Genomic DNA, 139,948 nt, shown 5'->3' on the forward strand with positions numbered 1-139,948 from the left:
CTTATAGGAGAAGTTTATTAAATTCTGCTGACAACACCAGATTGCTGTCCTAATCTTTACATAAAGTATTAAGGAAGTTTTAGCTGTGGCTTCCAGGACACGTCTGAGATAAGAACTAGTACCAGGGTCAAGAAAATTAATTGAGGGGTATATTTTATACTAGCTCTTCTGGTGCCATGATCTACAGAAATGAACCATACCAAAAATTCAGATTGACACACGCTATTACACATGGACCAGCCCTATTTTAAAATTCCCTCCCTGATCACTGAAAAAATTGTTGTTTTCATGGCTGCATGGATTTCACTGGAAAATGGAAAGAAGAGATGGAAAGAAGATAAAGTTCCTACCAGAGAAGAATGGCAGATGAAGCTAATGGATTATGCTGAAATGGCTAAAATGACCAAGAATCAGAAATCAGGAAGACCAAAATTTTAAAAAAGAATGGGGGAAATTGATAACATATCTTAAAGACCATTATAATTAGTTAAAATCATTAGTAGGGTTGGAATATCACTTGTAGTCTAAGACTGAATTCTGGATATAATGGAAGAGGTAAAGGTTTGGATTATCATAAAAGATGCGGGAGGAATTGATTAATAATAGGACCCACAAAGGGGAGGATGGAAGTCCAGGAGATTCCTTGGAATCTTGTTTTTGTGATTTATGCTTGATATAGCTCTGTAAAATTTTAAGTTGAAAAACCAAATAAATATAAACCAAGTAAATGGAGACTCCATTTCCTCAGGGTCTTGCGAAAGAGGAATGTTAAACAACAATTGATTAATTCCTTTTACTGGTCCACAATAGAAAGTGTCCTTTCATATTGTATCACAGTGTGGTATACTGGCCTGACAGCCATGGACAGAAAATCTCTACAGAGGGTGGTGAATACAGCACATGATAACATGGTGTCAGGGGTCTGTCCCTTGAGTCCGCTAGATCAGTGTTTCCCAAACTTTTTTGGGCAACGGCACACCTGTTTACTGAAAAAAAATCTCGCGGCACACCACCATTAAAGCCCCGCCCCGTGACGTCAGCGCGCAGCGTCACGCCGGGAGGGACGCACGAAAGTGAAAGTTTTTTCCCTCCCCCCTCAGTCCCTCGCTCGGAATTCAGCTCGTTTGGGGCATCGCTCCGGCTGCTCCCTCTCCCGCCGCGCAGGAGCGATGCCTCTCTCTGGCTCTCCCTCCGCGCAGTCTACGGAGACAAAGCGAGAAATGTAAGACTAAATCTAAGTGAATCAATAAGAAAGGAGGATATGATGGTATGTAAATTAGACGGGCAGGTTGAGATGACAGGAGGGGCTGGGATGGATGCGGCTCTGTAGGAGAGAGGGGCAACCCGGGCAGCGGCTGAGAAACCCGCTGCGTCCGCCGGTTTCCACTTATTCTGCCCCGCGTGGGGAAGAAGGCGGGAGGCCTGTGGCAGGAGCTCCGCCCCGAGGGTTGTCTTCTGCTGCGCCGGGTGAGAGGATCCGTCGCTAAGCCGGACACACGCACGCTCTTCTCCGCCCAGAGGTTCGGGAGCGCACGCAGCTCGGGCTCGGCTGAATCTCCCACCAAGCGCCTCCTGCTCGCCGCTGCTCTTGGCTCCAGCCTCCCTCGCTTTGCGCGCCGAGCGGCTCCTCGCCGCCGCCGCCCCGCCTCTCGCCGCCCGACTCGCCCGCCTCCCTCCAGGCATCTCGCGGCACACCAGCCGATGTCTCACGGCACACTCGTGTGCCGCGGAACACCGGTTGGGAAACACTGCGCTAGATGACATTGCAAGGGATCGTTGCCTTAGGAGAGCGAGAAAAATTCTCAGGGATGACTCACGCCCCGGCCACCACCTCTTTAATCTTCTACCCTCGGACAGGACATATAGAAGTATAATCAGCCGTACCAACAGGCTAAAAAATAGCTTCTATCTGTGGGCTGTTAGACTGTTGAAAATAACATAGGGAAATTAACTTGCGAGGTGGTGTGTTGTTCGATAAGAGATTGAGTGTTTGGGGGGGGGGCTTGTACAATGCTTTTACAATGACAATAAAGGTACTATTATTATTAAGTGCTCGCTTTGGGAAGGAAGTAGGAGGGTTCTGGGACCCTGCCAGAGCCTTGTGCCTCCTTCCCAAAGCTCATCTTAAGCCAGTGCCATGAGGGCTGGCAGGAGGGCATCAAATGTTGGCCTCACAACAGGGTGACATATTACCAAGGCGGTTGGGGGGGGGAGGAAGAAAGAAATGCTGCATCTCCTCCCCACCCTCCTCCTGATTATACCACAGAGAGCAGGATTGAACCTTGGTGAGAGGAGAGTTCAGTCCTACAGGTAACACACCAGCAAAGTAGACCCTTTAGAAGTGGCCACCTTCTCCTCCTTCCTCCACCATGGCTCATTTGCCCTGCCTTTTGACAGCGCTGGATCACTCTGGGTGGGACAGCTTGTGGTGATCTGGGGCTAGGCTTTCTCCAGATCCAGTGTATCGTCCTAATTAAAAAAGATAAAGACCCCTGACAGTTAAGTCCAGTCATAGACCACTCTGGGGTTGCGGCGCTCATCTTGCTTTACAGGCCGAGGGAGCCGGCGTTTGTCCACAGACAGCTTTCTGGGTCACGTGGCCAGCATGACTAAGCCGCTTCTGGTGCAATGGAACACTGTGACAGAAGCCAGAGCGCATGGAAATGCTGTTTACCTTCCCACCTGAGCTGTACCTATTTATCTTCTTGCACTGATGTGCTTTCGAACTGCTAGGCTGGCAGGAGCTGGGACTGAGCAATGGGAGCTCACCCCGTCGCGGGGATTCAAAGCGCCGACCTTCTGATTGGCAAGCCCAAGAGGCTCAGTGGTTTTTAGACCACAGCACCACCCGCATCCCTATCGTCCTAATTATTAATGAACTAATGCCAAGATTTCCTTGGACAATGTGATAATTGCTTTTCTCGTCCTTCCCTCCGTTCTGAAAAAAAATATTGTTCTATATTACAGCATTTCTATATATTTTATATTCAGAGTTTTGCTGAAAAGGTTTGCTCATAGCAAAACAGCTTGCACACTTTATCTTTTTATAGCTTTGTGTGGCCTATCATTCTGTAGTTCTGCTATAAACATATTTAAAAACATGGAATAACCTCACTTGACTTCCTTATAGAGAAACATTTATGTATATATTTTGCAAACACAGCAATCCTATGTGACATAATATGATTCCCTTCATTATGCAATATTAAGAGTTCCAACAAGATGCTTACAGTGCAGTTGACTGCAGTATTTGGAGATCTAACAACCAGCTTATGTATGAAATTGCACATGAATCAGAGCACTGGTGGCTAAGCAACCTGTAAAAACCCAAAAATTACCTAATTGCCCCCTTTTCTCCACTTCCCACTGCGGCTTTCCGGGACAAAAACTGAACGGTGTGTCCTGTACTTAGTTTTCGCATTCAATTTTTACTGAATTGCACAACAATGTAAACCATCTTCCTCTTTCCTCTTTCTGCTTCTTCCTCCTGTTTCCTGCAATATTAAAGCGTGCTGCTTTAGCAGAATCCGGCCACATTTCCAGAGTACAGATAGAAGTCAGAGACACGGCAGAACTCATCATCCCCACGTGTAACGTAAGTACATCAAGGTGGGGCAGGAGGGTTGTCATCTCCCATTTTCCTGATGGGGAAACGGTCTTAGAACAGAGGCACAACAGGAGAAATTTAGTAAGTGCAACTTTGCTCATCACTGTATCCCCTTCAGGGGGGAAACTGCCTCTGTCCCAAAAGCAGCTGTTAAAAAAAGCACAGGTTGGGGAAAGAGAGAGAGAAAGGGAGCAGTAACAGTTCTACACAGAGAGGAGAGTAAAGGCTGGTAGCTCAACTTTGGAGAAGAACAGCTCTGTCTCTTCCCGACCCCGGTAGATTCCACTAGTTAAACCCATTCCCTTCTCTTTCCACATTGATCTGCAATTTTCTAAAGGTCCTCAGAGAAAACACATTCACGTACATATTTTTGAAAGCATTTCCTCACAGAATAAGGCATGGGCAGAATTATTTTCTCTTAAAATGATGACTTTTAAATTTTTTATGCGTTTTGGTAGGATTTGGTATTTTCTTGAGGTGGCAGCCGGATTGCAAAAATCAGAAGTAATGACGCCCCTTTCCAAGGCGTGCAGAGCTGGCCAGTTGCTATTGGAACTGACAAATAGCAAACGACTCTAGCGTCTGCACCCTAAATCACATCCATTTCTGCTTCTAGTCTCTCCTGAGTTAGACCCTTAGCACCAAGGCTATCCTAATGTGTGAGGGAATAGGACTCTGAATACCAGTTGCTGAGAATCACAAGAGTGCAGTTGTGATCAGGTCCTGCTCTGGTTATCTCCCGCTTGGGCTACTGCAATGCGCTCTACGCGGGGCTACCTTTGAAGGTGACCCAGAAACTACAATTAATCCAGAATGTGGCTGCTAGACTGGTGACTGGGAGTGACTGCCAAGACCTACATTGGCTCCCACAATTTGATGTGTTGGTGCTGACCTTGAAAGCCCTAAATGGCCTCAGCCCAGTATACCTGAAGGAGCATCTCCACGCCCATCGTTCAGCCCAAACACTGAGCAGGGCTGTCTTACCCATAGGTGCTAGGGGTGCAGGGCATCTGGGCTCTGGGCTCTCAGGGGCGCCAGGCTGAGAGCATGGGGCCCGAGAGTTGTCTGGTCTTTATTACACATTTGTTCTGAATGTTCATGGAACTGTTATATGACAATGAACATTCACCCTGGGTTGCTTGTGCAGTAGTTATACACCTTCTTGGGGAAAAACAATCATTTGTTCATCCCATATTTTTCTGTGTCTTTTCCTAACCATGAAGAGTCTGTTGCTTTTAATTCAAAAAATAGATTCATTGCACTTAATGCTTTAATTCACTTTAACTGTGCAAACCTAAGTTTCATGTGCTAGAATTCCTCCTGTGAAAGTACTGAGGGGACCAGAGATTCCAAACCCATATTGATGAATGATAAGGGAATGATCTTTTGGATCCTTAATATCTCTACAAAATAGCTTAGAGCTAGAATTTGTGACATCTTCGGGCTGGGAGAGATTTTCACCAGGGAGAAAGAAGCTGTGTTTTATAAAATGGCCCCCTTTATACCACTGTTAAGCTAGAGGAGAAGCCCGCCCTGCGCTATGTACTTTGAAGGAAACTCTACTCCCCCCGGAAGGATCTACCTCACCCTCCCAGCTTCACGTTCTTCCACTGTGTAATCTAAACTCAGTTTGTGAAACAGCATTTCGTCATCCTTGGTTATGTTTCCACCTCACACCAAGAAAGAGCTTAAGCTAACCTTCTTGAGGCTTGTGGACATCTTCGGCTTTCACAAGGCAGAAAAAGGACCTGCCTTTACCAAAACAGCTTAGCTGGGGTTAATCTGATGGGCAAAAAGAAAGAAAACCAAACCACAGGAAGATGTAGAAATGTGGAGCAATTCACTTGGAAGAAGGAAAAATGGGGAAAAAAACCTGAAATCGACCGATTCACTTGTCTCAAATGCAGAGCCACATTCTCCCCATCCCCTTCCACTCTCCTCCCAATAATAATAAAAAATTCTTTTAGCAGATGTTAGTAATTGGTTCCCCCCCCTTTTTTTTCTTTTCATTGCCATTTTTACAAGGGATCTGGGCATGGTATCAAGTTAAGTGCGACATCTTTTGGGTGGCTGGAATCTCAGTTGGCATTATGTTTTGCAACACCCCCAGTGGCTCTGCTGGAAAAGAAAGTTAAGAGACAGTTCAAAAGCAGGCAGAGAGCCTCATGGGCATGGCAGCAAGTCTTCTGACATGCCATCGTGCCCATGGGTGTCACATTAGGGACCGTTGCCCTAGATCAGGGATGTCCAACCAGTCAACTGCGATCAACAGGCCAATCCCCGGGTGATAACGGGGTAGAAAGAGCATCCGGCCGTACCCCCTCACTCTGTCCCTCAATCGTGCACGATTGCAAAAACGGAAGATGGAGACATCGCTGCCGGGTTTAGTACCTGGGGAGCATTTTATGGTGCACCCCCCCCTAAAAATAGCTCAGCAACTTTGGGTCCCCCCAATGGGTAGATCACTGCTATTCCCCCCCCCCCGGGAGTAGATCACAGTCTCTTAGGAGTTGGACATCCCTGCCCTATACCATCAACTTGAAGAAGGCAGCTTCTCTTGAAGCAAAGTGTAGAACTAACCTTTTTAAAAACGAACTCTGGAGAATGGATCATAGGCACACAGGAAGTGGTCTTGTACAGAGTCAGACCATATCTAGCTCAGTATTGGCAATGGCTCTCTAGGGTTTTGGGTAGCAGTCGCTACCAACCCAGATGGCTGTATGATCCTATGCCCTTCTAAAATGTGTGGGGTTTGGGGGGCGGCTATTGGGTTGTTGTTTTTGTTATGTATTTTCTGGTTTTATATCTTGATTTTATTCTGTGAATAAATTTATAAATTCAATAAATAAACATAAAAATAAAAACAATCCTAGAAGGGTGGTGACTATAAGGAGGATGACTGAGGGGGCATGGCTGTGAGGTGACATGGCTGCAAGTATCATGAAGGGACCCTATACTTTATTAATTTAGCACTACACTCCTGTGCAAACACCCTTTTGACTGAGCCAGGTTTCCACCAGCCACATAGTTGGTGTCTTATAGGGCAAATGGATGTATCTTGGATAAAATGGCCTGACAGGTGAAACTGGGAAGCGTGGTGAGTCTAATTAGTGCTAGGGACTAGAGGCTACCCTCTCCTTCTCTGGAGACATTTGATTGTCTTCTGTGGGAAATGGATGGATATTAATCCTCTAGTCCAACCCCTTGCTCAGCTCCTTATGTTCTTCTCAGTCTCTCTCTCTCTTTTTCCAGGTAGGAAAAGAAAGAAAACACGACTGCCGAGTCTCTGTTGGAGGGAATGGAGTACACAACTCTACCGCCAGTTTTCACTGTTCCCGACAATGCTTCTAATGCCTCGATTGTCCCCTCTCTGGGGAAGAAGGCCAATGAAGGGACCTATGACTTGTACAAGTGGATCAATATTATAACTATGATCATCTACAGCCTCGCCTTCCTGCTGGGAGTCATCGGTAACGGGCTGGTCATTTTCATCACCGGCTTTCGTATGAAGAAGACGGTCAACACAATTTGGTTCCTCAACTTGGCCATTACTGACTTCACCTTCACCTTCCCTCAGCCCTTGACTGTTGTCTATATTGCCCTGGATGCTCATTGGCCATTTGGCCTGGTGATGTGCAAGCTGATCAGCACTCTTGCTTTCTTCAACCTCTTTGCCAGTGTTTACCTCCTCATGGTCATCAGTATTGACCGGTGCATTTCTGTGTGGTGCCCTGTATGGTCTCGGAACCACCGGACCCCCCGGATGGCTTCCTTTGTGTCACTGGGTGTTTGGATCCTGGCTCTGGTGCTGTGTTCACCCTACTTACATTTCAGGGACACCGCCCCATCCCCCAACGATCAGAATGTGATCAACTGCTTTAACAACTATGGCAAGACCAGGGAGGAAGTGAATCTCAACCGACAAGCTCTCATCATCAGCCGGTTCATCTTTGCCTTCGCCATTCCCTTCAGCGCCATCCTCGTTTGCTACGGGGCCATTGTCCTGAAGCTGAGGAGGGACAGTTTGGCTCAATCGAGCAAGCCCTTCAAAGTCATCACAGCTGTGATTGTGGCCTTTTTCATCTGTTGGTTCCCTTATCACGTCTTCTCTTTCCTCGAGACAAAACTTCTCGTGCAGCCTGAGCTGTTGGGGGTTTTGCGTATTGGCTACCCCTTTGCCTCCGGCTTGACATTCATCAACAGCTGCCTCAACCCAATCCTGTATGTCTTCATGGGACACGATTTCAAGGAGAAGCTGAAACACTCTCTCTTCTCCGCCTTTGAGAACGCCTTTTCTGAGGACAGCAGCCAGAGCACTTCCAGAACCAAGGACAAGTCCTCGATTGAGTTAGATGCCCAGCCATGAATACTGTTTTTTTCAATTGTTTTTATTAAAGATTTTCTTGAATTAAAAAAATACATATAGTGTCTCTGTTTTTCCAACTAAAGCATCCATGACAGATGGCTACCCAACCTCTGCTTACAAACCTCCAGTGGAGGAGAGTCCACAACCTTTCAAGAGAGACCCTTCCACTGTTGAGCAGCTCTTACTGTCAGAAAGTTCTGATGTTTAGTCAGACTCTCCTTTCTAGTTACTTGAAGCCATTGGTAACTGTGCTGTGCTAAAGGTGCTGAGATGTGTAAGGTGACCCCTATCTTCCTGCCAGAGCTACAATTCCCAGAGCTCCCTGTGAAGAGGAATTGATTGTTAAATCAATCTGGCAACTGTAGCTTTGTGAAGGGAAGAGGTGTCTCCTATGAACTCTTAGCACCCTTAAGAAACTACCACCCCCAGGATTTGTGTAAAAGATATACCTGCTGTGTATCTCTCTGTCATTCTTCTGTTAAAGAAATGTTAGGTGTCAATGTAGCTTCCCCTTCCAAGCTAGGTGTGCTTACCTTATAACCAAGATAAGGAATCCTTCTGCCTCTGTTTCCCTCCTGTAGGGTGGCATCTTGCCGGATTTTGCTAGAATATATGTCTCGCCAGAGTGGTGCATGCTCCGGTTACCTTTGAAGGTGACCCAGAAACTGCAACTAATCCAGAATGCGGCAGCTAGACTGGTGACTGGGAGTGGCCACCGAGACCATATAACACCGGTCCTGAAAGACCTACATTGGCTCCCAGTACGTTTCTGAGCACAATTCACAGTGTTGGTGCTGATCTTTAAAGCCCTAAATGGTCTCAGCCCAGTATACCTGAAGGAATGTCTCCACCCCCATCATTCAGCCCAGACACTGAGGTCCAGCTCTGAGGGCCTTCTGGTGGTTCTCTCACTGCAAGAAGTGAGGTTACAGGGAACCAGGCAGAGGGCCTTCTCAGGTAGTGGCACCGCACCCACCCTGTGGAACGCCCTCCCATCAGATGTCAAGGAAATGAACAACTATCTGACTTTTAGAAGACATCTGAAGGCAACCCTATTTAGGGAAGTTTTTAATGTTTTATCATGTTTTTAATATTCTGTTGGGAGCTGCCCAGAGTGGCTGGGGAAACCCAGTCAGATGGGCAGGGTATAAATAATAAATTATTTTTATTTTTATATAATCTGAAAGGCATTTATATAAGCATAACTTTACAGGAAACAATGTGTGTAAGCTCATAAGAATTCTTAGAAGTACAGTGGTGCCCCGCAAGACGAATGCCTCGCAAGACGGAAAACTCGCTAGACGAAAGAGTTTTCCGTTTTGGAGGTGCTTCGCAAAACGAATTTCCTATGGGCTTGCTTCGCAAGACGACAATGTCTTGCGAGTTCCTGCTGGGTTTTTCCCCCTTCCCCCCTTTTTCTAAGCCGCTAATCCGCTTATCAGCTGATCCGATCAGCAGATAAGCCGCTAAAAGCCGCTAAAAGCCGCTAAAAGCCGCTAATAGAGCTAATCCGCTAATCCGTCAATGGGCTTGCTTCGCAAGACGAAAAAACCGCTAGACGAAGAGAATCACAGAACGGATTCTTTTCATCTTGTGAGGCACCACTGTATAAGTAAATACACTAAGGATTCTTAGAGCAAAAATAGATAAGTAGGATTGACGGAGGATCGGTTATCAAGAAGAATGACTGCAACATACCAGTCATTCAGTTTCAGCTAAAGTACTTGGTGCCTTTGCAATCTTTGAATGTGTCAGAGAGTTCGAAAACCCCCAACAATTTTGAGATGAGTGAAGTTGCCTAGTGAGTAAGGGTGGACCACACAGATTGGGCACCAGAGGCAGCTAAAGTGTGTTTGGACGCCTGGTCTCCTAGATCAGCGTTCTTCAACTTTGGGTCCCCAGATATTGTTGATGTCTGTCCAGGCCAAGGACAGCCTAGGCCAAGGATGGTGGGAGTTGTAGTCTAACAATATGTAGGGACCTGCTTGAAGTGATTCTCTTCCCAACTATGGAAGATGTGGTCTTCAGATGGGCAATGGTGGTAGTTGAAGCATCGCTGATCTAGGCTAGGGTGGGGACCTGCGTCCCTTCAGGTACTGCTCGACTACAATGTCCCTCTTCCCTGACAGGTGGCTATGCTGACTTGTGTCAATGGGAGTTGGTGACTTTGGTAATATTTGCACAGCTGCAGGTGCTCCACCTCTGATCTAGCAGGACTACTTGATAGAGTGCTGGATAGGCAGAAGAAGGACCAAAGCTTGGTGCTAGAGCATCTGCATTGCAAGTGGGTAGTCCCATTCTGTGTCCCTGATTATCGCCAGATGACAGAAAGTGGAAAGCAAGGGAGATGAGTGCATCCACAACAAGAGGGAATTCCACAACTGGGGGTGGGGAATGACCAACAAGGCCCTGACACAGCTGTTAAGGGGGACTCTATCTATCTATCATCTATCTATCATCTATCTATCATCTATCTATCTATCTCTCTCTCTCTCTCTCTCTCTCTCTCTCTCTCTCTATCTATCTATCTATCATCTATCATCTATCTATCATCTATCTATCATCTATCTATCTATATCTATCTATCTATCTATATCTATCTATCTATCTATCTATCTATCTATCTATCTACCTACCTACCTACCTACCTACCTACCTACCTATCTATATCATCTATCTACCTATCTATATCATCTATCTACCTATCTATATCATCTATCTATCTATCTATCATCTATCTATCTATATCTATCTATCTATCTATCTATCTATCTATCTATCTACCTACCTACCTACCTACCTACCTACCTATCTATATCATCTATCTATCTATCTATCATCTATCTATCTCTATCTATCTATCTATCTATCTATCTATCTATCTATCTACCTACCTACCTACCTACCTATCTATATCATCTATCTACCTATCTATATCATCTATCTACCTATCTATCTATCTATCTATCTATCTATCTATCTATCTATCTATCTATCCTCCCAAGAAAATTTTGAGATATGGGCTAGCAATACCGGAAGAGGCATTTCTACATGAGCCATTGTGAACCAGGGTTGCCAGTGTTTCCTCCCAGGGTGATGAAGTTTCAGCATGCTGGCCACAGATGCATACTCTCTAACATTTCGCCCATGAAAATAGGAATTGCTATTTAACAGCAGCAGCAGCAATAATAATAATAATAATAATAATAATAATAATAATAATAATATGGTTTTCCCAGTAGTGATGTATGGAAGTGAGAGCTGGACCATAAAGAAGGCTGATCGCCGAAGAATTGATGCTTTTGAATTATGGTGCTGGAGGAGACTCTTGAGAGTCCCATGGACTGCAAGGAGATCAAACCTCTCCATTCTGAAGGAAATCAGCCCTGAGCGCTCACTGGAAGGACAGATCGTGAAGCTGAGGCTCCAATACTTTGGCCACCTCATGAGAAGAGAAGACTCCCTGGAAAAGACCCTGATGTTGGGAAAGATGGAGGGCACAAGGAGAAGGGGACGACAGAGAATGAGATGGTTGGATGGTGTTCTTGAAGCTACCAGCATGAGTTCGATCAAACTGCGGGAGGCAGTGGAGGACAAGAGTGCCTGGCATGCTCTGGTCCATGGGGTCACGAAGAGTCGGACACGACTAAACGACTAAACAACAACAATATTTATACCACACCCATTGGACTGGGTTGCCCCAGGCACTCAAGTCTGCTTCCAACGTATATAAAATCATAATAAAACATGAAACATTAAAAACCTTCCCTATACAGGGAAACCGGAACGGCTTCTGTAAATCTGGGTTTGTCCCTGGAAAATAGGGACAGGGTCTGCAGATACCAAACCCTAACATTGGCCCTGCTTCAGTATCCTTAGATTAAATGTGCTTCTGTCTCCTTCTCCTCCTTCTCTTGTGCTTTTACTATTTGCACGTACAGCCAGAAATTCAGCAGGTGAGGCTTTTACCTATTACTGTCCACCACTTCTGTCCGAATGTCAAAGTCAGGATTCCATTGACCAAGAGACAGCATTAATCCATTTATTGTCGCAAATACAGTATACAGCTCATCTGTAAGAGGGAGCTGGTGTCACGGCGGTATTGCTGCATAGGACCATCTTGTCACTGCTTAACTGCAGTCACTTTGCACTGCCCTCTAGTGAGTCGTAGTGGCACTGTGGGCCTATATTTATATCCCAGAGATGGTGCCATCACTCACCCGGGCTTTTTGTTCCATTCCAGATGGCCCTGGGCTCAGTAGCAGTCAAATGCACTTCACTGGCTTCTACTGCATCTGCCCCCCGCGTTCTAGTCCTCCACCCCAGCTTCAGTGGCAAGTGGATGGAGAGACCTGCTATGGGAATATCCCAAGAGGGACCCTGAAGGTGGCTTGTTGAGTCCAGGCAAATGATGGCATCAATTTCCTGTGCCAGAAACAGAGCTTGGATGGGGATGACAATACCACCTGCTTTGGGACGGATCCTCTTGGGGCCTACAGAGTAAAAGATATTGCACAGCAAACCTACTTTTCCAAAAGATTGGGCTTCTAACATTAAAGCAGGCATGGCCAAACTTGGTCCTCCAGCTGTTCAATAGTCGAACAGATTATCTTGGAGGGCGGTTGTCAGGGCTGCCTCAGGTCTCAGCTCACAAAAGACCAATGCCAAGTTCTTCTTATATACAAGGATGTTTATTGCAGTTCATTATTGGTTCCACAACCGAGGCGTGCAGCCCCGCGTCTCTTAGCCTTAGACGTTAGAAGTCCCCTCTGAATCGGTCCCTCCCCTACACCAGTTTAATAAGCTAACACTGCTCCACCTTTTTCTCTCTTTCCTTTTCCGCAGGGTCTTTCTGCCTGCCGGGGTTCCTCCCCTCCTGCTTTCTCCTGAAGCGGAGTCTCCAGACTGCTCCTCCCCCCTCCTGCGGGCTTTGGGACCTGGCTCCTCCTCCTCCGGGCTCCCTGTTCTTCCGCGCGCCTCCTCATTTGAACTTGGCGCGCGCGCCCAACCTCTGACCTTCCTTTTGACAGTTATGCTACTCCCCTCACTGCCCTCCTCCCCTTCCGGGAGAACGGCTTGCTCTGATCCCTCCCCTTTCTCTGTCGCCGGAGCTGCTCCCTCTGACACACTGGAACCTCCCCCTCCTTCGCTGCGCTCTGGTGGGGAGGCTGGCCCTGATTCCCAGCTGCCGCTTTGGGGTCCCCTGCTGGCCCCCCGCTCCTGACACTTTCCCCCTGGGGCTCCCCTTGCCCTTACCACAGGCGCCCCCTTCTGGGAATCCTCTGATTCGCTGGAGAGACTCATGGAATCCCCTGCGTCATTGCTATCCTCTTCCTCGCTATCCTGGGATTCCTCTCCATCGCTCTCCATTTCCTGCCTTCCCTGTGCCTCTGTCTCTGTACCCCTGACAGCGGTCAACTTTGAAGGTTTTTATACAGAGGTTGGATGGCTATCAGTCAGCAGGGATGGCTCCAAAGGCACCACAGCTGTTTTGGGACTACAACCCCCATCATCCCTAGCTAACAGGACCAGTGGTCAGGGATGATGGGTACTGTAGTCCCAAAACAGCTGGAGGGCCACGTCTGGCCATGCTTGCATTAAGGAAAAGGAGAGGGATATGCACTGGATAGGTTGGATGACAATGGTTTTGATACAATGTCATCTATGGTTTCAGGATAGCTATAGAGTCACTCACAGGCGAGCACAGAGATGCCGGCATACAGTTTAAAGTTCCTACTCAACCAAATTGCAATAGGTAAGCCCCCCAGAGCTGAACCTGAAACATTGCCTGCAGCATTTGGAAACCTCAAAGAGGCAAATATAGGTTGCTGCTCCCGACTGAAGGGAACCCAGGAATCGTTGCATTATTAACAATAAAAACAACAACAAAAACCATTTTATTATTTATACCCTGCCCATCTAGCTGAGTGGCTTGCAGCACACATAAAAACATAAAAAAGCATCAAACATTATTTATTTATTTATTTATTTGATTTATATACTGCCTTTCATCATAAGATGTCAGGGAGATTCACAGAATAAAATGCAGGATAAAAACAAATAAATAAGTAAAGCAAAAACAGCAGAACAATAACATCAAAAGCTTCAGTATACAGGGCTGCCTTCAGATGTCTTCTAAAGGTTGTATAGTTATTTATCTCCTAGGTTTGGGGGTCAGTTCATTTACTATCTTGCCCGATGAAGAGTTCTGAGGAACTCTAAACCTTGCACACTATTTTATTTATTTTTAATTTTTTACATTTCAGTGGGCCTAATAAAGGTCCCACAATCCCTATTGTGGGATTGGGGATTTTGTTAATGGGCCAACATGGCTAACTTTGTTTTTCCCGTATAATAATAATAATAAATAATAAAATTCTATTTATTTCCCGCCCTCCACAGCCGAAGCCGGGCTCAGAGCGGCTAACAACAGTAAAATGATACAACATTCTAAAATCATTTCATTCTAAAATGATTCCTGGATCAATAACTGGGGCTAAAATCAAAGTAGAAGCAATTAATTCAGAATATGGGGGAAATGCAGAAGAGCAGATTTGGAGTGAATGTGCTGAACACAACAATACAGTGGTACCTCGGGTTAAGAATTTAATTCGTTCTGGAGGTCTGTTCTTAACCTGAAACTGTTCTTAACCTGAGGTACCACTTTAACAAATGGGGCCTCCCGCTGCCGCCGCACAGTCGTTGTGCAATTTCTGTTCTCATCCTGAAGCAAAGTTCTTAACCCGAGGTACTATTTCTGGGTTAGCAGAGTCTGTAACCTGAAGCGTCTGTAACCTGAAGTGTCTGTAACCCGAGGTACCACTGTATTTATTTACTGGAGCTCCAATGCAGCTGATGATTTGATATTGGAGCTTCCTGTGTTCTGGGCACTGTCCTCAGCAAAGGCATTTTCAAATGCAGAGAGGAGTGAGCGCCTCAGCTTCTGCCTGAAATCATAACCCATGAAGGCATACAAGATGGGGTTGAGGCAGCTGTTGATGAAAGCCAAGCAGTATGCCAAACATTCACCAATAATAAAAAGCTCTGACTTTTCCTGGTTTCCTGGTTCTTTCTTGTAGAAAGAGAGGATATGAGAGGGTAGCCAGCAGACAAAAAAGGCCACAGTCACTGCTGTGATGACCTTGATGGGCTTGTTTGATTGGCTCAACTGCTTCCTCCTCAGTTTCAGAACAACTGCCCCATAGCAAACGACAGTGACACTGAAGGGGATGACGAAGGCAAAGATGAATTGACTGATGGTCATTGCTTTGTGAGTGAACTTCTTTTGTTCCTCAATGCTGCCATAATCATAGTCACACCACTTCTTGTCAACTGAATATAGAATCTCTTTGCTGAAATAGAAGCGTGGTGAACATAGCACCAAAGCCAAGATCCAAACTCCGAAGGCTACAATGGAAGCTCGCTGAGGGGTGCGGTGATTATGAGCCCACACCGGCCACAGTGTAGAAATACATCGATCAAGGCTGATGACCATGAGGAGGTAAATGCTGGCATAAAGGTTGAGGTAGCTAAGGGTGCTTCCGATTTTGCACATCATGTGGCCAAATGGCCACTTTTCCAGGACTAAATTGGTAATTATCAGGGGCAGGGAGAAGGTGAATGTGAAATCAGCAATGGCCAAGTTGAGGAACCAGACAGTGTTGACTGTCCTCTTCATACGGAAGCCGGTGATGAAAATGACCAGCCCATTCCCAGTGACCCCCAACAGGAAGATAAGGCTGTAGGCTACTATAGTGAAAATATCCATCCTCCTCACAAGGTCATCATTTGAATTGCTATGAGCTGTTGGTTCAGTTACACTCATCATTCCGTTCTGTGTGAGAGTCTACTCTTCTCCTTCTTTTCCTTGCTGAAACAAAATAATAAGAAAATAAGAACTAATGTACTGGTCCATCTTGCTCATCCTCCTGTTTATCGCAGTAGCCCAGCCAGATGCATGTGGCAGCTCACAAGCAGGGCAGATAAGGAACGCGCCACGTTATTTGTCCCCAAGAATATGGAATGGAGAAATATCCTGCCTCTAAATATGAGGTCCCCATTTAGCTATTGCTAAAGATGAGCAAATCTCTCCATCTGGATTTTCTCAGTTTCTCATTTTTTTCCTAATCTTAAATTCAGTTCCCCACACTTCCAGATCAATTTGCAATTAAAAAAACCCCTCGTGAAAATTCATCAACATTTCTGTACAAATGTATTATAATGTACACCTTTCTGGAAAGCAATTTAATTTTGTATGCTTCTCCCTACACGTTTTAATGTATACTGTGTTTCAGCAGATGCATTTTTCAAAAGTATTTGGCTGAAGGAAATGGCGAAGGATAGCTGTGTTCCAGTTCTCTTGTTTCAGAATGTTCAAATTATGAAATGAATTCAAATTATGAATGTTCAAATGAGAAATGAATACAATTTCTCCCCATTCTTAGCTGTTGTGCTTAATAACAACTCTCAGCCCCCTTAGCAAAGTTTGGTTCCCAATTCCCAGGACTCCTTGGGGGAAGCAGATTCAGCCACAAAGGCCTATGCCTTTAACACATGCATTCCAGAGAGAAATCTAGCTCATGTAGCTGTCCCAATTTAGAGATGCAATGTTTGTGCAAGATATACCTGATAGATATATCCTGGTCATTTACATGCTAAAGAAGTGAATCCAGTGTTAGGGAAAACTGGACACCCTCCTCTCAAGCTATGTGTGCTTACCTTCTAAGCCAGACGAGTTGTCCTTCAGTCTCTTTGATTTCTTCCTGCAGACTGTTGGAGGAGTTTTCTGGAAGATATTTATATAGGCAGAAAAGGGTTTACTTTCAGAGAGTAACGCCTGCAGGACGTTTCATCGTGTCTGCAAGAAGGAAATTGGATTGGCAGAGAATCCGTTATCAGGAAAAAAAGGAGTATTGTGTAAGAGTCCTTTAGTTCCAACTAAAGTACTCTGTGCCCTTCTGGTCTTTCTCCACATCAGTTCGGTATGTTGAAGTTCAAATCAGAATGTTAAAAAACGAAACCTCTCCTCAACTGAGCAATTTTTTGAGACAAAAGAAGTCACCTAGTGAGTAGGGGTGGGCTACTCAGGCTGGGCAGCAGGGGTGGCTAGGGTATGAAATCAATCTTTGAACGAGCCAGACCGTTCACAAAAAAACCCAACAATTTTTAGACAAGTGGATTGAAGTTGCCTTGTGATTAGGGGTGAATCACACAAGTTGGGCACCAGAGGCAGCTAAGATGTGTTTGAAGACCAGGTCTCCTAGATCAGCGTTCTTCAACTTTGGGCCCCCAGGCATTGAACTGTCACTCCCAGGGTCCCACACACACAGCCAATGATCAGGACTAGTGGGAGTTGTAGTCTAACAATACCAGGGGGACCAAGATTGAAGCTACTCCCTTCACAACTATGGAAAGTGCAACCTTGAGATGGACAATGTTGGGAGGTGAAACAGCACTGAACTCAACCAGGGCAGGGGTTTGCCGGACTACAGCTTCCATCATCTGGTACAGCTGGCTATGCTGGCTGAGGCTGATGGAAGTCGATTATTCCACAGGAATATAGCATAGAAAAGGTTCAAATGGCCACCCATCTTTGCACATGTGTGGTGGATGGATTGAAAATGTTTTCAGCAGGTGCCAAAGAGATGTCAGTAAGGGGGATGAGTGCATACTCTCCAATGTTTCTCTGATGAAAATAGGGATGTCCTGTTCTGTAACGATATAAATAGTAATAATTTTACTATTTATACCCCCGCCCATCTGACTGGGTTGCCCTAGCCACTCCGAGCAGCTTCCAACATATATGAAAAATCATAAAACATTAAACCTTAAAAAACTTCCCATACATGGCTGCTTTCAGATGGATCGGGGGTCGGATAACTCCATACCCTCCATCATTTCTCTGATGGAGAAGGAAAGGCAGGACATTTTGGGATCAAATCAGAAACCAGGATGGCTTCTGTAAATCTGGGAGTGTCCCTGGAAAATAGGGACACTTGGAGGGTCTGCGAGTGTATCTCCCATGGGAGGGAATTCCACAACCAGAGAAATATGATGGTGGGCAGGACTATCAATACAGCATCCTGAGCATGCTGAAAACTCAATGTAGAATAGATTTGCGGACTTCTTTAATTGTAGGACTCTTGTACCTTTTACAGTTGCATGCGCAGGCAGGAATTAAGCAAGTGAGGCTCTTATCGATCACTGCCCAGCACTTTTGTCAGTTTGAGGGAGACCACCATCCTGTTCTCTCAGTGCCCAGACAGATGTTTTTGGGAATCCTGCAACCAGGACCTGAGCACAGTAGCAGTGATCCCCACTTGTGATCCCTAACAACTGGTACTCAGAGGCATACTGCCTCCAACATTGGAGTTAGAAAAGAGCCATCATGGCTAGCCAGCCACAGATTTCAAAATGATTTCACTTGCATAATTGTGCAACTCATATTGAGTTAATCAGAATGTGCACAGGCAGATTATTCAGCGAAATAAGTCAGTGGAAAAAATATGATAAGGATTTCATAAACCCATTTCTTTTCTAATTAATTCAGTAGCATTCTCTCTTCCCAAAGGAAGAGAACACAATTGTTCAGTGTGTTCAAATTTGCCTCTTCTGCATTTTTATCACATTCTGAATGAATTTCCTCTACTTTGATTTCAAGTCTGGTTCTTGGTCCAGGAAGAGGGAGGTGTGTACATGAAAATCAAAGTTAGTCACATTGGCCCATTATGAAAACCCTCCCAAATCCACATTAGAGTAAGACCTTTTTCAGGCCAACCAAAATGTCAGAAAATGATGTGCAAGATTTCTCCAGAACTCTTCATCAGGCTACACAGAGGTGGTGAGAGCAGGGGAAGAAGATGACCGATGTTGAAGCCATAGAAGTGGAATCATTGGGTCTTCAGATGCCATTCAAACCTACCTAACCTTAGCTCCTGCCATCTTGGAAAATGGTCAGGGTGGATGAAGAGAGCTGAAGTCCAGCAGCTTTTGGAGGTTCAGAAACTCAACATCCCTGCTACAGTCTCAATTTAATTGTGATCAAATTAAGTTCTCCTAGGCACAGTGCATATTTCAGTTTGCTCCCAGTGTTGGTTGTAGGGCTGTTGGGATAAAGAAGCATACAATAGTTGACCCTCCTAGATGGGCCTTTACTCTGGTACAGTACAAAGTAGTATTCTCCATTAGCTTATGCTAGCTATCAATCAATGTTGTTGTGTAATCCCAAATCACAGCATCATCACAGGAAGGAAAAATATTCCTATGTTTCTGTTCTCCCCACAGCATCCAGCATGTTCCCCAACCCATCAAGTCATCATTCCAGAATGCAGGTTTGGTTTGGTTTGGTTTGGTTCTACTTTGATTACAATGAGACAACTGATGTTCCCACACTCGGGCAGAACTACCTGTGGCTCTGGCAGACCCATTTCCCCCCAATATAGGTGCTTGGTGGCAAATCTTTAAAGGAGCTGGGAGGGACCTTTCTAGCAGAAAACTGATGGGAGAGCAATCCTGAACCTTTCTTCCTTTTCCCACCACCATTTCACCTTCAATCCGGAAGAATTCCCTTAAACATTAGGAAGAACTTTCTCTTGGTAAGAGCTGTTCAACAGTGGAATGGTCTCCCTCAGGTTATGGACTGTCCTCCATTGGAGGTTTTCAAGGAGAGGTTGGGTAGGCATCTGCTTTGTATGATTTTGTTGAGATTCCTGCATTGCAGGGGGTTGAACTAGACGACCCTCAGGGTCACTCTCAACACTATAGCTCTGTGATTCTGTGATTCTAGGTTTCCCTTTCAAAGAGGCAATGGAGGAATCCAGTGCCTCCTCCTCACTGCTTCTTTTCTGATGGAACTCATTCACTGAGCCCACTTTCTAAGCATTTGGTTTACTCTTGTAGATTGGTATCTTAGAGGATTTCCTAGAAGATATGTTGACAAGATCAGCATAACACACAGGAAGTGAGACTGCGAAACACTTGGCAATCAAGACAAGAGCTCAGATGGCCTCAGTGGGTTTTGGAGAGATGCAATCGGGGTTGGGGAGCCTTTGGCCCTTCAGTTGTTGCTGAACTACAACTCCCATCAGCCCCATCAAGCGTAGGCAATGGCCAGAGATTATAGAGTTGTAGTTCAGCAACATCTGCAGGGCCAAAGGTTCCCCACACGTAATAGAACCAAAGTCTTGCTCGTATCATGTTTCATGTTATATGTAACATTCTGCAGAGTTTGCTACTCCAGCTGCATTTCAGACCCTCCAAGTGCCCCTATTGAAGTTGCCTAGTGATTAGGGGTGGATCACGCAGGTTGGACACCAGAGGCAGCTAATAATAATAATAATAATAATAATAATAATAATAATAATAATAATAATTTATTATTTATGCCCCGCCCATCTTCAAGTCCTTGTGAAAATGTGTCAGTAATTTAGAGTGCATTCCTCCTTTTGTGCGCCATGTGACCTAATGCACATTTTGGCAAGGAGTCTCCTTTAATGCTTTCACATCCACATTCAGTTGGAGAACTGTATTGCAACATTTAGGGAAATAAGAATTTGAAGGACAGTTGCATTTCGATTTGCATATTGTTTAAGAAAGTGTGAAACTGGCAGTACTCCGTTTCTCTCCCATCCTTGCCTGGGGATCCTCCAGTGCTTGTTCCTTGCTGGCTTAGGCCAGCAGCTGTCACACTTTGCCATCTTCTCTCAATTCCTCCCAGGAGGCATGACTGCGATGTGCAAAGAGGCTAGCCAGCCCAGGCCATGCAATCCCACCGCCTTTCTACATGCCAGATCTACTCAATTGATACATGCTGGTGGAATTCTTTTGAGTATGTAGCCAATAGATGGCAGGCAGAGCAGCAAGTGATGCTGGAGGAAAAGCTTCCATGCAGAGGAATATAGGAAAATGCCTTTTCCTGCATCATATTGTTGTTCCAGCAAGACCAATATTGTCTACACAGACTGGCAACTGCTCTGCAGTGAATCAGACAAGGAGCATTCCCAGCCCTATGGTGAAATGCTGGGGACTGAACCTAGGACTTTCTCTATGCCAAGCAGATGTTCTGCCATTGATCTAGGATTCTTCTCTGAAGTGTGTCCTATGCTCCTTAAGTTAGCCTGCTGCCTTCAAGTACAGTGGTACCTCTGGCTGCGAACAGGATCCATTCCTGAGCCCCATTCACAACCTGAAAGGAACGCAACCCGCGTCTATGCATTCCAAAATAAATTTAAGTAGCAGAAAACCAGGATGTGAGGCACCATTGCTAGTGAAATACCACCTCCATGGAAGAAAATAATTTGCTACATCCCAGGTGCTGGGACATAAAAGACCCTGTGGGACATTGCCCCCAAGTCACAAAATCATTCCATGCAGATTTTTGTAAATGATTTTCCATAGAAGTAGAAGGGGAAGATGACCGAGAATCTAACCCTGCTTACATCCTGTTTGACTAAGCCATCTTCTGAGACTTCTGCTTTTCCAGTTCCTATTACCTAATTCCCTTCTAAGTTTAGCAAAATTCTCCCAGAGGTTCAGCACCCCAGACAGAAAGGCAGAAGCAACAAGGAGGTTCCTCGCTCGCTGCTTCAAGTTGAATCGGAGAGGTGAGGAGAGAAAAGGGAATTCTGAGCCTAGACAGAGGTATGTCTGCTGAGCCAGAAACTGAACCTGAATCAAAGGCTGCATACACACTACACATTTAAAGCACCCCCAAAAGTATGCCAGGAAAGGTCATTTTTTAAAGCTGCTCTCAATTGTAGCTCTGTGAGGGGTAAGCTATCATTCTGAGGATTCACAGTTCACAAGAAGAGGTTTAGTAAGCAGATGTTTGGGGGGGGGTTTCTGAGGGTTGTGAGTAGAGCCAACCTTACTATTGGGCAGGGTGAGGGAGCTGCTTCAGGCAGAAAGCTGATTTAAGGTGTTGTGTCAAAATAATTTGACTGGCCTTTAATACTATGCACCTTGTTTTTTTTGTTTTGTTTTTTGGTGTGTGTGTGTGTGTGTGCCAGTTCCTGCTCCACCTCAAATATCAAAATGTCTTGGGCTTGCCCTGGTGTTAAAGGCAGCTTTCTTTCTGTATCTCTTTTTCTCTCTCTCCCACTCTCAGAGAAAGGAGCAAAAGAGGCTGTTTTCCCCAAGGGCGACTATTGCAGAACAAAACTCAGGCAAAAATGGGAAGGTTCTGGGAGGGGTAGTTCTCCTGTTTCTTGCATTTATTCTGCAGGTGCAGCTACACACAGCAAGGGATTCATCCATGGTTTTTGTGCTGCGTTTCTAGGCTCAGGTCTTTGCTTTCAAGCTCCCTGCCGGAGCACTCCCCCTAGTTTCTCTCAGTGTCTCATTTCCCCAGTCTTTTTTTTTTTTAAATAGTTTATTAGATTTATTAGAAAAAGGATTCACGTTACATGTCAAACTCCAAATGCATATATACAAGTCATTAAAAGGTATACGAGAAAAAAAAGAAAATAAGCAATAAACAGAAAATTACAAAATTGAGAATCCGCAAAAGAAAAAGAAAAAAAAAACAAGAAAAAAAGAAAAAATAAAAAAACACGAAAGAACAAAAAAGAAAAAGACAGTAAAAAAAACAAGAGACAGACTTCCGTTCAACTTGGTCCAGGATTACACAATCGTAGAAGAATATTTGCAGTAGAACCTACAATAGCACTCAACATCGAAGGTATCAATCATCTTCTGGTGCAATGTTACTAATACCCACATTGTTCTCAACATAAATTAAAAATTTCTTCCATTCATCTTTAAGTTTCGTAGAATTATTTTGCCTTAATTTCTGTGTTAATCTCGCTAATTCTATATATTGATATAATTTCACTTGCCACTCTCCAATCGTAGGCATATCAGGGGATTTCCAGTTTTGTGCAATTAGAATTCTCGCCGCAGCAGTCGCATATTGGAAAAAGGTTTGATCTGGTTTTTTTATTTCCTCGCCAATCATACCTAAAAGAAACAACTCAGGTATCTTGGGGAAATTATATTTTAAATTTTTTTTCAGTTCATCATAGATCTTTCCCCAGAATTCCTTCACTGCCTCACAGGTCCACCAAATGTGGAAAAAGGTCCCAACCTTCTCTTTGCATCTCCAACAACTATTATCAACAGTTTTATACATCTTGCCTAACTTTACTGGGGTCAGATACCAGCGGTATATCATTTTCTCTAAGTTTTCTCGGAGGGTTGCGCACGCTGTAAATTTTATCCCCTTCCTCCAGAGTGTCTGCCATTTATTATAATCAATATTGTATCCAAGGTCTCTATCCCACTTCACCATCACGCCCTTCACCATATCCTCTCTTGTATCCCATTTCCCCAGTCTTTAGTTCGCCACATGTCCACATCAGTGAGGGCTCATCCTCCCCCGCAAGCTGCTATTTGCCTCACAAGGGTGGCAAATAGCAACCTGAGAAGAGAAATTTCATCTGTGGAAACAACATGGAACTATCAAAGGGAGGGGCGGCAATTGGGTCCTCCTTTCTCTTCAGTCTTCTCCTTCTTCTCCATTCATTGCTGCCCAACAAACACACACAAACAGATGCACTTGGCTCCTTGGCTCAGATTCCACAGTGGCCCTCTCACCAGGGTGCGAGCTTCCTTTGCGTTCCTGTGTGAGATACCTCAGGAGCATGACTCTTTTGGTGCCTGGGTGCCTGTGGAAAGAGACTGGCTCCACTGTGTGTGTGTGTGTGTGTGTGTGTGTGTGTGTGTGTGTGTGTGTACCAGTATGGAGACTCCCTCAGCTCTCCCACACTCCCTCATGGACAAACTTCCTGGGCTCATATGCCAGCAGTGGGCAAGATCAGAGTGGGTGGAACAACTGACAAAATTCTTACCTTTGTACAGCAAAAGAACCAGAGGTTTCTATAGCCACTAGCATTCCATGCACATTTCTCCCCAGTCCAGGAAAGCAATAGGGCATTCTCACCATCTGGGGGCACATTCCAGGCAAGCCAATTCTCAAGAAGGATGAGAAGTGAAAAGGTGTGTAGCCTAGTAAGAATTTCAAGGGCCAGATGCAGAGGACTGGAGGGCCACATTTGGCCCCCTCCCCCCATGGCCTGAGGTTTCCAACCCCTTGACTAATTTAACCCTGCATTATAAACAGGAAAAGTGAAGCTGCGGCTAGTGGCCCTTATGACCCTGGCATCTGAATTCACGGTAGATGGTCGAATTCGAATGGGAGACTTTGTGATGAATGCTGCTTGCATATTTTTATTCTTCCAGAATCTATGAGTTCCAAGCACCCTCTCTGCTTCAGCCAGCACTGCTCACTTAGTGCCTCATGCTCTTCTTCTCTTATTTCTTTGCCCCAGAGCTCCAACCTCAGAAAGAAGCCTCCAGTTCAGAAAAGATGCCAAAGGGCAGAAGGACCAGAGGACTCATGAGCCTCACCTGGGAGGTGAAGAACCCAGCCTCATCCATGGCGACGGTGACACTGTTGATTCTTGCCTTTCTCTGCAAAGGTAGATGTGGTGGCTGGGGAACCTGCAGCCAGCACGGCCAACCTCCAACTTTTGAAGGGTCACATACTATCCATCCCTGGTGTGCAGAAATGAGAAAATTTGCTCTTCTGAGTGCTATGTCCCAAGAAGGAAGGGCCATGGCTCAGTGGAGGAGAACTTCCTTTTGGAAACTGACAGTTTTTTAATGAAAGGGATGGTGCTGTGATGTTTTCATTGTAATAATATGTATGTTTCAAGTGTATGTGTGTAGTTTTGATTCCAGCAATGTTTAATTGTTTTTTAGTGACTATTGCCCCCTTAGCTGTTTATACAGTCATACCTCGGGTTACAGACGCTCCAGGTTGCGTTTTTTCAGGTTATGGATCTGCCAAAACCTGGAAGTATCTGAGCGGGTTACTTCCGGGTTTCAACCGTCGCACATGTGCAGAAGCACCGAATTGCAACCTGCGCATGCGCAGACGTGCTGCTGCAGTTGTGAACATGCATCCCACACGGATCACGTTCGCAACCCAAGCGTCCACTGTATTTTTATCTGTAAGCCACCTTGAGTACCTGTCAGGCAAAAAAGGTGGGGTATAAATAAACAGCAGCAACAACAACAACAACAACAACAAACAGCAACAACAACAACTTGCATGCAAAAAGATTCAGGTTCAACCCTCAGCATCTCCAGAAAGGGCTGGGGGAGGTTCCTATCTGGGATCCTGGAAAGGCACGACCCATCAGAGTAGATGGACCAGTGGATGGTCTCAGCATAAGGCAGCTTCTGATCAGGTCCAGGTTTTGGGTGGTCCTTGATCAAGACACCCTCCACGCATGCCCCTTCCTCACAGAGTCTCCCTCCTCACTGCAGGAGCTCTAGAGGGTTCTTATCATTGAGTCCCTCCTGGGATAAGGGCTCTTGACAGACACCCAACCATGCCACCTCTTGAGGCCAGCCCTGCTTCCTAAGTTCCTCCTAGGTTTTGCTCACTTCATGGTTTTTTTTAAGAGTGAAGAATTTGAAAACTTGGAAATGGTGAGTCCTGAGTACAAATGGCAGGAAGAGCTCCAGCGTGAGGCCTAAGGAGCACCGGAATATCCCTGGGTTCAGGGTCCTTGGTCAGGGGGCTTGAGAGCACCTTCCTCCTTCTGACTGAGAGTGCGTGTGGCACCTGCTAGACACTCACAGCTGAATATCCTCCTCCTTCTTGCCCTGGCCCAGGAAACGCTTCCCCCTGAGGTCCTGCTACTGTGGTGGGTGGGTGGGTAGTCCTGGGACTGGAGACCCACCACAATCCCCAGGTGCCGCTGCTCCAGATAACCCTTGATGTTTTGGTGCTGTTGACTGTGCAGAATGTTCTTCTCAAGATGTGCAGTATGCTGGCAAGAGGGTCAGCTGCAAAAGTGGTCTTCGCTAAGCATCAGCCCACAAACCAGTGAACATCTTCCTTCTTTCCTTTGGCAGGTCAGCAGAGTCAGTACCCGGGATATGAACTTAAAGCGCTAAAGGCTGTCACCGTGCAGAGAGGTCTCTGCGTTCACATTCCCTGCAACTTCACTTATCCCACTCTTGAGGATCTGTATCCTGAGGAATTATACGTCTACTGGATTAAGAACAATGATGCTCGGTCCGATATTCGCTACACCCGGAATCACTATGCTGGTATTATTGTTGCCAGTAATGACAAGGATCAAAGCATTGCCTCATTTGCTGGGAATCGTTTCCAGTTGACTGGAAATCCATCAGAAGGTGACTGTTCCTTTAGCATCAAAGATGTTCAGAATCAGGATGAAGGGCAGTACTATTTTCGAATTGAGAAAGGAAACTTAAAATTCACCTATCGTGTTTCTTTTATTTTACCACGTGTTTCTGTGACAGGTAAGAGGTTTCCTACTTCTTTATTTGCTTCCTCATTCCCTGTTTTGTGCTCTTTCATGCTGTAAAGGGGGGAAAGGCTCTGCCTACAAATATGCCTAAACCTCTGGACATTATGCTGATGTGAAAGGGACAGGAGGTACAAGTGCTCCATGCTTCCTGTTCCTCTCCATTGTTGTAACGTCAAAATTAGATCATTTGCACCTCCAGATGTCTGAGTACTTTACACAGCTCACCAGAGGGAAGAACTCTCTCATGGATTCTGTGCTGACAATCTGGAGAAACAGGAAACTGGAGGCATTTTCTCCTTCACTTCCAGCTGCATCCCATCACCTGCTTCTTCTCCTTCCCCAGCCTCTCTCCACAGCTTCCTCAATGGCAGGAGAAGCAGAGAGGTATTCTCTTGCCACCTTTGAAATCAGCCTCAGTGCAGATCTGGAACATTGTCCTAACCCACTGCACCCTGAATTCTAGGACCAGAGGGTGCTTTGGGTGGGGGACATTTCTCTCATTCATGGACCTCATTCCAGGGGCCACATGCAGGGGCCAGAAGCACACATGGATGGAGCCTCTAGCAAAATGTGGGCAGAGCAACAGGCGTGCCTCTTATCTTGTCCAGGCCTCAAACTCAGGTCACTTTCCCATAACTGACTGGTTTTAAGGTGAGTGCATGTTGAATGGTTTCTTTAAATGTAAAGGTTCATCATTGTTCCACCTGATGTGTATGTCTTTAAGGGGCCAGAGCAAGGGCCAGAGCAAGATAACGAGACCCAGCTTTACAGCTGTGAAACATAGCAGGTGCTGCTGAGTTGTATTGATTAAGCTGTGTCAGCAATTGGGTGTAGTATATAAGGAGCAGCACCTAGCTCTCCCATAACCCTGGGGGATGGGTTGGTGGTTGGGTCTGGTTTGTTGTTGATGTACAGTGGTACCCTGCAAGACGAATACCTCGCAAGACGGAAAACCCGCAACACGAAAGGGTTTTCTGTTTTGGAGGCCCTTCGCAAGACGAATTTCCCTATGGGCTTGCTACGCAAGACGAAAGCCCATAGGGAAATCTCCGGGGACCTCTTTTAAATGCTGGTGGTGGGGAGCAAAGCCTTTCCCCCCCTCTGGCCTTCAGAAGAGGTCCAGGAAGGCCGGCGGGGGCGAAAGGCTTTGCTCCCCACCGCCAGCATTTTAAAAGCAGTCCGGGATAGCAGGGAAGCGCTTCCCGCTATCGCGGACGGCTTTTGAAGGCAGGCGGGGGGAGCAAAGACTTTCGCCCCCCGCCCGCCTTCAGAAGAGGTCCAGGACCTCTTCTGAAGGCGGGCGGGGGGAAGTATTTGCTCCCCCCTGCCTGCCTTCCCGGGAGAGCGGAGAAAGGCAGCGCCTTTCTCCGCTGTCCCGGACGGCTTTTGAAGGCAGGCGGGGGGGGACACTTTCGCCCCCCGCCCGCCTTCAGAAGAGGTCCAGGACCTCTTCTGAAGGCGGGCGGGGGGCAAAAGTCTTTGTCCCCCCTGCCTGCCTTCCCAGGGGCTTTTACATCGCCCCGGACAGTGGAGAAGTCCTCCGCTGTCCCGGGCGATTTTAAAATGCCGCCCACCAGCATTTTAAGATCGCCCCAGACAGTGGAGAAGTCCTCCGCTGTCCCAGGGTTTTTAAAAATGCTGGGGGTGGGAAGAAAAGCCCTTGTCCCCCCCCCCTTCCAGCCTTCAGAAGAGGTCGGGGGACAGACTGTCCCCGGACCTGGTCTGAAGGCGGTTTCCATAGGAACACATTAATTGATTTTCAGTGTATTCCTATGGGAAACCGTGCATCGCAAGACGAAAAACTCGCAAGAAGAAAAAACTTGCGGAACGAATTAATTTCGTCTTGCGAGGCACCACTGTATTTAGTGTAAATGGAGTTTTTGTTTTTGTAATTAAAACCTTGTTTAAGTACTTTTTGAGTCCCTTTTTAATGCATGGTCTCCCCAGCAAGCTCTCTGCAATGCTACCATACTGCAAATAGCCAACAGTGCAGAGTGGGTTGAGGCACAGGGCTAAAATTAGGGGCACTTTGCTCCTCCCCTGTTTCTCCTGCTGCTGTTCTGCACAGAACTAAGCCTTGATTTGGCTTAGCATGGAGGTGGAGAACCTTCCCCTTGCTGGTGTGGGGCAGGTGGTTTTACAGGAGATTAAGCCTCAGCTTAATGTCTGAGCCCCAAACAAACCACGAGCAGTTAGCTAAAAAGGAAGCCTATGCTACAGCGCATGGTTTCTTTTGGAGAGAAACAAATCTTGAAAGTGAGTTTAGATCAGTGGTTCCCAGTTAGGAGTCCATGGACCCCTGGGGGTCTGCAGAATACACACAGGGCCTCTGTAGCCCCATCCCTTGCCTTCTCCCCAACTCCTTTTTTGCATGGTATTTCACAAATTTTATGGTCTGTTTTAGCACTCCGCAATTTTTCAATATATTGGTTAAAATTGGTTTTGAAATCACAAATTGGTTTTGAAATCACACCGCGATAACAATTTCAACCCAGCAATATGTAGCAGTATATCACTCCTCACACAAGGAAGAGCAGGGCAGCTGATTTCAAGGCACCACCCAAATCGCAGGATGATCTCAGCTGATCTGAGCTGCCTTCCCTCACACCGAGGGAGACTAGGGCAGCCGATCACTGCCTTCTCCTCTCACTGATGGAGAACAGGGCAGCTGACTGCTGTCACTTCAAGGAATTGTGGCACTACCTTCCCCTGGCACTGACTCGGAGCAGCTTTTCCTAGTCAGCAGGAAAGCAGCAGCCACAGTGGATGTGCTTCTTCGCTGGCTGCCCCCCTGATTGTGGCTTGATGCACCCCCACCCCCTCCCACTCAAACCATGCAGTGGGGGTGACTCCACTTCCTCTCCTCCCCCCAGTCATCCAGGCTCTGCGGCTGCTCCTTCCCTCATCCCCATGCCCAATCCCCAATTTCATAAATTGTGATATATCAGAACATTGTGATGTTTAGCTGCTGGTATATCAAGATGTTAAAAAACCAGATATCTCTCAGCCCTAGTCTGTTTGTTTAGTATACCTAAAATCCTTTGCTTATTAGAGGCTACACCATATTTTGTTCAAAAAATTGCTTTGTAGAGGTAACTACCACAGAGCTATCAAAATGTTCAAAAGTAGGGGGACTGTGGCTTGGCTTTTGAAAAATAGGGGGTCCTTAGTAATTACCTAATTGGGAACCACTGGTTTAGATTAACATTCTGCCAAACCATGGCTTAGCTCCTGGCAACATGGCAAGAGCAAAACACCTTTGATTTGGGTCCCCTGCACCAGCACAGTGTGCATTCACCTTCAAATAATAGTTCAGCTATGGCTAAGGTGATATGCAAGCCAGGCTTGCGTTGGCTACATGGCATTCAGGGAAATGTCAGCTGTTTCTACATGGTCATCCACCTCTTTCCATCCAGGCAATCTAGACTCATTACACAGTTCAACAACCCATTCCTGGAAGAAGGTGTGTGCATGGAGGGGGTGGGGAGTGTGGACAGGGGAGTTCTGGATTTGTTCAATGTCTCCTAGGTGGAATCTACACACATATAAAAAAATGCTGAGGATTTTTTTTAATCCACTGAATTTGCCATGGCTCACCATCACCATCTAGTGTCACATTTGTATATTGCACTTTGCAACACACTTGAAACGTTTTATTTGCAACAGTATAGCTGAGTCCCTAGAAGTTGCCCTCTCCAAGTCTTCACTCCACGGCAAAAGATATGCAGACCTGCTTCCTATTCCCCTGTATGCAAGTGAGAAGTTTGGGTGGGTGGCCATTTGCTTCAGAAAAAATAGTTCAAGGGTTAAGTGACCCCTTCTCAGCCTGTGCTCCTCTTTTGATGAAACACAGATCCCTCCTGTGGCTGCTGCATTCAAGGTGTTGTTTTTCCTCTTTTCTTTCTGTGTCTCCCAAATCGCATCTGGCTTCATCCTCCAATTTCAGGATCCTGAGTATCAAACATCATGTTCAACAGCATAGTGGCAGCCATCAAGATTTCTCCCTCTCCAGGCTGAGTCCACAATGAGCAGAAACATTGACCAACATTGGTAGAGAAAGCAGACCATTGCATGGGGAATCAGTCTACTAAGGGAGAGACACAAAGTTATTGTTAAAGGACAAATGAAAGAATGGCAGGATTTGCCACAAAGTGGGGGGTAAAGTAGTGCTGGTGACCATCCATAATTCAGGACTCCTGTGTCCTGTTCCTTAGTTACTTTAGTCTGTGAATTTTCTTCTGATCCCATCCTGGGGACTTTTGTTTTCTCAGAGCTGGCAGAGAAGCCAAAGATCCTGAACTCTTCGGAGGTGGTTTTGGGGAAGAGCGTCACCCTCATCTGCCAGGCACCAGGGACCTGCCCATGGAAGGAATTATGGAGGCAGCCTAAGATCTCATGGAGTAATTTGTCAACAACTGTACAGAACCATCAGCACAGCAATGGGAGCTGGACCCTTGCTTCTGGCTTCACCTTCACACCATCTCTGCAGGATCAAGGCAGAGCCCTCACTTGCCATGTCTATTACCCCGCAGTTAGGAGAACAGTTGTGAATACAATCTCTCTTGAAGTGGTCTGTGAGTAGCTCCCATAGCTCAGTACTGCTTCCCCCTCCCATGAACGGCCAACAGTTCTTTCTAGCCCATGCAAGCTAATTTACTCCTTTCATGCTCCCCTCACTGTTTTCTTATGTTTCAGACCCACCTCAGGTCATCAGAATCACAAGGCCTGGACACCCTGGTGAGATACAAAACTCTTAAGACTTTTTGCACATCCCCATCCTCACTGAGTTCCACTGGGCAGCCAATAGCTGCTTAGGGATCTCAGAGTGGGGATTGTGCAGGAGGAAGGGTTTTAGAGATGGCTGGGAGTTGGGGCAGAGCCCAGGATGGTGGTTTGGGGGGGAGTTGAAGACAAACTGGACGGTAACACTGGGCTCAGTGGGTCTTTGCAGCAGCCATGCTATGCCCGTGGTTTGGAGGGTAGTTGAAGACAAACTGGACGGTAACAGGGAGGAGCTGGGTTCAGTGGGTCTTTCCAGCAGCCATGCCATGCACACATCCTTGCACCCGAACCAAAATTCACTCCCCACCGTAGCACCCTTCCGGCTCTTGACCTGAGTCTCCTTTTTTAAGTGTCATGGGGTTTCTATTTAATGGGACTGTTCTATTGCATATTTCAATTGCGGGTGTTTATATTTTAATGTTTGTGTAACTGGTTTTTGTACTTCGTAAGCCATTTAGAATCCAATGTTGGCATTAAGTGGTGTATTAAAGTGGAATGAGAAGGAAAAGAAATGGGCCTAAGTCTTCCCAGTGGAAGGCAAAACTGGGGATATTATTATTATTATTGTTGTTATTGTTATTATTATTCTCTTGCCAGTTGAACTTGCAGAGAAATGAGGGAATCATCTCTCTTTTTGCAAAACTATGGCCCAAAGCTGTCTTGAACCAATTATAATTAATAATTGCCTTGGTCGCACTGGTTGATGATCTCCGGCGGGCTAGGGACAAAGGTGAGAGCTGTTTCCTAGTTCTGCTGGATCTCTCAGCGGCGTTCGATACCATCGACCATAGCATCCTTCTGGACCGTCTTGAGGGGCTGGGAGCTAAGGGCACTGTTATACAGTGGTTTCGCTCCTTCCTCCTGGGCCGTGTTCAGAAAGTGGTGGTGGGGGGGTGAGTGTTCAGACCCCTGGGCTCTCACTTGTGGGGTGCCTCAGGGTTCTGTCCTCTCCCCCATGCTTTTCAACATTTACATGCAGCCGCTGGGAGAGATCATCAGGAGGTTTGGGCTGGGTGTTCATCAGTATGCGGATGATACCCAGCTCTACCTCTCTTTTAAATCAGAACCAGTGAAGGCGGTGAAGGTCCTGCGTGAGTGTCTGGAGGCGGTTGGAAGATGGATGGCGGCTAACAGATTGAGGTTGAATCCTGACAAGACAGAAGTACTGTTTTGGGGGGACAGGAGGCGGGCAGGTGTGGAGGATACCCTGGTCCTGAATGGGGTAACTGTGCCCCTGAAGGACCAGGTGCGCAGCCTGGGAGTCATTTTGGACTCACAGCTGTCCATGGAGGCACAGGTCAAATCTGTGTCCAGGGCAGCTGTTTACCAGCTCCATCTGGTACGTAGGCTGAGACCCTATCTGCCTGCGGACTGTCTCGCCAGAGTGGTGCATGCTCTGGTTATCTCCCGCTTGGACTACTGCAATGCACTCTACGTGGGGCTACCTTTGAAGGTGACTCGGAAACTACAACTAATCCAGAATGCGGCAGCTAGACTGGTGACTGGGGGCAGACGCCGAGACCATATAACACTGGTCTTGAAAGACCTACATTGGCTCCCAGTACGTTTCTGAGCACAATTCAAAGTGTTGGTGCTGACCTTTAAAGCCCTAAACGGCCTCGGTCCAGTATACCTGAAGGAGCGTCTCCACCCCCATCATTCTGCCCGGACGCTGAGGTCCAGCGCTGAGGGCCTTCTGGTGGTTCCCTCATTGCGAGAAGCAAAGCTACAGGGAACCAGGCAGAGGGCCTTTTCGGTAGTGGCACCCGCCCTGTGGAACGCCCTTCCAGCAGATGTCAAAGCAATAAACAACTACCTGACATTCAGAAGACATCTTAAGGCAGCCCTGTTCAGGGAAGTTTTTAACGTGTGATATTTTACTGTATTTTTGGTTTTTATGGAAGCCGCCCAGAGTGGCTGGGGAGGCTCAGCCAGATGGGTGGGGTATAAATAATTTATTATTATTATTATTATTATTATTATTATTATTAATCATTGTAAAGATTCGAATCCCCACTCCTGCAGACCTGGTGTCAATCATCCTTCTTCAAAATACACAGGAACATCTCAGCACTGAATGAGGATTCCTTAGCATCAGGCATCTCAGGACCAATTGTGATCTAATTGCATTTCTCTTGCAGATTTCTCCATGCAGAAAGAAGAGCTGGTGGTCCGAGAAGATGACACCGTCAGCCTGCTTTGTGAAGCTCAGGGCAAACCTATTCCCTCTGTGACATGGATGAAGAAGAACAAGACCCTAAACAACCATATGCAGGGCAGTAAAGATACTCTTCAACTGTCCAACATTAAATCAGAGGATGCTGGGATGTATCAATGTCAGGCAGAGAATCCACATGGCTCAATCAGGAAGAATCTCTCAGTGATGGTGCAATGTAAGAGATGGGGAGTGGAAAGTTTCTTGGGGGCATTAACCTGGGAAACTCCATTGTATGCTAAGTGGCTTGACCTGCAACTAATACCAGCATGCTTCCACTATGGGGACCTCTGCAAATGTACACAGCTGTGGCTGCATTGTACAGTGTGTCAGCCTAGTAGTGTGAGATGCAGCTTTTGACAGCTTCATCACAAGTTCAGGAACCCCATGATGAGCTTACATATTTGCAGAAGCTTTCTAAGAAGTTAGTTTCAGGATGCATAAATGCAGCCCCAGGGGCAAAACCACAAATTCAAGTCACTGAATATAACTCTAGTCTGAAATCTGTGGGAGTATCCTCATTCACCAGGAGAGGGCATATTTATGCAACCTCTCATCAGAATGACAGCTCTCTAATATTAAATAAAAAGGCCAAACTTAGAAGTTTTTTGTTCATATATCTGTCTTACCCATAAAGCAGGATGTGCAGGCCATGGCTTTGATGTTTTGTAAGAAAAGGTCTGCATGGACAATGGAGGAGAATGGCTGAATGCCCCTCTCCCACTGCCCATCTTCTGTTGCTTCAAGACCTTTTCGTCTAATGAGCATCTCATGAAGGAATATCCCCAGCTGGCAATGGTCTCACTGTTTGCTACCTGGAGATGCAGAACATAGTTCCTTTGCTTATCCAATGAAAAGGATGCCATAAGGATGCTGCTTGTGGGGACCTAAGTCATTTTGCAAAGTAATTTCTCTTCCCCCTCTTAGGTACTATGTGATAGCCTCATAGGTGGGCCTTGTGTTTAGCTGTTGGGGTGTTGCACAGTCCAATACTCTGATATTCATTTGGCATACCGAGAATCTGCATTGTCTTTTTCTTTTTAGAAAGTAGCTGCCTAGAGTACAGTGGTACCTCAGGTTACATACACTTCAGGTTACAGACTCCGCTAAGCCAGAAATAGTACCTCGGGTTAAGAACTTTGCTTCAGGATGAGAACAGAAATCGTACAGCGGCAGCAGGAGGCCCCATTAGCTGAAGTGGTGCTTCAGGTTAAGAACAGTTTCAGGTTAAGAACGGACCTCCAGAACGAATTAAGTTCTTAACCCAAGGTACCACTGTACTGTGACTATTTATGGAGGCCAACTCCCTTTTTCATTAAGGGGTTCCTGAGCCTCTAATAGCAGCATGGGCAGAAGAAACCCATTCAGGGCCACTTTTGCTATTGTTGCTGCCCCGTGACTGGAAAAGTCCAGGCCGCATTGTTTTCTCCCACGAGAGGTGATGGACTCTCCTTCCTTGGAGGCTGAGTGGCCATCTGTCATGGCTGCTTTAGTTGAGATTCTTGCATTGCAGGGGGTTGGACTAGATGACCCTTTCTGTCCCTGCCAACTCTAAGATTCTATGAGACACAGCTCTTAAGTTTTTGTAAACCATTCCTGTAAATTCTTTTATTTTCAAACTGGACACAAGGGGGAAAGAAACTCCTTGCCTTCTGAACCAACCTGAAGCAGGATTTTACCTTATTCAACAGAGTAGGGAACTAGGGTGGCAGCAGTGTCTGCTCCTGGCTGCCTCTAGTGGATGAATTGTGGTATTGCAGCTGGTGCAGTCATTAGCTAGATCAGAATGTGTTCTTCACCTTGGCTACTTGGTTCTCTGCAGATGCCCCCAAGCTCAGCAAAACTCCCCAGAAAAACACTGCCTGTTGGCGTAAGGACAATGGCATCCTCTGCAACTGTTCCCTGCACTCCAAGCCTCCACCTCAGATCCATTGGCAACTGGACGGGATGACTGTAACTGAAAACACCAGCACAGCAGACCTGAAAGTCTCTTCGTCAGTCCAGAAGAATGAGGTCACCAGCTCCCTAATTTGGACAGGTGGCCCGGATGGCGACCTCAGCATCATCTGTCTTGGGAACAATTCTCTGGGAGTCTACACCATGCAATTCCACCTTAGTTCCTTGAAAACAGGTGAGACTCCACCAGACAAAGAAATCCTGACTTTTGCAGCCCGGCCGATATTAGAAAATCCCCCCTGTTGCCTCTTTCAAAAAATGCAGCAATCTGATTAGCAATGACAACAATAGTGATAGGAACAGAATGGTGATGTGGGGTTGGGGAAAATCTGGATCCAAGCAGCGGTAGAAGACACACAGCCTGGATTGCAATCACAGCATTGCAATGTTTTGTTGTAAAATCCTTTTAAATCTTGCTCTGTCTGTCTGTACACTGGGGACTCAGCTACATTAGTCAAAAAAACATTATTTTAAATGTGCTATAAACATGCAACAGCAGATGGTGCTGGAGAGCACAAAACTCTAGGGCGATTTTACATAGAGATTTTTTCTTTTGTTATAATGATTTAATTTATGACTTACTTATAGCATTTCCCCCCTGTGTGTAGATCCACCCTGGGATAAGGGAGAGCCACCGTCTCTTGGACAGTCATTGCTGACCCTACGTTCCCAGCAGATGGTGCAGGCTGGTCCACTGGGGCAAATGGGGCGTTGCCCCACCTACCCCAATCTGCCCTCAGACAGTCCCAATTGGCAGCCTTCTTACTTACATGGTGGTGGCCCAGACTGCCAGCATTCTCCTCCTTAGTCTCCATTTTGGACCTTACGGAAGATAGGACTATAACTGGATTTAGTTGACTCTACCAGTCTCTGGTTCCAGCTGTCATTGGTGGTCTCCCTCCATCCCTCCCAGTCCCGATGGTGTGTGTTAAAGCTGTCGGTTGTGGTTGGAGAAGAAGACTTTTTAAGAATAAAGCAGCAATACTCTGCAAGAATACTCTTTCTCAAAGACTAAGGTCTGAGAACTAGGCAAAGGAGTAAAAAGGAGGTCAGAACCTTTTATTTTTCAAACACTGATACCAATCAGCCAATAGGTGTGGTAAAGCTATCAGCCAATCACCCATTCCCACCACCCTTCTGAGTAATACACCTCCCCACACTCTCACTATATACAGTGGCACCTTGGGTTACATACGCTTCAGGTTACCGTACATATGCTTCAGGTTACAGACTCCGCTAACCCAGAAATAGTATCTCGGGTAAAGAACTTTGCTTCAGGATGAGAACAGAAATTGCGTGGCGGCAGCGAGGCGGAGCTAGAGTCCAGCAGCATCTGGAGGGAAACAGATCAGTCATCCCTGTGTGAAATAATATTGTCTCCTGTTTTCCGTCTCTTGCTTTATTGTGGGCCGGTTCTGCTTTGTTCACATTGACTTTTATGTTTGCTTCTTTTCAGCTTCTTTTGAGTTGATTTTTCCCTTGGTGGTAGGCCTCATTCTAATGAAGTAAGTAATCTTCCTTCTTCTGGTTTTTGTATCTGCCCTGGGAGCCAGATTTGGCTGAAATGTGGGGGTCACCTGTGTGAAATGGCGATAGCAACAAGCCCACCTAAATCCCCTTTAGCCTTTGTTGATCTTGATCCTAGGGTGTTCCCTCCTCCCCTCTTTTGGCTAATGGCTCTCTTATGTCACCTTCTGCTTTTAGGGTCTTGTTTTGTTTCGTGTTCTTTTTCTTGGCCTTTTGGTATTCGAACTGGAGGAAGGCTCCATTGACCCAAGCGGGCAGAAGGAAGCAAAAAGAATGATGGTGACTGGATCTCCTGCTGTTCCTTTGCTCAGTGGAGCGACGGCATCACACACATCGCTGTGCACTCCCAGGTGTCATTGGTCCAGGCAGTGAAAGAGCATAAATGAATGTTTATTTCAAATGAAAGAGGAGGAGCATGGATTATTAGCACTGCTATTTCATACACAGACATAAGATGGATGATTTCTTCTTTTTCTAAGAAAAGTGTTTACAGTATTCTGGTTGTGCATTTGTGGTGCAATGAATGTAGCGGGCACCATATTGTTTTTTATCTTTATTTTGCTAGATTTCATTAATTTATCGCAACATATTACTAACATCATTCATACATAAAATAAAATATCCCACCCTAGCCTGGGCAATGGAGTTCAGGCAATACATCAAAAATAACAACCAAATAACATAGTATCTTCCAGTCGCAGACAAGCATATGTATGGAAGGCGGTATACAGTTAATGCTAACCAAAAAGTTTTATTATGTGACGGCAATCCTGTTTTCATTTTTAGACATGTAGACAATAAAGCTGTACCAATCTTGCAAAAGAGTATTTACGCTTCAAACTTCTTGCCAATTTTATTTGTCCGTTTTTCCATAATTGCTATTTGCCACACTTTATTGTACAGCTGTTGGTCTAAGGCAGATATAGGATTACATGTTAATTAAGACTGAAGACCCCCCGCCCCCAATTCTTTCTTTTTGGGCAGAGTCCAAGAATAATTAAAATGGGATAAGGTCCCTTAATGCCTACATGTCAGCTTCTTATGTTACTAATTCTTTTTTCTTTTTTTAATTTTTATTGGAATTTTATTTACAACATAACATAAACCCCCACCCCCACAATACACAAATCTACCCTCATTAAATGTGAGCATAACATACAGTGAGCATAACATACAACAATACAAACAACCAAATAAAAGTTCTTTCTAATCTTTAGTCGGAATCTCCTTTCTTGTAACTTGAAGCCATTGGTTCGAGTATTGTTTTGTTTGTTGCTGATAGGCATATTTGTGTTTTTATACTGTTAGCCGCCCTGTGATCCTTGGATGAAGGGCAGTATAGAAATTTAATAAATAAAATAAAATGATTGGCAGGTGGGTTGCCTCTCCCGCCTATCAAAGTTAGCTTGCAGGTATGGGGTCAGATAAGGAGCTGGCCCCAAAAAGGCCAGAAAGTTTCTCCACCCCTGTTTGAAAAAGAAGTTATCCCTTTTACCTGAAAAAAACTTACTGGACTGTTATCTTTAAAAGATAAAAGACCTCTGCAATAAATCAAGATGCAAAGATTTGGTCATCCGTAAAAACCACCTGATGAAGTGGGGAGCACGGTCTCTGCCTCATGAGCCCACTAGGGGAGTGGACCCACCAAAGGTCATTTGACACAGCCCCTCACCCCATTCTGAAGAAACCACCTTCCTCTCTACATGTGGTCCAAAGCAGATGCTTCAGGGATATGTTAGATTGCTCCCCTAAATCACTTTCAGGTTTTGGGTACTTTCCCCATATATAAGAAGCTGCCTTACTGCTGGACCGTTAGTCAGAGTCTACATTGCTGGGCAATGGCTCTTTAAGGATCCAGACAAAAGTATGGTATCTCACAGCGCAAGCTGGAGAGGCTAGGGACTGAAGCTTTGGAACTTTTGCATGCAACATTTGTGATATACAATCAAGCTACAGTCTTTCTCTATAGGAAGCTGCCCTATGGAAAGTTAGTCCATGAAGTCCAGTGCATGGTCTGGCAGTGGACCACCAAGATTTCTAACACTGGTCTCTCACAGATTTACCTGGTGATGCTGGGGTTTGAACGTGGGACTCTCTGCCTGCAAAACAGATGTTTTTCCCATTGAGCTCTCTGAATGGTTCTGGTCAGCCCTCTTGCCAGTGTGGCTATTGTCCTCTAGACTGGTGGGATCGTCCACAAAAGCTTTACTAAACGCCGTAAAAATTGATGTCTTGAAGACCTCCTGGAATTTCTCCCCAACAAACAGGTAGAGAATCGGGGTGAAACAGATATTGAAACAAACTCCGGTGGCTGCAGTATCCCATAGAACCTGTGTTGTTGCTTTGGGTACTTCCTTAAACAGCTGTGAAGCATGGTAGAGATGGTAGGGGAACCACCCAATGAAGAATGATGCTATGGCAGCCACCAGGACTTTGGAAATCTTCCCTGTCCTTGGTAAACTTTTTTTCTTCATTTCAAAACCAATCCGACAGTAGCATGTCATGATGATGATGAATGGAAGCAGGAAGGCCAGCAGAAAACGAACCAAGAAGAAAGCCAGATGAACGTGGAAATCATCTTGATTTGGGGAGAAAATAAAATAATAGCTGCACTTCATCTTCCCCTCCTCTTCTTGAGTCTCCAGAAAAGCCAGGTTTGGGGTGCTCAGAGCTAGGGAAGCAAGCCAGACTCCTGCAATTACCTTCCGTGCCAAAGGTATTCTGCGGTTACGCTGGGACCAGACAGGATAGCAGGTGAAGAGGTAGCGGTCCAGGCTGACGGTGGTGAGTAGAAAGACCGTAGTGAACATCCCCAGAGAGAAGGAGAAGAGTAAGATCTTGCACATGATTGGGCCAAAGATCCAGTCAAAATTGAGGAGGACAAAGCCAGCAAAGAAAGGCATGAGTGAGCTGGAGACTAAGTAGGTGAGGATCAGGTGGAGGAACCACATCGTATTCACAGTTCTCTTCATCTTCATCCCCAGCACCCAGAGGAAGAGGCCATTCACAGTTATCCCTACCAAGAAGGATGTGAAGATAAGGATGGCAACAACCAGATTTGTGTCTGCTGGAAGGTGACTTACATCCAACTGTGTGTTGCTGGAATTCTGCAAGCTGATAGTTGTGTTATTTTTCTCCATAGTGCCCTGGAAGAAGAAGGAAGAGATTTGAGATGGAGGCAGGTGAAAGTTAGAGGGAACACGGGGAGGTTGGGGGAGAGATCAGAACACAGGAAATGGGAAAATGTGTCTATCCAGTCAGGCTTATGCACTCTGAGTAAGCAAATTTCAAAACTAAGCAACTTAGCACTCTAAGCTTCAAAGAAACAACATCAGCAACCACATACATTCATATGGTTTCACTAGGACAGATATCAGGTTTGGAGTTCAGAACTAATTCATAGCTTCCCTGCTCAAACCCATTTCCCATTAACAGCTGGAAACTAAGATTGCTGAATCTCATTCAGTTTACAACTCTGACCCAAGTCCTCATGAAGGTCCTGTGGACTTCCAGATGTTGCTCAACTCTAGCTTCCATCCATCAGTCTCAGCCAGCAAAACCAATGAACAGAGATTATGGGAACTATAGATCACCAACATCTGGAGAGCCTTGTGTTGCCAATCCCTTGTGTTCCAACACCACCCTTTTCCATCTGAAGACTTCATCTTCCATAACTACAAAGACAACCAATTTTAAAGATTTTAAACTTTCCTTCTCTTCCCCACCCACCCTGCCACCCAGTCTTCAGAGCATGTCCACTCACTTGATCTGCTTGTCTAGAATAGTTGTCCTCAACGCGTTCCACTGTTCATTTCAGCATTCAGAACTGAAGAAGTCCTCTAAGGTCATAGCATATTTATGAGAACTGAAAGACTTGTGAGTCACACAAATTATTTCTGCAAGTGGGTTCGCTGTATAACCCATTTCCTTCTTCTCAGTTTTTGGGAACAGAGTGCCCATGAATTATATATTGTTAGCGAGTTCCGTTGGCAACGCTGCCTGTTTTAGAGTAACACCCTCACCATGTTTACTCAGAAGTAAATTTCACTGTCTGCAACAAGGTTTACTACCATTTTTTGTTTTGTTGTTGCTTTAGTTTTTGGCTTTGTTTGCTTGCTTTCGGCTTTCTGAAGAATTGCAGCCTCAAGTCCCTGTAGCTGAAATATCATTTGCATTCACTGCTCCAGTGGGCAAATGAAGTGGGTGGTTTCACTTCAATTTTTAAAAAGGATGTGGGGTGGTTTCTATTTCAAAATTTTGAAGAAAAAAAGTGGGATGGTTTTAGGTCCAGATAATATCTCACCCTACGTTGAACTCTCATTATCATGCCTTTGTGACATTGACTATATTTGGAAATATACAAGCAGGGGATAATGAAGGAAAGCAAAGAATGAAGTATCAGGCAGCAAATGCACCGCATCACTTCTCTTGCATCAGAGTCCCATGAAGCAGCTTTTCCAACACCTTCCTAGCTTCTCTGCCAGTTTCTGGCTATAAAGAGGTGGTACAGAAACCAGGAGATCAAGAGTGATGCCACAGAAGTGACAAGGAATCTGATAGGTTTCCCAGCCCTCACCAACTTTTCCTCTTCATTTTCTGACCCACCTGATAAGAGCAGCCCATGATTATTATGAAAGGAACCAGGAAAGCCAGGAGAAACCAAATGAGAGCCAAATGAACATGATACTTTAGGCCTTTGTCTATATATCATCCTAGTCCCAAAGAAAACATAATTCTTTTGTTTTCTTTTTTTAAAAATACTTTTATTTTGCTTTAAACAAATACAGATAAATATAGACAACCAAAATTACAAAAGAAAATTCCTTGATACAGTGGTGCCTCGCAAGACGAAATTAATTCGTTCCACGAGTTTTTCATCTAGCGAATTTTTCATCTTGCAAAGCACGAAATCCCATAGGAATGCATTGAAATTCAATTAATGCGTTCCTATGGTCAAAAAAAGTCCAAACAAAGCCAAATTTGGTACAACAAGAGTTTATTAAGTGCTCTTTAAAGTCACACATACTGTAAAGAGCATTTCAAAAATTGAAGGAACAATAAATTAAGTTTCTAAACATGACAGAAAAACTTTTTTTAAAAAAAACAACAACAACATGGCCCAATGGTCACAGAAAATCATAAAAATGCAGAAAAAAACCACACAAGCTTCCAGATTCTTGCAAACCCCTCCCCAACACCAAGTCCTTGAATTCCAAACACCCCAACCCAAAATCCAACCCCCCCAAAAAAAGTTTTAAAAGTTTAAAAGAAGTTTTGGAAAAGCTTCAAAAATCACCAAAAACCTCAAAAAAAGGCTACCACACCGCGTTCTATGAGTTGCTCCTCGAAGTCAAGTCGCAACTGTATTAACGGTGTTAAGAAAAAGGAAACAAACTTGCAAGACGTTTTCGTTTTTCGTCTTGCGAAGCAAGCCCATAGGGAAATTCATCTTGCGAAGCAGCTCAAAAATAGGAAAACCCTTTCGTCTAGCGAGTTTTCCGTCTTGCCAGGCATTCGTCTTGCGGGGCACCACTGTAATAATAATGATGAAAAAAGCTAAAAAAACTACAAAAAATATCAAAGTACATGGCATAGAACATAAGCCATTATGGGAAAGGAAAAAAAGGAAAGAAGGAGGAGGGGGGAGGGGGAAAAGGGGGGGAGTAAAAAAAGGAAAAAAGAGGAAGATGAGCCAAAACACAAGAAGACTCATCTATTGTACATGTCTGTCAAGATCACAACAGATCATTATTCTTATCAATCTCTCTATCTGCATTCCATAGAATCCCTCATCTTGGTATCAGGGAACATTTCCCTATGTGGTATCATTCTAAACATAACCAGGTCTTTCTTGATGAACCTTTATCCCCTAGATAATTATTTAGACATTCCCATTCTTCTTTCCACATCTTTTTAGGTTTATCTTTTATTGCATCTGTCAGCTTCGCAAGCTCCAAGTACTTGCACAATTTGACTACCCATTCATCTTTCCAGTGTTTTGCCACTATAACCCTTGCTGCTGATGTCGCATACATAAATAACCTGGTTTTATTTTGGGGAATGTTATCTGAAACCATTCCTAGTAAAAATTCTTCCGGTTTCTTGCAAAATGTAGTTTTTATCAATCTCTTTATCTCTTCATAAATCATATTCCAAAATCTTTGTATCTCTAGACAGGACCACCACATATGGTAGTATGTTCCTATCTGTTCCTTACATCTCCAGCACTTGTTATTATATGATTTATTTTTGCTAGTTTTACAGGGGTCAAGTACCATCTATAGTACATTTTCATAAGATTTTCCCTTATAAGGAAGCAAGCCATGAATTTTATATTTTTAGTCCATAATTCATTCCAAATATTGGGTTTGAATGTATGTCCCAGGTCCCTCTCCCATTTTACTGTAATTTCTTTGATATCCTCCTCCTTTCTTTGCCAATTCAAAAATAGTTTGTACATTTCTGAAAGTGTATTTTGATTATTATATAATATATCCTTCTCCAGATAGGATTGTTTTTGTCAAATCCTTTAGTTCTTTTATCCTTTTCAATGGTGACTTTTAGTTGATAATACTCCTACCAGGTTATTCCCTTCTGTTTCAGTTCTCTTAGGTCCTTTATTTTCGGATCACTACTTATTTCCTCTACTAAATCCTTGTATGTTAACCAATCGCTGTTCACATTTTTCCTATGAACCATCATAGATTCCATCGGTGACAGCCACCATGGTGTTTTGGTCACTACTGATTTTTTACTCCTCTCCTATACTTCATATAATGCCCTTTGACTCAAGAAAACCACCATTTTATATATCAAATTGGGGAAAATAAATACAGTAAATGGGCAAAAGTACAAAGATTCACAAAATGTTTAGGGGTATGCGCACCCCTGCGTTCCCCCAGAAAAAAAGCACTGGATATACCAAAGGCAGCTGCACTTCCTTCAATCTTCAAGTGGCCAATAACCATGGGAAGGAAGGGATATCACCCTTTGCTCATGATCACGTCCATTTTTCAGGGGACTTGGAACAAGTGGACTGTTCCCTCACCATCAAGAATGCCAACAAAAGTGATGAAAGAAGATACTTTTTCAGAATATAGAAAGGTTTTAAAGGCTTAAAATATAGTTACCCAACAGAACCACATCTGAGACTGCAAAGATGCCTGGCTCTCTGCTGAAGCCTCTGTCTGCCTCTGAGCCTTTGGGATAGGGTGGCCGTATCAACCTCCTTCCTCCTCACTTCTCTTTCCCCTAAGTTTAAGTTCTAGCCTTTTCCTGTCATTTTCACTTTCACTATTCTCTTCTCATAGCGAAACCCTAGAATGCCCGTCTCATCAGTTGTAGGTCTCGCTGAGCACAATAGTGTTCTCTCCAAAGTACAGCTGGGAGGGGCAGCCCCCTCAAATATTTCATTGGGGGACTGAAGTCCCCACAGCCCCTAGGAGTTGGCTCCTATGCTTGGAAGTACTGCTGAATTCAACAGTTCTTGCTCTCAGGTAAGTGCTTATGAGTCCTGTTCATAAGCCCCTGGTCACAAGTTTCCAGAAGCTGCGGTCAGCTAAGTAGAACTGGTTGTATAATACTTTATCATTCCTTGTTCTATACCTTTCTAAGTTTCTGAACTTCTACCTTACCTAAATCCATTAAGCATTTATCAGCAACAGTTAAGATAATAATTCAACCCAATAATTCCTTCCATAACTTAGAAGATGTCAAAGTAGTCCCCACACTAGTAGGAGCCATCAAATGTTACACACAAACAAACATAGACCATTCAGAACTTAAAATATTGAATTATTTAGTTTCGAATGATATGAATGCAGGAAGAGAGTGGAGTGGAGATGGGAGAGAAATACAATCCAGTCTGCATTTAAAGGCAAATTTACCTAATTCTCACTTTCTGAAACAATATGTGAACCTATCCTGCAAAATTCACATGTCTCACAATTTTACAATGCATTCCTCTGACCAAGCCATGTGTCCAAAAACCACATATAACAGGGTAGAATGTGCATAACGTTTAATATATTAGTGAAAATAACATACAAAATGTATTATATTAGGGAGCATCGCTTGGCAAAAATATGAATAACAGGCAAAATTGCACACAAATGTGTGCATTAGGAGGCATTCAGAGTAAAGTGTAAAGGGAAGTCTTCTTTCTGCACATAACTGTTAGTCTCTTTCTGCATAAAACTGCTCCATTTTGGGGAAGTTTTGCTCCTCTTTTTCTCTTGCTTTCTGAGAAGTCTTGCTCTAGGTTTTTCCCTGCTTTTTGCACACACTGTGCGAACCTGCTCTTCACGCCTAGCTGACTACAGAACCTGATTACATTGTTACATGCTATGATCAATCATTAAGTAACAGACATCCCAAGCTCATGGAAAACAAACTGTACTTGCTCTCCATGCCTAGCTGATCATAACTATAGAACCCAATTGTTATATTGTTTGTGCCAATTAATCCCTAGTTACAATTCAATTAGGAGGCTTCATGCCTGTTAGTTCTAGCTCCGATTCTCAGCCTTCTCTCCATCAATGATAAATGATCACATGTAATCCCCACCTTTCACATGTAATTCCCGCCTTAGTACTTATGTTAACCAATCACAAGTTTCTGTGTGTATGTATCAACCAATCAGCCACAGGCACACTTTGGCAATGCTTGTAATATTCAATAAAAGAGGCTCTCAGGGTCCGCCCAGACAGACGCCTAGCTACACCTGCCTCTCTCGTCTCCCGTGATTTTTCATTTCTACATCTGGTGACCCACGACGTGCCAGATCCCTTGCGCAGCCGAGCAGTCAGCCAGCCTCATACTTCACTCGACTGGAGAAGTCTTAGCCGGCTACACCGTGAGTATGGGGGGGGGAGCTTACAAAGTCCCAGAAAGTGCATGCTACTGAACTGCTTCATTTAGTCAGACAGAGAGGTGCAGGTGCTCATGTTTCTTTAAAGGAAATTGAACGTCTGCTATGTGAGATTGCATTTCAATGTCCCTGGTACCCTGAGGCGGGCTCCTTGGGGGTAGAGGCTTGGCAAAAGATTGGAAAGACTCTTTTTGCAGAGCCCAGGGCTCCTATTCATTGTCTGCTAACTTGGCAGAAATGCGCAGTTGCCGTGGCAAACTTAGGGCCCCTGGCCTCTCAGGCGTCTCCCACGGCTCCTGCACTTCTAACTATTGCAGACAATCCCCCTCCTTACCCCAAGCTTTTGCCTCCTACACAATCCTGCCAATCCCTCCCTCCTTTGCCTGCTTCCACCTCATCCACCCCCCTTCCCCCCCTCTTGCGTCTGCTCATACAGGAGCTATGCCTCAGCCCACACCCATTCCCCCTTCCCCCCCTCCTGCATCTGCTCATACAGGAGCTATGCCTCAGCCCACCCCCATCCCCCCTTCCCTCCCTCCTGTGTTTCCTTTGCCTGCACCTGCTTCTTCAGAAGCTGTGTCTCAGCCCACACCCACTTCCCCCCCTCTTCCTTCCCCCCCACTTTCTTCCCTCCCTCCTTCCACCCCTCCCTTGCCTGCCTCAGCTCCTGCCTGTTTCACAGGAGCTGTTCGTGTTGCACTTTCTCAAGCCAGGCAAAAAGGTCTCCTTTCCTTAGAGGAAGAATCTGAGTGGGCTGGTGAAATGCCATCAGCTTTCCCTGTCTCCAGCTCAACCCCATCAGCTTCCCCTGTCTCCAGCTCAACCCCATCAGCTTCCCCTGTCTCCAGCTCAACCCCATCAGCTTTCCCTGTCTCCAGCTCAACCCCATCTGCTTTCCCCATTTCTTATGTAAATCCAGGCACAGCGCAACAACAGGTGCTGTATGAAACCCTTCCTTACTCTGTAATGCGAGAATTGAGAAGGGCCATTGTTGATTCTGGTCTCAAATCCACTTATGTGACAGGAATGCTGGATGGAATAGCAACTGCTTCAACTGCAATCGCCCAGGTCATTTTGCGAAAGAATGCAGAGCACCTGGCGGTGGGGCGCACAGGAATGGTGATGCCAATAAGGCTAAACCTTCCAAGAAATGCCCAAAGTGCGGTAAAGGCTATCATTGGGCAAATCAGTGCAGGAGTTCGGGAAACTCCTTAGGGGCCCCACTCCCGGGCCAGGACAAATAGGGAGGCCCCCCCCCCCCGCCGTTAGTCTCCACTATTAAAACCATCTCAAAGCATACACGCTCTGATTTTACCATCGACTTAATTAATCAAAAAACCAAAGACACTGTTTTACCTGGTGAAATTGTGCTTATGACCACCCAATTACCTCCTAAAGTCGCAGGCTTAATTTTACCCAAATTTTCTGCGGCCAAAGAAGGAATCCAGGTTATTCCAGGAGTTCTGGATCCTGACTATGTAGGCACAATAATGGTTCAGTTTTGGAGCCATATGCCCATGCAATTAAAAAAGGGTGAGTCTTGGGCGCATTTGGTGGTGCTCCCTTCTCATCCTACTGCTTCCATTATGGATATTAATTTGCACGAGCTTTCTTTTTTCCCTCCACAGCTTTTAGCTGTTATCCAGCGGATTGGTCATCAGAAACTTCTTCGTAAGTATAAAATCAATGGAAAAGTTCTGGAAGGCTTGATTGACACAGGCGCAGACATTTCTGTAATTTCCAGTGATTGCTGGGACCCCACGTGGCCCCTTGAGTCTGCTTCTGCAGTCTGGGGTGTGGGTGGCCCCCAAAATTCTTCCAAAAGTGTACAGTGGCTGCCTGTTTCTCTGCCTGATAGTTCTGAAACCATTGCATACATCCAGCCCTGTGTGCTGAAAATCCACCTTAACCTGTGGGGAAGAGATTTATTCCAACAATTACAAGCTACCATTCAATTTAATGAGCAAGCTTGCACTTCCCCTCAACTGGAACTCTTCTGGTTGTGTCCTGGCTATACGTTTAATTACATTCCAGCAAACATCAGCCATGGCACACCTTGCTGTTTAAGCCGTTTGTCCATCATTTTACCCAAGAAACACCATTTATCCTGCTCTTGATATCGCTGCTCTGTGAAATTGACTAACGATTGTGATGCTTTTGTCTCCTTTTTCAGTAGGTCTGAATATATCTCTTTAGTTGTTTCTCTCTTAGGAGTTCCTGGATTGGCTGTACGGAATCGTATGAACATTAATTCTTCAGCTTATTCTGCAGAAAAAGCCCTGAATTTTACTTCAGAAGCTCTTCACCTTTTGAATAAAGAACAGAGTGGACTACATAATGGACTTTTACAAAATTGCGCTATAGATTATTTGCTGATGCTTCATCATTATGGCTGTGAACAAGTGGACAACATGTGCTGTTTTAATATTACTGATAATTCCAAAGCCATCCAAAAGCAGATCTCTCATTTGCAAAATCTTACACATCACATTAAACAGGACGTTGGTTTTCCTGGCCTTTGGGGTTCTTTCACCCAGTGGCTTACTGCTTGGCTACATAATCTTACTTGGCTTCGTACTCTCTTTCAATATGCCCTTGTCATTATATGCATCTTAATTTTGTTATGTTGCTTCCTTCAATGCGTTCCTGGCCTCATAAGTCTTTTCTCCCGGCTTCTCTCTCCCCCTCAACCACCTAATAAACTTCTCGCCGCCTACCTTGTGAAATGGCAACACCAACAGTAAACCTAAGGTGAGATGTGGACGGGCTTATTTTGGGCATGCGTTGGCAAACCACGTATCCTGAAGTATTCTTGTCCCATCGATCCTGGACGGACTTATTTTGGGCATGCGTTGGCAAACCACGTATCCCGAAATATTTTTGTCCCATCGACCCTGGCGAACTTATTTTGGGCATTTGTTGGCACACCACTAATCCTGAAATATTTTTGCCCTATTTACCCAGAATGCCTCGCAAACAAGAAAAGAAAGGGGGAGATAAAGGGAAGTCTTCTTTCTGCACATAACTGTTAGTCTCTTTCTGCATAAAACTGCTCCATTTTGGGGAAGTTTTGCTCCTCTTTTTCTCTTGCTTTCTGAGAAGTCTTGCTCTAGGTTTTTCCCTGCTTTTTGCACACACTGTGCGAACCTGCTCTTCACGCCTAGCTGACTACAGAACCTGATTACATTGTTACATGCTATGATCAATCATTAAGTAACAGACATCCCAAGCTCATGGAAAACAAACTGTACTTGCTCTCCATGCCTAGCTGATCATAACTATAGAACCCGATTGTTATATTGTTTGTGCCAATTAATCCCTAGTTACAATTCAATTAGGAGGCTTCATGCCTGTTAGTTCTAGCTCCGATTCTCAGCCTTCTCTTCATCAATGATAAATGATCACATGTAATCCCCACCTTTCACATGTAATTCCCGCCTTAGTACTTATGTTAACCAATCACAAGTTTCTGTGTGTATGTATCAACCAATCAGCCACAGGCACACTTTGGCAATGCTTGTAATATTCAATAAAAGAGGCTCTCAGGGTCCGCCCAGACAGACGCCTAGCTACACCTGCCTCTCTCGTCTCCCGTGATTTTTCATTTCTACAAAAGTGCATTCAGAGTAACAACAACAACCCACAATCTGATGTTGAAAAGTGGATAACTAATTGTAAGATTGGGAAAGTGGGAACCTGAAATTTTCCCATCATTACACTGTCATCACCAAAGGCTGGCAGCAGCAGGATCATATCAGATATATTTATATGATCATATATGACCAGTGTAAAAAAACAGCTGGGGTAATAGACTCCATAGAATACAGAATGTTGCATGCAGTATATAGACAGGCAAGTCCTGTAATATTTTCCATCTGTGCAACTGTCACTGAAGCCACATGAGCTCTTGTCTTGATTGTGGCATGTTTAACAGATGTCATTTCCTGTAAGTTATGCTTATATCTTTTCTACTTATATTAATATATTCTAGCGATGTCCTGTGAAATACCAATCTATGAGAAGAAGCCAAAAAGACAGAGGGACTCATTGTCCTGTTTATATGGTAAGTACACCTAGATTTAACAACAACAACAACAACAACAACAACAACAACAAGTTTATTATTCACATGCTGCCCAGCTGACTGTGTTGGCCCAGCTGCTTTGGGTGGCTTCCAACAAATTAAAACACAGTAAGACATCAAACATTAAAAACTTCCCTAAACAGGGCTACCTTCAGATGTCTTCTAAAAGTCAGAAAGGTGTTTATTTCCTTGACATTTGATGGAAGGGCGTTCTGTTGGCTTTTTGCAGTATGGTAACGCTGCAGAGAGCTTGCTGGGGAGATCATGCATTAAAAAGAAAGGACTCAAAAATAACTTAAAGAAGGTTTTAATAAGAAAAACAAAAACTCCATTAACACTAAATATATTAACAAACAAACATGACCCAACCACCAACCCATCCCCCAGGGTAATGGGAGAGCTAGGTGCTGCTCCTTATATACTACACCCAGATGCTGACACACCTTAATCAAATACAACTCAGCAGCACCTGCTATGTTACACAGCTGTAAAGCTGGGTCTCGTTATCTTGCTCTGGCCCTTGCTCTGGCCCCTTAAAGACATACACATGGAGTGGAACAATGATGAACCTTTACATTTAAAGTAACCATTCAACATTTCCCCTGCGGTTCATCATTGTGGAACAAAAACATAAAGCATACTTTGTACATGTTTTTCATGTGTAACCTTTGGAAGTGCTTCTTGTAAACTGCAACCTATAATGTTTGGTATGTTTAAGGTACATTACCACTCTCTTAAGAGCAGAGAAACATTGTGTAGTGGGCTTTTCCACAAATTGATGCATCTTTTAACAAAAGCTTAACTGTTTCATATTTTACACTTGGTGAATAGCACAAATCATAATCTTCGCCTGGAATTTGTTGAAAGCCCCTAGCAACTAATCTAGCCTTGTACCTTACAACGTCATTTTTGTCATTCATTTTAACTCTATAAACCCATTTTGAATCAATAAGTCTCATATCTGGGGTTTGTGGTACAAGAGACCAAGTGTTATGCTCTTTTAAAGAAGCTATCTCAGAGTTCATAGCTTTATACTAATTTACAGCTTGGTGCATAGGTAAATTCTGAACATCACCGTAGCTTTTTGGCTCAAAAACCACCTTATTGGCATACACAGTATTAAAATGTTCATCTGCAAAACGTTGTGGCTTCTGCCTCTTTCTATCTGAACGTCTCAGTCCGGAAGGAGAGTCAGACTCCTCAGACTTAATGGGACTAAGTGAACTACTAGTTTCTGGTTGAAAATCATCATTGTCAGACTGAAGAGGTGCCTGTAGGCTAAGCTCACGGTCAGAAAACTCAAGAGGATCTAACCTCCCCTCGGGTGCCTGTGACTTTAAATCCAACAAATTATCAGATTCAACAGGCTTTTTGTCTTTTTCCATTAATTCAGAAGCACCATTTCCTGCTGCTGCTGCTGCTGCTTCCTCTTCTTCCTCAGTATCATTTATACCATCAGTATCTTGGAAAACAGCAACCCCATTCCAATTTACAGTTTGTATCATGCTTCTGGTAATATGAAATTTGCCAGTTGCTGGTATGTAAATTCTGTACGCCCCCTGCTGGTAGCCCATTAATTTTCCCTGAACACTACGCTCACCCAATTTCTGCTTAGCGGGATAATGCATAATTACATCTGAACCCCAAATGCGTAGGTATTTCAGATTAGGGCGTTTTTTAAACAGCTTCTCATAGGGGGTGACATCTAAACCAGAATGATAACTGCGATTTCTAACATAACAAAAAGCATGGAGCGCTTCAGCCCAAAAGTCTTTGGGCAGATTAGCATCGTGCAGATAAGTTTTAACCCCTGCCTGCAGGTCACGCTGCACAACTTCAACAAGCCCATTTTGCCAGGGACTTCGGGGGCAAGATAACTCATGAGTAGTCCCCTGCGCTTCCAGGAAATTCTCAAAATCCTCAGAAACAAATTCCCCGCCCCGGTCAGAAAACAGGTTCTTAATTGGTTTGTTAAAGTGCGTTTTTACCCAGTTGCAAAAAACCTTGTACTTCTCAAATGCTTGGGACTTCTCAGCTATTGCATAAGTCCAACAATATCTACTATACTGGTCTATGAGAGTAAGCCAGTACTTAGAACCTCCTAATGATGGTGGGAGTGGCCCAACTAAATCACAATGTACACGCTCAAATGGCTCAGTCACTTTCCTATCTGAGCACCTACCCTTGCGTGCAACCTTAATCTTATTCTTGCAACAGGATAGAGACTGCATAAAGAATTTGCATGGTTTTAAGTTGAGGCCATCGACAATATTCTTTGTCTTAATTACATCAGCAAAATTCAGGTGTCCCAGAATTCTGTGCGCCATGTGGACACACCCAGAATGTGGCCTTACATTCCTCAACCCCTGGCTTAACTGTGCTGCTCTGCAATTTATAGGCGATTGGGAGTAGGTGCGAAAATACAGTTTATATAAACCATCAGATTCCCGGGCATACAATAGACGTTTGTTCCCCTCGAAAAACTCACACATAGACTTTAAGAAACGCACAGTTATCCCTTGATGAGCAAAGCACCTTACTGATAATAAATTGTCCACTGACGGGCAGTAAATGCAGTTTGCTATAGTAATGTTTAAAGAGTCAAGTTTAACAGTACCCCTGCCAAGCGACTGCAAGACTTGTGAATTGGCTAAATGTACATTACCAATTTCCTCTTCGAAAGAAATAAACAAGCTTCGATCATTGCAGACGTGCTGCGATGCTCCTGAGTCGACAACAAAAGACTTCCACTTGGCATCTTTAATTCTTTTACAATCTTTAGTCCGAGCGTGAAAAGCTCGCGGCTCGTTTCTGTCTCTACTATACGATGCCGGCTGCTGGGCTGACGACCGTGATTGACGAACAGAAACAGGCTTGGGAGTACTTTGCTTTCTTTTGGATCTGCAGTCCCTTGCAAAATGTCCTTGCTTATTGCAGAACCAACAACGCTTTGCAGCTTTAAATGCAGTTGTATCACCACAGGTTTGCATATGGCGTTCCTCATTCTTTCTGGAAACAGGAGTGCTTATGGCACAAGCCTCCCTTCTATCCAACTCGCCCATTAATCTTGCCGTTACCCCTTCCACAGTTAATTGTGCTGGTGGAACAGCAGATATCTGGCTAGCTATACCATCAAAGTCCTCATTAAGGGAACAAAGGATGATAAAAATATACTGAATATCAGGTATCTCCATGTCCCTTTGAATTGATTCGCTGCGTATTGCCTCCAGACGTCTCAAGTGTGCTGCCAAATCACCACCAGGCTGCAACTTCGTCTGGTACAACTGCTTGAAAAACGTCAATGCAGACGCTGACTCTTTTCTAACATGCACTGCTGCAAGACTGTCCCACATTTCTTTGGCAGTTTTCTTATTCCTTATATAGACTACTTGCTGGTCGCTGACTGCCAAATTAATTATCGCCCTGGCTTTTGCATCTCCTTTCGACCAAGCATTAGTTACAGGGTCAGGAGGGTCATCAGTTACATAGGTCCATACTTCTCTAGAGGTCAAAAGCGCCTCCACCCGAAAAGACCATAAACTATAGTTCTCATCTGTTAGCTGTGGGAAGACCAGAGCCTTCTCAGTTTCAGGAACCCGGTCAACCATTCTGGAACTCTTCCAGACCCACAAAAACTACACTAACAGGAGAAGGAGTTTTCAAACCTTTCTCAGAGTCCAAAAATATGCAGTCATCCACTCAGCAGCTGGGCCCATAACCAAAGATGTTGGCTTTTTGCAGTATGGTAACGCTGCAGAGAGCTTGCTGGGGAGATCATGCATTAAAAAGAAAGGACTCAAAAATAACTTAAAGAAGGTTTTAATAAGAAAAACAAAAACTCCATTAACACTAAATATATTAACAAACAAACATGACCCAACCACCAACCCATCCCCCAGGGTAATGGGAGAGCTAGGTGCTGCTCCTTATATACTACACCCAGATGCTGACACACCTTAATCAAATACAACTCAGCAGCACCTGCTATGTTACACAGCTGTAAAGCTGGGTCTCGTTATCTTGCTCTGGCCCTTGCTCTGGCCCCTTAAAGACATACACATGGAGTGGAACAATGATGAACCTTTACATTTAAAGTAACCATTCAACACGTTCGACAGGGCGGACACAACTACTGAGCTTTAGGATGAAGGCCACCTTTCCTCCTAATAGTGGATCTATTCCTTTAGCATATGAATGACAAAGAGATATTGATCAAGTGCATCTTTCACAAATACTGCATCTCCATGCTGGAAAAGATGCATCTGTTAGATTCCTGGCTGACATGCATGTGTTAAAGGAACCTTGTTCAGGGACAATGGGGAGTTAGTTGGTAGTATTCTTATTCTTATTCTTATTATTTAAAATTGTATATCGCCTTTCATCTGAAGATCACAGAGCGGTAATGCTACATGAAGAGAGAAGGCAAGGACTGGGAACGCAATGGCACTGGTAACAAGAAGCATAGGTGACAACTGCCTGGGGCCCTGTGTGCCCCAGCACCCACAAAATTCCCCATGAAGGGGATGGGCACCCACAAATTTCATTTTTGAATTTGAATTTTTATTGGAATTTTATTTACAACATAACACAACCCCCCCACCCAATACACAAATCCGCCCTCATTAAACATGAACATAACATACAATGAGCATAACATACAACAATACAAACAACCAAATAAAAGACTTCCTTTATCCTGTATCTGGCCTCCTTGTTTACTTCTTATAAACTGTTTTCTTTATGAATTAAGATTGTTCTAATTATAGCTTAAATATCCACAAAGCCTCCTGAAGACATTAATCAAAACAAGTCCAGGTATGTATTTTAGGGCACTGTTTTGTGAAGTATTCTCTGCATTTTCCCCATGCTTTTTGAAACTCTTGTCTAGTGTGATCACTAACTGCCTCTGTGTATCTGAAGAAGTGTGCATGCACATGAAAGCTCATACCAAGAACTAACTTAGTTGGTCTTTAAGGTGCTACTGGAAGGAATTTTTTTGTTTTGACTATGGCAGACCAACACGGCTACCTATCTGTAACTGCCTCTGTTAATCTAGCCAGTTCAATATACTCTAACAGTTTATCTTGCCATTCCTTTTTTGTTGGCACAGTTTCTTTTTTCCAGTTTTTAGCAATTAGGATCCTTGCCACTCTTGTGACATAGAGGAATATTTTCTGATCTTCTCTTGCTATATCTGCGTCCGTTATCCCTAGTAGAAAAGCTTCTGTATTTTTCATAAAGTTATACTTAAACATTTTTTTAAGCTCGTCATACACTGTGTTCCAGGAGCTTTTGATTTTTTTTACAGGTACACGGGCACCCACAAATTTCAGTGCCTGCTCAGGCAAGGAATCCTTGGCAGGGAGGTCGGTACACCAGAAGGAATCCTGTACTGCCCCTATTGCCCAACTTCCAGAACATGCACTCAGAGAACTGGGTCTTCCCAATAGGACGCCCAGTGTAAACTAGTGACTTCCTAAAAATCACGGCAACACACACACACACACACACACACACACACACCCCGGCCCCCCTTATGACCTGGGTTGCTGTGCGTACAAGAAACCTGGTGGACAAGCAGGCACATTAACAGTATCCAGCCTGTTTAACAAATCCCAGAAGCACAAAAACAACACTGAAGTTCACTATCATGTATGTGTTTATTTCTGTATGTAATTTCTATCCTGCTCTTCCTTCAAAAGAGCCCAGGGTGGCAAACACCAAAGTAATAAAATAATACGATTTTTAAAATGTTTAAAAAAATATTTAAAGCAATGAAAACATTAACAGCCCTTTTATCTAACAGTTTATTATTTCAAAGATGGCAGGAAGGCACAGTATGTTTCAGACATCAAATGCATGGCTGAACAGGAACATTTTAAAATTCCTCCTGAAAATTAATAATGAGAGAGACAGATGCGTTTTACTGTGGGGAGAGCATCCCATAATTTTTAACTTGAATTTTTTATTTTATTTTTTGAAATTTAACAAAAAGAAGGAACGGGGGGGGGGGAGAAAGGGGAAGAATAAAATTAAATGAAAACTAGAAAGAAAAATAATACACAAATAATGCTAATAATGATAGTAAGCCACAATCAGTGCATGGATCCTAAATTAAAGGAAAAACTTAATATAAGTCATCCAAATGTTCAAACGGGTCCAGATGAAACTGATGCTGATATGAAATATGTTTGAGTATAGCCAAATGTCATGGACTGGTTGGCCGCAAAGGAATGGTAGAAGGAATCAGCTGGGGAACCCCCAAGAGAAGAAGGCTCAGAGTCCAGGGATTGGTGGTGGGACAGCAATGAGCGGTCACAGGGAGAAGAGAAGAGGGAAAAGACTGGGAAGAGTCTGTACAGCCCCAAGGTTACTTCCTCAGGAATCTGGGCAGATTATTGTCTTAAGTCACCGTCAGACCAAGCTGTTCCTGTCAATGGTTTCCTTCCCCACCGCTTCTGTCAAATTTATATTGTAGGCAGATGTGATGGGTTCATCTAGAAAAGCTTTCTGAGCTAGAGCAAGAATCGATGTCTTAAAGACCTGCTGGAATTTCTCCCCAACGAAGATGTAAAGGATGGGTGTGAAACAAAAATTGAAACAGGCTCCAGTGATGAAGATTGGCATCAGTACATTTCCCACCATTCCAGATCCCTCAAGGAGCACTGAAGCCTGGTAGAGGTGATAAGGAAGCCAGGAGATGAAGAATGATGCCACAGAAGCCACAAGGATTCTGAAAGGTTTCTTAGTTCTCCTCACCAACCTTTTCTTCTTCATTTCCTGGCCTATACAATAAGAGCAGCCCATGATGATCATGAAGGGAACCAGGAAGGCCAAGAGAAACCGAGTCACAAAGAAAGCAAAATGAACACGATACCTTAGGTCTTTCGTCTTCTCATCATCCCAGTCATTTGAAAAAGCATAGTTATTGTCACACACAAGCCTGCCATTCTCTACCTCTCGTGTTTCCCGGAAAGCTAAGTAAGGGGCACTCAGGGCTAAGGACACAAGCCAAACTCCTATGACCAGTCTGTGTGCTCGAGAGATTGTGCGGTTATGCTGGGACCAGATGGGGTGGCAGGTGAGGAGGTAGCGGTCCAGATTGACAATGGTGAGAAGAAAAACAGTGTTGAACATCCCCAGAGAACCCAACGAGTTCATGATCTTGCAGGTAACTGTGCCAAAGGCCCAGTGGAAACCAAGAAGAATGTAGGCAACATAGAATGGCATGTTCCAAGAGGAGATTAAGTGGGTGAGAATCAGGTGGAGGAACCAGAGGGTGTTCACTGATCTCTTCATCTTCACACCCAGCACCCAGAGAAAGAGCCCGTTCACAGCTGTCCCCACCAGGAAAGACAATGAGATAAGGCAGGCGATGGTTAAGTTCATGGGCCTTATGGCTACCAAGGAATGGTTGGCATTTGTTCGTACTGTTGATGCATTCTCCAAGATGAAGGCCACTGTGGTTGTTTCCATGAAGCCCTGGAGGAAGATAGAAAGCAGTAGGCTGAGTTAATAGCAGAGGAGGGGAACAAGGCAACAAGAAGAAACATCCTTAACAGTTTTTTGTTGATATGGAAATTGAAAACATTATGCCCTAGGATTACGATGTTGGACATAACTTGTAGACAGCTGGAAATTAAATTAACTAGTCAGGTGGGTAATTTTTTGGAGTGGAAACAGGCAGCCCACAAAAAGAGAAATATAAAGACATTAGTCCCCATGTGTTCCAACTCATTTTCTCCAATTGTTGCATAGCTTTTAAAAATTGAATCGAGAACCACAAGGTCTCCCAGGAGGAGTTGAAAACAGAAATGTTCATGATGACAAGCAATGTTACATTTGGAGGAATAGGGATAGGAGAAAAATTTGATTGAGACCATCTTGGCTATGAGTTCTGAAAGATCTGCTGCCTGCTTTATCATAGAATCATATATTTTACAGTTGGAATGAACCCCAAGGGTCATCTAGTCCAACCCCCTGAAATGCAGGGATATCAACTAAAGCACCCAAGACAACCATCCAACCTCTGCTTAAAAGCCTCCAGTGAAGGAGAGTTCACAACCTCCCAAGGGAGACCGATCCACAATCAAACAGCACTTGCTGCCATAAAGTTCTCCTGATGTTTAGTCAGAATCTCCTTTCTTTTAACTTGAAGCCATTGGTTTGGATCCTACACTCCAGAGCAGGAGAAAATAAGCTTTCTCTAGCTTCCATATGTCGGCCCTTTAGATACTTGAAGATGCCAATCATCTTTCCTCTCTGTCTCCTCTTTTCCAAGCTAAACATACCCGGCTCCCTAAGTCATTCTCCGTAAGGCTTGGTTTCCAGACCCTTGATCATCTTGGTCACCCTCCTCTGCACACGTTCCAGCTTTTCAATTTCCTTCTTAAATTAAATTGTGATGCACAGAGCTGGACACAATACTCCAGATGTGGTATGACCAAGGCAGAATAGAGTGATACTGTTACTTCCCTTTATCTGGACATTATAGTTCTGATCAAGGGGGGAAATGCTTAAAATGTACATTAGACAAAACTGTATTCAGAGATGAATTTATCGGGAGAAATTCACACTAAAATACTGATCAATTTTCATGAAGAATGTTTTTAAAAGTATTTGCAATAACAATCGCAAACGGATGCAGAAATGTAAAGCATTAAGACTGGAAAAATGAGAAAATGAGATAAACAGAAACTGAAAGATTCACCCGCCTTGGTTATTGCATGCCTTAAGTTTAAGAATGTGTGTTGTTACCCACAAGTGAGGGTGTTAGTATGTCAGTTTCATTTTTTCTCATTTTTGCAATCCTAAATTCAGTTCCCCACATTACCGTATTAGTCTGCAACTCAAAAAAGAAAGAAAGCCTTTATGAAAAATCATCTTCATTTTATACAAATTTCACCTAACATACCAATTTTTGCATGCAGTTTCCCCTAATATACGAATTGTTGCAAACCATTGTTCCCCATTATAATGTTTGTTATTTCCCTGATTCGGCATTTGCATGCACATTTCACACTGGACTGTGGATTTTTAGTCACATTGCTTGGCTCCAGAACTGCATCGCAAAATTCAGAAGAGTGGAAATTTCAAAGGATGTCTTTCAGTTCATGTATCTTTTTGGAAAGTGCAAATTACTTTTGTTTGTTTTTTCTTTAAATGGGAAATGAATAAAATTTCTTCTCAATAATCTTTATTGGTTTAGATTAAAAATATAAATACATAACAACATTTAGTATAGAAACAGAAAAAGGAAAGAAGAAAGAAAAGGGACAAAGAGATATAAGGCATTATACATTTCTTCTGCATAAATACAGTAACATATTAACACTTAAATTCATATAAATACAAATTCACAAAAGAACAGGAAAGGTTTCTAGAAATGAACTAAAAAAAGACTTCCAAATATTCTCATTTACGATATCTATTCTTTCCTTTGTACCATACAGTCTCGTATTACGCTAGTTTATCTTCACATGTCCACACAAAATGTCATTTACACTTTTTATTTTGCAAGAATCACTCTAATTCTGCCAAGAGATTCTTGTTCATACAATAGTTTTTAAAATATTCTTTAAATATTCTCCATTCCTTATAGACTCTCTGTTTCAGATGACTTCTTACTCTTCCTGTCATCTTTGCCAGCTGGAGGTATTCAATCATTAGGGCTTGCCACTCTGCTATTGTAGGTATTGTTTTGTTCTTCCAGTTTCTTGCCACTAATATTCTGGCTGCTGTTGGGGCATCCATGAACAATGGTCTTATGTTTTTTTCTTATTTCTACTGGCAATATACCTAGAAGGAAGGCTTCTGGTCTCTTTTTGAAATTGAATTTAAATATTTTTTTTTAAGTTCATCATAGATGTTATTCCAGAATTCTCCGATGATTACACAATTCCACCACATGTGCAAGGAAGACCCCATTTCTTTTTTACATCTCCAGCAAATGGGTGATCTATTTCTATACATTTTTGCTAGTTTTGCTGAAGAATAAAATTTCTTCTCAATCTGTACCCATAAACAAGACACAAAGGTTGCAACCCTTTCCTGTGTTTGCTTCCAGCACATGGTAGCCTATTCAAAGATACATTGGGTCCCTGAATGTGGACAGGTGTCGATAGAACAGCGGTAGATGAATTTCCAATTCTCTCCTCTCTATTTTCCCCCCATGTGATTTCTCCAATTTTATCTCCAAAGACCTCACTCGATTTTAGCTGGCTCTCAACTTTCCATGCTTCCTCCCCCACCCCACAGGACATAATATCCTTGCTCAACAACAAATTACAGCAATGCAGTCTTGTGTCCACCACAACAGAGCTGCGGATTCAGTAGCCCAGATGTTGTGGAACTCCAACTCCCATCAGCCCCAGCCACCATGGTCAATGATCAGGGGGGATGGGAGTTGTGATTCAGCCATACCTGGTGCTTGCATTGCCTGATGTAGCCTCTAAAACCCAGGACTGCTGAATCTCCAATCATCCAGAACTCATCCAGGTAGTAGAACTGCCATGGCCCAGAATTTTGGCATTCTGATTCCCACCTCATGCTGAACTGGCTGCTATTGCTATCCAACTATTCCTTCTCCATGGCACCTAGCCTGAGAGCTCCACTCACTTGATACCTTCAATCTTCTTTTCTAGAAGTCGTTGTCATCCGAACTGTCAGGACCAATGGGGGGGGGATGCTTAGAGAATACGGGGTATTTCAGTGTGGGTGCAAATTAAACCACTTCACGAAATAGATTTTCCGTAAAACCCACTTCCTGATTCTCAGTTCCTTTTAGCAAATTATCCAGAATCTGTCATGCCTGCTCCACTTCCTTGAATGATAAAAGATTGCATAAAAACACAACAATTAGTGTGAGGACGGGGTGGTGGTGATGCTGGAAAAACTCTCTTCTGAGAGGTTCAATCACTTTGCCACCCCTGACATGGATCCTTGCCATCCCCTCTTTTCTCCACCATGAGACCTTACCTGTCTACAGTGACGAATAGAACCTTAGCCAGTTGGCTTCTGACCAGCTCTTCTCTTTCTCCCACCGCCCCACAGCAAGTCCTTGAGGAACATCCTACTCACTTAGTGCCTTTGATCCTCTTTGATCCTCTAGAAAAGGCTGTCCTCCAAGCGTTCTATGATTTGCTTCTGCTTTCCAGGCTCAAGTGGATAACTATAAACAAATGCGAAGAAATAGAGTGTGATGTATTTTTAGTATAGGTTGAGGGTTGGGTGGTGGGAACGCAAGGCCTGAACTTCCCATGAATTCTCCGTGCGAATAGACTCTTTGCAAACTGCACTTCCTTGTTTTCAGTTCCTTATAGCAGACTTCTAAAGATTTGCTACACATGCTTGAGGGCACCAGTCCCAAAATAGCTGCTATGGGGCGTAGGCACAAGCACACATAAATATACTGATGCTGTTGCTGTCTAATAACAACAGGGAGCATTCCTCAGTACCAGGAAAAATATACAAGGTGGTCAAACCGCGTGGTGGTGTAGTGGTTAGGAGCGGTAGACTCATAATCTGGTGAACCGGGTTCAATTCCCTCCTCCTCCTTGGGCCAGTCACACTTCTTTGAAGTCTCTCAGCCTCACTCACCTCACAGAGTGTTTGTTGTGGGGAAGGAAGGGAAAGGAGATTGTTAGCCACTTTGAGACTCCTTGGGGTACATAGCTGTCAAGCGTCCCTTATTTGGAGGGACAGTCCCTTATCCCAGAGCCATGTCCCACTGCTGTCCCTTATTGATGGATGTCCCTTAAATTTCCCGGGTTTCAAAGGAAGCAGCTCCTCTCCCTCCCTCCCTGCCAGCCAGGGAGGAGGGAGGCTCCAACTGTATTGCTTGGCTGCCCGGCCTGCCCCCCTCTGCCTCCTCTCACCAGCCTCAGCCCCTGGGAGCCCCTACCCACCAGGACCCTTCTGCCGCCATCCTCCTTGCAGCTGCCAAACTGAGCGTGTCTGCCTGGGGCCTCCCCTCTGCGCATTGCCGCTGCTCCCGCTAGGCCATACTGCGGCTGTGCCACCGAAGGACCCGGATGAGATGGGCAGCCTGGCATGGCCTATGAATTGCTGAGGAGCCTTGAGAGGAGAGCGAGGGCAACCAGAGAGAAAGCAGTTCAGAGAGAGGAGGAGGAGGGAAGGCGGAGGCGTGTGCAGGTGTTCCAAGGGCTAACCATAGAGGGGGAAAGTGGAGGAAGGACTGCAAGTGCTTCTCCCATAGATTTGTAGTGGTAGACTAGCACAGATGGTCTGATCTGCGGGTTTACTTCAGGCGCTATCCCCCCCCTTCCCCCCGCCCCACCTGATGGAACTGAGAGCTGCAGATGGAGCACAAGAGAAAAATACAGAACTGCAGCAGCATCTTCGTAGCTTGGACTTCGTTTTGCGCGAAAAGTGGTTGCTGCTTGTAGTCATTTAATTGCAGTGTTTCATCGGCTGGTGTCTTGAGCAGCAACCTCTGGAAACGAAGGGCTAAAAACTGGCGCTGCTCTCCAAAATTATCTGGTCCCTTTTAACTTCGTATTTCAGCTGGTTGACTAAAATCCCTTATTTTGGCTGCTGGTCCCTTATTTTCAAATCTGTAAGTTGACAGCTATATTTGGGTAGTGATAAAGCGCGATATCAAATCCGAACTACTACTACTACTAATACTCTTCTTCTTCTTCTTCTTCTTCTTCTTCTTCTTCTTCTTCCTCTTCTTCTTCTTCTTCTTCTTCTTCCTCTGAACTCACAGAGATTGCTTAGAAGTTAGCTGCACATTTTGTCTCATAACTTCCTTTCTAGGAAAGCTAAATACTTACATTACAAAAAAGAAAGAAAATGAATGCTCAGAGTGTGGCGCACCAGTGGTCTACACTGACTGCCAGTGTCTCAGACAAGGAGACAGTCCCAATCCTACTAGGAGGTGCTGAGGATAGAGCCTTCTACCTGCAAAACAGATGCTTGAACACTGAGCAACAGTCCTTCAATTTAGTCATGTACCCACAATCATGTCTCCCTCCCCCAAGTTTCCAAATTGTAAAAAACAAAACAAAAACAAAACAGGAAATGGATAAGCACTGCCTTCACTTCTTTCTTCTTCTTCTTCTTTGTATAAAATGATATTTTATTTAGAGTTCAACAATAACAAAGGGTGGGACCCGCAATAACTATTACATCAGTTCATTACAATTGACCAATTTTAACAATAAATAAGCAATAGTTGAAGAATTACAAAACATCACTTTTAACTCACTCGAGTTTTCATATTTAAGTTTTATCTCTTTATTTCTTTCCAGTAGGTCAAAGAAGAAAAGACCAAAGAAAGAGGTACAAAAAAGAGAAGAGAGAGAGACAGAGAGAGAGAGAAGAAAACAAAATATAATAAACACACCTGACTTCTGATTAGACGCATTGTGTTATTATTTCTACTAATTTTTCACACACAGTTCCAAATTATTGTATTGCTTTCTTTGTTTTCCTCAGATACCAAAAAAACATTATATTTGTTGTTTTACAAGGATCATTCTATTTCTGCCAGGAATTTTTTTATTATTATTATAATACTTTTCCAGATACTCTTTAACATTTCCCCATTCTTTCTATACTGCCTTCACTTCTACCATGCTGCCTTGAGTCCAGAAGGAATGAACTCCTTTGGGACCTTTCCCCCTTTGCAATCTTACGATTACAGTTCAAAAATAGTCATACTCAGAATAGACTCATTTAAATTAATGGACATGATCGGAATAGACCTACTGAAGTTAATGGGCATGATTAAGTTCAATGAGTCTACTCTGAGTAAAACTTAGTTGAATGCCATGCAATGGATTTATTTTAAAATACGAAACAAAAAAAAATAGTTTTCTTAGCCAAGACGGGTTATAGTCACCAGATGTGATACTTACTCTCCCAGAGAGGTACTGAGTCCTTCTTTCAGGCTGATTCAGAGAAGATGAGCCAGAGGAGCAATTCTCTAAGCCTTTTTTATGATCTCAGACCACAATAACTAATTTCACACCTTTGGACATAAACACATTTTGTACTAAACTAAAGCTTGTGTTTCACAACAATCTCTATAAATATCAACATGTCTTGAGAAGGGCATTCAATGTTCCCTGGTGATGGGTTCAAATTCTTCATTCTTCATATTAATGGGGGTTTTAATTGTATTTTGCTTATTTCCTTCCTTTTTTCAGATTTTGAGATCAGTAAATTAAATGTACTGAAGGCTGCGGCTTGCTATGTTGGTTCTGCATTTCCTTCCTCAGCAGCAGCACCTGCATAAGAAATACCCGTTCATGTCTGTGATGTGAAAACCACTTGTGATCTCTGCAGAAAAAAAATCGTGCAATTTGCTATTCTAACTCCATGAAAACAGCTGCTCCTCTCTACTTTGACTACCTCCTAAATACCCTTAAAGAATGGTCAGGTGACTAACTTGTTTTGTGTCCCCACAGCAAAGACGGGGGGAAAACAAGGCCTTCCTCCCTGCTCTCAGGGCCTTGGGTCTGTGAACGAGACATGTCTGTTGTCACCTCACCTGTTCAGCATTTAGCATGGCATGCACATTCCACCTATAGGGCACCCCAAATAACGCACAAAGCAAATGCGGTGTAGGGTGACAAACAGTGTTGTTACCCTGCAAAGCCACAAGAATCTCCCCACAAGATCTAGCTCAGACTAGAAGACAGATTAAACCAAATGAAAATGCCACTCCGAACATAATACTCCCTACAACATGAGGGTGGCCATCTGTCATGGATGCTTTCACTGAGATTCCTGCATTGCAGGGGGTTGGACTAGATGACCCTCGGGGTCCCTTACAGCTCTACAATTCTGTGATTCCATGAGGAAGGCAAAAATGAAGAGTCTCAAGCCAATCGGGGGCTATCCAAAATATTCCTACACAACCCCTTTAAAAGGTAAAGGTAAGGTAAAGGACCCCTGACAGTTGAGTCCATTCGTGAACGACTCTGGGGTTGCGGTGCTCATCTCGCTCTATAGGCTGAGGGAGCCAGCGTTTCTCCGCAGACAGCTTTCGGGTCATGTGGCCAGCATGACTAAGCCGCTTCTGGCAAACCAGAGCAGCACACGGAAACACCATTTATCTTCCCGCCGGAGCGGTACCTATTTATCTACTTTGACATGCTTTTGAACTGCTAGGTTGGCAGGAGCTGGGACTGGGCAATGGGAGCTCACCCCATCACGGGGATTCAAACTGCCAACCTTCTGATCAGCAAGCCCAAGGCTCAGTGGTTTACACCACAGCGCCACCGCGTCCTAATAGAGCCCATACTGTTGAAGGATGGAGGGAGGGCACCAAAGGACAAAGGGGGGAAAGGTTGGGGAGGAGCAGGCTTATAAACCAAGCCATCCCCATTGACAATTGGCCAAGGCTTTACCCATGCCACCCTTAGCTCCTCCCCAGGACAAACCACCTGAGTCATCTTTTTGGGGGATTTCGGATATGGCTAACTCATCCCTACCATAGAGTGGAAATAGAATTTCCTCCTCATCCCCTCTTGTGTTGTGATTGTTAAGCCTGTCGATTAGGACCGCCTTAAAAAATAATAATTGTATAGCACTGAAAAACTATACCTGCTTTATAAACTCTTGTTCTTAGCAATAATGAATACAGGTGCTACAAAGTTTAACAATGAATGAATGTGCAAAACTCTTAAGTATAGAGATTTGATTTACTGAAATTGGGATTGCTTAAATGTGTTACTGTGCATTTAATTCTGAAAGGTTCCCAAGTAACTCTTGTGTATTTGGTTAACTCTAGTCACATGGGAGGTACCTTATTACATTCTCCATTTTGTTTTGTGTGTAAGTGACTTGTAATGGTTGCATCTCCAGGAACACCAAATAAGAGACAGTGTTAGATAACTCTCTTTCTAAATGCAATAGAGCCGAGTGCTAACTTTTCCCTGTGAAATCTAGAAGTCCAGTCAGGAGAAGTCTGCTGGGAGAAAAAAGCGGAAACCTCTCATAAGGAACTACATCGGCTGTGGTGAGGACTGCAGGGCCTGCTCCCTTACAACGTCTGTCTCGCCAGAGTGGTGCATGCTCTCCCGCTTGGACTACTGCAATGTACTCTACGTGGGGCTACCTTTGAAGGTGACCCGGAAACTACAACTAATCCAGAATGCAGCAGCTAGACTGGTCACTGGGGCAGCCCCCAAGACCACATAACACCAGTCTTGAAAGACCTACATTGGCTCCCAGTACGTTTCCGAGCACAATTAAAAGTGTTGGTGTTGACCTTTAAAGCCCTAAATGGCCTTGGCCCAGTATACCTGAAGAAGCGTCTCCACCCCCATTGTTTTGTCCGGACTGATGTCCAGCACCGAGGGCCTTCTGGCAGTTCCCTCACTGCGAGAAGCAAAGCTACAGGGAACCAGGCAGAGGGCCTTCTCAGTAGTGGTGCCCGCCCTGTGGAACACCCTCCCATCAGATGTCAAAGAGATAAACAACTACCTGACATTTAGAAGACATCTGAAGGCAGCCCTGTTCTGGGAAGTTTTTAATGTGTGGTATTTTTAATATTTGTTGGAAGCCGCCCAGAGTGGCTAGAGAAACCCAGCCAGATGGGCGGGGTACAAATAATAAGTTGTTGTTGTTACATGGCCGAGCTGGGTAACATATCCAGAAGACTGAGTGCAAGTACAGTTGTACCTTTGGTTAAGAACCTAATTCGTTCTGGAAGTCCGTTCTTAACCTGAAACTGTTCTTAACCTGAAGCACCACTTTAGCTAATGCCACACCACCACTGCACGATTTCTGTTCTCATCCTGAAGCAAAGTTCTTAACCCAAGGTACTATTTCTAGGTTAGCAGAGCCTGTAACCTGAAGCGTCTGTAACCTGAAGTGCCTATAACCTGAAGCGCCTGTAAACCGAGGTACCACTGTACTGGAAAGGGGGGGCGGGGGGCGCTTAGCTCCCTGCTCCCCAAGTCTGTGCCAGCACTCTGCTCCAAATATAAGTCACACTTTAACTTTTCACAGTCAGAATTGGGGGGGGGGGGAGAGTGTGGTTTATATTCGGGCCAATACGGTAAATGTAAATACTTTGCAGATATTCTTATTTAGCTATATGTTCTCCAAGTAAAAGCTTTTGAATATCTTGACGAGTTACTTTAATTTCAAGAAAACAGTCAGTCCTGCACGGGATTGGGCTTCCTAGCTGCAAATTAGCTACTCTGCCAACAAAATCTATATATGTGTAAAGCAGGAATACCCCAGTGTAACAACTAGAGCTTGTTTACCTTTATTGAATAAATGGGAAAGCAAAGCACAGGCGTTTTCTGAGTCGACACCCACATCTTTAATATACAGTCAACGTCTGTAACCTCAAGATGTTGCTGCTCTGCAGTGCCCTTCAGCCCTAGCCTGTATGGGCAATAGTGTGTATTGACAACCACATCTTTTATCAGCAGCCAACATGGTGCATCCAAGTTGCTATTGCTGAGTTCCAGCTCCTTTCAGTCCTTCAGCCCAACAATATCTAGAGGGAGGGCACCTCACTGCTACTCCTAATCGATTGTAATTAATGAGGCGGGTGTATAACTGTTCATAGAAACGGCTGCTTTTCTCCCTATGGCAGCTTCTTCAAGGAGATGCTAGATTATTCCATTGAACTGGCATCATCTTCATGCTGCTGCCATCATTCATGTGGCCGGACTCTTCGCCAGCATTTGTATCCTCTATCGGCATGATGAAACCTTTCTTTAGCAAAACAACAGTGGATGTCCTGAAAACTTGCTTGAATTTCTCCCCAACGAAGAGATAGAGAATTGGGGTGAGGCAGATATTCAAACAGAGGCTAATGCTGAAAATGATCCGCAGGACTTCTACTGCTGTTCTCTGGTCTTTATGAAACAGCGAGAGAGCATAATAGAGGTAGAAGGGAAGCCTGAAGATGAAGAAGCAAGCCACAGAAACCACAAGGACTTGGAAAGGCTTCCCAGCCCTCCTTGCCAGTTTTTTCTTCTTTATTTCCTGACACATCCAATGATAGCAGCCCACAATGATGAAGAAGGGGAACAAGAAGGTGAGCAGAAGCCGAACCACAAAGACTGCCAAATCAATTTTGTAGTGCAGAGCCTCTGCTTTGTCCTTATCCTCGGTGATAAAGAAAGCAAAATTTTTCATGCAAACCTCTTTTTTGTCATCTTTAATCACATAGGAAACCAGATAGGGAATGGACATGACCACGGAAAGGGTCCATACTCCTGCAAGCACTCTCCTTGCTCGGGGTTTTGTGCGGTTCCGTCGGGACCAAACCGGATGGCAGGTTATCAAGTAGCGGTCCAGGCTGATGATGGTGAGCAAAAAGACTGGGGTGAGCATACCTACAGCGATGCAGAAGTTGACCGCCCTGCACAAGAATGGGCCAAAGACCCAGTGGAAATTGAGGACATCCTGGACAACAAAAAAAGGCAGACAGGAACAAGAAACCAAGTAGGACAGAGTGAGGTGAAGGAACCAGATGGTATTCACTGTCCTCTTCATCTTCACACAAAGTAACCAGAAGATGTGCCCATTCATGGCTGCGCCCACCAGGAAGGATACCAAGATGATGCTAGCAAGGCCCCAACTCAGGGGAGGTTCATCTGTTGGGCCAGCTTGGCTGAGGTTCATTCCTGTTGGTCTGGCCATGTTGTCTTTTTCCATGAGATCCTGTAAGAAGATGGAGAAGAGAGGCAGATGAAGGGAAGAAGAAATGTAAGAAAGAAAAGAATATAAGATGCAAAGAGGCTGAGAACTTCTGGGGTGTCAGCGAAGCTCAGATGCTGACAGGGAGAGAACAGTTAGCAGCGGAAAGCAGAGAGGAGGGGGAGAGCAGCTGTAATCTCTGAGCAAAGGGGAGGGGGGAAACAGGACCAGAGGGACAGACAGCTGTGTGAGAGCTCCGATAGTGAGCCAGATGTTGGAATGCAGAAAACATTCTCTCCCAAATCTCGTAAGATCTCAAAAGTGGCTGAGACGCGTGAAAGATACCCAAAGAGAAGGTGGGGGCTTCTATGCTGGGGAAGGGGGAGGAGCTCAGTCTGGGCTCTGTCCTCGTTTGCTGTTTTAACAATAAATCTGAAATAATTAACAGCCAGAGTCGTCTCACATTTGTGGGAGAGACCAAGCCATAACATGGAGATATCTGGAGAAACAATTGGTTCCCCTGCACTTCTGAGCTAATGGACTTCACATTCTAAGCTCAAAATAATTTTGATGCTCATTAGAACCAACCAATAGTCTCAAGACACCTCAAACCAGAGGTGTGGGAATCTTTTCAGCCTCAGGACTGCATTCCCTTCTGGGCAACTTTCCAAGACCCATGTGAGTGGTGGCCAGGGCCAAAGGCACAAGTGTGTGGCAAAACAGGCGCTAATTATACTTTTGTGCAGTAAGCACCCACACCCACACACCTTTCACTATGCTCCTTACAGGCAGGCAAGAGGTCTTATATCCTGCCCTTCCATCCAAAGGAGATGAAAGGGTGGCAAAGTTCAAGGACACATTCCAGCCAAGCAAAAATACCTGAGGTGTGAAGTAGGACCAGTGAGGGGTGGCCTGGGGAGAGTTCCAAGGGCCCCATAGAGATGCCTGGAGGTCCACAGGGGGCCTGAAGAGCCCTGCTCCTACATATATAGGGGAGCTTTCCTAACAACTCTCAGCAACCTCAAGCAAACATTTCTCAGGATGCTTTGAGGGGAGCCATGGCTATTTAAAGCAGTATGACATTGCACTGGTCATGCTGGTTGGGCCTGATGGGGGGAGCCGGGATCTCACAACATCCCACAACATATGGAGGGCCATGGGTTTCCCATCCCTGTAGCAAAGTTTCTCTCCCCCCCCCCCCGAGGGATGAAATCCTAGAATGCTAAATCATCTGCAATTCAGATCTCTAGCCAACAGACCCTCATATTACCTGCAGCACTGATGTCCTCTCTTCCACTTTTCTGCATCTCAAGTTGGGAACAGAGTCTAGGAGAGCTGCCTGGAAGCAGATTTATCGCACCGTGGAAGTGTGCTGGACAGGCAGAAAAGTTCACACAAACACTCCACATACTGCTGAGTATGCCTCACTCACCTGATGCATCAATCCTCTGTTCTAAAAAGACTGGTCCTCAAAGCTTTCTGCTGCCTTGTTCTGCTTTCAAAGATGAAATGATAAAGGCATTGTAGGGTGCAATGTCTTTAAGTTGTGAAATATGAAGCACCGATTTATCTTAAAAATGAATTCTCTGTAACTACTAGCATTGTGTCATGCTTAGTTTCCTGAATGAACTCCTTCACTCCTCTGACTTCAAGGAACAGCCATGTGCTTTCTTCTGATAATATTCTGCGAAAACAGAGACACTGTCAGCCCATTTGGATTGTGGGGGGAAACCCACCAACCACTGGGAGGTGAACTGCAAAGAGTGAACATAATGTGATTCTGCATGGATTGCAATATGGGGAAATTCTAGTTAGTGGAGGAAACATTATGATTGAGACACAATCCTGCCCATCACTGAACTATGGAAGGCCAGATAGGAGGAGCACTGTGAATGGACAGGCCTGTAAATTGTGAGGAATGAAATTCCTCTCCATCTGGTGTGTTTTTCTGTTAAATTATATGAAAACTCCCTGCAGGCTTGGGCAAAATGGTAGATGAGTAGGGCTTCTTCGGAGTGCGCTGTCAAGTCTGCATCATCTGCAAACATCTCTTGGATAAGAACCCGCCACACTTTTCAACTTGATATTCAACTACATTATGCTTAATTTCATTCATAACGGGGGCTGTAGAATGACACAACAATGAACATCATCAGACATGCCCCATTCCCCCCTCCATTTCTAGGCATTTGCACTTCATAAGTAAATTATAAATAAGTAAATGATCTAGGTCTGCCTACATTGACATTCCAGGCGTTCAGAGAGGGGTCCCTCCCTTCTCTACTTGGAGATGGTGGAAATTGAACTTGGTGCATTCTGCACTCAGAGCCAGTGCTCTTTCACTGGGTTATGGCTTTCACTGTGACTATCTGAATGCCACATTAAAGGAGAAGTGTGAGGAATCAGTGAATAGTTTGGTTATGGAACTCACTGTCGGAATCTCCACTCAGCCAAGCTGATTTTCTTCCCCCGAGTCCTTTGGAATCGCCTCCCGGCGTGTTTAACGACCTGAGCCTTTGATGAGGCTCCAAGGCATGTTCCATTCAGCAGAGTTTCCAGCACAGGAAAGAGACGAGAAGTTTGGGCTACACTGCAAAGAGTTTTATTATCCTAACTATGCAGACAAAAAACACATCCTGTCTCTAGGAAAGCAGAGAGCAACCGGAACAAAGGAAACAGGAAACCAGTAACGTCACATCCGTCTCTAGTCTCCCGTGAGACTTCCAATAGCCTGGACTGTCTCTGGAATGTAAACAGAGTCCTGTGACTCCAAGCAGCTGCTCAGTGGCAAAACAGAAACTAACACTCACCCCCATAGAAGGCAGTACTGGCCGTCATATTTTGGATGACCATAAAACCAAATTAGACAAATCCATGGAGGAGAGGGCTACTAGCCATGATGGCTATCCTCTCCCTCCACAGTTGGAGGCAGTAATGCATCTGAATCCCAGTAGCTGGGAACCACAGCAGGATTGGATGTTCTTGTGCTCAAATCCTGCTTGCAGGTTTCCCACAAGCATCCATTTGAAGAAGAAGAGTTTGGATTTGATATCCCGCTTTATCACTACCCGAAGGAGTCTCAAAGCGGCTACCATTCTCCTTTCCCTTCCTCCCCCACAACAAACACTCTGTGAGGTGAGTGGGGCTGAGAGACTTCAAAGAAGTGTGACTGGCCCAAGGTCACCCAGCAGCTGCATGTGGAGGAGCGGGGAAGCGAACCCAGTTCACCAGATTACGAGACTACCGCTCTTAACCACTACACCACACTGGCTCTCACTGTGAGATTTGCCCACTGTGAGGACAGGATGTGGGACTAGATGGGCCATCAGCCTGCTCCAGCAGGCCCATCTTATGTTCTTGGGACTCTCTGGTGGGCCCCGGAAGTATATGTCAGCTGGAAACTGGGACTGAATGAGTCAAGAACCACCAACAGGCTTTACAAAGCTCTTTGCAGTTTTTGCTGCAAGCCTGCCACAGGCTAACATGGTGGCCTCTGCACAAGTTCTTGGATTAAGGTTGGGAAATACCATGGAGCTGTAAACATGCAAGATGGTCACCGCCCAAAGGCAAGTGGTTTGTTGATGGAGATTAGGAAACAGGGGAGGAAGGGTGGGAGAAGTAAGAACTGATAGTGAAGAATCAGAGGTCCATCTAAAAAGATATATAAACAACAACTACACACAGCACTAATAATGGCTTTCTTCTAATATAAACCTAGTTTGAATAAAAATACCTTAATATGGGCAGTGCGTACAGTAAAATGCTGATCATAACAAGTATACTTAATTGCTGGAAACTGAACTTCTATACTGTGATAATTTTTTATTGTGCCTGCTTGTTTTTAGCTCTGATTCCCCCTCCCTGTGGTATTTTATTATTAATGTTATATGGAAATTGCTTTTTGATTTAAACACTATACAATTTTTGCTCGATACATAAATAGTCATCCAACGATATGGCCCTGTAGGAGATCATAAGGAAAAAAGTTTGCATAAACTGTAGGAAACATATTGCGCACGCTCGCTCTGTGTGTGTGTGTGATATTTATTTGATTTTTCGGATTAAATTTTTACAATCACATATCCAGCATACAACATAAAAACAAGATTCCAAGGAATCTCCTGGACTTCCCTCCTCCCCTTTGTGGGTCCTATTGTTAATAATTTCCTCCTGCATCTTATATGATAATCCAAAGCTTTTACATCTCCATTGTGTCCAAAATCCACCATTAAGCTACATGTGCTATTCCAATTCTACTAACGATTTTAGTTTTTTACAATGGTTTTCTCCCATTCCTCATTAAAATTTTGGTCTTCCTGATTTCTGATTCTTTCGGTCATTTTACATATTGCTGTATATATACAGCCCAGGATAGATTCTGAATCCAGGATGGAGAACCTGTAGAACTCCAGATGTTGTTGGATTACTACCCCCGTAATCCATGACAACTGGCCATGATCGCTAGAGCTGATGGGAGTTGGAATCCAGCAACACTTGGAAGGCCACAGATTCCCCCTTTGCTGTTCTACAGGGAGATGGCAGATCACCTTCAATTGAATCTGCTCTTGCTGTTGGTCTCTTGCTGTTGCTCGTTCTCACCAGTGCGGTTGTTATCTCCATGTATCTTGAGATCTTCCACAAAATCTTCCCTCAGCAGATCAATAATAGACATCATGAAGACCCGCTGGAATGTTCTCCCCAGCAAAGAGATAAAGAATGGGGGCAAAACGGATGTTGCAACAAACTCCAAGGGCAGTAATTAGTAAATAAAAAACCACTTTCACAACTTCAGGCATCCCCTTGAGCAACTTGGAAACTTCATAGCGATGGCAAGGGAGATAACAGATGAAGAATGACACCACAGCAACTACCAGGACTCTGTAAGGATTTCCATTCCTCACGAACTTTTTCTTTTTCATGTCCCAACCCATCCAGAAATAGCAGCCCATTATGATGAAGAAGGGAAGTGGGAAAGCCAGCAGGAATCAAAGTAGAAAGAAAGCTCATGGAGATCCACCGGAGGAAATACAAATGATCCAATGTCCTTCTCCACCTTTTGAGTTTCGCAGAAATCCTATGCTCAGGTTGTATATATGTGAATATAGAAACTGTATATCCTAAAGCAGGCATAGGCAAACTCGGCCCTCCAGATGTTTTGGGACTACAACTCCCATCATCCCTAGCTAACAGGACCAGTGGTTAGGGATGATGGGAGTTGTAGTCCCAAAACATCTGGAGGGCTGAGGTTGCCTATGCCTGTCCTAAGGGCACCACAATCTCTACTGACCTTCATTCCAAGGAAATCAAACCCTGGAGAAGCACTTAGAACCCCCAGAATCTCTCACTGCTTGGAGACTGTAACAATAGTAATTGGGCAAAACTCTTGTCTATTATACAGTCATACCTCATGTTGCGTCCGCTTCAGGTTACATGTTTTTGTGTTGTGTCCCACAGCAACCCGGAAGTACCAGAATGGGTTACTTCCAGGTTTTGCTGCTTGCGCATGTGCAGAAGAGCAAAATTGCGCCGCATGTGTGCACAGACGCGGCACTTCAGCTCGCATCAGTTTCGTGTTGCAGACGGGCCTCCGGAACGGATCTGGTCCATAACACGAGGTTCCACTGTATGGGCTAGAGCAGAGTTCTTCAGTGTTAGGTCCCCAGAAGTTGTAGGACTCCATTTCCCATAATCCCCAGCCACTGGTTGGGAAGATGATGGGAGTCAGAGTCCCGAAACATCTGAGGACGGAAAGCCCCCTGGACCTACCTATTAGATTGATTCATACCTGATCCAACCTGATTTGGACACAGAATCCAAACTGAAATCCAGAAACCCACATCTTTTGTAGTTCCATTCATTTGCACTGCCACATCCATTTGCCCTTTTTCTTTTCTTACCTGGATAAAATTTGGATATATGGTAGCCCTCAAGAAGGGTTTAAGCCTGCCAAATATCATACAGGTCAGTCCAGAGGTTTTTGTGCTAGACAACTTTAAAGATTGCTTTTTTCAAAATGTAAGAGAGAGGGACAAAGAGACCGTGGAGTTGCTTGAGTGCTAAATCCTGCCAGTTCTTGCGCACCTGTCTGGTCTGTTCCATGAAGATTTTAAAAAACAAAACCAAGCTTTATGGTTTAGGTGCACAGTATTTGTATGGTGATCGTTTGCTGGCTGTTCCTGCGCATAATCCAATGGGCTGTGTGAGTTTGTGCAAGACTTCCTGATGCATTTACACACACATGACAAAGCACTAACAAAGGCAAGGCACATAAGTCAGAATAGAATTGTAAATAAAATGCAAAACTAAATAATCACCATCAACATCAACATCATCATCATCTAAGGCCAAAATGCAGCAGGCAGGTGGCAGGGAGAAATCGGGGAAATGACATTGCTAACTAGACTGATTAGGAAATGATTGGGAAGCTATCACATGGGTACTGCTGTAAAGGATAAACAAAGGATAAACTAAGCAAATGCCACAAAATTCTATCTAATATTGAGAGAGTAAAAAGTCCAGCTCTCCTTCTCCCACTTCCCACCTGGTCTCTCTCCTTTTATGGTGGTGTTTTGCAAATCAGCAACCCGTTGCTGGCTACCTGGCTTTCTTAGAGAGTGTTTTGAGCTCAGGATTGGACGGGAACCCTCCAAATTGAATCCAGTAAGGTTCAGAATTTGGGGATTCAACCAAATTAGTTGCACTGCATTTGATCCTAACATAGGCTTGTAGTATAAACAAGGAGGTATCTGGGATTTGGCCAGGACTTAGCAGGAATTGGCAGTGTTAATTCATTTGTTGAAACACATCATTGCAGACTCATGGGCAGGATGAGAAGTTTTTCTGCGGTAAATTCTGACGCATCTTCAAAAGACAACAAGCAGTGTTGACCAACAAGTTGGATGTCTTTAGACATCCAGTATGTCTCAAGTATGTAGTATTAGAGAAAGCAATTGACAGCTACGCCTCATGCTGACTACATTCTACATCCGTTTCCGGCCTCTGAATATCCAGGAGTCACAAGTGAGGGAAATGCTGTTGCAGTCGGGTCCTGGTTATGGTTGGCCACTGTAAGAAGGGAGTGCTGGACTAGATGGGCCAATGGCCTGATCCAGCACCTCTCTTCATATGCTCTGATGATTTGATGACACTATGCATGCAATATTTTCTGCTTTAATGCATTGCTGAGCCTATAAAGAAGCAAGCAGAAAACCACAGACAGAAATCAATCAATCAATCACAGCTTTTTATGGTGGAGATGAAAAGGCAGTGATGAGGAAAGAGTCACTGGCTGAATTTCAACACACACACACACACACACACACACACACTGCTTTTTTCTTTTAAAAAAATGTTTAGGGGTACTCTCATTTTCCTACTTATATTGAAATAGTGCCCCTCAGTGAAGCCAAACTTAGATTCACAAAATGTTTAAGGGTATGCATAACCCTGCATCCCCCCGCAGAAAAACACAGTGTGTGTGTGTGTGTGTGTGTGTGTGTGTGTGTGTGTGTGTGTAAAAGGTAAAGGACCCCTGGACGGTTAAGTCCAGTCAAAGGCGACTATGGGGTTGCTGTGCTCATCTCGCTTTTCTGGCCAAGAGAGCCGATGTTTGTCCACAGACAGCTTTCTGGGTCATGTGGCCAACATGACTAAACCACTTCTGGCACAATGGGACACCGTGATGGAAACCAGAGTGCCCAGAAACGCCGTTTACCTTACCGTCACAGTAGTACCTATTTATCTACTTGTACTGGCGTGCTTTTGAACTGCTAGGTTGACAGGGGCTGGGACAGAGCAACGGGAGCTCACCCCGTCGCGGGGATTCGAACCGCTGACCTTCTGATCGGCAAGCCCAAGTGGCTCAGTGGTTTAGACCACAGCGCCACCTGCGTTCACTCTATATGGCTGCTTGAAATGGTATGTGGGTGTGTACACACACACACACACACCGTGGTCTTCCACTTGGCCTTTCTCTGCCCCGCATTTTAGAGAAGCTGGTTGTGTTTTTTTTTCTTTCCCTTTTCTCACTTCTGCTTATATTTATTGTGCCTGAACAAAACTGGTCTTGTTCCAGCAGAGTCCTGCCAGATCGTAGCTACAGTCAGAAGCTGAAGATCCGAGGGAGCTGATCCACTTGCTACAAGGTAAGGGGCTTTGTGGTTTCCTTTTGTGATTTTTTTTGGTGTATATTGGGCTTATTTTAACTGTGTAACAGGCCTTGGAACTATTTGGTGAAGGGTGGGCTTTCAATGGACCCCAGTGGGGGGAGGATCCCATTTTAGTTGTTGGGACAGGGCAGTTGCAGGATCAGAAGGCAGTACTACAAGATCAGTGCAGTGCGATTACACCTGTGGAACCAATATAGGTCTCCTGCGTATATAATATTAAGGTGATTAAAAGAAACAAAGCAATACAGAAAAAAGAGGGAATGAAGGGGAAGCAATATACAATATTCTGATATATTCTAATATAAATTGGTATAGTGTTAATGTCCTAATGTTTATGTAAATGTTAATAGCCTACTACATCTTGTATAAACTCATTCCAAATGTTATCATATTTATCCATACAGAGTCTGCGCCTGTAAGCAGCCAGTTCATAAATTGTGTGTGATGTCGTAAAATCAGTCCATTGATTGAAGGGCATCATGGCTTTATTTTTCCAATTCCTCAATATCAATCTCTTGGCCACCATTAGGGCACGGAAACTCCATTTCCATTGTCCCGTTGATAATTTCCACACTGCAGGAATATTGTTCAATAAAATTTTCTGCGCTGAAAGATTTAACTTTTTCCTGTACAGTCATAGTTGCACAGTCCATCCAGCACTTTCTCCCAGAACTTAAGTACAGAACATTGTACAAACATACGGTAGATTCTGGTGTGTAAGACGACTTTTTAACCCCGGAAAAGAGGTTAAAATGTCGGGGGTCATCTTATACGCCGGGTATGGGCAGCGCGGAGCGGAGCCCGCCCGCTGTTGCTACTGCAGCAGCTCCGAAGCAGCAATAGCGGGCGGCAGGCTCCGCTCCGTGCCGGGCGGCTTTCTCCTGGTGCGGAGCTGCCCAGCGTATTAAGCGACTGGGCTTATAAGACGAACCCCCAAACTGAAGCTGCCAATTTGGGGGGTCGTCTAATACGCCCAGTCGCCTAATACACCGGAATCTACGGTATATTTCAAAGAGGCATTGTCCTTGCCACATCTCCAATGGTGAGCTATCTTAGCTAACCCATTGTTATACAACCATAAAGAAGTCCAAAAAACTACATATTATTTTCTATTGTATTAGTCTTAATTTTAAATCTAATGACACCTCCTGGGTATTGAAGCTGAAACATTTCCCCACTGTCAATATAGCTCTCCTGCATGTAAATTTGCTCCATGATAACTGTACCACTTTCTCACCCTTCTCCCTTCCGGTAAACCACAGAAATTCCAATGCTAGAAGTTAGGTAAGCACTGCCACCCCACCAATGACTGTTGGGAGGGTCTCAATCTTTATCCCTTAAAAAAAAAAAATAACAATTTCAACATAACAAATTATTAAAACTAATCATCTTCATTATTTCCCCCCATTTTCCCCTTCCCTCCCCCCTAACACTTCCCTCAGCACCACTCTCTGATTTCTCAACCCATGTTAACTTCTGCATAATGTAAAATTGTATACATCCTTATATTATCTGTCTACTATGTTAACCCTCAATAAATTTGTGTATGTTTATTCAAAACCTGCCAAGGAGTCCAGTTTATTTTGTTGTCATTTAAAATAATTTGTAAAAGGCTCCCATTCTTCTTAAAAACCACAGTTGTCCTTGTCTTGGAAATGTAAAGAAAAGGAAGGGACCTTTCACCATATGTGGTGGGAATGCAGAGAAATTTTTAAAAAATTGGGAAATGATATATAATGAGTTAAAGAAAATGTTTAAAATGACATTTATATAAAAAGAAAAACCAGAAGCATTTTTGTTAGGGATTGTAGGAGAAGACCTGCCAAGGAAAAGAAAGAACTTATTTATGTATGCTACAACAGCAGCAAGAGTCTTGATAGCACAAGGATGGAAGAATGAGGAAACCCCAACGAAAGAACAGTGGCAAGAGAAATTGATGAACTATGCAGAACTGGAGAAATTGACATGCAAACTGCGAGTCAATCTTTATCCCTTTTAACAAATGCCTGGTAGAGAGAAATTCAGTTCACGAACCTTGCACAGTTACTGTATTTCCATGGTGGTGGCCTTGCATTTTCTCCCTCTATTTTGACAATCGCTGCTGCCCCTAGCCTAGTGGCAGCACTTAATAATATATCCTTTATATCCTGCAAGCTCCAGCTTTATTCTGCTTTGGTCAGACCACACCTAGAGTCCTGTGTCAAGTTGTGAGTGCCACAATTTAAGAAGGATATTGACAAGTTGGAATGTGTGCAGAGGAGGGCAACCAAGATAGTCAAAGGGTCTGGAAACCAAACCTTATGAAGAACGGTTGAAGGAGCTGGATGTGTTTGGCCTGAAAAGGAGAAGATATGATAGCCATTTTCCAATATCTAATGGGCTGACACAAGGAGGATGGAGCAAGCTTATTTTTTTCCTGCTCCTGAAGGTAGGCCACAAACCATTCGCTTCAAGTTACAAGAAAGGCAATTGTGACTAAACATCAGGAAGAACTGTCTGACAGCAAGAGCTTTTCGAGAGTGGAGCAGACTCCCTCAAGAGGTTGTGGACTCTCCTTCCAACTCTACAACTCTATGATTCTATTTATATCCTGCCTTTTTCCAAGATTGGGACTCAAGGATGCTGATAAAGAAAACATAGAAAGAGCAATAGTTTAAAAGTGATTAAATTATGATAGAATTTAAACAATACAAAAACATATTAATTAAAACACAGGCTGAGCTTTTTAGCAGGACTGTGCTTTTCAACTTTCCCTACTCACCTTTAAATAAAGAAACAGGACTTACAGAACTGAGACTGAGAGCCATTTTAAGTAGTAAGGAAAAATACCTCTGTATTTATGTGGAGTGGCATTCCCTCCTGACAGTAAAACTGAAAAACTGCTGTGCCCTGCCTCTCTACCCATTTAAGAAGCCAGGTGCAGGTTTCCTCTGAGACACCCTCTGCTGGTAAACAATCCATTCTTGGTTTCCTCCCCTTCAGTCCTTTGGTTCCAGCAGCCAAAAATGGATTTTGCTTTTGCTTTTGATTTACGTCTACAGTGGAAGGTACTCTACCCTCTGTCAGCTCCATCATATAATCTAAACTGTGCGTCGTTGGGGGGATGCAAACATGAAATCATATGCAGCATGTCATGCTTGATTCATCTTATATGACCCTCACTTGTATTGAATGGAAAATATCAACATGCACTGTGAAAACTGAAGTCATTTCACTGGTACGTTGGTTACTCGCCGACGGAACACTGGAAGAAGGAGAATAATGAGAATTAGAACCATTCTAAATGCTCAGGCCCAATCTTAGTCTCAGCTCCTTTATTCTGTTTTTGTCTCCTGTTCTATCTTAGGAGCTATGGGGCACCAGGAGCAGTTTAAAAGAGACCCTGTGTTTTTAGTTACAGATAGGTAGCCGTGTTGGTCTGCCATAGTCAAAATAAAAAAATTCCTTCCAGTAGCACCTTAAAGACCAACTAAGTTAGTTCTAGGTATGAGCTTTCGTGTGCATGCACACTTCTTCAGATACACTGAAACAGAAGTTGCCAGATCCTTCTATATAGTGAGAAGGTGGGGAGGGGGTTTTAGTTATTGCGCGCCTCTTAAGAGTCATGTATCTATGTGTCTCGATTGTGTTATTCTTGTTTTTATTATGTATTTTGTGCTTTTATATTGTGCTTTTATAATCTGAACCACACTGAGACCTGCGGTATAAAAGTTGTTGTTGTTGTTGTTGTTACACTGGCTACCACTTAGTTTCCATGCTCACAGTGCTGGTTTTGACCTATAAAGCCTTACATAGCTCAGGCCTGCAATATTTTTATTTATTTGGACTACTGCTTGGACTACTGCAATGAGCTCTACGTGCGGCTACCTTTGAAGGTGACCACTACAACTAATCCAGAATGCGGCAGCTAGACTGGTGACTGGGAGTGGCCGCCAAGACCATATAACACCAGTCCTGAAAGACCTACATTGGCTCCCAGTACATTTCCGAACACAATTCAAAGTGTTGGTGCTAACCTTTAAAGCCCTAAACAGCCTTGGACCCGTATACCTGAAGGAGCGTATCCACCCCCATCTTTCAGCCCAGACCCTGAAGTCCAGCTCCGAGGGCCTTCTGGAGGGTCCCTCATTGCGAGAAGTGAAGTTACAGGGAACCAGGCAGAGGGCCTTCTTGGTGGTGGCGCCCGCTCTGTGGAACGGCCTCCCATCAGATGTCAAAGAAATAGACAACTACCTGACTTTTAGAAAACATCTGAAGGCAGCCCTGTTTAGGGAAGTTTTTAATGTTTGATATTTTATTGTGTTTTTAATATAACCTGTTGGGAGCCACCCAGAGTGGCTGGAGAAACCCAGGCAGATGAGCAAGGTATAAAAAATTTTTAAAAATTTTTTATTTATTATTACATTTATATACCACCTTTATCTTCCAAGAATCTCAAGGTGGTGTACATGGTTTTCCTCCTCACCCCCACCCCCATTTCATCTCCACAAAAATCCAGTGAGGTCGGTTTGGCTAAGAGATGGTGCCTGGTCTGAGGTCACTCAGCTTCATGGCTGAGTGGGAATTCTAACCCTGCTCTCCCAGGTAGTAATCCAACACTCTAACCATTACCTCAATGACCACCTCTCCCCATATGGGGAGACCTTACGGGTTTCATCCACCTTCCTTACCCAAGAAGCTGCCTTTTTCAGTGGTGCCCCTCTGTCACCTGTGGAATGCTCTCCCCAGAGAAACATGCTTGGCACCACCACCATCCATGTTAAGGTTCCACACTAATACAGTGGTACCTCGGGTTACAGACACTTCAGGTTACAGATGCTTCAGGTTACAGACTCCGCTAACCCAGAAATCGTACCTCGGGTTAAGACCTTTGCTTCAGGATGAGAACAGAATTGCGCAGCAGCAGTGGGAGGCCCCATTAGCTAAAGTAGTGTCTCAAGTTAAGAACAGTTTCAGGTTAAGAACGGACCTCCAGAATGAATTAAGTTCTTAACCCGAGGTACCACTGTACCTTTTTTATTCAGTTTGGGAGTTACAGTGAACTGTGTGGTTATTAGCAATGACAATAACTATAATAGATTTAAACTACATGCACCCTTCACCATAAGCTCCCAGGCAGGGGCGGAGGAAGGGGGGTGCAGTGGGGGTGGTCCACCTCATGTGTCACCACTGGGGGGGGTGACAAAATGGCAGGCGGCACTCCCCACAAGCCTGCAGCACGCCTGAGCTATGCGTCTCTCCTGGGAGTGACGCGGTGGCTTGGGTGCCGCAGGCTCCATACTGCCCCAAACGGTCCACCCGCTGCCTCCCCCAACTGTAGGGCGGCTGAGTGGGAGGAGGCAGGCAGACTCCTTGGAGGCCCGACGGAGCATCCTGCCTCAACTCGGGGCAGGGCATGCCGCCCCAGGTGCTCTATCAGCTTGCTCCGCCACTGCTCCCAAGGTGGGCCACAACAATGTTAGAAACAAAAACAATCGCAGCTAGAGTCAGTCATGTGGTGGAGCTAATCTTTTAGTGGGGTAGGTAGATCTTATTACATTACTGGAGAAGCATTTTAGGTGTTTTCTATGGCACACTGTTTTCAGTTTTCTGGTTTGTAATTGTCGTTTTTGCTGTTTACATTTCATCTTGATCGCTTTTGAGTATAGACTATCAAATGTTATCAGTGATGATGATGATATAGTTACAGATAGGTAGCCGTGTTAGTCTGCCATAGTCAAAATAAAAAAATTCCTTCCAGTAGCACCTTAAAGACCAACTAAGTTAGTTCTTGGTATGAGCTTTCGTGTGCATGCACACTTCTTCAGATACACAGAAGAAGTGTATCTGGAATTTTTTTATTTTGATGATGATATAGTAATGGTTAAAAACCACCTCTATCTGATCTCTGGGGAAAGAACACAACCCCAGAATCTCTGGTTCCAGAATATATTACTCACCTAAGAAGGAGTAAAGGATGCCCCCTGAAATGGCAAGTGCAGCAATGACCCCGAAAACGATCCCAGAAATCATCCCACTGCTCAGCTTCGTCTTCTCATTCTGTGGTGATTTGGTCACTGCACCTTGGATAATGATGGCGAGATTTTATTACATTTCTATATCAGACACCTGGCCAAGTTTTCTGGGCAGTTGGCGTAAACAAGGAATTGCAAAATAACACCCACATGAAAACCAGAATAAAATCCCTCGAAAATAAAAGAAAAAGGCCAGGCAAAAATAAAGAAACTCAGACCCCAGCTAAAATCAGCATCAAACACAAGAACAAAAAGCAACTCAAACAGGAGTGGGGAACCTTAGGCCCAGAGCTTCTCTTTCTAGCCTTTTCTTTTTTTGGGTTTTTTTCCTGCTTTCAATCTTTTTTTAAAAAAAAAAAATTATTAGGATTTTACAAATTATAACAGACATAACAATACACACAACCACAAACAAAAAATATATAGAAAAAAGACAAGTATAATTTCAAAAACTTATTTTCTTAAAACTTACTTCACCGACCTCCTCATACCTCCCCTTTCTGCATTCCCATTTCAGAAATTTAGTTCAGCAAATCCTCACCCTTAATTTTATCTAATTGTCATCCTTTCTTTTCTTTTAACTTAATCTTTACAGCTGTACTCCGTTTAATTTTTTAAAACCACATCATGCTAAGATTCATTAATTTTACAATATTTCTTAAGATAGTTCTTAAATTTCTTCCAATCTTCTTCCGCCGTCTCTTTTCCCTGTTCTCGGATTCTGCCAGTCATTTCTGCTAGTCCCATATAGTCTATCACCTTCATCTGCCATTCTTCCAAGGTGGGTATCTTTCTAGCCTTTTGGATGCTCATCAGATCACAACTCTCACCAGGCCTTGCTCTGGCTGAACTGTCATAATATGACCCTGGAGAGTGGGGGGTGTGTGTGTGTGTGTGTGTGTTTGTGTGTGTGTATACAAAGAAAATTATAGTGATTGCCTCAGCCACTTTTGCCTGTGACTATGCGCATCATTGGCATAGGGAACTTAGTACAGAACCTGAAGCACCCAATGTGATCTCATCGATTCCTCTGTCAACCTGAAACTTTGCAACCAGCTTCAGCAGTGCCTGTCTCATCCAGCGCTTCTGTTTCTATTGAAAGGCAGCTTTTAAGGAAATCGGCACATCTCAGCAAGCAACTTCACTCATGTGAAGAGTGCCAGAGGGAGTGTGTCAGTCCACAATGATTGCGTGGTTGATTAACTGAAGGCATCGTTATGTCAAGGTGATCACTGGAAGCAAAAGGGAAATTGTAGCCCTGACTCCTTGTTTACTTTGGCCCCACCACCCAATTTCCCTTTTTGGCTTTCCCCACTTTTAGCAAGTGCCTTCAGAAGGTCTGCTATAAGGCGATATCAGGATTGTGAAGAGGGCGGCATCCTTTAAGAGTGACTTATTTATTTTTTGTATAAAGTGTCTCTTGCGTGGGCTGAATAGTCTAGATGCATGCCTGGGGGGAGAGAGGGGCAGATTTAGACTCCCTCAGAGCCAACTCCATAGATTTTCCTTGCCCATGACCAACGGTCTTCTGGAAAGGTTCCCAGGAGAAAGGGGCAGGCAAGAGACCATCTCAATACCTGCTGCTGCTGGACACTTCCTCCCAAACAGAGCCACCCACCATCAACTGCCCTGTGGGAAGGATCCCAGGAGAAAGGTGAAGATAGCTCAGTTGCTTAGAACAGTGTTTCCCAACCTTTTTTGGGCAAAGGCACACTTGTTTCATGAAAAAAAATCTCGAGGCACACCACCATTACAGCCCCGTGACGTCAGCACGCAGCGTCACGCCGGGAGGGACATGAATTGCTAGCAAATTACATAATCACCTCCTTGAGGGCTGGCTCATCTTCTCCGAAGGCAGAACCCCATTAATTAACAGCACAGACTCACACCATAGCCAAGACGAGGGGGGAAAACCTCAGTCATGCACAGTCATGCACATGTGGGGGCTAAATGAGGACGAAGACCGGGCAGAGAGCAGGGTTCAAATCACCCCACCTGGCCAGGACAATCCCTGGGTACTCCCTTGGGCCACTCGCCTGACCCACCTCGCAGGGCTGTTGTTGCGAGGATAACATGGGGAGAACCACGCGCGCCCCCGGGAGCTCCTTGGAGGAGAAAGCGGGCGATGAATGCAATGCACGAAATATATGAGAGGCGACCAGGTTTTGCAGGTGAGGGGCCCCCGCCAGCCTCCGCTTCCAACACCCGGCGCAACAACGCCAAAGTTTCCCCCCGGGCTCGGCTCGGGGAGCAGCGCTGCTCCCCCCCGGCTCCCCTTCGCCCTCCCGGCTCTCTCTGCCGCCCACTGGGGACCCCCCTCACCTGCCAAGTCCGGAGCGCCGGTGGAAGTTGCATGCATGCATGCAGGGCGCCGCGTTGCCATTGCATTGCACTGCACTCCATGCAACGCTTGCACGCATGCATTGCCTTGCACGCCCGCCAAGGGGTCTCCCCGCGGTCCGATGCGTCCCCTCCGGCGCGGATGCAGCATTGCAAAAATAAACACACACCCCCGACGCAGCCCTACCTGGGGGGCAGCCTCCGCCTCCGCCGCTCCGCCTCCGCGGGGATCCCGGGGCTCCATCCTGCCGCCCGATCTCCGCGGGGGTGCAGGCAGGCTGCGCGGGGTCTGCGCGGAAGAGCCCCTGCCCGCCTGGCCGCTGCCGCGCTCATTCCATGGCCGGGAGAAGAGCGCTTCAAACAAAACGCCCAGCCCGCCAGGCCACGCTGGGAAACGTAGTTCGCGCACCCCGCGCGGGCGCGGAGCCCAAGGGCAAGGGGACTACGGATCCCGGCAGCCCCCGCGCCGGGGACGGAGGGGGAGAGGCCGGGTGCAGGGATGGAGGGACGGGTGGGCGAGCGAGTGAGTGAGTGGCAGCCGCCAAGCCTTGGCCGAGAGCCAGGAAGGGCCTCCCCGGAGGAGGAGGAGGAGGGAGGCGCAGAGCGGGAGGGAACCCCAGGGGTCATCTAGTGACGGCGCCCCAATCGAAAATTTGACTTAAAAAAAAATCTTAATTTTTCCCGCGGCACACCAGGCAACATCTCGCGGCACACTAGTGTGCCGCGGAACAGTGGTTGGGAAACACTGGCTTAGAGCATGGTGCTGACCACACCAAGGTTGCAGGTTCAATCCCCATAAGGGACAGCTCCATATTCCTGCATTGCAGGGGGTTGGACTAGATGATCCTCAGGGTCCCTTCCAACTCTATGGAATAAATGTGGGTCCTGCTCCAGCTGCTCTTTCCCTTCCCCTCCACAGGATCCTGTCAGAAGAATCCCAGGAGAGGATGGGTGTGACGTTAACATATGAGAGTGCTGGAGGTGAAATAGTTAAACAGGTTACCCAATCAGGACCGGGGGGGTGGAGTCAGAGGGACTATAAAACCAGCTCTTGGAGGGACAAAGGGAGGAGTCCGTTGGGAGTTGGGTGGTTGGTTGGAGTGGGAGTGAATTGGGATAGAGTTGTTGAGTAGGTTGATTTAGTGTAGCGAAATAGGCTGAGTCAGGAATAGTTAGGGGCTAGGAAGACAAGTAAATATCTGAGGGGTGGTTTAGTGAGTGAGAGCAGGTAGCGGAAGTTATAGGTCTGGATAGGCACCCCATGAATGTAATTGACCGATACTGTTTATGAAACCACATGCAATAAATAAACAAAAGTTTATGTTCCAATTTGTACCAGGTAGGGCCTGGGTGGAGGCAGCGAGAAATAAAGTGGTGGCACAGGGATCAATAAAAGGTGAAACGTCCAGGGACCCTGTGTGATTGCCACAGTGGGACATAAGCAAAGACCATCTCAGAGCTTGCTCCAGCAGGACCATCCCCTCTTCACACACAACTTTTGTGCCATCAACTGCCCTGCCTCAGAGATCTCAAAAACTTTTAAAATATATTGATATTGTTTCCTTTTGTGGGTGGGGTTAACTTTGGAAGCATTTGTATCCTGAAAGCTGGCATATAAAAATTTGCGTTCAGTTAAACACAATTAAAAATGATATGCAATCCTTGGGCTTTCTCCTGGAGATGTGTAAATGTTAGCAGACCATGCATGAGACTTAAAGATGAAGTGGGAAGGCATGCTTACCGGTACTTGTCACGTTGAGCTCAGAGGGGACGTTGATTGTGACCTCCCCATATTTATTTGCTCCGGTGCAGGTGATTAAAGACTTTTTCTGGCCATCTAAGTCTCCTGGCCAGCTCAGGGTGCTGGTAACCGTGTTGCCCTCAACCCAGGAGAAGAGTTTCATGGCCCCTGATCTCATAGTCTCATTTACAAGCTTCCCGTCCACATGCCATTCAATCTTGGATGGAGGCCAGGAGTGGATAGAACAGAAACATAAGTATTCTTTCTTCTCGTACTGGCACGTCGTGCTCCCCATGGTGGTGGTGGCCTCAGGGGGATCTGGGAAAAGATTTTGGATAGCCAGGGTGAATTAATCCAATCCTGGGCAATTAACTTACCTGGCGTAGCTACGACAGAGCATGGGATGCAGAAGGCGAGCCGCAGCAGTAAACTCTGTCTTATGCAGAGGTCACACCTGGAATGGGGTAGCTGCATCCCAAAATGACCTGGCCAAGCATTAGGAGAAATGGGAGCTGTAGTCCATATCTTCAGTCATGGGGTGTAGGCTCTCGCCACTGGCTTGGAGTAAAGATTGATGGGGCTTCTAGTTCAGACAGCTCTGCTCACAGATGTAGAGCCAGAACAAAGGCCAGTTGGGTGGTGGAGGGCAAGTGTGGTGCCAGCATATAAAAGGAACGTAGAGGGTACCTTTTATCATATGCAGTGGTTATGTAAGATAACAAAATCATTTTGGGAAATGATATATAATGAATTGAAAAAAATGTTTAAAATAACTTTTGTCAAAACAAAAAAACCTGTAGCCTTTGTTTTTAGGAATTATAGGTACTGAGATTCCAAAAGATCAGAAAAGACTTTTTATGTACACGACAACAGCTGCACAAATGTTATTAACTCAAAGATGGAAAGAAGCAACAATCTCGACTAAGGAAGAATGGCAAGCCAAACTGCTGGACTTTGCCGAAATGACAAAACTGACTGGGAGACTGAGGAATCAAGAAGATAAGGACTTTAAAAAAGAGTGGGGAAATTTTATAATTTACCTAAGAGACCATTGTAAGCAAATCCAGACATTAGCTGGACTTCAAGAATCACTTGTAAAGCAATGAGGTTTATGTATAATTTAGAGAAATGAAAATCATGGAGAATATAATATGTAGGTGGTTGTTTTTTTTAATAAAAAAACTGTTATTTGGGCCCATGAAAGGGATGGGGAAGGGGGAGCCACAAGATTCAGAGAAATGACTATACAAAGAATTTTGCTATTAAAAAAAAAAAATTCAATAAATAAATAAATAAATGGAATGTAGAAATGATCTTGCCATGTACAGGCCAGTAAGTCTTCAAAACATAATACCGTTGTTGTTTTTTCATGTATAACACGTCCCTGTGTATAAGATGCCCCCTATTTTGGGGGATGCAAAATTGAGAAAATGGGGGGGGGAATTTGTTAGGATATTTCCGTTCCACCTTAAAAGGGAGCAGGATGTTTGTGTCACAGCCTGCGTATTTCCTGTTTCACAGGATGTTTCTGTTGTGTCTTTGCTTTCGTTTTTCACTCTGTGCCTGAAGATTGATGCAGACAGTCATGTCTTTCTTTGTTCTGATCATCGCTGAATAAAGTCTGTAAATATACTCTCCTGCTATGCAACTTCTGCTGTGTGAATTCTGCTGATAGAGCGTGCATGAGCTCTAGAAGAAACTCATGTCGCTATTGCTGATACTGCATGACTACAGAGGTCGATGGATCGTCCGGCAGCCGGCTTGGGGCCATGGTGGACTTTATCTCCCTGGCAGTATCCCAACAAAATTGCCCTGAGTTGTTGAGCTTTCTTGGGTGGGGGGGTGACCCAGGGTTATTGAGCTTTGGGGGCTGTTGGGAGTTGGAGTCCAACAACCTCTGTAGGGCACCAGATTGAGGGAAGGTAAACTTGTGCTCTTAGGGGATGAGGTGCCCGGCAACATTGTGACACAGACCCCGCTTGTCAGAAAGTGGGGGCACCAAAAAGGGAACTGGGGAACCCAAGGGCAAAACAGGTTGTGGGGATCTGATCTTTGGGGAGATGCTGAGGGTTTGTGGATTTGAATGCAGTTGAAAGAAAAGAGAGAGCTACTCACAGCCAAAGGCAACGCGGGTGGATTGATAGACTGTTTTCTTCAAGTTACGGTATCTGGCGCTGCAGGTGAGGACTTTGCCCTCATCATCTAAGGAGGGCGTAAAGGTGATGTCAGCTCCGTATGACTTACTCCAGTCGCCCACTGTCGCATGCCAGAAATGTTTGACGTGATTCTTTATATTGGCATTCCAGTTGACTTCGGGTATACTCCCTGGGCACACTCCTGGCACGAAACATCTGAAAGTGGCTGGTCTACGCCAGACTGCCTCTGATGGCTTCACAATCTTTGGCTTCGTCAGATCTAAAGAAGTGAGATTCACCGGGAAGGAGAGAGAAGAAAATTCACAGGACATTGAGTAGGATGCACGAGCCCTGGATTAAGGGTGGGATTTCTCAGTCACAGACTTTTGCCACTCTTAACTCCCACCAAGGTTGTCATCCTTTCGTTCTCATGGGCCTCTTCCCCTACACACACACACACACACACACACACACACACACAGAGTTTAGAACTGCATGATATCCTGAAAACTAACAGTGCACAGGTCCTAATTCAGTGTCGGCACAATTTTGAAACATTCAAATCACTCTGAAGTGCTTCAGAGTCTCTTGCGTCTAAATCCTATGTTTAATGCTCCTAGGAGAGCCACCTACCTGTCAAGAAAATCTGAGGTTGAGTATGAATTCGCTTATGGAAAGAAAGAAAGCTGAATCCTTCTCCTTTCTCAATTCGCAAGTAGTACCAGCCCACATCTTCTGGCCCCATATTCTTGATGCTGAAGGAGCAGTCACCAGTCTTAGGATCTCCTGTTAGCTTGAAATGGGTCGTGGTAAGATTTTGATTTTCGTTATTGGTGCAGACAATTTTACCGGGGATCCAATATCCGGGCCAGATCCAGCTGTGGGATTTATCTGCATCCTTAAGCCAAAAGACATATAATGGCCCAGACTTTTCCATGAACCATCTAGGTGTAGTAAACCTGCAGGTAACATAGGTACAGAAACCTTTCTGTACAGTGATAGTTTCAGCCACTTTGATGGTAAAGTCGAAGTGCTGGGCCAGCACGCCTGCCAGAGAGGAAATAAAAAAGATTTAAGTGTTATCTAGAAATGTTCAGTTAAAACAAGCTCAGTGTTCTCCTCTAGGGTAGCCACCTGAGCATTGCCTCCCCAAAAGAGCCAATGTTTTGCCTGCCCCTGAGAAAGGGAAAAGAAAGACACTTGCATAAAACTTGAATAAAATCTGCAAAAATAATCCTCAGAGTACTATACTGGCTATCCCTGATTATTAATCACTGTCCTTGGAACTGTCCAGGATGCTGAACGACTTCTCTTAGCACGCTTGATTTCTGCTTCTGGCCATTTAAGAGGCTTTAAGAGGATCAGAAAGTCGGCAGTTCGAATCCCTGCGATGTGTGGAGCTCCTGTTGCTCAGTCCCTGCTCCTGCCAACCTAGCAGTTCGAAAGCACGTCAAAGTGCAAGTAGATAAGTAGGTACCGCTTTGGTGGGAAGGTAAACAGTGTTTCCATGTGCTGCTCTGGCTCACCAGAAGTGGCTTAGTCATGCTGGCCACATGACCCGGAAGCTGTACGCCGGCTCCCTTGGCCAATAAAGCAAGATGAGCTCCGCAACCCCAGAGTTGGTCATGACTGGACCTAATGGTCAGGGGTCCTTTTACCTTTACCTTTACACTCCCTGCCTCTGAATCCCTTGCCCCAGCTATCTGCTCCAAACCACTGCACAACCCCACCATCCTCAGTCTGACTTCATTGAGCCCCTACTTGCCTACCTTCTTCCCCAGAACCTCCTCCTCCAACTCTGTGGAGCCACTTGTAGGCTTCGGCAAGGATGGAGACAAATCTAGAATCAGTTGACTCTGCCAGTCATTGGCTCTGGCTGTGTTTGCTGTTGACTCTCTTGTCTTCATCCTTACCAGTCTAAGTGGACACCAGTGATCCAGTGGACAGGAACATTGGTTAAAAAAAAAATATCAAGGCATTTCCTCACCTTGTCAATTTCACGTCAGAAGGGACAGGGGAGAGGTGGTAATGGCAACAATAGCGGACAGGAAATAAGATAATGATGGGTGACTGGGGGGGGGCATAAGGACTTGGACAAATCATAAAAAGACAAAGGAATTGGTGATTTTCTTCCTCTTTATTTCTGCACATGGCTCTTACCTTTGCAAAGTAAGGCAAGGACTAGGGTTGCCACTGTTGCTAGAGAAGACGCCAAACCTTTTGTCTTTGAGGAAGGATTGGCAACCTGCCAGTTATTCTTTGCCTCCATCATCTTCTGGCTACAAAGGAGATCTGTCAGAGGGAAAGAGGGAAGGGTTTGACAAGAAGGAGAATTGTGACTACAGGCCACTGAAAGATTTCTGGTTGTGCTTGGGGAGGTCTCATCAGCGATCCTTGCAGCCCAATCCCAGGCATGTTTACTCAGATGTAAGTCCCATTGAATTCAGTGGGGCTTACGCTCAAGGAGCTGTGCGTAGGCTTGCGATCTTAGATAAAAATCATGCCAGTGGTAGGAGGACTATTTTAATTTATCTGATTTAACTGGCAGGTAAATCTGTCAAAATTTGCTCCTCCATTTCTCACTTTCCCAATCTTAAGACCTTAATGATTCCACATCCGTTTATGAGGGGGTTTTTATATGTTATTTTTTTACTAAACTATGCATTATAATACACAATTTACCTCCTTACGTGCATTTTTGTAGATGGTACTTGACTGGAGCTGTACATCAAAATTCAGGGAAGTGTGTGAATGGCTGTGTTTTGTTTCGCATATTGTTGCAGAAAATGTGAGTGGAGAAGACTCATCTTTAAGAGAGCCAGTGTGGTGTAGTGGTTAAGAGCGGTAGACTCGTAATCTGGTGAACCGGGTTCGCATCTCTGCTCCTCCACATGCAGCTGCTGGGTGACCTTGGGCCAGTCACACTTCTTTGAAGTCTCTCAGCCCCACTCACCTCACAGGGTGTTTGTTGTGGGGGAGGAAGGGAAAGGAGAATGGTAGCCGCTTTGAGAGTCCTTTGGGTAGTGATAAAGCAGGATATCAAATCCAAACTCTTCTTCTTCTTCTTTAAATGAGAACCAAATTTCCAAATGCTCCATCCCTACCCAGATGTAACCTGAAATTGCTTGAAATGTGATTCACTCTCACCTCAAAATAGCAACAGTTTGGAAGCCCCGCAATCAGCTGGAAGGGGGGGAGGAGAAGAGGGCACTGATGGAGTTTAAAATACCATATTTTTTGCTCTATAACACGCACCCGACCATAACACGCACGTAGTTTTTAGAGGAGGAAAACAAGAAAAAATATTCTAAACGAAACAGTGGATGTATGATTTTTGTGGTTCATGCTGTGGCCACAGACATGTGATCTGACAGTGAGTTTGGAGTAGCCCAATGCAAAAATCCTGAGGATCCATGTGGATCCATGCTTTGTAACCACGTTTTTGCACCACTGCGACCCCAGGCAACAGGGGGTGCGTGATTTTTTTGGTGCAAGATGTAGGCATGGACATGCTATGTGATCTGATGGTGAATTTGGGGTGACCCAGTGCAAAAATCCTGAGGATCCATGTGGATCCGTGCTTTGTAACCACATTTTAAGTGGGGAGGGAAGGAAAAGTGCTCAAGGGACAAGGAGCACGCATGGGGTGTGTGGAGAAGGATGCTGCTAATAATGCTATTTAGCCAGCTGAGTGGGGAGGAGAGAGGGACAGAGAGCCTGCTTGCTTTAAAGGAGCCAACCGGACAGGAGCCGCTTACAATCATGTAAGCGGCTCCTCTCCTCTCCCGCTTTGCTCCTTTAAAGCAAGCAGGCTCTCTGTCCCTCTCTCCTCCCCATTCAGCGGCTCTTCTCCCGCTTTGCTGTTTCAAAGCGAGCCACGGAGGAGGGAAGGAAGGGGAACCATGGATCCTCTGCTCACGACTGCAGCAGATCCCCCCGCCACCCGCAGGCATTCGCTCCATAACACGCACAGACATTTCCCCTTACTTTCTAGGAGGAAAAAAGTGAGTGTTATGGTGCAAAAAATATGGTACTTAATGTACCTTGACTCATTTTTATAAAAATCTAAAAACAATGGGAAAGTCTAATTTTCCACTTCTCTCTCCTACCTCACTGCCTCTTATTCATTCTAAGCAGATTCCAACTGCCTTGGAATATTACATCACAAAGGATGCCCATATTTTCAAAAGGCAAGGACATTCCACAGATTTGGATGAATCTATTCATTTCATACAAACATTTTATTTTGTTTTTTTAGAATTGGAAGGGACCCCAAGAGTCATCTAGTCCAATCACCTGCAATATAGGAATCTCAGGTTTCTTTTTCTCAGTTTTCAAATATACCGCATATACTCGAGTATAAGCTGACCCGAATATAAGCCAAGGTACCTAATTGTAGGACAAAAAACTAGGAAAACTTATTGACTCGAGTTTGAGCCGGTTCACCACACCACAAACCTGGTGGTGGCGGCAGCGGAGGAGGAAGAACAAGAAGCCCGAAAGGGCTGCTTTTGGGCTGCTCGCTCCTCCCCTGCCGCCGACAGCGGCAGAGGTGGAGGAGGAGGAGGAAGGAGCAGCCGCTCATCCCTCTGCCACTTGCAAGAGCAGGCATAGGAGCCCGGTTGGGAGAGGCACAGCACAGCGCCTCTCCCAGCCGCGGCTTCTGTGCCTGCCCTTTCGAGAGGCGGGCAGTGGCGGAGGGACGAGCAGCAAGAAAGGGCTCCTCTCTTGCTGCTCATCCCTCCGCAGCTGCCTGCCTCACTCGAGTATAAGCCGAGGCAGGCTTTTTCAGCATAAAAAATATGCTGAAAAAGTCAGCTTATATTAGAGTATACACTGTAAGTGCTCTGCGTTCCCCCATTGTCATGAACTGGTTGGATGCAAAAGAATGGTGGGAGGAACAGGCTAGGAAACAGCAAGAAGGCTCAGAGCCCCGGGAGTGGAGGTGGGACAATGATGAGTGGTCAGAGGGAGAAGAGGAGGTGTCGGAAGCTGAGGAAGTAACAGGGTTTAGTGAGCTGGGAGACTCTGTGGCAGAAAGAAGTCCAGAATCAGAGGTGGAAACTGAAGCAGGAGGGTGGGAGGAGAGAGGTCAAGAGGCAGAGAAGATTCAGGCTGGTGATGAGCCATGGGTGTCTTGCCTTCCTGCTGTGACAAGCTCCCCCCTCCCCTCCCCATTGTCTTCCAGAACCAGAAGAGTCATGAAAAGGGCAATTAAAAGATTAGTAGCACACAGATGCAGCCTCCAATTGCTTGTGGGGAGAAACCCTGGAGAGGAGGGGAGTAGTGGTCCCTACCTTCCCACCACTTAGGCAGTGGTGGGAAGGCAGGGACCTTCAATCTCAGCAACTGTTTCATGTGGGGGCAAGACCTACTAGGGATGGGTTGCTGTGCTCCTTAGACTTGACACTCTACCAAGCCTGTGCAGTCTGTGGTTTTGCTAGTAAAATGTTAACTCCAACTTGCACTGTGTGATTTACTGCTGGCTGGCTCGTGTCAGACATCAGTTTTTGAATATGTGCAATGTTTGGCATGTGGGTACCTCTGGCTTTTTCGGTGCTCTCCTGTTGCGACCTTTCCCCCTGGTATCGTATTCATTTAATTGATGCTGCAACATTTCACACTTTTGTGAGTCACTTGGGGAAATTTGCATGCCCAAAGGCCAGTATGCAAGATCTTGGGAACAAATGGTGCCCTGCCCTTTTTAGAATGGGAGTATTCCTTCTGATGCTCAAGAATTTTCCAAGGCAGTTAGACCCAGCTAAGGAGCAATAAGAGGCAGTGAGGTGAGTCAGGGGGGAGATGTAGATTTAATACAGTGGTACCTCGGGATATAAACGGGATCCATTCCGGAGCGCCATTTGCATCCTGAAGTAAACATAACACCGCTTCTGCGCATGTGCATGACATCATTTTGAACGTCTGCGCATGCATGAGCGACAAAACCCAGAAGTAATGCACTCCGTTACTTCCGGGTCGCCACGGAGCGCAACCCGAAAATACTTAACTTGAAGCTACTTGAGAGCCAGTGTGGTGTATTGGTTAAGAGCGGTAGTCTCGTAATCTGGAGAACCGGGTTCGCGTCTCCGCTCCTCCACATGCAGCTGCTGGGTGACCTTGGGCTAGTCACACTTCTCTGAAGTCTCTCAGCCTCACTCACCTCACAGAGTGTTTGTTGTGGGGGAGGAAGGGAAAGGAGAATGTTAGCCGCTTTGAGACTCCTTAAAGGGAGTGAAAGGCGGGATATCAAATCCAAACTCTTCTTCTTCTTCTTCTACTTTAACCCGAGGTATGACTGTATGTGTCTTGTGTGCATTATGTTTTTAGGTATTATCTATACCCCTCCACCCCAAACAATCCAATTAAGTGTATTCTCCTCTCCCTTTCTATGCCTGCAGTCCTCCAGTTATGAATTGAATCAGTTCTGCATTCCAGTTCTGCATCATGGCTTTATTTTTCCAGTTCCTCAATATCAATCTCTTGGCCACCATTAGGGCACGGAAACTCCATTTCCATTGTCCCGTTGATAATTTCCACACTGCAGGAATATTGTTCAATAAAATTTTCTCCGCTGAAAGATTTAACTTTTTCCTGTACAGTCATAGTTGCACAGTCCATCCAGCACTTTCTCCCAGAACTTAAGTACAGAACATTGTACAAACATACGGTAGATTCTGGTGTATAAGACGATTTTTTTAACCCTGGAAAAGAGGTTAAAATGTCGGGGGTCATCTTATACGCCGGGTATGGGCAGCGCGGAGCGGAGCCCGCCCGCTGTTGCTACTGCAGCAGCTCCAAAGCAGCAATAGCAGGCGGCAGGCTCCGCTCTGTGCCGGGCGGCTTTCTCCTGGCACGGAGCTGTCCAGCGTATTAGGCGACTGGGCTTATAAGACGAACCCCCAAACTGAAGCTGCCAATTTGGGGGGTCGTCTAATACGCCCAGTCGCCTAATACACCGGAATCTACGGTATGTTTCAAAGAGGCATTGTCCATGCCACATCTCCAATGATGAGCTATCTTAGCTAACCCATTGTTATACAACCATAAAGAAGTCCAATAAACTACATATTATTTTCTATGGTATTAGTCTTAATTTTAAATCTAATGACACCTCCTGGTTATTGAAGCTGAAACATTTCCCCACTGTCAGTATAGCTCTCCTGCATGTAAATTTGCTCCATGATAACAGTACCACTTTCTCACCCTTCTCCCTTCCGGTAAACCACAGAAATTCCAATGCTAGAAGTCAGGTAAGCACTGCCACCCCACCAACGACTGTTGGGAGGGTCTCAATCTTTATCCCTTTTTTAAAAAATATATTAACAATTTCAACATAACAAATTATCAAAACAAATCATCTTCATTATTTTCCCCCTCCCTCCCCCCTAAGACTTCCCTCAGCACCACTCTCTGATTTCTCAACCCATGTTAACTTCTGCATAATGTAAAATTGTATACATCCTTATATTATCTGTCTACTATTTTAACCCTCAATAAATTTGTGTATGTTTATTCAAAACCTGCCAAGGAGTCCAGTTTATTTTGTTGTCTTTTAAAATAATTTGTAAAAGGCTCCCATTCTTCTTTAAAATCACAGTTGTCCTTGTCTTGGAAATGTAAAGAAAAGGAAGGGACCTTTCACCATATGTGGTGGGAATGCAGAGAAATTTTAAAAAATTGGGAAATGATATATAATGAGTTGAAAAAAATGTTTAAAATGACATTTATATAAAAAGAAAAACCAGAAGCATTTTTGTTAGGGATTGTAGGAGAAGACCTGGCAAGAAAAAGAAAGAACTTATTTATGTATGCTACAACAGCGGCAAGAGTCTTGATAGCACAAGGATGGAAGAATGAGGAAACCCCAACGAAAGAACAGTGGCAAGAGAAATTGATGAACTATGCAGCACTTGAGAAATTGACATGCAAACTGCAAGTCAATCTTTATCCCTTTTAACAAATGCATGGTAGAGAGAAATTCAGTTCACGAACCTTGCACAGTTACTATATTTCCATGGTGGTGGCCTTGCATTTTCTCCCTCTATTTTGACAATCGTTGCTGCCCCTAGCCTAGTGGCAGCACTTAATAATATATCCTTTATATCCTGCAAGCTCCAGCTTTATTCTGCTTTGGTCAGACCACACCTAGAGTCCTGTGTCAAGTTGTGAGTGCCACAATTTAAGAAGGATATTGACAAGTTGGAATGTGTGCAGAGGAGGGCAACCAAGATAGTCAAAGGGTCTGGAAACCAAACCTTATGAAGAACGGTTGAAGGAGCTGGATGTGTTTGGCCTGAAAAGGAGAAGATATGATAGCCATTTTCAAATATCTAATGGGCTGACACAAGGAGGATGGAGCAAGCTTATTTTTTCCCCTGCTCCTGAAGGTAGGCCACAAACCATTCGCTTCAAGTTACAAGAAAGGCAATTGTGACTAAACATCAGGAAGAACTGTCTGACAGCAAGAGCTTTTCGAGAGTGGAGCAGACTCCCTCAAGAGGTTGTGGACTCTCCTTCCTTGGAGGTTTTTAAGTAGAGGTTGGATGGTCATCTGTCATGGATGCTCTAGCTAAGATTCCTGCATTGCAGGGGGCTGGACTAGATGACCCTCAGGTCCCTTCCAACTCTACAACTCTATGATTCTATGATTCTATTTATATCCTGCCTTTTTCCAAGATTGGGACTCAAGGTGGCTTACACAGATTAAAAGGACGCTGATAAAGAAAACATAGAAAAGAGCAATAGTTTAAAAGTGATTAAATTATGATAGAATTTAAACAATACAAAAACATATTAATTAAAACACAGACTGAGCTTTTTAGCAGGACTGTGCTTTTCAACTTTCCCTACTCACCTTTAAATAAAGAAACAGGACTTACAGAACTTAGACTGAGAGCCATTTTAAGTAGTATGGAAAAATACCTCTGTATTTATGTGGAGTGGCATTCCCTCCTGACAGTAAAACTGAAAAACTGCTGTGCCCTGCCTCTCTACCCATTTAAGAAGCCAGGTGCAGGTTTCCTCTGAGACACCCTCTGCTGGTAAACAATCCATTCTTGGTTTCCTCTCCCTTCAGTCCTTTGGTTCCAGCAGCCAAAAATGGATTTTGCTTTTGCTTTTGCTTTACGTCTACAGTGGAAGGTACTCTACCCTCTGTCAGCTCCATCATATAATCTAAACTGTGCGTCGTTGGGGGGATGCAAACATGAAATCATATACAGCATGTCATGCTTGATTCATCTTATATGACCCTCACTTGTATTGAATGGAAAATATCAACATGCACTGTAAAAACTGAAGTCATTTCACTGGTACGTTGGTTACTCGCCGACGGAACACTGGAAGAAGGAGAATAATGAGAATTAGAACCATTCTAAATGCTCAGGCCCAATCTTAGTCTCAGCTCCTTTATTCTTTTTTTGTCTCCTGTTCTATTTTAGGAGCTATGGGGCACCAGGAGCAGTTTAAAAGAGACCCTGTGTTTTTAGTTACAGATAGGTAGCCGTGTTGGTCTGCCATAGTCAAAATAAAAAAATTCCTTCCAGTAGCACCTTAAAGACCAACTAAGTTAGTTCTAGGTATGAGCTTTCGTGTGCATGCACACTTCTTCAGATACACTGAAACAGAAGTTGCCAGATCCTTCTATATAGTGAGAAGGTGGGGAGGGGTCTTTAGTTATTGCGCGCCTCTTAAGAGTCATGTATCTATGTGTCTCAATTGAGTTATTCTTGTTTTTATTGTGTATTTTGTGCTTTTATATTGTGCTTTTATAATCTGAACCACACTGAGACCTGTGGTATAAAAGTTGTTGTTGTTGTTGTTGTTACACTGGCTACCACTTAGTTTCCATGCTCACAGTGCTGGTTTTGACCTATAAAGCCTTACGTAGCTCAGGTCTGCAATATTTTTATTTATTTGGACTACTGCTTGGACTACTGCAATGAGCTCTACGTGCGGCTACCTTTGAAGGTGACCACTACGACTAATCCAGAATGCGGCAGCTAGACTGGTGACTGGGAGCGGCCGCCAAGACCATATAACACCAGTCCTGAAAGACCTACATTGGCTCCCAGTACATTTCCGAACACAATTCAAAGTGTTGGTGCTGACCTTTAAAGCCCTAAACAGCTTCGGCCCAGTATACCTGAAGGAGCGTATCCACCCCCATCTTTCAGCCCAGACCCTGAGGTCCAGCTCCGAGGGCCTTCTGGAGGGTCCCTCATTGCAAGAAGCGAAGTTACAGGGAACCAGGCAGAGGGCCTTCTTGGTGGTGGCGCCCGCCTGTGGAATGGCCTCCCATCAGATGTCAAAGAAATAGACAACTACCTGACTTTTAGAAAACATCTGAAGGCAGCCCTGTTTAGGGAAGTTTTTAATGTTTGATATTTTATTGTGTTTCTAATATATTCTGTTGGGAGCCACCCAGAGTGGCTGGAGAAACCCAGGCAGATGAGCAAGGTATAAAAAATAAAAATAAAAAATTATTTATTATTACATTTATGTCAGGGAACTGCCATCAGAGGCACGGGAGAAGGAGAGGGTCTCTGATTCTGCAGGGGAAGGTCCCAGAGCTAGAGGGAGACTCAGCTGGGAAGAAAGGGAAGAGAATGAGTGTAACACCAGGGATCCAGGAGAGCAACGGGACAGGGAGGTGCAGGGGCTCCAGGACTCTTCGTTGGAAGTTAGTGAGGAGAGCCCAAGCACCCCGCTGCCCACACCCACCCTGCGCAGGAGACTCCCGCGCAGTGAGAGGCGGAGACGATTGGGCGTCAAACAACTCTTATGTTGGCAACGCTTTAAGAAACGCCCACAGACAGATTCTACGAGTGACTAAGGGGAGCCACGCTGAGATGGGCTGTGCAGTCCGGAGGGTTTAACCAGGCAATCTAATGCTCAAACGGAGCAGGATTACGCACGAGTAACTCCCAGCCATTTTAATTTATATACCACCTTTATCTTCCAATAATCTCAAGGTGGTGTACATGGTTTTCCTCCTCACCCCCACCCCCATTTCATCTCCACAAAAATCCAGCGAGGTCGGTTTGGCTAAGAGATGGTGCCTGGTCTGAGGTCACTCAGCTTCATGGCTGAGTGGGAATTCTAACCCTGCCCTCCCAGGTAGTAATCCAACACTCTAACCATTACCTCCCCATATGGGGAGACCTTACTGGTTTCATCCATCTTCCTTACCCAAGAAGCTGCCTTTTTCAGTGGTGCCCCTCTGTCACCTGTGGAATGCTCTCCCCAGAGAAACATGCTTGGCACCACCACCATCCATGTTAAGGTTCCACGCTAATACAGTGGTACCTCGGGTTACAGACACTTCAGGTTACAGATGCTTCAGGTTACAGACTCCGCTAACCCAGAAATCGTACCTCGGGTTAAGACCTTTGCTTCAGGATGAGAACAGAATTGCGCAGCAGCAGTGGGAGGCCCCATTAGCTAAAGTAGTGTCTCAGGTTAAGAACAGTTTCAGGTTAAGAACGGACCTCCAGAACGAATTAAGTTCTTAACCCGAGGTACCACTGTACCTTTTTTATTCAGTTTGGGAGTTACAGTGAACTGTGTGTTTATTAGCAATGACAATAACTATAATAGATTTAAACTACATGCACCCTTCACCATAAGCTCCCAGGCAGGGGCGGAGGAAGGGGGGTGCAGTGGGGGTGGTCCTCCCCATGTGTCACCACTGGGGGGGGTGACAAAATGCCAGGCGGCACTCCCCACAAGCCTGCAGCACGCCTGAGCTATGCGTCTCTCCTGGGAGTGACGCAGTGGCTTGGGTGCCGCAGGCTCCATACTGCCCCAAACGGTCCACCCGCTGCCTCCCCCAGCTGTAGGGCGGCTGAGTGGGAGGAGGCAGGCAGACTCCTTGGAGGCCCGACGGAGCATCCTGCCTCAACTCGGGGCAGGGCACACCGCCCCAGGTGCTCTATCAGCTTGCTCCGCCGCTGCTCCCAGGGTGGGCCACAACAATGTTAGAAACAAAAACAATCGCAGCTAGAGTCAGTCATGTGGTGGAGCTAATCTTTTAGTGGGGTAGGTAGAACTTGTGCATCTTATTACCTTACTGGAGAAGCATTTTAGGTGTTTTCTATGGCACACTGTTTTCAGTTTTCTGGTTTGTAATTGTCGTTTTTGCTGTTTACATTTCATCTTGATCGCTTTTGAGTATAGACTATCAAATGTTATCAGTGATGATGATGATATAGTAATGGTTAAAAACCACCTCTATCTGATCTCTGGGGAAAGAACACAACCCCAGAATCTCTGGTTCCAGAATATATTACTCACCTAAGAAGGAGTAAAGGATGCCCCCTGAAATGGCAAGTGCAGCAATGACCCCGAAAACGATCCCAGAAATCATCCCACTGCTCAGCTTCGTCTTCTCATTCTGTGGTGATTTGGTCACTGCACCTTGGATAATGATGGCGACATTTTATCACATTTCTATATCAGACACCTGGCCGAGTTTTCTGGGCAGTTGGCGTAAACAAGGAATTGCAAAATAACACCCACATGAAAACCAGAATAAAATCCCTTGAAAATAAAAGAAAAAGGCCAGGCAAAAATAAAGAAACTCAGACCCCAGCTAAAATCAGCATCAAACACAAGAACAAAAAGCAACTCAAACAGGAGTGGGGAACCTTAGGCCCAGAGCTTCTCTTTCTAGCCTTTTGGATGCTCATCAGATCACAACTCTCACCAGGCCTTGCTCTGCTTTTGCCTGGCTGAACTGTCATAATATGGCCCTGGAGAGTGGTGTGTGTGTGTGGGTGGGTGTGGGTGTGGGTGGGTGGGTGTGTGTACAAAGAAAATTATAGTGATTGCCTCAGCCACTTTTGCCTGTGACTATGCGCATCATTGGCATAGGGAACTTAGTACAGAACCTGAAGCACCCAATGTGATCTCATCGATTCCTCTGTCAACCTGAAACTTTGCAACCAGCTTCAGCACTGCCTGTCTCATCCAGCACTTCTTTTTCTATTGAAAGGCAGCTTTTAAGGAAATCGGCACATCTCAGCAAGCAACTTCACTCATGTAAAGAGTGCCAGAGGGAGTGTGTCAGTCCACAATGATTGCGTGGTTGATTAACTGAAGGCATCGTTATGTCAAGGTGATCACTGGAAGCAAAAGGGAAATTGTAGCCCTGACTCCTTGTTTACTTTGGCCCCACCACCCAATTTCCCTTTTTGGCTTTCCCCACTTTTAGCAAGTGCCTTCAGAAGGTCTGCTATAAGGCGATATCAGGATTGTGAAGAGGGCGGCATCCTTTAAGAGTGACTTATTTATTTTTTGTATAAAGTGTCTCTTGCGTGGGCTGAATAGTCTAGATGCATGCCTGGGGGGAGAGAGGGGCAGATTTAGACTCCCTCAGAGCCAACTCCATAGATTTTCCTTGCCCATGACCAACGGTCTTCTGGAAAGGTTCCCAGGAGAAAGGGGCAGGCAAGAGACCATCTCAATACCTGCTGCTGCTGGACACTTCCTCCCAAACAGAGCCACCCACCATCAACTGCCCTGTGGGAAGGATCCCAGGAGAAAGGTGAAGATAGCTCAGTTGCTTAGAGCATGGTGCTGACCACGCCAAGGTTGCAGGTTCAATCCCCATAAGGGACAGCTCCATATTCCTGCATTGCAGGGGGTTGGACTAGATGATCCTCAGGGTCCCTTCCAACTCTATGGAATAAATGTGGGTCCTGCTCCAGCTGCTCTTTCCCTTCCCCTCCACAGGATCCTGTCAGAAGAATCCCAGGAGAGGATGGGTGTGACGTTAACATATGAGAGTGCTGGAGGTGAAATAGTTAAACAGGTTACCCAATCAGGACCGGGGGGGTGGAGTCAGAGGGACTATAAAACCAGCTCTTGGAGGGGCAAAGGGAGGAGTCTGTTGGGAGTTGGGTGGTTGGTTGGAGTGGGAGTGAATTGGGATAGAGTTGTTGAGTAGGTTGATTTAGTGTAGCGAAATAGGCTGAGTCAGGAATAGTTAGGGGCTAGGAAGACAAGTAAATATCTGAGAGGTGGTTTAGTGAGTGAGAGCAGGTAGCGGAAGTTATAGGTCTGGATAGGCACCCCATGAATGTAATTGACCGATACTGTTTATGAAACCACATGCAATAAATAAACAAAAGTTTATGTTCCAATTTGTACCAGGTAGGGCCTGGGTGGAGGCAGCGAGAAATAAAGTGGTGGCACAGGGATCAATAAAAGGTGAAATGTCCAGGGACCCTGTGTGATCGCCACAGTGGGACATAAGCAAAGACCATCTCAGAGCTTGCTCCAGCAGGACCATCCCCTCTTCACACACAACTTTTGTGCCATCAACTGCCCTGCCTCAGAGATCTCAAAAACTTTTAAAATATATTGATATTGTTTCCTTTTGTGGGTGGGGTTAACTTTGGAAGCATTTGTATCCTGAAAGCTGGCATATAAAAATTTGCGTTCAGTTAAACACAATTAAAAATGATATGCAATCCTTGGGCTTTCTCCTGGAGATGTGTAAATGTTAGCAGACCATGCATGAGACTTAAAGATGAAGTGGGAAGGCATGCTTACCGGTACTTGTCACGTTGAGCTCAGAGGGGACGTTGATTGTGACCTCCCCATATTTATTTGCTCCGGTGCAGGTGATTAAAGACTTTTTCTGGCCATCTAAGTCTCCTGGCCAGCTCAGGGTGCTGGTAACCGTGTTGCCCTCAACCCAGGAGAAGAGTTTCATGGCCCCTGATCTCATAGTCTCATTTACAAGCTTCCCATCCACATGCCATTCAATCTTGGATGGAGGCCAGGAGTGGATAGAACAGAAGCATAAGTATTCTTTCTTCTCGTACTGGCACGTCGTGCTCCCCATGGTGGTGGTGGCCTCAGGGGGATCTGGGAAAAGATTTTGGATAGCCAGGGTGAATTAATCCAATCCTGGGCAATTAACCTACCTGGCGTAGCTACGACAGAGCATGGGATGCAGAAGGCGAGCCGCAGCAGTAAACTCTGTCTTATGCAGAGGTCACACCTGGAATGGGGTAGCTGCATCCCAAAATGACCTGGCCAAGCATTAGGAGAAATGGGAGCTGTAGTCCATATCTTCAGGCATGGGGTGTAGGCTCTTGCCACTGGCTTGGAGTAAAGATTGATGGGGCTTCTAGTTCAGACAGCTCTGTTCACAGATGTAGAGCCAGAACAAAGGCCAGTTGGGTGGTGGAGGGCAAGTGTGGTGCCAGCATATAAAAGGAACGTAGAGGGTACCTTTTATCATATGCAGTGGTTATGTAAGATAACAAATCATTTTGGGAAATGATATATAATGAATTGAAAAAAATGTTTAAAATAACTTTTGTCAAAACAAAAAAACCTGTAGCCTTTGTTTTTAGGAATTATAGGTACTGAGATTCCAAAAGATCAGAAAAGACTTTTTATGTACACGACAACAGCTGCACGAATGTTATTAACTCAAAGATGGAAAGAAGCAACAATCTCGACTAAGGAAGAATGGCAAGCCAAACTGCTGGACTTTGCCGAAATGACAAAACTGACTGGGAGACTGAGGAATCAAGAAGATAAGGACTTTAAAAAAGAGTGGGGAAATTTTATAATTTACCTAAGAGACCATTGTAAGCAAATCCAGACATTAGCTGGACTTCAAGAATCACTTGTAAAGCAATGAGGTTTATGTATAATTTAGAGAAATGAAAATCATGGAGAATATAATATGTAGATGGTTGTTTTTTTTAATAAAAAAACTGTTATTTGGACCCATGAAAGGGATGGGGAAGGGGGAGCCACAAGATTCAGAGAAATGACTATACAAAGAATTTTGCTATTAAAAAAAAATTTCAATAAATAAATAAATAAATGGAATGTAGAAATGATCTTGCCATGTACAGGCCAGTAAGTCTTCAAAACATAATACCGTTGTTGTTTTTTCATGTATAACACGTCCCTGTGTATAAGATGCCCCCTATTTTGGGGGATGCAAAATTGAGAAAATGGGGGGGAAATTTGTTAGGATATTTCCGTTCCACCTTAAAAGGGAGCAGGATGTTTGTGTCACAGCCTGCGTATTTCCTGTTTCACAGGATGTTTCTGTTGTGTCTTTGCTTTCGTTTTTCACTCTGTGCCTGAAGATTGATGCAGACAGTCATGTCTTTCTTTGTTCTGATCATCGCTGAATAAAGTCTGTAAATATACTCTCCTGCTATGCAACTTCTGCTGTGTGAATTCTGCTGATAGAGCGTGCATGAGCTCTAGAAGAAACTCATGTCGCTATTGCTGATACTGCATGACTACAGAGGTCGATGGATCGTCCGGCAGCCGGCTTGGGGCCATGGTGGACTTTATCTCCCTGGCAGTATCCCAACAAAATTGCCCTGAGTTGTTGAGCTTTCTTGGGTGGGGGGGTGACCCAGGGTTATTGAGCTTTGGGGGCTGTTGGGAGTTGGAGTCCAACAACCTCTGTAGGGCACCAGATTGAGGGAAGGTAAACTTGTCCTCTTAGGGGATGAGGTGCCCGGCAACATTGTGACACAGACCCCGCTTGTCAGAAAGTGGGGGCACCAAAAAGGGAACTGGGGAACCCAAGGGCAAAACAGGTTGTGGGGATCTGATCTTTGGGGAGATGCTGAGGGTTTGTGGATTTGAATGCAGTTGAAAGAAAAGAGAGAGCTACTCACAGCCAAAGGCAACGCGGGTGGATTGATAGAGTGTTTTCTTCAAGTTACGGTATCTGACGCTGCAGGTGAGGACTTTGCCCTCATCATCTAAGGAGGGCGTAAAGGTGATGTCAGCTCCGTATGACTTACTCCAGTCGCCCATTGGCGCATGCCAGAAATGTTTGACGTGATTCTTTATATTGGCATTCCAGTTGACTTCAGGTATACTCCCTGGGCACATTCCTGGCACGATACATCTGAAAGTGGCTGGTTTACGCCAGACTGCCTCTGATGGCTTCACAATCTTTGGCTTCGTCAGATCTAAAGAAGTGAGATTCACCGGGGAGGAGAGAGAAGAAAATTCACAGGGCATTGAGTAGGATGCACGAGCCCTGGATTAAGGGTGGGATTTCTCAGTCACAGACATTTTGCCACTCTTAACTCCCACCAAGGTTGTCATCCTTTCATTCTCATGGGCCTCTTCCCCTACACACACACACACACAGAGAGAGAGAGAGAGTTTAGAACTGCATGATATCCTGAAAACTAACAGTGCACAGGTCCTAATTCAGTGTCGGCACAATTTTGAAACATTCAAATCACCCTGAAGTGCTTCAGAGTCTCTTGCTTCTAAATCCTATGTTTAATGCTCCTAGGAGAGCCACCTACCTGTCAAGAAAATCTGAGGTTGAGTATGAATTCGTTTATGGAAAGAAAGAAAGCTGAATCCTTCTCCTTTCTCAATTCGCAAGTAGTACCAGCCCACATCTTCTGGCCCCATATTCTTGATGCTGAAGGAGCAGTCACCAGTCTTAGGATCTCCTGTTAGCTTGAAATGGGTCGTGGTAAGATTTTGATTTTCGTTATTGGTGCAGACAATTTTACCGGGGATCCAATATCCGGGCCAGATCCAGCTGTGGGATTTATCTGCATCCTTAAGCCAAAAGACATATAATGGCCCAGACTTTTCCATGAACCATCTAGGTGTAGTAAACCTGCAGCTAACATAGGCACAGAAACCTTTCTGTACAGTGATAGTTTCGGCCACTCTGATGGTAAAGTCGAAGTGCTGGGCCAGCACGCCTGCCAGAGAGGGAATAAAAAAGATTTAAGTGTTATCTAGAAATGTTCAGTTAAAACAAGCTCAGTGTTCTCCTCCTCTAGGGTAGCCACCTGAGCATTGCCTCCCCAAAAGAGCCAATGTTTTGCCTGCCCCTGAGAAAGGGCAAAGAAAGACACTTGCATAAAACTTGAATAAAATCTGCAAAAATAATCCTCAGAGTACTATACTGGCTATCCCTGATTATTAATCACTGTCCTTGGAACTGTCCAGGATGCTGAACGACTTCTCTTAGCACGCTTGATTTCTGCTTCTGGCCATTTAAGAGGCTTTAAGAGGATCAGAAAGTCGGCAGTTCGAATCCCCGCGATGGGTTGAGCTGCTGTTGCTCAGTCCCTGCTCCTGCCAACCTAGCAGTTCGAAAGCACGTCAAAGTGCAAGTAGATAAGTAGGTACCGCTTTGGTGGGAAGGTAAACAGTGTTTCCATGTGCTGCTCTGGCTCACCAGAAGTGGCTTAGTCATGCTGGCCACATGACCCGGAAGCTGTACGCCGGCTCCCTTGGCCAATAAAGCGAGATGAGCTCCGCAACCCCAGAGTTGGTCATGACTGGACCTAATGGTCAGGGGTCCTTTTACCTTTACCTTTACACTCCCTGCCTCTGAATCCCTTGCCCCAGCTATCTGCTCCAAACCACTGCACAACCCCACCATCCTCAGTCTGACTTCATTGAGCCCCTACTTGCCTACCTTCTTCCCCAGAACCTCCTCCTCCATCTCTGTGGAGCCACTTGTAGGCTTCAGCAAGGATGGAGACAAATCTAGAATCAGTTGACTCTGCCAGTCATTGGCTCTGGCTGTGTTTGCTGTTGACTCTCTTGTCTTCATCCTTACCAGTCTAAGTGGACACCAGCGATCCAGTGGACAGGAACATTGGTTAAAAAAAATATATCAAAGCATTTCCTCACCTTGTCAATTTCACGTCAGAAGGGACAGGGGAGAGGTGGTAATGGCAACAATAGCGGACAGGAAATAAGATAATGATGGGTGACTGGGGGGCATAAGGACTTGGGCAAATCATAAAAAGACAAAGGAATTAGTGATTTTCTTCCTCTTCATTTCTGCACATGGCTCTTACCTTTGCAAAGTAAGGCAAGGACTAGGGTTGCCACTGTTGCTAGAGAGGACGCCAAACCTTTTGTCTTTGAGGAAGGATTGGCAACCTGCCAGTTATTCTTTGCCTCCATCATCTTCTGGCTACAAAGGAGATCTGTCAGAGGGAAAGAGGGAAGGGTTTGACAAGAAGGAGAATTGTGACTACAGGCCACTGAAAGATTTCTGGTTGTGCTTGGGGAGGTCTCATCAGCGATCCTTGCAGCCCAATCCCAGGCATGTTTACTCAGATGTAAGTCCCATTGAATTCAGTGGGGCTTACGCTCAAGGAGCTGTGCGTAGGCTTGCGATCTTAGATAAAAATCATGCCAGTGGTAGGAGGACTATTTTAATTTATTTGATTTAACTGGCAGGTAAATCTGTCAAAATTTGCTCCTCCATTTCTCACTTTCCCAATCTTAAGACCTTAATGATTCCACATCCGTTTATGAGGGGGTTTTTATTTGTTATTTTTTTACTAAACTATGCATTATAATACACAATTTACCTCCTTACGTGCATTTTTGTAGATGGTACTTGACTGGAGCTGTACATCAAAATTCAGGGAAGTGTGTGAATGGCTGTGTTTTGTTTCGCATATTGTTGCAGAAAATGTGAATGGAGAAGACTCATCTTTAAGAGAGCCAGTGTGGTGTAGTGGTTAGGAGCGGTAGACTCGTAATCTGGGGAACCGGGTTCGCATCTCTGCTCCTCCACATGCAGCTGCTGGGTGACCTTGGGCCAGTCACACTTCTTTGAAGTCTCTCAGCCCCACTCACCTCCCAGGGTGTTTGTTGTGGGGGAGGAAGGGAAAGGAGAATGGTAGCCGCTTTGAGAGTCCTTTGGGTAGTGATAAAGCAGGATATCAAATCCAAACTCTTCTTCTTCTTCTTTAAATGAGAACCAAATTTCCAAATGCTCCATCCCTACCCAGATGTAACCTGAAATTGCTTGAAATGTGATTCACTCTCACCTCAAAATAGCAACAGTTTGGAAGCCTCGCAATCAGCTGGAAGGGGGGAAGAGAAGAGGGCACTGATGGAGTTTAAAATACCGTATTTTTTGCTCTATAACACGCACCCGACCATAACACGCACGTAGTTTTTAGAGGAGGAAAACAAGAAAAAATATTCTAAATGAAACAGTGGATGTATGATTTTTGTGGTTCATGCTGTGGCCACAGACATGTGATCTGACAGTGAGTTTGGAGTAGCCCAATGCAAAAATCCTGAGGATCCATGTGGATCCATGCTTTGTAACCACGTTTTTGCACCACTGCAACCCCAGGCAACAGGGGGTGCGTGATTTTTTTGGTGCAAGATGTAGGCATGGACATGCTATGTGATCTGATGGTGAATTTGGGGTGACCCAGTGCAAAAATCCTGAGGATCCATGTGGATCCGTGCTTTGTAACCACATTTTAAGTGGGGAGGGAAGGAAAAGTGCTCAAGGGACAAGGAGCACGCATGGGGTGTGTGGAGAAGGATGCTGCTAATAATGCTATTTAGCGAGCTGAGTGGGGAGGAGAGAGGGACAGAGAGCCTGCTTGCTTTAAAGGAGCCAACCGGACAGGAGCCGCTTACAATCATGTAAGCGGCTCCTCTCCTCTCCCGCTTTGCTCCTTTAAAGCAAGCAGGCTCTCTGTCCCTCTCTCCTCCCCATTCAGCGGCTCTTCTCCCGCTTTGCTGTTTCAAAGCGAGCCACGGAGGAGGGAAGGAAGGGGAACCATGGATCCTCTGCTCACGACTGCAGCAGATCCCCCCGCCACCCGCAGGCATTCGCTCCATAACACGCACAGACATTTCCCCTTACTTTCTAGGAGGAAAAAAGTGAGTGTTATGGTGCAAAAAATATGGTACTTAATGTACCTTGACTCATTTTTATAAAAATCTAAAAACAATGGGAAAGTCTAATTTTCCACTTCTCTCTCCTACCTCACTGCCTCTTATTCATTCTAAGCAGATTCCAACTGCCTTGGAATATTACATCACAAAGGATGCCCATATTTTCAAAAGGCAAGGACATTCCACAGATTTGGATGAATCTATTCATTTCATACAAACATTTTATTTTGTTTTTTTAGAATTGGAAGGGACCCCAAGAGTCGTCTAGTCCAATCACCTGCAATATAGGAATCTCAGGTTTCTTTTTCTCAGTTTTCAAATATACCGCATATACTCGAGTATAAGCCGACCCGAATATAAGCCAAGGTACCTAATTGTAGGACAAAAAGCCAGGAAAACTTATTGACTCGAGTTTAAGCTGGTTCACCACACCACAAACCTGGTGGTGGCGGCAGCGGATGAGGAAGAACAAGAAGCCCGAAAGGGCTGCTTTTGGGCTGCTCGCTCCTCCCCCACCGCCGACAGCGGCAGAGGTGGAGGAGGAAGGAGCAGCCGCTCATCCCTCTGCCACTTGCAAGAGCAGGCATAGGAGCCCGGTTGGGAGAGGCACAGCACAGCGCCTCTCCCAGCCGCGGCTTCTGTGCCTGCCCTTTCGAGAGGCGGGCAGTGGCGGAGGGACGAGCAGCAAGAAAGGGCTCCTCTCTTGCTGCTCATCCCTCCGCAGCTGCCTGCCTCACTCGAGTATAAGCCAAGGCAGGCTCTTTCAGCATAAAAAATATGCTGAAAAAGTCAGCTTATATTAGAGTATATACTGTAAGTGCTCTGCGTTCCCCCATTGTCATGAACTGGTTGGATGCAAAAGAATGGCGGGAGGAACAGGCTAGGAAACAGCAAGAAGGCTCAGAGCCCCGGGAGTGGAGGTGGGACAATGATGAGTGGTCAGAGGGAGAAGAGGAGGTGTCGGAAGCTGAGGAAGTAACAGGGTTTAGTGAGCTGGGAGACTCTGTGGCAGAAAGAAGTCCAGAATCAGAGGTGGAAGCTGAAGCAGGAGGGTGGGAGGAGAGAGGTCAAGAGGCAGAGAAGATTCAGGCTGGTGACGAGCCATGGGTGTCTTGCCTTCCTGCTGTGACAAGCTCCCCCCTCCCCTCCCCATTGTCTTCCAGAACCAGAAGAGTCATGAAAAGGGCAATTAAAAGATTAGTAGCACACAGATGCAGCCTCCAATTGCTTGTGGGGAGAAACCCTGGAGAGGAGGGGAGTAGTGGTCCCTACCTTCCCACCACTTAGGCAGTGGTGGGAAGGCAGGGACCTTCAATCTCAGCAACTGTTTCATGTGGGGGCAAGACCTACTAGGGATGGGTTGCTGTGCTCCTTAGACTTGACACTCTACCAAGCCTGTGCAGTCTGTGGTTTTGCTAGTAAAATGTTAACTCCAACTTGCACTGTGTGATTTACTGCTGGCTGGCTCGTGTCAGACATCAGTTTTTGAATATGTGCAATGTTTGGCATGTGGGTACCTCTGGCTTTTTCGGTGCTCTCCTGTTGCGACCTTTCCCCCTGGTATCGTATTCATTTAATTGATGCTGCAACATTTCACACTTTTGTGAGTCACTTGGGGAAATTTGCATGCCCAAAGGCCAGTATGCAAGATCTTGGGAACAAATGGTGCCCTGCCCTTTTTAGAATGGGAGTATTCCTTCTGATGCTCAAGAATTTTCCAAGGCAGTTAGACCCAGCTAAGGAGCAATAAGAGGCAGTGAGGTGAGTCAGGGGGGAGATGTAGATTTAATACAGTGGTACCTCGGGATATAAACGGGATCTGTTCCGGAGCGCCATTTGCATCCTGAAGTAAACATAACACCGCTTCTGTGCATGTGCATGACATCATTTTGAACGTCTGTGCATGCATGAGCGGCGAAACCCAGAAGTAATGCACTCCATTACTTCCGGGTCGCCACGGAGCGCAACCCAAAAATACTTAACTTGAAGCTACTTGAGAGCCAGTGTGGTGTAGTGGTTAAGAGCGGTAGTCTCGTAATCTGGGGAACTGGGTTCGCGTCTCCGCTCCTCCACATGCAGCTGCTGGGTGACCTTGGGCTAGTCACACTTCTTTGAAGTCTCTCAGCCCCCCTCACCTCACAGAGTGTTTGTTGTGGGGGAGGAAGGGAAAGGAGAATGTTAGCCGCTTTGAGACTCCTTAAAGGGAGGGAAAGGCAGGATATCAAATCCAAACTCTTCTTCTTCTTCTACTACTTTAACCCGAGGTATGACTGTATGTGTCTTGTGTGCATTATGTTTTTAGGTATTATCTATACCCCTCCACCCCAAGCAATCCAATTAAGTGTATTCTCCTCTCCCTTTCCTTGCCTGCAGTCCTCCAGTTATGAATCAAATCAGTTCTGCATTCCACAAAGCACAGTGGAGGCTGTCCCTTGAGGGTTAACTGTGCATTTCCCACCAAACTCAGCCACACCTGAGGGTTTCCTTTCTCATTACATACTACCAGTCCATATAGTGGCCCAAATTGTCAGCTTCCTCTCTGTCCATCTCAGTGTCATCCTTGATGTCAGGGACCGTGCTGAGGACGGCTGCACTGAGGAGGCGTGGTAGGAGCCACCCCCTCCCCCTGATCCTGAATCTTCCCAGGAACAGGAGGACAGCGTAGGTTTGGAACAGTGGTTTGCAGAGGGGCATAGTTCAGAAGGCAGAAGCTGGGAAATACTGGATGGGGAACAGCTAGAACAGGGGTAGGCAACCTAAGGCCCATGGGCCACAAGCGGCCCACAGGGGTCGTTTAACTGGCCCACGAACCGTTCCCAAACGTGTGTGTGTGATCCGGCCCACAGAGGGATCTCTGCTGGAGTGAACCGGCCCAGGCAAGGTAAACCTTGCTGATCTCTGAGCTAGAAGAAGAAACACTGGGGAAGAGATGGTTGACGGCTTCACAGTCATTGGACAGCATTCCCCCACCGCCCTCCCCAAGGCTGAGAAGAGCTCAAAAAGCCTCAGAACAGAAAGCACAGAGGATAGAAGCTCAGATTACAAGACGTAGGAGTGACAAAGATTACCGTACTTTTCCATGTATAACACACACACACACACACACACACACACACACACGTATAAGACGCCACCTATTTTGGGGGACTAAAAATTAAGAAGATGGGGGGGAGATTGCCCAGAGTTGTTGAGCTTTTGGGGGGAGGGTGGCCCAGAGTTGTTGAGCTTTCTGGGAGGGTTGCTGAAAAACACTCACCCGCCTGGCCGACACTAACACTTCCCCGCCCAACTGCCACAGCAGCAACCAATCAACACCATCCCTTGCCACAGATAATAACACGCTGCAGACCACCTCCTTTATTGAATTTTTGTGTCCTGCCCTATCCTATGAGCTCAGGGGCACTAAGAGATGTTTTAATGAGACCCAGGTATTCCGATGAGCTTGCCATTCTATTCCATGCTCAGGTAACCCCGCTTGTACGAAAAGTACCAGGAAAGATGGAGGAATACTATTTAAGTTACCTCTTGTCCGACTGGAATCCCTATGTCACCAGAAATGTAGCTAGAAAGGTACAAACAGGAATTCTCCATTGCAGTGTGCAATTAAACAATTATACTTAATATTCCCTCCAGCCACTTTTGCCTCAGGCATGTTCCCTCCTCTCTCTGGAAGAGACGGAAGCACATGCTGTGATCTCCTTTCATAGCTGCCCTGTCGACCTGAAATTTGCAATCAACCTCAGCACCGCCTGTCTCACCCAGAGCTCATGATAACATGAAAAGGAATACTGAATCTCAGAAAGCCACTTTGCTCATGTAAGAGTGTGGCAGTGTGAACTGCATGCAAATCAAGCTTGATTTTCAATTGATTATGATGGTATTTTAGGGAAGCAGGTTTGTTGTGCTTCTCCAAATCAGCTTTAATTGTGCAACCTGAATTTCCCGCTATGTGACTGAACCCTGCCCCAAAATAACAACAGTCTGGAAGCTTTCACACTCAGTTGGAGGGAGGGAGGTCACAAACAGAATTATTATTATTATTATTATTATTATTATTATTATTATTATTACTATTATTTATACCCCACCCATCTGGCTGGGTTTCCCCAGCCACTCTGAAGCACTTAATGCATGTTGGACCATTTTTATCGATAAACAATAGGAAAGTCTAGGTTCTCCTTCCCACCCCCACCCCCTCACTTACCTATTGGCTCTTACTCACTCTAAAGAGAATCTAACTGCCTAAGAACATTTCATCACAGCCACATTCTCAAAGGGCAAGGACATTCTGTAGGGAGTGACAAATCTTTCCATTTCAGTTCCTTATCTTTCTGATCTTAGTTCTCCACATTTCCACATCAGCTTGCAAATTCATGTAATGTTTGACTGGCATGTATATCTGGCTTTCTAAACGATCTTCCATGGTGACCATCTTCCATTGTATCATATTGTGTTATATCACACTTTTGCAAGTCGCTTACAGTGCTTTCATTACAGATCTATAGGCACCAGGCACTCCTCTTCTCCAAGGTCTTTGGCTAATGAAACCATCTATGGCCTTTTAAACACTGGGGAGGGGGATTTGGGTGTTGTTGCTGTTACTATGTTATGCGTTTTTTATATTGTAAACCACCCAGGGATCCTGAGATGAAGGGTGGCTTGGAAATTTAATCAATAATAATAAATGAATAAATAATGTATAAAACTGCATTATAGGAGGGAAACTGCTTTGCAAAAATGTGGGAAATTGCATACAAAAATGTGTATATTTAGATAATTTCACACTAAAGTGCTGGTGAATTTTTGTGGGGACTTAAAAACAAACAAATTAGTAACTGATGTGAAAATGGGGAGAACTAAGCTTTGAAATAGTGAGAAGCTTGTGAGAAAGACATGGGCAGATGCATGATGACTCCAGATCCCATCATGCCTGACTATAGGCCATGCCAGCTGGGATGATGGGTTCAAGAACGTTTGGAGGGGACATATTTTGTATGCCAAGGGTCTTGGTTACATTCACCAGCATCTCTACATAAAAGGTATCAGGTTGCATACCTCTGCCTGAGATCCCGTTGGGCTGCTTCCACTCAGAGCAGACAACAGTGGAGAGGGTATAGCAGAACTCTGGAGTTCTGGCTCAATTTTCAATACTATAATCAACTGGGGTAAAAAGTGTGGTAACATTTGCACCATCACCAGAAGGTCTAAAATGAAACACTTAGGATTCAGGGAAGGTCTCTTTGCGGTGGCAGAGTATATTCACAACCAGGTGGTTTAGCTGGTGCTCCTATAGCAGATAATACAGTGGTGCCTCGCAAGACGAAAAGAATCCGTTCCGCGAGTCTCTTCGTCTTGCGGTTTTTTCGTCTTGCGAAGCAAGCCCATTAGCGGATTAGCGCTATTAGCGGCTTAGCGGGCTTAGCGGGCTTAGCGGATTAGCTGATAAGCGGTTTAGCGGTTTAGCGGATCATCTGTTAAGCGGCTTAGCGGCTTAGGATCAGCTGATAAGCGGTTAGCGGCTTGGGGAAAGGGGGGGGAGGGAAAAAAACCGCAGGAACTCGCAAGACATTTTCGTCTTGTGAAGCAAGCCCATAGGAAATTCGTTTTGCGAAGCACCTCCAAAATGGAAAACCCTTTCGTCTAGCGGGTCTTCCGTCTTGCGAGGCATTCGTCTTGCGGGGCACCACTGTATAAGTGGAGTAAATGCTGTGGGGGCTGGAAAAGGTGAGGAAAGTAAATGGTCCTTAGCCCTGTTCTCAGTTACAAAAAAATGGGGGGGGGGGAGTTGTTGCCTTAAGAAGGGATTTCTTCTTGTTAAAGCCAGCCAAGGCCACAAAGGTAGACTGTAATGGCAAGAGGAGGTGGTAAAAAGACTACAATAAAATTGGCTCAAATGGAGAGGATCTAGCAATGGCACACAATACAAGAGCTGAGTTTTCTTGGTGATTTTTCAGGGCACACAGCTTGAGTACCCCAGTGGCTTAGTAAGTATCTGTTTCACAAAACAGTTTGAAACTTGTTTTACTGTCACGACTTTCTGTAAAGAATTATAGGAATGGAAACATTGGTGAGGCTGCTGGTAACTCTTTTATGGTATCTCAGACCCTTTTACAGAATGGCAGTTCCTAGAGGGATGCGCATGTAGACAGGAGCACACTGAATTTATGTTCTCGAAATTTTATTTGGAACCATGAGGGCTAGAAACCTTGAAACTTTGAAAGCAGAGGTTCTCAGTGTTGTAGCACAAAAGTGCCTCAGGGGCTTACACATCTGCTGTATGTTGCCCCCCCCCCCCCCGTTGTACTAGAGTCTACTATTTTGCCCATAGCTGGGAATACAAAACCCCAAGATTTTTGGGTTCTAAGATAAAGGGGGGAACAGTGGAGTGGGTAGAAGGCAGCTTCTTGTGAATGACACTCACCCCTAAAAACATTCTGCTTTTCCCTGCTGGGATCTGAAATGAAGACCAGTGGGTGATTCCTGCAGGCTTCTCTGGTCCCGTGAGTGAGACTACCCCGAGAGGGGACACATGGTGGTCAATGCCCTGTTTTACAGAGGGTAGTCCCCACAATGTAAAGGCATCCTCTGTTTGAAGGGCTGCCTGGTCAAACTTCAGTTTAAAGACAAAGAAGGGAAATCATGAGGGCCATTGAAGGGGCTGCAGACTAAGCAGGCATGCAGCTCACTTGGTCCTTCTTCTGTTTCAGTTATAGTCCTTGTTTCTGCGTTTGCATCTATAAATATGCATTAGCACATGCAATTTTGTGCAGATGAATCTCCTCTTCTGCTCTCTTTCTTTGCCATATTTTTGGAAGTGCTGAATGAATTGGTCGTCTTTGGATACTAGTTAATTCTTTCCACCTCCCCATACACACATTCTGATAGGTATGCTGACCAACAACTTGGACTTTAGAATCACAGTGCCTGACAGCATCACCGCACAGCGAGGCTTCTGCATCCACGTTCCCTGCAGTTTTACTACTCCCGATTGGTACAAGCGCAGCTCTGAGCCACTGTATGGCTATTGGTTTAGGATTACAGATCGGCAGACCAATTTGGAAGGGACCAACATCTGGGTCCCGGGGGAATTTAAGGCCAGCAGTGATGAAAGGCAGAGATGACTTAAACTTCATTCCACTCATATGAAGTTATCAGGGGATCCAGAAAAAGGCGACTGCTCGTTCACCATCATCAACGCTGGACTCGATGACTGGGGCCAGTACTACTTTAGAATTGATAAAGGAGAGAGCTACAGATACTCCTATAATCCTTCCAGTTCTCAAACTCACACTAATCCTCAGGTTGTGCTGACAGGTAGGTGGCTTTCCTCTTAGGGGCATGCATAGGATTCAGACAAATCCCAAAGCCTGAGTTTAAAGCATCCTGTTTCAAAATGATTTGGAGTTTGTCTGAAGCAAAGCAGGAAGGATCTTTCCAAAGAGCCTCAAGCCAAAGCAAGAGTCTCTGAAGCATTTCATGGTACAGTAATTCAGATATTTGAAAGCTGTGCAGTCAGTGTGTCTGCAAACATGGAAACACTTCTCCCCAAGCTTACCATATAAGGAAAATGCAAGGGGGGAAATGGAGAGCTCTTCTGTGACTGACATGTCTACTCGGAGGTAAAGAGGGCTTTCCAATCACAGTATTTGCAAGGAGTGAGATGTATCACATTGTCCTTGTCTGTTCTCTGCTCTTTTGCTTGGTTCTTGCTTGGAACATGCTGGACATTCAAGTCCTTCTGCCTCTGGGCTCCATGCCCTCCCATCCACTCTGGTGAAATCAACTTTGCCCTTTGATTCCTACTGAGCAGAACACAACCTGGAGCTGTTCCCCATCAAAATTGTCATATTTCTGTAGCCTCATCACCCACAGTGTGAGAAGGACATTGCCCTCGTGTCCTGCTGGTGGGAGTTTTCAGAAGCATCAGGTTGGCCACCCTAGGAAATAAGGTGATGGACTTGGTAGGCCATTTAGTCTTGAGTTCCACTGAAATTAATGCGGCTTAAGGAAATCACAGCTCATATTCACATTGATTTCAATCAAACCAGAGTATGACTAACTTGTCATGGATCCAGCTCAATATTTGTTGTCCCCCCCCTTTTTAAAAAAGAAAAGTTGTTGGTTTCACTTTGTGCTGATGTTTTCATCACAGTTTTAACATTTGATCTGTCTCTTTTCATTACATATGGTTTTATAATTTTATTGGCAGCTGACTTGTGAGTTCATTGAACAAAAAGACCAAGTAGAGATTGAGTTGAGTTAAAATAATAATAAAAAATATCATTGCCCTGAGATTTTGCTACATTAAGGCGCATTGATGTGCACATAATGGGCTCTCAAATGTGTGGCCAGGAGGCTCTTGAGAACAAAAGGATGACAACCTTGGTGGGAGTTAAGAGTGGCAAAGTGACGATGACTGGGAAATCCCGTCCTTAAGCCAGGGCTCATGTGTCTTACTTAATGCCCAGTGAATCCAGTGGCGTAGCGTGGGGGGTGCCAGGGGTGCCAGCCGCACCGGGCGCAACACCTGGGGGGCGCGAGTCCAGAGGGAAGGGACAAGCAATCGAGGCTTGGTTGGGGTGGGGGGTCGTCGTCTCCGCCACTGCTTCTGTTTTCCGCTGCGCTGAGGCGAGCTGGGCGCGGCCAGGCATGCAAGCGCAGCGCCTGGCCAAGCGCTGCAGCCTGGGGAGCCGGCGCCTTAGCGCCTCGCCGTCGGCCGCGCTGCCGTTGCCCAAGCTCGACAACTCGTGGAGGGCGCCTCTCTCTCTCTCTCTCTGCCTGGAGGGGAGGGGCTTTCCCTGCTCTTTGTTCCGTTTGAGCAAACACAGCAACGAAACAGAGCAGGGTGGACAGTAAGACCCTGAGGCAGAATGCAGGAAAGCAGCCACTTCCTCTTTTCAGGTTTCCCTTCTCCGGTACCTACCCACCCACGTTTATTGCGAGGGAAATCTAGCTGACTGCAGGGAAGGGGTTGGGTGCATGTAATGTGTGACAAAGGCATCAGGTGTACGTCTTGGGTGGAAAGGGTATAAGGGTGGGGAGGTAGAGTGCATTTAAAAAAACCAAAACATTGTGGATTTAAACAAGGAAAATGTAGCATAATCTACTGTTTGTAAGGGCCCTTTGGGATTGGTTTTACCCATCTCAGACAGTTAGCTCATAGTGTAAATAAAGATGGCTGTTGTTTACATTTTTTTAATAAAAGCATCAACAACGATCCTTTTGCACGGTCTGTTGTGCTGTGTTGCAGAACTTTTTGCAGTTGCAGGATTAGGGATGGTGTTCTGTGCTACAGTGGCGTAGCGTGGGGGGTGCAGGCTGGGCCGGCCACACCGGGCGCAACATCTGGGGGGCCGCGCTCCACGGGTTAGGGGGCGCAAATTACTTGCCTTGCCCCGGGTGCTGACAACCCACGCTACGCCACTGAGTGAATCTTCTTCTAATTCCTCCCTGGGGATTCTCACTCATTTAGATCTGAAGAAGCCCAAGATCATAAAGCCACATGAAGTGATTTGGGAGAAGCCAGCCACTTTCAGATGTATAGCAGCAGAAATGTGTCCAGGGACTAAGCCCCAAATCACCTGGCCTACAGAGCCGGATATACACCCTGTTTATGCAACATCTTCATGGAATACTCAACAGAGCAATTGGAGCTCGACCTATGGAGTTGACATCACCTTCAAGCCCAGCTTAGCTGATGATGGCATAGTCCTTACCTGCAGCATCAAATACCATTTCTTGAAGAAAGCAGTCCACGTAGCCACCCGCCTTTCCTTTGGCTGTGAGTAGCTCTTTGTTTTCTTTCCTCTCCCTGCATCCCAATCCACAAACGCTCAGCAGCTCCCTGAAGATCAGATTCCCCCCCCCCACCCTGTTTTGCCCTTTGGTTTCCCACTTACCCTTTTTGGTGCTCTCAGCACCCACATTTTGACAAGGGGGACCTGTATCACAATGTTGCAGTGCACCTCATCCTCTAAGACATCCCTTGGGCCACATACAAACCTCTGCCTAATTTGATGCAGAAGCTAATAATAATAATAATAATAATAATCATCATCATCATCATCATCTTGCAATTTTCAGTCCAAGTGATTCTTCAAGAAGGCAGGTGTTTGTTTGTTTGTTGTTGTTGTTTTTGCCAGTTTTGAACAGGATTCATAATGGCGTTTTCTAGGAGAATTCAGATCAACAAGAGCACAAGGTTACCCTTCCCTTCCTATCTCAGTACATGAAGGAATGTATGTACTCATTTGCTCTTGCCAGCAATTTTACACATGCTTAAAGAAACAGGGAATAGACCACAGGCTACATTGTCTGTCCTAAATTGAGATGAAACCAATTTCCTTCTCTCTCTCTTTCTCTGGGTGCCTTCAGCCTGTCTCTAGCGTATTTTGTGCAAGGGATTCAAGCACATACCAGAAATCTAGGTTTGCACAATTAAAGTGGATTGAAGTGCTCTGCCCCCTAGTGGAACAAACACACTTAAAAATGCTATACATTTTTTTAAAAACTATGATACCACTTTAAGCAGTCATGGTTCCCTCTAGAGAATTGTGGAAGCTGTACTTTGTTAAGGTTGCTGAGTATTGTTAGGTGACACCTATTCCCCTCCCAGAGCTACAGTTACCACAGCAGTTTAGCAGTCAATCCCTCTTCCCAAGATACTCTGGAAATAGGCAATAGAACAAAAAATAATAATACCCCCATCTCTCTTCCTCCCCTCTCCTTTCCCCCACCTGCAAGATTTCTATGACAAAAGTGTCTCTCATCAAATGCAAAGAAGCTTTGAAAAAGATTCTATTGAAAGTGGAATTGAAAGTGGAGACAACAGATGTACCTTTCCCGGTTTCTCTGTTTGCTTTGTAACACAAATAAACCTTAATCAAAAGAACTTTTTTTTAAAAAAAAGTGTGATGTGCACATCCACATCACAGATTTAAAGCGTTCTCAATACCACTTTAACAGTCATGGTGTTGCCCAAAGAAACCTGGGAACTGTAGTTTGTTTAGGTTGCTGGGAATGGTAGCTCTGCAAGGGGCCTTCTAACAACACACAGAACCCTTAGCAAACTGCAGTTCCAAGATTCTTCAAAGGGGACCATGACCGTTAAAGTGGCGTAACAGTGTGTGGCTGTGACATAGCTGTCAACCGTCCCTTATTTGGCAGGAAACTCCCTTATCCCAGTGCCGTTTCCCGCTACTGTCCCGGATTGATGATGTCCCTTAAATTTCCCAGGTTTCAAAGGAAGCAGCTCCTCCCTCTCCCTCCCTCCCTGCCAGCCAGGGAGGAAGGAGGCTCCAACTGTGTTGCTTGGCTGCGTTGCTCACCCAATAAGGAGTCTAAGAACGACTGGAGGGTGGAGCTTGCATGCCTTGTGCCAATCAAATTGGCTGTGTTGCCTGGGGACTCACCTTTGCTCAGCACTTCCCAGAGGAGAGGTGATGCTGGTTTTCCTTGCTGCATCCCCTTTGCCGGGTTGCTGCGCTGTGGGAACCACCACTTGAGGCTTCGTTTGGCTGCTGGTTGACTAAAATCCCTTATTTTGGCTGCTGATCCCTTATTTTTGAGGCTGCTGGTCCCTTATTTTCGAGGCTGCTGGTCCCTTATTTTCAAATCTGTAAGTTGACACCTATGGACTGTGACCTCTGTATAAAACAAACTTTATTTGCTTCCGCTGCCCCAAAGCCTCTCACTCTCTGTTGTAGTTCTGAATTTGGATCATTCACCCCGGCTTTTTGTTGCTTTCCAGATAGGCCTACAGCCAGCACCATCCTGCCTAATGCTACATGTGAGAATGAGGACCGAGGCCACCGTTGCACCTGTTCTTTCCACTGCTGGCCTCCACCAATGCTTACGTGGGAAGTGGACGGGGTAACTGTCACTGGGAACGGAGGAAAGGAAGCACAAGTGACATGGAGGTCTTACACTGGGCTGAGGGCAATGCGGCGAGCAGCACCCTGCTGTGGAAAGGAGCCTCCATTGACCACCATGACCCCTTCATCACCTGCACGGCAACCAACCCCTTTGGGAAGCAGACAGTGGTGATCCTACCTGGGTCCAATGGAACAAGTGAGCATCTCCTGCCCCAGAGTTCACCTTTAAGTCCTGTGCATGCTAACATTTACAAATCTCCAAGGCAGGCAGACTTGGGTGGGCAGGCAGACTTGGGTGGGCACACTTTTCCTGGTAATAGGCACCACTGAACATAGCAAGACTTCCTTCCAAGGAAACATGCATCCGATTGTGCTGTTTGGCTTCATCCAAGGCAAGGATGGGGGACTTTTCTCAGCCCAAGGGCCACATTGCCTCAATGCACCGGACACTGAGGTCCAGTGCTGAGGGCCTTCTGGCGGTTCCCTCGCTGTGAGAAGCCAAGTTACAGGGAACCAGGCAGAGGGCCTTCTCGGTAGTGGCACCTGCTCTGTGGAACGTCCTACCACCAGATGTCAAAGAGAAAAACAACTACCAGACTTTTAGAAGACATCTGAAGGCAGCCCTGTTTAGGGAAGCTTTTAATGTATAATAGACTATTCTATTTTAATATTCTGTTGAAAGCCACCCAGAGTGGCTGGGGAAACCCAGCCAAATGGACGGGGTATAAATAATTTATTTTTATTTTTATTTTTATTATTTTTATTATTATATCTGCCCTTCCATCGTGTCACTTCTCCCTCACCTTTTCTCCAAACTTGGAAACCTCTCCTTGTGGGAGAGTTGCCCCTTCACCATTTCCGTTGCCCTTTTCTGAACTTTCTCCAACTGAGAAAAACTACTCCCAGGTAAAACCTTTCCAGCACTGGAAATGCATGTATATTCGAAAAATGAATAGTCAACAGCACATTTCACTGAAAATGAAATGCTTGCTTATTATGCAGTTTTGAAGCCAATCTTAATTACCTTTGGAGTTCATTTAATGATGATAACGAACTAAATATGATAAATACCTATCAGGCTTTCCAAGATATACACACCCACATACACAGAACAGCTATCCCACAGGCTGCAAGCAGGGCTCCCCTGGATTTAATGATGCCTTTAATTAATCAAGCAACTAATCATAATTAATTGATAATCAGATTTAACGCAGGCAGTTCAGAACACAAGCACACAATATGCACAGCTTGCAGGCTTAACATATAGAATAAGAGAACAAGAAGAACACACGTTTAGAGAAAATTGGAAAATGTTTATTGAATATATAGGGGGGAATTGTGTGCACTTGAAAAGGTTGGCAGCATTAAGATAAATTCAACAGTGTAAATAAGTTTTGATGGATGTGGTAATGGAATACTGAATGGTTTAGTTCAGTGTTTCCCAACCGGTGTTCCGCGGCACACTAGTGTGCCGCGAGACGTTGCCTGGTGTGCCGTGGGAGGGAGGCGGGCGAGTCGGGCGGCGAGAGGCGGGGCGGCGGCGGCATCTCCTGCTGGATGCAAATCCAAACATGGTGGGCGCCTCCCTCGCTCCTTTGTAGGCGGACCATCGAGAGAGAAAGAAAAGGAGGCGAAAGAGCGAGAGAAGGCGCCTGTGCGGAAAGAGGAGCGAGCAGTGCGCCTGCGCGCCGCGGCGCCCGAGTGCAGTGAAATTCCGTGAAGAGGGGAGGGGGGGCTGGAAAAGAGAGAAAGGAAAGATTTTTCATTTTTTTCAAAAAAAAAAAAGGAAGAGGGAAAGAAGAGAAAAAGCGGCAGAAGCTGAGGGGAAGGTTTCCGTGAGGGAGAGAGAGAGAGAAACGCGGGGCTGGCGGGACCCCTCCTCTTCCGTCACGCGTCGCCCGCCACCGCCTCAGAATCTCCTCAGGAGCGGCGGCGGCTGCTCCCCCTCGCCCCCTTCCTCCCCCCAGCCCCCTCCCAACCCCCGGACGAGGGACGCGAGGCGGCGCCGCTGAGAGGACGGGAAGGCCCCCGGCGGCGGGGTCGGCTCGAGCAAGGAGGGGCGAGCGCTAGCTGGCTGGCTCTAGCCCGGCAAGTGGAGGAGGAGGAGGAGGAGCACGCCGTCGCTTCCACAGCGGCCGCCCCACACTCCCCTCCCTGGGCACCGGCGGGGAGAATGACGGAGCTCCAGTCCGTGCTGCTACTGCGGAGACAGCTGGCAGGTCGGTCCGTCCGTCGGTCGGGGCAAAACACACCACAGCGCAGGCAGAGGCAGGCAGGCCCGTCTCTCCCTGCCCCCCCTCAGACCTGGCCGGCCTGGGGTTTGCACCCCAAACATTCATGTCCACCCCAGCTACACAAGCCACAACTTGCTCTCAGTTTGATCTGTCAAATAACTCACCTATCATTCACATAAAGAACCTAGTCTATCCTCAAACGTCAGAATGTACCTCCTCTCTAGCTTCCCCCACTTCATCTAGGCACTTTCAGCCCTTACTTAACCCACCCCAGCCTGCTTACTCTTCCTTCATTTGCTATAAAAACTAAATACAGAGAGAGACTGAGAGCTGTTGACGAAGAGCTACGTGTGTGTCTTTCTTCGATTCCAGCCAGAATATCAGCTTTGTGTTCAGCCAAACAGGCCCAGGTTGCGCACTGAATAAAGTATTTTATAATTTTTCATATTTCTGTTTACTTACTATTTCATAATAAAGTAATTATAAAATACTTTCTTTGTGTTTATTTGATTCCTATTAAAGAGAGTTACTTTATATATAGTCAATATAGGCACAGAGTTAATTTTTTAAACATTTTCTAATGGTGGTGTGCCTCGAGATTTTTTTCATGAAACAAGTGTGCCTTTGCCCAAAAAAGGTTGGGAAACACTGGTTTAGTTTATGTAAAATATGCAGGGATTTATGATTTGCAAAATGAAGCATGGAGAGAGAAGAAGGGAAGTCATTGATATTTTAAGGATCTTTAATTAATGCATTCCTTCATGGGTAACCTCCTGGGGCATGATGGCCAGAGGCAAATGTGGGTGTGATTCTTCCCTTTGTAGAATGGGCTACATTCCAGCCACACAGAAGTCAGAGATGTCTAGGCAGACATGCACAGGCACACATCTAGGCAAGCAAGAGGCATTCTCACTATTCAAGCGGCGGTTGTTGGTGCCCATTGGGAGTGGTAGGGTGGAAGGCAAGGAGACCGGCAGCAGGTGGCGCCAGAGCCTATGAGATGCAGAGATAAACTCAGCCTAGTTTTGCTGCCATCCTCCTCCTGGCTGGGATTAAGGAGAAGGAAGATGACAGTCGGGTTGCAGGTAGGAAGGCAGGACGGCTGGGGGGAACTGAAGGCAGAGTGTGGCTGATGAGGCAGTGCCACACTTGCCACAATGGACCGGCCTCCACAGAAGTCAAGGAAACATTCTAGCCAGGCATAAGAACCCAAGGGAGGTTTCAAAGCAGCATTGGTGAGGATCACACTTGGGAGGGCCCCAATGGTGACATAGAGAGATTGGGGTGGAGGGATACATTCGGACCTGCATCTGCGCTTCCCCTCCTCAGTCTAAATTGCTTTAGCCACTGTATTTTTATGCTAAATTTAGGGGTTGGGGCCTTTTGTTGGTTGACTGGGCTTCCTGTTTTGTGATGGATTTGATTCTGGTTTTACAGAGCATTCCTGGAGGCCAGCATAACTTACCCCTATTCCAAACTCCATTGAGAGAATCTCTAAGAAAGGCTTGCTGAGCCAGTATGTGAGCAAAAGCCCATGTTTTGAGGATTGGGCCCTAGGTCCATGTGATCAAGGTTTGGAATAGGTAGAGGTCTCTCCTTTTTGTCCCCCATGCAACTCTTTCAGAATGCCCATTTGGGGAGGACATATGACAGCGTAAGTTACACCAGGTGAGCCCCCACACTGAGTCAGGGTGAGGGGCTCACATCAGTGGAGCCCCAACTCAGCAAGGAAAGACAAAGAACTGTTAAATCTGTGGCCTCATGGCAGATTTTGGGTTTGCATTGTGCTGTTATTATTGTGTGAGGTTTTTTGTTTTTTTGTATTTTCCTGGTGTATGTCAACTGCCCAGAGAACTTGATTGGATGGGTAGCATATAAAGATATTAAATCATCTTTTACAGATGGCCCTCTATGACCACCTTATGTGAAGATGAAGATTCCTTGGGTCATTTCTGGGATCACTCTTGGGTCTTTGACTCTGCTGACTGTTGTTGTGGCTCTGGTTTACCTTGGCATAGGTGAGTATTGTGGAGAGCAGGCTCTATCCTCTCCTCCCTCAGTTGTGGCTGAGTGAGACAGGCATGTCATCTCCCAGCTTGCCTATCCATGGCATAAAGATCCTTGGTGGATATTTACCCCTGAGGTGACCCATCTCCCTCTACACCAGGAGGTGTCTATCACCTTCCCTAATCTCCATAAAGGTATCACTCTGTTAACCTGTAAAATGTGACTTTGGCTTTCATAGGTCAGAAGGAGCCAAGTGTTGCTCAGTCCCGGGGCTGTCTTAAGCACATGCGGCACCGAGGTGCAAAGATCTGCCCGGCGCTGCCACCCCCACCCCAGGTTGCCCAGTACCAGGTGTGCAGGAGGGCAGAGCCAGCCAGCCACCTAGCGTCTCACTGGCTCGGTCGCCCCAAACTCGTGGTGCAGAGCAGCCCGCAGCAGAAGAGCCCACCTCGGCGCTCCGACCGATGGGTGGTCTCTTCCCTGGACTCAACTCTCGGGCCCCAGACTCTCAGCCTGGAGCCCCTGAGAGCCCGACGCCCAGGTGCCCTGCACCCCTAGCGCCTATGGGTAAGAAGGCCCTGCTCAGTCCAACCTGGGAGAAGGAGTTCTGAAAAACTGAGCTGCCCTATGCAGCCTTTGTTCATAGCATGGGGAATGTAGGTATAGTGGAACCTTGGTTCTCAAACAGATTAGTTGACGAACAAATTGGCTTCTGAATGCCAAAAACCCAGAAGTAAGTGTTCCAGTTTTTTAGAAGCCAAACGTCCAACACGGTTTCCACTTGAGTGCAGGAAGCTCTTACAGGCAATCGGAAGCCGCACCTTGGTTTTCGAATGGTTTCGGGAGTCGAACGGACTTCCGGAATGAATTAAGTTCAAGAACCAAGATTCCACTGTCTATAAATAGAGATTTCCTAGATGCCAAGTTCCAAGTTTGGGGCAAATACTCTTTGCTGAGAGAACCCCAGGGGAATTTTAAATATGCAGCCAAGTAAAGCATGGAAATATAGGATGTTAAACTTTTAAAATATACCCTTCTATGTTCCTTCCAAAATTGCCCTCTACCCTAGCATAGAAAAAGACTACACATTTGGTATGTTTAAAATGGTTTACTTACAAACTCTCCAAAATTCAGATTCATACGCTTCTCCATACAGCATTCAAAACAGTCTCACAAGCAATAAAACTTGGCTTGCTTAGTGGTGAAAGCCCCAACATTATTGGTATAGGAATACAAGAGTTGGAAGTGACCCAGAGGATCATGTAGCCCAGCTCTTTGCAATGCAGGACGAAGCAGCTGTCCCTTACGGGGATCAAACTTGTAATCTTGGTGTTATCAGCACCACACTCCTCTGTCCTGCTTTATACTGTGAGGAAACACTTATTTCTGGGAATGGTTCCTTATTTAGGACTGAAATTTAGTATTACAATGGTACCTCGGGGTAAGTACTTAATTCGTTCCAGAGGTCCGTACTTAACCTGAAACTGTTCTTAACCTGAAGCACCACTTTAGCTAATGGGGCCTCCTGCTGCTGTTGCACCGCCGGAGCATGATTTCTGTTCTCATCCTGAGGTAAAGTTCTTAACCTGAAGCACTATTTCTGGGTTAGCGGAGTCTGTAACCTGAAGCGTATGTAACCTGAAGCGTATGTAACCCGAGGTACCACTGTACTAAATAAGCAACAGGGTGACATTCTTAGAGGGACACCTGTGTCGCTATTGAAACTGCTCTTAGTATCCCAAAGTTCATAGGATGGAGCAGGAAACGGAAATAAAATAGGTAGCCAGACTAAGGGTGGGCCTGAGCATAAGGAATGGCTTTAATGCCTATGATTTTTTGACAGAATTACAAGCCTGGTAGATGAAGGGAACGCAAACTGGGAGGGGTGGCTAACACCCCAGAGGACAGGATCACACTTCAAAATGACCTTGACAGATTAGAGAACTGGGCCAAAACAAACAAGATGAATTTTAACAGGGAGAAATGTAAAGTATTGCACTTGGGCAAAAAAAATGAGAGGCAGAAATACAAGATGGGTGACACCTGGCTTGAGAGCAGTACATGTGAAAAGGATCTAGGAGTCTTGGTTGACCACAAACTTGACATGAGCCAACAGTGTGACGCGGCAGCTAAAAAGGCCAATGCAATTCTGGGCTGCATCAATAGGAGTATAGCATCTAGATCAAGGGAAGTAATAGTGCCACTGTATTCTGCTCTGGTCAGACCTCACCTGGAGTACTGTGTCCAGTTCTGGGCACCACAGTTCAAGAAGGACACTGACAAACTGGAATGTGTCCAGAGGAGGGCAACCAAAATGGTCAAAGGCCTGGAAACGATGCCTTAAGAGGAACGGCTAAGGGAGCTGGGCATGTTTAGCCTGGAGAAGAGGAAGTTAAGGGGTGATATGATAGCCATGTTCAAATATATAAAAGGATGTCACATAGAGGAGGGAGAAAGGTTGTTTTCTGCTGCTCCAGAGAAGCGGACACGGAGCAATGGATCCAAACTACAAGAAAGAAGATTCCACCTAAACATTAGGAAGAACTTCCTGACAGTAAGAGCTGTTTGACAGTGGAATTTGCTGCCAAGGAGTGTGGTGGAGTCTCCTACTTTGGAGGTCTTTAAGCAGAGGCTTGACAACCATATGTCAGGAGTGCTCTGATGGTGTTTCCTGCTTGGCAGGGGGTTGGACTCGATGGCCCTTGTGGTCTCTTCCAACTCTATGATTCTATGATTCAATGATTTTCTTCCCTCCAGTGTCCAATCGTCAGGTTTACAGGCATCGTAGAGATGTGGCTGAAGTTTCTACGATGGATGCTGCCATTTCCCCTTCAATGCAGGTCCGGCATTGAGTGGATCATATGAAATTACCGTATTTTTTGCACCATAACACTCACTTTTTTCCTCCTACAAAGTAAGGGGAAATGTCTGTGCGTGTTATGGAGCGAATGCCTGCGGGTGGCGGGGGGGATCTGCTGCAGTCGTGAGCAGAGGATCCATGGTTCCCCTTCCTTCCCTCTTCCGTGGTTACAAAGCATGGATCCACATGGATCCTCAGGATTTTTGCATTGGGCTACTCCAAACTCACTGTCAGATCACATGTCTGTGGCCACAGCATGAACCACAAAAATCATATATCCACTATTTCGTTTAGAATATTTTTTTCTTGTTTTCCTCCTCTAAAAACTACGTGCGTGTTATGGTCTGGTGCGTATTATAAAGCGAAAAATACGGTAATTTGCCATGACATGCTAGCTATTGTTTCAGATTTGCATTCACAGCCCAAATATGCACAGTAGAGTAACTTCCCTGTGCTAGTAAGCAAATAATAAATCCATTTTGGCTTGTAGAACATTTTCCACCCTGATTCAATTGCTTTATTTTCTACAAGTCTTTCTTCCATTTTGTAGGCCACTGACGGGGAAATATACATACTTTAGTGTATTTTAAACATATTAATAGCAGGTAACAGCCAAGCATATATCAAGCCATCAAAGATATTAACAAGCCAATTTCCAACCCTGCATGATGCTTTTCCAAGTTAATGAATTTCCAGAGGGGCAGCCAGTGTTAGTCATTTGCAGCAAAAAAAGAAGAAGAAAAGAACAAAGAGTCTTGTGGCACCTTGGAGACAAAGGGCTAATGACAGCAATTCTAACCATGTCTACTCAGTAAGTCTCACAGTCAAAAGCTGCTGTGTTGACCTGTTGGATAGGCACCTTATGAACAGAGGGGATTAGGTACCTTCAGGGATTTTGGGGGGAAATAGACCATTGCAACTTCTGATACCATATTCCCTGATCTGCACCTTATCAGGGAACAGGGAGGCCTAAGAGATCGGGGGGGGGGCAGTTTCCACATCTGCAGACCTGATGCTGATGCCAGCCAGGACAGAAGAGCCCATCGTTGTGCCTGTTGCATGATTAAAAATGAACCAAAAACAAACCCCTGTGTTGCAATAACACAACAAAAGGACAGTGTCTCCGGAATGATGCTACTGTTTCGTAATAGTCTTCATCAGCAGATATTTTTCAACAGAATATATAAGTAAGATTCATGCTAAGGATCAGTGCCTTTCTGGAGTAAATATTTGGTGTACATAAGAGATAATTGTAAATCTTTAAAGACACTGGCAGGGTTTGATTAACTTCAACAGCATATGGTTAATTAGATAAACGAATAAAGTACGAGATGTAATGAAACTATAAGATACTTACCGAAGGGGGGGGGGGAGTCTGAAGCTCGGCAGAGCTAAAGGTGATATATGAGATTTTTTTGTATAACAAATGTACATAAATGTACTCTGATTGAAAATCAACAAAATCTAATTTTTTTTAAAAAAAGGATCAGTGCCTTTTGAGGCTTTTGAGGCGTCTTCCATTGAAACTTTTGAAAAACTATTGAGAGACCTTACTTTTGAAACTTTTGTGACGTCTTCTGTTGATACTTTTGAAAGACTATTGTGAGACTGTCCTTAGACATCTGTTTTGAACACATGGCTTGACGGTCCTCGCTACCACTCTGTTATTTTGTACGTAAGAACTTTGATTGGCTTACTCCTACAATTTGAATGATATTGTCAGGGCCGCCTCAGGTCTCAGCTCACAAAAGACCAACGCCAAGTTCTTCTTATATACAAGGATGTTTATTGTAGTTCATTATTGGTTCCACAACCGAGGCGTGCAGCCCCACGTCTCTTTGCCTTAGACCGTTGAAGTCCCCTCTGAATCGGTCCCTCCCCTGCACCAGTTTAATAAGCTTACACTGCTCCACCTCTTCCTTTCTTTCCTTTTCCGCAGGGTCTTCCTGCCCGCTGGGCTTTCGCCCCTCCTGGATTCCCCTGCCATGGAATCCCCAGACTGCTCTCCCTCCCTCCTGCGGGCTTTGGGACTTGGCTCCTCCTCCGGGCTCCCTGTTCTTCCGCGCGCCTCCACATTTGAACTTGGCGCGCACGCCCAACCTCTAACCTTCCTTTTGACAGTTACACTACTCCCTTCACTACTCCCCTCCCCTTCCGGGAGGGTGGCTTGCTCTGACCCCCCTTCCCTTTCTGCTGCCGGAGCTGCTTCTCCTGATACACTGGAACCTCCTCCCCCCTAGCTGCACTCTGGCGGGGAGGCTGGTCCAGACGCCCAGCTGCCACTTTGGGATCCCCTGCTGGCCCCCTGCTCCTGACACGTCCCCCCTGGGGCTCCCCTTGCCTTGACCAGCGGCGCCCCCTTCTGGGAATCCTCTGATTCGCTGGAAAGACTCATGGAATGCCTTGAGTCATTGTCATCCTCTTCCTCGCTGTCCTGCGATTCATCCCCATCGCTCTCCATCTCCTGCCTCCCCTGTGCCTCTGTCCCTGAACCCCTGACAGATATCATTACTCTATTATATCTTTTCTACTATTAGCCTACGTGTTGTGTTTGTATTGTTGTGCATGATTAAAAATAGCAGTTTAAATGTCAAGCAAATGTGCAAGTTAATGCAGAAAAGGGATGGTGCAGACTTTAGGGATGAACAGAGGTGAACAAGACATGAGACAGAAAACAGACTTATTCTCCTCCCTATCCCCTTACTGCTCTGTGATAGGCAGGCATTTAGCAGGCCTTGGGTTTTCCAACAGGGAAGAGCTGTAATGGTTAAAGCTTTTACTGTTGATATCTGTCTGCCATGAAGTTCTTAAAGGCATCATAAAACAGAAGCCAAACTCATATGCATGGTACCCAATTTTATATCATCTATCTGTCTATGTATCTATCTATCTATGTATCTATCTATGTATGTATCTATCTATGTATCTATCTATCTATCTATCTATCTATCTATGTATCTATCTATCATCTATCTATCATCTATCTGTCATCTATCTATCTATCATCTATCTATCATCTATCTATCTATCATCTATCATGAGGATGACAATGAGGAAGTTCTTCCAACATATTCCACTTGGGATTTCCACCTCAGGTCTCTCAATTTTCTCTTCAGGCTCCACAGCAGCAAGGCGACGAGGCCTGGATCAACAGGCCTTGGTGGCGACAGAACCCACTGAACTATTGGCACTGATTCTCTTGTTTCTTTCAGTGACGATAAGAGAACCTTTCCAGCCCTTATTCAAGACTAGCTCCCTTGCCCTGGAAATGTTGCACGTACAACTGTCCTTCTTCCTTCAAATAAAACATTTTGCTTATTCACATATAAACTCTTTATTTTGCCTTTCAAAGCATTCGAGGCATGCATTCCCACCATGTGTTGGACAGACCCAGCAACATTACAATGAAGGAGGGAAGGCCAGCAAGACCTGAAGCAAAAGACCTTAATTGATCCTTTGAGGGCTACATTTTGTCCCCCATTTCAAGTCACTGCAAATTCTACAGAAACGTATTTGCTTTGTTTTGCCCGACTTACTTTTGCCCTGCAGTCTTCAGCCCCTGGCTCCGCCCACCCTCAGAATGTGGCCCTCAGAATGTTGGCCACATAAAATCCACTCTGTGGGCTGAAAGGCATTATCCACCTTTGCTGCCAAAAGCACCACTGCTAATACATCCAAACCTGCTTTTCTTCCACATAAGGGACTTGGGCATTCAGGGTGAGCCACGTAGGTGGAATCAATCTCCACAACCACAGCGTTGTGCAGTTCTGCTGAGACCAGATGGGGTGACAGATGAGGTCCTTGTGGTCCAGACCAGTGGTTGGAAAGACTATGGTAAACCTCTCCAGAGTCATGGAGGACTTGACAAATCTGCATATACCTCTGAAAGACCACACAGATCCGCTATTGGGTCCCTTAAGCACAGATTCACACAAAGCGGCAAAACGTCCTTGCAGGTTATTAACAGGACTTTTATTTGAAGTGCGTATGTAGAACAAAGGTACAGGGCGATAAATACGAACCTGCACACCCAGTCAGGGTGTGCCCCCTTTATATAGATTTGCAGAATAGAATACCACCTGATCTCTTGTAAGTCACCTGCTTTCTTGTAAACCACCTGATTTCTGGGAAATCGAAACTTATAAGTTCCTATTACAGTGGTGCCTCGCAAGACGAAATTAATTAGTTCCGCGAGTTTTATCGCCTTGCGATTTTTTTCGTCTTGCGAAGCACGGTGTCGGGAAAGTTTTGGAAAAGTTTCAAAAATCACCAAAGTCTTTAAAAACCTCAAAAAAGGCTACCACACCGCGTTCTATGAGTTGCTCCTCGAAGTCAAGTCGCAACTGTATTAGCGGTGTTAAGAAAAAGGAAACAAACTTGCAAGATGCTTCTGTCTTGCGAAGCAAGCCCATAGGGGAAATCGTCTTGCGAAGCAGCTCAAAAAACAAAAAACCCTTTCGTCTAGCGAGTTTTTTGTCTTGCGAGGCATTTGTCTTGCGAGGTACCACTGTACCATGTAAGGTCTTGGTCTTCCCTCCCTCCTTCCTGCAACCTCCCTCATCCTGGTATTACAATAAATCCTTGTTCCTTATCTCTATCCGCCCAAGCTAGACATTCCAACGAGAGGCCCATTTGCACTGTAACATTTAAGCATGTCCTTCTGGTTGGTGTAGAAACCTCCCCTTTTAGGATAATAATAACAACAATTATATTGTAATATGCCCCTTCACCTCCACTGAAGGCAAGTCCACTATCTTCATTACTCTTAGACTCACAGACTTTTCAGCAGCTGTTAGACCTGGAAAGTTCTTGAGCTTTTTTTTTTTTTTTAGAAAACCACCGAAATTGTTGAGCTTCTTTTAGACAAACCCTAAAGTTGTTGTTGAGTTTTCTTTTACAAAAATACAAAAAAAACCCAACGCTTGATTTTTTGATTGACTTGCCTAAGATCCAGGACAAAGCACCTTTCAGGAATTCCCTCCCCCCACCCCCGACATCAGTTGCACCAGTAATGTCCAGGAAAACCCGGATATATGGCAGCCCTTGTTACTATTGGAAAGTATTTTATTCACAGTTACGTATAGCAAATTTGATCAGTATTATAAACCATTCCTCTACATAGTCCTTCTACAGGCACATTACATGGTTTGATTCCCTAAGGCTCAGAGAATACTGGAGACGTACGTCTTCGTAATATGTACTTGATTAAAAAAATACACAGGCAGGCCATGGGTGGAGACAAACAGTTTGTAGGCAGTAGCATTCTTTTATGTCTAGTACCGGTATTTCATGGGCTGATGAGATTTCCCACTTGACTCCTGAGACAAATCGAAATGATCAAGATGTACCTATTAATTCTGAAGCAGAAATTCAAATCTTTTTGCAAAATTCATTGGGGAGCAAAATTCCCCCCACTGCTAATGCAAAAGAACAGCTTTCATACATAATGGAGGTCCCTCTCTTAGCACCCGAAAGCTGCTGCATGCAGACCATTACTCAGAATGTGAGGCCATTATTCAATCTTGTGTATGGAAACAGAATCTCAAAACCCCCTTCTCCAATGTTGATAATCACCCCAGATTTGAATGAATGAAATTGACTCTCTATGCAGTTTTGCAAGGGTGTCCATTCTGCAATGTCCTGTTCTTTCACACCTTAATCTGCTTTGCAGTTTTACTTCCTGTTTGATCAAACCATATGTGATCTTAACGTCATAGTTCTGCCCTTGAGGGCAAGGGTTTCCTCCTTAAGAAATATCTGGGAGGGGAGGACAGCAATCTAGATTAGGACTCTGGTGTGACACTACGTTCACAATTCAAAGTGTTGGTGCTGACCTTTAAAGCCCTAAACAGCCTTGGCCGGGTATCAGGGGCGCCGACTTATAAAAAATATTGGGGGGGCCCATACCGGGGTCCTGCCGCTGGTTCGCTCGGGTAGCCGGGAGAACGCAGTTCGAGGTGGCGGTGTTGGGGAGAGACCCTCGCTCAGGGCGCCACTAGACTTGGCGGCCGGCGGCCTATCTGGGGGGTTTTGGAGCGTATTTCGGCGGAGCAATTGGGGAGGAGGGGGCTTGTTGCCGGATTCTTCAGCTGGGCCGGAGATCCGCTGCTGGGGGGTCCCTGGGCCGAGTTGTGAGCAGGGCCTGCTGAAGGGAGATCCAGCCGATTGCGCGACGGGGACGGCCGGGGCTCTCCGGCTAGGGCGCGCGGCTGGCTGGCTGGCGAGGGAGCAGGTGGGGAGGAGGCGGGGGTCCTCACTCTCTTAGGAAACGCACCCGCGCGCCCGATTGCCACGAAGTCCGAAGGGTGCGTGTGTGGAATTAAAAAGCAAAAACGAGATACGGGCAGGGCAGGCAAAGAGTTTTCTGCAAGAGGATGGAGGGCAGGTTGAAGAGAAAATCACTCAGGATGAGACAGTCAAATCAGCCATGATAAAATGGGCTCAGGATATTGGGTATAACATCATGTTTGAGGACTGGGAAAGGTTATGGACCACCGGAATGAAATTCACGGCATGTAATGCCTTGAAGGAAAATATTATGAAAATGATTTATAGGTGGTACATGACCCCAGTCAAGCTTGCAAAAATATATCACCTGTCTGATAATAAATGTTGGAAATGTAAGGAGGCTGAAGGGACATTCTTTCACCTCTGGTGGACTTGTCCAAAAGTGAAGGCCTTCTGGGAAATGATCTATAATGAGTTAAAAAAGGTATTTAAGTATACCTTTCCCAAGAAACCAGAGGCCTTCCTCTTGGGCATTGTTGGCCAGAAAGTGTTAAAGAAGGATAGAACTTCCTTTATGTATGCAACTACAGCAGCAAGAATACTTATCGCAAAATATTGGAAGACACAAGATTTGCCCACACTGGAAGAGTGGCAGACGCAATTGATGGACTACATGGAACTGGCTGAAATGACTGGCAGAATCCGAGATTTGGGAGAAGAAACAACGGAAGAGGACTGGAAAAAATTTAAGGACTATTTACAAAAACAATATAAGTTGTATGAATGTTAAAAATTTACACGATTCGGAAACTATAGCTTCAGCAATTAGATTTGGGAAACAGGAAATTATATTTTAAGTAAGAAAAGGTCAAAATCTAAGGTAATACTATGTTTAATTTAAGATATAAGTAACTGATGAAAAGTATGTTAAATTTAGAGGTATAGTATTTGAAAAGTACAAAATAAGGTACGAAACAAGGTAATAATTTGCTGATATCTTTATTATAAAGAATGCAGGGTAAGGGAGATGCGAGGAAGTCCAGTTAGTTATATAAAAAATGTGTTGAATGGTTGGTTTTCTTTTCTTCTTTTTCTTTTTTTCTTTTTCTTGTTCTTTTACTTTTTTCTTCAGTGTATGTTTCTAACTTTGTATTTGAAAACTTAATAAAATATTTATAAAAAAAGAAGAAGAGAAAATCCTTTCGCTTTTCTGGGGCTCAGGGAAGTCTCAGAGCCGGAGGTTGGGGAAGGGACCCCCTTTGCTCTGCCCTCTTCTCCCGTCTTAGATTTGCATGGGGGTCCCCGCCCGAGCTTGCCTGGCCACCGGGCCACACAAGGGCCGCGCTCTACGCGGCACACCTTGCTAGCCGCGCAGCTGTCCTCCGCGGCTGCGGAGCGGCCCTGCGCCGGTGCCCAGCCCCTCTGGGCGCCCGCTGCGCTGCCAATGACAAGCGGGCGACGTCGCGGGCGGGGAAGGCGTCGCTTTCTTTCCCGATCCTGCATCCTCCCAGTCTTCCAGCCCTTTTTTGGGTTGGAAGCTCGTCTCGTTCGCCCTTCTCCTTTCTTCACCCTGCGCGCAATTTTCCTCCCTCGTCTCCCTCCCCATTTCTCCTTCCTTCCTGACTGACTGACTGACTGACGGGCTTGGGCTCGGGCTCCGGGTCGGGCTCGGGCTCCGGGTCGGGCTCGGGCTCCGGGTCGGGCTCAGGCTCGGGCTCCGGGTCGGGCTCGGGCTCGGGCTCGGGCTCGGGCTCGGGCAGCCACAGCGTCGGCGGTGTTGGCGATCGGCGGAGCGGGGGGATGGCCCTCCCGGGGGAGCCGGCGCTGCTCAATGGGGTTGCCAAGGAGACAGGCCGGCCGCCCCCCTCCCCCGGCCCGGCGCCCCCCGCCGCGCCGGTGCCCGTTATTGAGCTGGTGCGCGCCGGGCGCCCTATAAAAGCCGCGGACGCGCCCACCGCCGCCCGAGATTATTGGGGGGGCTGAGCCCCCCCAAACGAATTTTTGAGGGGGCTCCGGCCCCCTCAAGCCCCATGGAGTCGGCGCCTATGCCGGGTATACCTGAAGGAGCATCTCCACCCCCACCCCATTGTTCTGCCCAGACACTAAGATTCAGCACTGAGGGCCTGCTGGCAATTCCCTCATTACGAGAAGCCAAGTTACATGGAACCAGGCAGAGGGCCTTCTTGGTAGTGGCACCCACCCTGTGGAACAGCCTCCCATCAGATGTCAAACAGATAAACAACTATCTGAGATTTAGAAGACATCTGAAGGCAGCCTTGTTTAGGGAAGTTTTTAATGACTGATGTTTTAATGTATTTTTAATCTTTGTTGGAAGCCACCCAGAGTGGCTGGGGAAACCCAGTCAGATGGGCAGGGTATAAATAAATTATTATTATTATTATTATTATTATTATTATTATTATTATTACTACTACTATTATTATTAATCTAGAGCAGCCTTCCTCAATCTTGGGCCCCCAGATGTTGTTGGACTATGATGCTCATCACCCCCAGCTAGCAGGACAAGTGGTCAGGGATGATGGGAGTTTTAGTCCAAGAACACCTAACAGTCTGTACCTGGGTGAGGAACAGAGAGAAAGGGAGTGGTTATGTTGCTGTATGATATTCTATTGCTCTAGATGGGAGCACAGGTGCCGACTACGCAGGGCCCTGGGTGCCCGGGCACACGAAATATTTAAATGAAGGGGCTTCCCCCCACCCTCCAATTCCACTAGGTAGCGTGTGCATGCCATGGGGCGTACATTTGTCATGTCGGCACGCCCCCCATGGCGTGCACACAGGGCAATCCAAATCAACATATAAGAAATACAAATATCCAAATTAGCACATAACCTTTAAAAACAATTTGAAGCAACCCACCCCCACCCCAAATAAAACAACACCCACCCAAGTATTTCAATGCAATTCCTCGCATTGGTTCACCTAATGCAAATTGCGGGGAATTTGTAGGGAAGGGCTGTGCTTGAGGGCAGAATTATGCCATGTGCGTCACACGTGGTTTGGTTCTCAGTTCAATAAAAATGAAATGTGTTGTGGCTGTTGAGGTCTTGCAACTCCCTGTAGACATGACTGAATGACCACCACCCCGCTTCCAGTACTTGGAACTCACTAACAGATAACTGCCTGTGCTCTCTCTGATCGTTGCTCCATACTTTCCCTGCAGGAGGGAAAGGCCATAGCTCAGTGCCAGAGCCTCTGACTTGCATGTATTCAATCCCCAGAATCTGCCTGGAACCCTGCAGAGCCTCTGCCAGCCAGTGTAAACCACGCTGGCCTGGACGAGCCAATGGTCTGGCATGGTATAAGGCACATTCCTTTGTTCCTAAGAGTCTCCTGGGAACTGAGCACTCGGATGTCACAGCTACTGATTTCTCTGCCCCATTTGTTGCATCACTGTCCGGGTTGTGCAAAGGGAGGAACAAACTGTTGTGTACTTCAGTCTTTGTTGCAACTGAGCTTTTGCTGTCTCCCTCCTTGTATTGATATAACTCGCTGGAGAGGCGGCGGCCATTGAATACATCCCTGGCTAAGAACCAGCTTGTCCTGAAGGCATTTGGAATCTGCACATAGAGAGCCAAGGTATGTGCAGGACCTGTGGCCTGTCGTGGGCTTTCTTTTCCTTTTTTTCAACTTGAAGGCGGGAGGAGAGAGCTGTTGTTGCCCCCATAATTCATTTCTCCTCCCCTGTGGCTCCTGATCAAGGAGGTGCGGAAGGCTTTTGCAGTCTTTCAGATACCTGAAAAACCTATTTTGCAACCACAGAGGGACCAGGATGGGAGGAATCAATATGCTTAAAGTGAGCAACATTACCTGCTTGTGGGCTTCCCAGAGGCATCTCATCAGCCATTGAGAGACACTGTGTGCTTGACTCGGAAACCCATTTCATCGGTCCAGTTCAGTTCCTCTTAGAGTCTCATTTTCCCAACTGCAGGGGGTTGGACCAGAAGACTTGTGGGGGTCCCATTCACCTGTACAATTCTATGGTTGGATGCGTGGCACCACGCAGGATTGGATCCTCTTGCTTAACAGCTGCTAGACAGGAGGCTCTGGTCCTGTGTAGCACCGCATCACAAGTGGGTTCGTTTGGGGGGGGGAGCTGTTTATCAAGCCGCACCCACACCCCACAGAATTGGTGCCTCAACAATTGTTAAGCAGAGGCTTTGATCCTGTCGAGAAGGAAAGAGAGGTATCCTGAGAAGATACAGTAGATTGCAGACTTTCCCACTCAGTTTTCCTGCCCTGTCTGCCTCTCCATCTTGCCTGGTGGCCTGTGCCCTGATAGTCACCCTGGGCATAGTTTTAACTTTGGAAAGGCGTGGAAATAAAATGGTTGATTTGTTGATTGAATTTCACCAGAATCTACCTCTCTTTTCAATAATTTTCAAGTGAAATTCTGCCCCGCCCCGCCCGCCCCCCCGCCCCGTTAATGTATACCTGAAGGAGCATCTCCACCCCCCCATCGCTCAGCCCGGACACTGAGGTCCAGCTCCGAGGGCCTTTTGGGGGTTCCATCACTGTGAGAAGTGAGGTTACAGGAAACCAGGCAGAGGGCCTCCTCGGTAGTGGCACCCACCCTGTGGAACGCCCTCCCATCAGATGTCAAGGAAATAAACAACTAATCAGTCAGGTGGACAGCATGAAAAATTGTTGTTGTTGTTAAAAAACAGGGAATGGTCCCAAAACTGCACAAGGCATTTTTGGTTCTGCGCTAGCATTGGATGGCATCTGTGTCACCACAAACTTTTACTCAAGGACTCATTTTGGACCAGCTCCTCTGGCTTTTCAGACGATGGGGGAAGCTGCCGTCTCAGCCCACAAAGGGGAAGTTGTGGTCTCTTCTGAGCTCAGTGTTGTCGCTGTTTTCACAACTTCCAGAATGTGTGGTGCTCCAGGCATGGGGTGAAGGAGGGCCTTGGGGGAGCAAGACACAGTCAAGCTTGGCAGCCCAAAGAGAAAATCACATCAAGAAGTTGTTGCAGACGCAGATTGTGATATTGGAAGCGTATAGAGAGTTCTGCTTGCATTGTGAGTGCACATGAGTAGCCCAGGCATGGTGAGTCCTCACAGATGCTCAGCCTAGAGATTAAACCAGGTTATCACTGCCATCTCGAGAGTTATTCCTTAGGCCAGTTGTTAGAAGCTGCGGGATTGGAGAACGCTATTGTTTTCAGTTTCTGTTTGCTGGTTCCCACAGGCACCTAGTTGACCATTGTGAGAGCAGAATGCTGGACTTGATGGACA

General features: G+C 45.5%; 10 protein-coding genes across 23 annotated transcripts in view; 4 read left to right on the forward strand and 6 right to left on the reverse strand.

The window, feature by feature from the left end:
- Positions 1 to 3,511: 3,511 nt before the first annotated feature.
- LOC310710505 (chemerin-like receptor 1) lies at positions 3,512 to 8,024 on the forward strand. Its single transcript, XM_083511372.1, has 2 exons — positions 3,512 to 3,595; positions 6,860 to 8,024. The coding sequence occupies exon 2, from the start codon at positions 6,906 to 6,908 to the stop codon at positions 7,971 to 7,973; it is 1,068 nt and encodes a 355-aa protein (XP_083367498.1). The 5' UTR covers positions 3,512 to 3,595; positions 6,860 to 6,905; the 3' UTR covers positions 7,974 to 8,024.
- A 6,359-nt stretch (positions 8,025 to 14,383) lies between these two features.
- LOC310711812 (formyl peptide receptor 2-like) lies at positions 14,384 to 16,824 on the reverse strand. The gene is made up of 2 exons (XM_083514087.1): positions 16,692 to 16,824; positions 14,384 to 15,843 (listed from the first exon to the last, which is right to left on the reverse strand). The coding sequence occupies exon 2, from the start codon at positions 15,799 to 15,801 to the stop codon at positions 14,806 to 14,808; it is 996 nt and encodes a 331-aa protein (XP_083370213.1). The 5' UTR covers positions 15,802 to 15,843; positions 16,692 to 16,824; the 3' UTR covers positions 14,384 to 14,805.
- A 4,673-nt stretch (positions 16,825 to 21,497) lies between these two features.
- On the forward strand, positions 21,498 to 37,622 carry LOC310712381 (sialic acid-binding Ig-like lectin 14). The gene is made up of 9 exons (XM_083515359.1): positions 21,498 to 21,574; positions 24,299 to 24,448; positions 25,896 to 26,309; positions 30,589 to 30,891; positions 31,013 to 31,054; positions 33,241 to 33,492; positions 35,137 to 35,445; positions 36,727 to 36,775; positions 36,975 to 37,622. Exons 2-9 carry the CDS (start codon positions 24,337 to 24,339, stop codon positions 37,072 to 37,074), a joined length of 1,581 nt encoding a protein of 526 aa, XP_083371485.1. The 5' UTR covers positions 21,498 to 21,574; positions 24,299 to 24,336; the 3' UTR covers positions 37,075 to 37,622.
- A 374-nt stretch (positions 37,623 to 37,996) lies between these two features.
- On the reverse strand, positions 37,997 to 40,859 carry LOC310712406 (putative G-protein coupled receptor 33). The gene is made up of 2 exons (XM_083515437.1): positions 40,561 to 40,859; positions 37,997 to 39,943 (listed from the first exon to the last, which is right to left on the reverse strand). Exon 2 carries the CDS (start codon positions 39,935 to 39,937, stop codon positions 38,849 to 38,851), a length of 1,089 nt encoding a protein of 362 aa, XP_083371563.1. The 5' UTR covers positions 39,938 to 39,943; positions 40,561 to 40,859; the 3' UTR covers positions 37,997 to 38,848.
- Positions 40,860 to 55,763: 14,904 nt separating this feature from the next.
- Positions 55,764 to 65,905, reverse strand: LOC310710499 (putative G-protein coupled receptor 33). Of its 2 annotated transcripts, none has more exons than XM_083511369.1 (2): positions 63,634 to 65,905; positions 55,764 to 57,232 (listed from the first exon to the last, which is right to left on the reverse strand). In XM_083511369.1, exon 2 carries the CDS (start codon positions 57,224 to 57,226, stop codon positions 56,165 to 56,167), a length of 1,062 nt encoding a protein of 353 aa, XP_083367495.1. In that variant the 5' UTR covers positions 57,227 to 57,232; positions 63,634 to 65,905; the 3' UTR covers positions 55,764 to 56,164. The 2 variants fall into 2 exon arrangements, with proteins under 2 accessions (XP_083367495.1, XP_083367494.1); XM_083511368.1 differs by lacking the exon at positions 63,634 to 65,905 and adding an exon at positions 60,830 to 60,913.
- A 1,072-nt stretch (positions 65,906 to 66,977) lies between these two features.
- On the reverse strand, positions 66,978 to 73,726 carry LOC310712407 (putative G-protein coupled receptor 33). 3 transcript variants are annotated; one of them, XM_083515439.1, is made up of 3 exons: positions 72,934 to 73,726; positions 69,819 to 70,070; positions 66,978 to 68,410 (listed from the first exon to the last, which is right to left on the reverse strand). In XM_083515439.1, the coding sequence occupies exons 2-3, from the start codon at positions 69,825 to 69,827 to the stop codon at positions 67,340 to 67,342; spliced, it is 1,080 nt and encodes a 359-aa protein (XP_083371565.1). In that variant the 5' UTR covers positions 69,828 to 70,070; positions 72,934 to 73,726; the 3' UTR covers positions 66,978 to 67,339. The 3 variants fall into 3 exon arrangements, with proteins under 3 accessions (XP_083371565.1, XP_083371566.1, XP_083371564.1); XM_083515440.1 differs by lacking the exon at positions 72,934 to 73,726 and adding an exon at positions 70,818 to 71,651; XM_083515438.1 differs by lacking the exon at positions 72,934 to 73,726 and having other exon boundaries at positions 69,819 to 71,651.
- Positions 73,727 to 79,360: 5,634 nt separating this feature from the next.
- On the reverse strand, positions 79,361 to 92,910 carry LOC310712392 (sialic acid-binding Ig-like lectin 14). 2 transcript variants are annotated; one of them, XM_083515401.1, is made up of 8 exons: positions 92,816 to 92,832; positions 91,932 to 92,010; positions 90,945 to 91,076; positions 89,418 to 89,831; positions 88,765 to 89,064; positions 86,650 to 86,967; positions 82,494 to 82,616; positions 79,361 to 79,798 (listed from the first exon to the last, which is right to left on the reverse strand). In XM_083515401.1, exons 3-8 carry the CDS (start codon positions 91,054 to 91,056, stop codon positions 79,761 to 79,763), a joined length of 1,305 nt encoding a protein of 434 aa, XP_083371527.1. In that variant the 5' UTR covers positions 91,057 to 91,076; positions 91,932 to 92,010; positions 92,816 to 92,832; the 3' UTR covers positions 79,361 to 79,760. The 2 variants fall into 2 exon arrangements, with proteins under 2 accessions (XP_083371527.1, XP_083371528.1); XM_083515402.1 differs by lacking the exons at positions 91,932 to 92,010; positions 92,816 to 92,832 and adding an exon at positions 92,894 to 92,910.
- A 5,109-nt stretch (positions 92,911 to 98,019) lies between these two features.
- On the reverse strand, positions 98,020 to 109,594 carry LOC310712391 (sialic acid-binding Ig-like lectin 14). 2 transcript variants are annotated; one of them, XM_083515399.1, is made up of 8 exons: positions 109,497 to 109,559; positions 108,614 to 108,691; positions 107,627 to 107,758; positions 106,100 to 106,513; positions 105,452 to 105,751; positions 103,341 to 103,658; positions 101,079 to 101,201; positions 98,020 to 98,122 (listed from the first exon to the last, which is right to left on the reverse strand). In XM_083515399.1, exons 3-8 carry the CDS (start codon positions 107,736 to 107,738, stop codon positions 98,085 to 98,087), a joined length of 1,305 nt encoding a protein of 434 aa, XP_083371525.1. In that variant the 5' UTR covers positions 107,739 to 107,758; positions 108,614 to 108,691; positions 109,497 to 109,559; the 3' UTR covers positions 98,020 to 98,084. The 2 variants fall into 2 exon arrangements, with proteins under 2 accessions (XP_083371525.1, XP_083371526.1); XM_083515400.1 differs by lacking the exons at positions 108,614 to 108,691; positions 109,497 to 109,559 and adding an exon at positions 109,575 to 109,594.
- A 4,235-nt stretch (positions 109,595 to 113,829) lies between these two features.
- On the forward strand, positions 113,830 to 131,789 carry LOC310712412 (sialic acid-binding Ig-like lectin 12). 8 transcript variants are annotated; one of them, XR_014528871.1, is made up of 6 exons: positions 113,830 to 113,859; positions 119,127 to 119,265; positions 121,234 to 121,553; positions 125,493 to 125,609; positions 128,356 to 128,438; positions 131,575 to 131,726. XR_014528871.1 is itself a non-coding variant. In XM_083515451.1 (4 exons), the coding sequence occupies exons 1-3, from the start codon at positions 116,627 to 116,629 to the stop codon at positions 121,527 to 121,529; spliced, it is 777 nt and encodes a 258-aa protein (XP_083371577.1). In that variant the 5' UTR covers positions 116,238 to 116,626; the 3' UTR covers positions 121,530 to 121,553; positions 131,671 to 131,722. The 8 variants fall into 8 exon arrangements, 3 of the variants coding, with proteins under 3 accessions (XP_083371577.1, XP_083371578.1, XP_083371576.1); XR_014528873.1 differs by lacking the exon at positions 113,830 to 113,859 and adding an exon at positions 116,246 to 116,798 and having other exon boundaries at positions 118,957 to 119,265; positions 131,575 to 131,782; XR_014528874.1 differs by lacking the exon at positions 113,830 to 113,859 and adding an exon at positions 116,249 to 116,798 and having other exon boundaries at positions 118,957 to 119,265; positions 121,238 to 121,553; positions 131,575 to 131,784.
- A 6,341-nt stretch (positions 131,790 to 138,130) lies between these two features.
- Positions 138,131 to 139,948, forward strand: part of LOC310711793 (chemerin-like receptor 1) — a 5,328-nt gene continuing 3,510 nt past the window's right edge. For both annotated transcript variants that reach the window (XR_014528632.1, XM_083514073.1), the window contains exon 1: positions 138,131 to 138,286. The gene's annotated coding sequence lies outside the window, so the exon portion shown is untranslated. The remainder of the gene's footprint in view (positions 138,287 to 139,948) is intronic.

Source organism: Podarcis liolepis, assembly GCF_965112155.1.
Source record: "Podarcis liolepis genome assembly, chromosome: 7".
Lineage (NCBI taxonomy): Eukaryota > Metazoa > Chordata > Lepidosauria > Squamata > Lacertidae > Podarcis > Podarcis liolepis.

What these genes read in the sequence shown, in the direction of transcription:
- LOC310712392 (XM_083515402.1), bottom strand. Translation starts at nt 91,056, where the DNA reads ATGATGGAGGCAAAGAATAACTGGCAGGTTGCCAATCCTTCCTCAAAG. An exon ending in ACCTCAGATTTTCTTGACAG is followed by an intron (nt 89,065 to 89,417) that starts GTAGGTGGCTCT and finishes TCACTTCTTTAG; the next exon opens with ATCTGACGAAGCCAAAGATT. An exon ending in CACCCGCGTTGCCTTTGGCT is followed by an intron (nt 86,968 to 88,764) that starts GTGAGTAGCTCT and finishes ATCTTTTCCCAG; the next exon opens with ATCCCCCTGAGGCCACCACC.
- LOC310712406 (XM_083515437.1), bottom strand. Translation starts at nt 39,937, where the DNA reads ATGGAGAAAAATAACACAACTATCAGCTTGCAGAATTCCAGCAACACA.
- LOC310711812 (XM_083514087.1), bottom strand. Translation starts at nt 15,801, where the DNA reads ATGATGAGTGTAACTGAACCAACAGCTCATAGCAATTCAAATGATGAC.
- LOC310710505 (XM_083511372.1), top strand. Translation starts at nt 6,906, where the DNA reads ATGGAGTACACAACTCTACCGCCAGTTTTCACTGTTCCCGACAATGCT.
- LOC310710499 (XM_083511369.1), bottom strand. Translation starts at nt 57,226, where the DNA reads ATGGAAACAACCACAGTGGCCTTCATCTTGGAGAATGCATCAACAGTA.
- LOC310712412 (XM_083515451.1), top strand. Translation starts at nt 116,627, where the DNA reads ATGAAGTTATCAGGGGATCCAGAAAAAGGCGACTGCTCGTTCACCATC. An exon ending in TCCTCAGGTTGTGCTGACAG is followed by an intron (nt 116,799 to 118,956) that starts GTAGGTGGCTTT and finishes TCACTCATTTAG; the next exon opens with ATCTGAAGAAGCCCAAGATC. An exon ending in CACCCGCCTTTCCTTTGGCT is followed by an intron (nt 119,266 to 121,233) that starts GTGAGTAGCTCT and finishes GTTGCTTTCCAG; the next exon opens with ATAGGCCTACAGCCAGCACC.
- LOC310712391 (XM_083515400.1), bottom strand. Translation starts at nt 107,738, where the DNA reads ATGATGGAGGCAAAGAATAACTGGCAGGTTGCCAATCCTTCCTCAAAG. An exon ending in ACCTCAGATTTTCTTGACAG is followed by an intron (nt 105,752 to 106,099) that starts GTAGGTGGCTCT and finishes TCACTTCTTTAG; the next exon opens with ATCTGACGAAGCCAAAGATT. An exon ending in GCTCAACGTGACAAGTACCG is followed by an intron (nt 101,202 to 103,340) that starts GTAAGCATGCCT and finishes TCATTATCCAAG; the next exon opens with GTGCAGTGACCAAATCACCA.
- LOC310712381 (XM_083515359.1), top strand. Translation starts at nt 24,337, where the DNA reads ATGCCAAAGGGCAGAAGGACCAGAGGACTCATGAGCCTCACCTGGGAG. An exon ending in AATCTCTCTTGAAGTGGTCT is followed by an intron (nt 30,892 to 31,012) that starts GTGAGTAGCTCC and finishes CTTATGTTTCAG; the next exon opens with ACCCACCTCAGGTCATCAGA. An exon ending in TCTCTCAGTGATGGTGCAAT is followed by an intron (nt 33,493 to 35,136) that starts GTAAGAGATGGG and finishes GGTTCTCTGCAG; the next exon opens with ATGCCCCCAAGCTCAGCAAA.